Consider the following 124,267-nt stretch of genomic DNA (forward strand, 5'->3'; position numbering starts at 1 on the left):
CAGATTCTTCCTTGCTTCTCAGGTAAAAATTCCCACTATGAATGATGTGTAAGGGTGGAAAAGACTCTCCACTGATTTGTATCGCTTCCATTTTCACCTCTTGGTAATAAGAGAGGAACAGCACACTCAGGTGCATGCATTTTGACAGATTAAACTGGAGCTAGGACCAGGAAGGGATACTTTATCGCAGGAAAACTGTGGTGCCTAAAGAAGCACAAAAAGAGCAGCTTTCAGCTCTTTAGGTAAAGGATGTGTAGAGACAAGGTGCTTGGGGAGAAGGACAGGATTTAAAGCCAGAAGCTTGTGTAACTGCCTGCCTACTCAAACACCTCAGTCCATATAAATCACACTACTGTCTGCAGTGGAGCTCTTCTAGCCATGGACAGCCCTGTCCTTCAGTAGCCTGTACTGCTAAGCCGAATAACTTCAGATCATTGATCAGATGATGCCAGCACTCAGTTCCCGAGAGAAAGAAGTGCCAGACACCTGGATTGATTCCACTCCCCCCACACACACTATATATTCAGCTCATCATCCAGCTTTCCAGCTGCTGTCAGCCTTGTCTCCCTTCTTCCCCCCATGTCCACCTGGCTCTGGCATGAAGTCTTCTCTTCAGTGGCTTCATTTACCAGCTAAGTAATTGCCAGTGCTCAGACTACTCAGTCCTGCAGTGATTGTTGGATTTTTGACGCTCCAGTTTCTCTGCCCTCCTTTTCATCATCAGTAATTCTCCCCTGATTGCATGGACAATCTTTGCCCCCATCACCAGTCTGTAGCTAACTGATTTGTTCCCTTTATTTTGAGCCTCAGACACGCCTTTGTTACTTACACTCCCGAATCTGTTGGGAAAAGTCTTCCTGTTCCCACAGCTCGATTTTTACTTTGGTCAAGGCATGCCTCCTTTTCTCTTCTCCTTCTGTGGTTTTTATCTCTAGTTGTTATCTTTTTTGCATATCTAACAGATTAACTAAGTAGGATTTGAGATCTCAATTCCATGCTTCCTTCCCTACTAGCATTTTAACTTGGACTCTGTCTGCCTAATTGCTTTCCAAATTAGTTTTGATAGCAAGTACAATGGGACTTAGACTATAGTGACTTTTAAAGGAAGTCAGAAAACGATTCAAACTCTATTAAGAGACCATGCTTCTGTTTTCATTGTCTTTTTTCTTTCATTTGAGAGGGTATGGGAAACATGAAGGCAGACTCTCCTGTACGAAAACATCTCCTTCAGCGGCATGGTTTACTCCTACAATTAATCTACAAGTGCATTCTGATCCACTCTGACTCAAGTGGCAAAGGTAAGCCAGGAGTAAAAGAAGAAGGTCTTTTGAGGTAATATTTTTGGAACACTTTAAGGCTGGCTTATCAGTTCCAATTCCACTCTTAACATTTGTTATTGACAAGAAAAGTGCCACTGAGAATGAAATGTGTGGAAATTATCCTGGTCGCATGTTATTCCAGTCCAGTGGAGGTGCAGAGAAGCTCCTGCTCAATCAGATTCGCTTCTCTACCTGCTTCTGCAATATTCAGGAGGAAAGAGGACTGGCAGGCTAAATGACAGTAATTAGTTCTTGTGATTGGAGTAATGGTAGATGAAGAAACAAAGTGAATGCATAAACCAAGGCTGGCTTGCCACCCACAGACACACGAAGCAGGCACTCTCTCGCTCTACGCCCCCAACTCCAAGTAATCATTTCCTTTCTTCACCACTGTAGACTTTGAAAAAGGTTCTGCAATTTTTTCCTACCACCTAACAATTCCATTTCTTATTTTTTTTTCCCCCAAGGAAAATAGTTTAAACTTCTTAAATCAAGCTGCTATAAGGAGCCAGACAGTTTGAACTGATGAGAAGTGCACACAGCTTAACACAATGAAACCCACAGAGCAGACTTGGGTTAGAAAAGAAATGTTATTCCTAATGTCAAGCTAACTTTTTTTATATAGTTGTTATTAAAGGCTCTCTCTATATATATTGATTTTAGAAGCATTAAAATGTTATTGGTTAACCAAGTTTATGTTGCTAAGGTCTTTTTAAAAAGGGCATTTGAACATAACTGTGGTCCTCTGGAAGTCTGAAGACTGATTCAGTTTACCATAAATCCCTCATCCTGCTCCAGACTCTTTGCTGTTGCCTTTGATAAGCAGTTGATGAAAAGCTAAAAATCATTTTTCCCTTTTAAAAAAGCTCCATAGCCACCACTCTGCTCTTTAGTCTGCAGAGGAGCACGCTCAAACCTTTCTGTTTGAACTGAACCAAACAGAAGTCAGAATCCTGGGATCAGAAGTAGAATAAACTTTTCAAAGCTTGGCTGCCACCCACCCCCTTGGGTTCTCAGCTGCATGCAAGGAGACCTGAGCTCTTCTTCCTTACTCCTTTTTTTCCTTCAGAGCACTATAATGAAATATACAAAAGTAACTCAGAACACTCAATTATTGACCTCTTTTTGGAGTTGTCTCTTACAAAAGAGGTCCTTATGGCAAAGAGCCCCCTTTTCCTCTCACCAAGCTCACTGTGGGGTGAAAACCCTAAAGGTCATGCCTACACTGGTAAACAAAACAGTGCAGGGCTCATTTTCTGCCCCTAGGGCTAACCAGGATAGCACAGCTCACATCCACACAAGGGTTTAAAACAATTGTACCTGCAACCAGACCAAAAGCAATCTGTACATTAGGGCTTGGCTTTGGCTCATGGTAGTTTCCCAACCACAGCCTGGCACCAATTCTTCCAGCAAGGGCTGGCACAAAAGCAGTTCCTGGACTGCACATGGCCAACACTCTAAGAGTTGCCTTGGCCCTGTTCATTTTGCTAATGTGGATTTGGACAAAGCCAGGTTGGATGAGGCCTTGAGCAACCCAGGCTAGTGGGAGGTGTTCCTGCTCATGGGAGGAGGTTGGAATGAGATGATCTTTAAGGTCCCTTCCAACCCAAATCATCTTGTGAATCTGTGTAGGGGAGCATCTCTGTGAACCACCCAACCCCTGCAGAAGACCCAGTGCACACAGGCTGCTCGGCGTTCAGCGCTGCAAGGGACCTGGATCTTTGTTGGACCCAAGGCTTTGTAAATTTTAGGTGCTGAAAGGGTCTGTGTGTGTGTGGGTTTGGGAGGTGGCTGGAGCTAAGCCAGATCTGGACAGAGCACCCTCACTAACATTAGTTGTCACAGCAGAATTGAAATGCTTGACCTAAATGTTGGCACCACTAGATCATTTTGAAGAGAAGAGTAAGATAATGTGGACCAAATCTCTATTTGTGAATCTTCTTCCTAGAAAATGACTGGGGGGAAATGTAACCAGCCTATAACAGAAGGCATGAAAAACTTCTCCACCAAAAAGCTAGCTTGCCAAAGATACATGCAACTGGAAAAAACTCTCTTAGAATAGCAAATTTGGAGACAATTTTAGTAATAGATGACACAAACACACCCACTTAAATAACAGCTCCTAAAAATATTGCAGATAGACCTGTAGACAGCCTCCAGAAGTGTCTACCAGACCTTCCTTAAGCTGGGATGATAAAACAAGACCCATGAAGGGGCTGGCAGCTGGGAGATGATACCACTGGGAAAGAAAGCAGAGTGATCAAAATGGAATGGGGATGAATGTGGAAGGATGGAAAACTTGAGGCAGCACAAAGCTGTGGGAGTAGAAGACACTCTCTGTGGGATAATGAAATGAGTAAATGTTCTCCCTGTCCTGAAAGGAGGTTGAAGTGAGGGTAGGTTTTTCTCCCTAGTAACGAGTGATAAAACACGAGGAAACGGCCTCAGGTTGCACCAGGGGAGGCTTAGGTTGGATATTAGGAGCAACTTCTTAACTGGAATAGTGATCAGGCATTGGAACAGGCTGCCCAGGGCGGTGGTGGAGTCACCATCCCTGGAGGTGCTTAAAGAGGTAGACGCGGTGCTAAACACGGTTTAGGACCAGGCTTGGTAGAATTAGAGCATGGTTGGACTCGATGAAAGGGCTTTCCAATGGGATGCATTCTGTGATTCCATGACTCGTGCCCAAGCCGCAGCTGCACGGCGGGAGGGGGCGGGAAGAGGCACCGGGAAAGACAAACGCCGGGCAGTTTCGTCAGGGGTGCGAGGACAGGGCACACCGGCCGGGCGCGGCGGACAGAGGATGCAGAAGCGGCCCGGGGCGCGGCGGGAGGCTCCCGGGGCGCGGAACCGGCCCCGCCTGGCCCCGCCCGCCGAATCGCGCTGCCCTCGAGCGCCCCCGCGCGCCCCCGCCCCGCTCCCGCGCTGCCGCCGGCGGGGAGGGCGGCGGGCAGGTGCGCGGCGGCTGCGGCGTGAGGCAGCGTTGGGGCCGCGTCTGCCTGCCCGCCGCCCCTCCTCGCTGGCTGCCGCCGCCCTTCCCGGCGTGAGCACCGGTTGTCTCCTGCCGCTGCGGCTCGCTTTTCCTCCGCCTCCTCGTCGTCCTCCTCCTCCGTTCCGTCCTTCCAACGGCTCGGGAAGGCAAAACCGCCTCCCCCCGGGGGGTGCCCGTCGGTGGGTGCGCGCCCCCACACCCCCCCGCGCTCGCCTCCCCACCGCGGCAGCCGCCGGCGCAGCCCCGCTTAGCCCGGCCACCATGGCGTGCGGGAGGTAAGCGAGCTCCCTTCACCTCTCCTTGGCGGCGGGGCCGCTGCCCGGCTCTCATCCTCCCGCCGGGAGGTGCCGCACCTGCCGGGGCGCGCCCGCGTGTCCGCCGGCCCCGGGCGGCTGCGGGAAGGGGAGGGGGGCCGGTGAGTTTTCGGAAATGCCGGAGGAAAAGTTGCGCGGGGCGGAGGGGCCAAGCGGCTCCGCATTGTTGTTGGCGGGCGCGGGGTGTTCCCTTGCGGGCGGCGGCGTCGCGGTGTACTTCCGGGTTCGCACCTTCTGCTGCTTGACCGCCGCTCCGCGCCCCCTCCTCTGCTGCCTGCAGTCGCCCTCGGACGGAGCCGCAGCCTCACCACTGGGCAGGGAGGGGGAAGGGGTGCTGCGCACGTCCAACACGAAGGACGGCAGCAGCGGGAACAGAGGAAGGGTGATGGGATGGAGCCGGGCGGGGCGCGGAGCGCAGCGCCCCGCCGAGAGCCGCCGGCACCGCGGCGGCGGCAGGGGCCGAGGTAACGGCCGGGCAGCGGCGGCGGGGGGATGCTGCGACAGCTCGACACCAGGGGGCGGCCCGCGCCCCACCGCCGCTGCCGGTGCGTGGCGGGGACGGCCCGGCGATACGCTGCGGCCGGGGCTGTGTGTTTTGGGGGGGGGAAACGAGGTTTGGCAGGGGCACCCCGCGGCCCACCGGCCGGGGTGGAAAGGGAGACCGGGGCGGAAAGTGGATGGACGGCGGCGCGGGGATGGAGGATGGGGCCGTAGCGGTGCGCCCCGGAGGGCGTGGGGTCTGACCGCCCTATGGTAACTGCGGCCGGGGTCGAGGGGCTGGGGCGGGCGCCGCTGCCGCCGGGCGTCAGGCGCAGCGCCGTGTGCGCGGGGCGAGGGCTTTAACCGGGAGCGGCGGCGGGGCCGCCATTTTGAATGGTTTCCTGTCGCGCCGCAGGCAGCGCGGGGTCGCCGCCGACCGCTGCCCACCCCCGGTGGCAGCCACCCCGCAGGGCTGCGGGGAGAGGGCCCCGGAGTGGGCAGTGGAGGTGCGGCCGGGGGAGGGGGGTGCGGCTCCGCCGGCGGGCTTGCCGAGGAGCGGTCATCGGTAGCCTCACGGCTGGCTGTGAGGCGGAGCTGGCGGTGCCGACGGGACGCAGTGTCCAGGGAGAAGAAATAAAAGTGCAGAAGTGCCTCCAAACCGGCTGTTTTGTCCTTCTCCGGTGTGACGCCCGTGGGGAGAGGCGGCAGGGTCGGTCGGGCCGGTGGGCGTAGGCTGGGCCGCCGCCGTGCTGGGAGGTACAATGGCATCCGCGCCGGGGCCGCCGCGCTGTGCTCCCCGCGTCTGGTGCTGCCTGGGCGGTGTGTGTGTGCTGGGCGCCGGCTGCGCGGGTAGGCTGCAGTCAGGCACGCAGTGGGGTCAGAGAAACGGCTGGAAATTAGCACTTCATTTAAAAATAAACAAGCGGTAGCAACGCACGCAAATACCCTGCCCAAGCTGTTAAAGAATACGAAATTGTCACGGGTAGGTCTGAAAACTCCAGGGTGATTCGAAGCCTTTTTGCTTTAACGTGAGAGAATTACCCATTTTAAGCTGCCACAGACGCGACCAAAAGACATTTGATTCATTTCTTTGTTTCTCTCTTAGCAGTTGTTAGCTTGTTAGCAGTTGTGAGTAAATTATGTATGATGTTCCTACAGTGATGGGACGAAGTAGTAGTGTAGCACTCTGTGCCAGGCTGTTTACTGACTTCAGGCTTTTCCCCTACAGAACTCATCTTGCTCTTGCCTTTTAAATAGGCCAGCCAGAGGGCTGGGCTGTTTTCCCCATCTTGTATCCTCTCTTGGAATTCCACATCTTGCATGGGAACGCTATTTGTAATTGCAAGTCCAGAGAAATGTTCTGTCATGAAAATAAGGTCCACAGTCACAAAGAAAAGGATTACAGTTAAATTTGGTTGTGGTTTGTTTAAATGCAGCTGTGTGTAGTTCAGTGGGATCTGGCTATTCACGATTTTACTACGATGCCATAGTGGAACTTTACTCTTAGCCTGACAGCCATGTGCTTTGCTTTACAAAACTGTAAGGCATTTCTTTTTAGAAGCACACTAATAAACCCTTAAAGCTTCAGAGGAGACAACACTGAAGAGCTTGTTTGGAAAACTATTTACACAGTACATGACTAAGCCATAATTCCTTAAAAAATGATGGGTTTCCCCCTCCTTGGTATAGAGTAGTAAGAATCAATACTGAATTAAATTATGACCTTAATTATTAATACACCAGGAAACCAAGAGGGTGGTAGTTTTTTTTCCTGTAGGTAATGGCCAAAGTGGTGATTACAGCTGATGTTTGCTCTGTGTAGTCATTAGAAAAATGCAGCTTTAGTAAAGACTCTGCCCGTGTTTGTATGACAAGCTGTCTCCTACTCAGGGTTTAAAATACATTCTGTCATAAGTACATGCTGCCATCTCCATTTTATCAACAAAAAAATCCTTTTTTGATCTGAAAAATATATTAGCTGACGCCTGTGAAGAACTTCAGAAGATGAAAAATGGTGAGAAATAAATGAGAGAGGAAACCCCAACCCCTCTCCCCTTCTCCCTCCGAGGCCTGCATGGCAGCTGTCCAAGCCTGGATGCGGTGCTGGCTCACCAGCAGCCTTTCAAAGTGCAGCCCCGAGCGCAGAAATCGGTTTTAAAGCTCCAGTGGCTAAAGTATTTTTTTGTCTGTCGTCTATTGTAACTCGTTGGGTTTGTGTCTGGAGCTCAGCTGAAGCCGGTGGCAGCGCTGAGGAAGCAGGGCGCTGGGCCGGTAGCGGGGTGCCAAAGGTACCGCGTTACCCCCGGACAGGAGGAGAAGAGCTGTGCGTTTCCCTTGTCCGGCAGCACGGGGTGACCGGGGAGGGGACACCGTGAGGGTGGTCCCGGGGCACAGGGCGGGGTGACGGGGAGGGACAGCGTGTGGCGGCTCCGGGGCACAGCACGGGGTGACCGGGGGCGGGGGGACAGCGTGAGGGGGCCCCGAGCGCAGCACGGAGTGAGCAGGGGCCGGGCGGCCGCGGCCCCTCCCCTGGCCGCCGCTGTCCACGGTGCTGAACCCGCCGGCCATGTTGGCCCGGCCGCGGCCCGTGCTGCCGGGGGCTTTGCCGCATCCCGCCCGCTTCTGGCACCGCGCCGCAGGGGTGATGGTGATGGCAGGGGGATGTTGTCACCTTTGTCACCCTTGATGTAACGTGCTCTATCGCTCTGCCATCCAACGCCGCTAGTAAAATCACTGACAGGAATACTACGGCGCTTTCGTCGTCAGGAAAAAGGAGCCCTCCCAGCAGCAAAGATTTACCTTGTAGACAACTTGCCAAGCAAAACGTTACCTGTGTAAAATGGAAGTGCAGCCGAAACCAGCAACTAGCCAGGAGCTTGCTGTTTGCTATTTTTAACCGCAGGTTCAGTTTATAAAAAGATGTTCTGAAAGCTGATAGCAAGAACAGCATGGCATCAGAGAGGAGGAAATAACCACTGAGACCATGGGGAAAGTTCAAGAAGAAAAAGCAGGATTCATTAGCAGCACCACAAACAGCAGCTTCTTTCTATCTTTTTTTACCCTCATCCTTCTTTTCTTTAAGAAACAACACATTTTAAAAGCTTTGCAGTCTGGAGGATTTTTTTCTCTTCCCTAATTCCTGTAACCTGTTTCAGCATCTCACTCAGTATTGCAACATTTAACAAACAAATGCAATAAAAATGAAGAGGTTTTCCCCCCCCCCACACACACAAGTGTTCATTTCTGTAGCTGCACACTGGCTGTTTCAGCTGCAGTTGCACAATGAAAAGCAAATGCACTGCCTGGGTTTAGTGTGTGGAGACTGAAACCAGACAAAACCAACCTGATGTGGTTCATATGGCAGGATAACAGTTTTAAGGACAGAGAGAGTTTTCACCATTCTGCTTCTATAAATAGAATGAACTGATATGGAGGGGCTTCAAATTAAGGGTCAGAGGTGACAAACCAGGACAAAGGTCATGCAGCTCGTTTTCAAGCAATCAGTTTCCAGTTTTTTCATGGTTGAACAAAAGCTTAATTATACAGAAAGGCAAGGACTGTAATATTTAACTAGTTTGAACAGGGAAATAGAGGTAGATTTTCCACAATCATCTCTTTTCTAGAACATGCCTGTAGGATGGGTTAAGTTGTGATATTGTAACTAATGTGAAAGAAAATAGGAGTGTCTAAATTTAAACATTTAAATCCATTTATTAACATGTAGTTGTCTACAGTCTGGGTTTAGTGTTTGTACTTGAGAGGTAAGAGAAGAGTGTGTAGCCATTTCCTGCTTTGTCAGTGATCTTAGCAAAAGAAAAGAGCTCTGCCCTGATGACCCATGCTCTAATTTCCCTGAAGTTAAGTTGCAGGTCCATGCATTTTGGCATTCATGCACATGCTTCTCCTATCTAGCAAAGCACTTTCCTCAAAATGCTATTGCCAGTGCACAGCATTCTGCATGTCACAGTGCAGCAATTACACAGACCTAAAGCCTGTTTAACCAGTGTGTTTGTGTGACTGTCATCCTGTATTTATTTTCTTCTTACTGTAGTTAAGATTGAGGGTTCTTAACCATTGGAAGGGATTGCTTCAATGTTTATATGATCACATTTGCACTAAATCATGTTTTTGTTAGTATTCTAAAGGTATTTAGTACACATTCTATAGGTACCATTTGTTACATGTTTAGCCCACTAGCAGTATTGCAACACCTAAGGCTAATGCCCACAAATGATGCTGTTCAGTTCTGTGCACTCACTAATATTTTTGTACCATATGGCAGGGGTTTGCTTTTCTTTCAGATACTGCCTCCTGTACCTACTTCAAGTGATGTCTGCACTGATTATACTTATTTTCATCTTTAATATTGGAGACTGATTTTATCACTGCTATACCTGTGTGGTTCTTTTTCCTGGATTGAATGAATGACCACCTATCTGCACTAAAGTTTATGAAAGTGTACCACTGCATTGCTTTTATTTGTTCAGTTGTTTTTGAAGGGTGACTCAACCAGCAGGTATGACTCCAGTTAAAATGACAAAAATATCACACCCCCTGTACTGCCCATACTGGGAAGTGAATACTGGTGTTTAAAATACAGACAGTTGGTTTGCTTGTCTTAACCTTTGGGTTGACTGGTTTCCTCTGGTTAGCTTGTTATGAGATACAAATTATCAATTACAAATACATCTTCATTTAATTCTATGGCTAAAAAAACATAAACCAAAACCAAAGCCAAGAAAGAATAGTCTGTGCTTCATAGGTACATGGCACATACAAATAAACCAAGTACTTTATGCAAAGGAAAGGATAAGTGAAAGATGTGTAAATCCAACAAACATAATGTAAAGCACTTAAGAAAGGTCTGGGTGAAATAAAATCAAAACTAAAGTTGTCATAAAAGCAGGTAAAAAAAATCTCTAGAACATAATTTTTACAACAAAACCTGTCACAGTGGCAGTACTTTGAGGGGGTGAGGGATGATGTTAAAGTCCTAATTGGTTAGAGGATTTTTAGAACCTAAATGAAAGGTTTGAGTTTTACAGCCTGTTTATAGACCAAATTGAATCCCGGGTTAATAGTGGGTTTGCACTGACCAAAAAAAAAGCCCCCCCACAATTCTGGATTTAAAAGGTGCCAGCTCTACAGCCAGTGTGAATGACACACATTCAATTTGGTGTCATCAGGGAAAACGGGGAGACAAGTAAAATACACTAAAAACTCTTTCAACTTTAATAAGGGATTTACTTTGTTGCCATAACGGCTCTTGCTTAGTTTGGCCTTTAACATGCATCTATTTAGGGCTTCACTGGGCATTGTTGTGTCTGCAAATGGTTTTCAAGTGGGGAAGTTAAATATTGCTACATATTGTTTCTGACAGAAGTAAATAACTGCAAACCAAAAGAAGCTCTGGAAAAGATGTTGCTCTATCTGTGCTTTCAGAATTGTGGCTTTTAAAGGTTTAGGTCTTTTTCCTGGCAAGGACTGATGATAGCTAGTTTTAAAAATCCAAAGGAAAATGCCTCTGAAAACAAAACAACCTCAGAAAGTAGTTGTCTCCTGATTTCATTTCAGACCCTTTCAATATGCTAATGCTGACAATAAACTGGGAACTAAGTACTTGAAATAGGAAGAGAACAGAGAAGCAGTGATAGTTGAGGGTGATGTGGTTTATCTTTTTAGATTATGTGCTTTAAAAATAAGCTTTGAACCTTGGAGAGTATTGTTTGAAACATCCATTTTACTTTCCCTTTTATTAAACAGTTGCTTAATGTCTCTGCATTCACATGCAGGCAATATGAAGTTACTGATGAAACTCACATACACTGAATGAGAGAATTGTGTCCTTAAAACAAAAATCATCCTGTTCAGTATATTCCTTTAACACATATTAATAAAATTCTAAACAAATTAAATCCTAAATAATTCTCCTTTTTTTAAAGGATAAAATTATTGTCAGTGTTAATAATAAGGCTTATTTCATTTTGAAGAGAAACTCTGATCCTGTGTAAATAGCTGGCTGGCTTTCACCGGCTCTGGTTCTGACACAGTGGGGTTTGCTGCTCCTTTTGTTGCTTGAAAGAATTGGATTTGTAGTGGTAGTGGAAGCACAGCTTCCCTTTCTCTGTTCCTGCTCCCACTGTAGTCAAATGTCCTTCTTACAGCTAGTTCAAGGCTGCACAACTGGACATTTGACCTTCAAAAACGTGTACTGCTTAAAAACTCTTGTATCTCCTCAGATACCTGGGCTGTTGTCAGGCTGGTTTATTTTCTTCCAAGTGTAATTATCCTCCTCCAGAGCAGTGACAAAATCAACTGAAATTAGTGAAGAAAGCCCAAACTTTAATTTGCTAATTGTTTAAATTAATATTGTTGTCAGAATCTTTTAAATGTGGGGGGTTTTGGCATCTCACATGCCCTTGCTTTTATCTTGGTTATTCTAATGGTGTGTGAGGAAAAGCATGGAAGGAAAGCAGATAAAATTGTGGCTAGACTAAGAAACAAAAAAGTGAGATACTAAGGAAAAAAATTGGTAGAGCATTTAACTACCTTTTTTTTTCCCCCTGTAAGAGGGGACATTGACACCTGAGTGGACCTTTGCAGGAACTTGCAACTTTTCCTACTTATGCATTGCAAAGCTACTGTATTTTACTGAACACAACGAAAAGGACAGTTAAAATGATGAAGACATCTTGGGAGGTGCAGGGGTTTCTTTTGCACATTAAAGGAGTCCATGTACACACTCTTAAAACAATTCAGAGTATAAGACAACAGCCATCTGTCATGTTTGAAGTGACACTGTGGTGTGTACAGTGCTCCAACCAGCAGCCAAGAGCTGTAACTGAGGATAAGGTATTAATATTCACTGAGTCAAAAGACAGCAAAGTTTGTTACTGGTAAAATGTGTTTCCCAAGCTCATGTACCTCACCAATGTTTGTGTGTGTCTGTATATTAAAAAAAGCTGATGTTTGGTGCTGCTTCTGTGCTTGGTTTTGTGCAGTTTTTAAACAGTTGTATGCATTTGCAGCCTTGGTTCATCTGAGTCATCACTCTGCCTTTTGAGTTAACTCAAAGATCTCCTCTAACATCAGAAAGCTTTCCTCTATTCCTTGCATGACTGTCATATTTGTTTGGTGCAAAATAAAGTGTTGATGATTCCGCCCCCCCCCCCCCCCCTTTTTTTAGCTCATCTGCATTCTGATCCTACTTAGAGTATTTGGTACAAAATAAAGTATTGATGAGATTTGCTTTGGTTTTAGCTCATCTGCATTCTGATCCTACTTAGAGTATCAAACATTCTTCCAAATAATAAGTTAAAAGATATTGCTGGTTTTACTCCAGGGGAAGAAACCAGACCCCTGGCTCCCACTGACCCTGAAACAAATGGGTTTAATATCCCCATTTTTCTCTTTTAAATATATATATATATAGAGAGAGAGAGCAAGGAATCTTCTGACCTATTTAATTGATGTAACTATGGATCTATTTTATTCCCATCCAAGCAAATCCTAGGTTTGAATCCTTAGGCAGCAAACTTGCTTCAGCTAACAGATTCAAAGCCATGCTTAGCAAAGAGAAGGCTTTCCTTTACGAGAGGTACAAAGTTATTTTCCCCTGACCAGTAGTCAGAAAAGAAGCTGTATCAGCTGCTCAGTCAGGTGATGAAGAGAACATTCTACTTGCAAGGAAAGCTGGAATACCTCCTTTGGATGTCTGTCAGTGTGTCTTTACCCCTTTTCAATGTGTTTCCTATCCTGCAAGAATTCCATATGGTGTTTCTGTGGCAGTATTTTTTTGTGCCTAGTTACAGTATCCCTCTGAGGCTGTGAGAGTTTAGTTAAAACAAAGATTGATTTGAAAGCAAGTAACTTTTTCACTAAAGGCATCATGCTGTCTGCTACATAAATGCTTGAGAAGCATTTTTTGGGGTTACTTGCAGTTAAAAAGTTAATGTAAATGTCAAGATAGTTTCAGAACTAAAATGCCAACTTTTTTCCCCCCTGTTCTGTACAGCATCAGGGGGCACAGGAGAGTTCCCCATGAGCACATTTCAGAATCCAAACCTGCTTCCATTTCAGTCAGGGACTGATTTCTTCTGGCTTTCAGTTAATTTATCATTTGAACTGTGTGGTTTAAATGAGTTGATCGAATTGGAGGAATGCTCAGCTCTCTAGTGATGTGCCTTTGCCAAGGCTCTTGTATGGTACTGGGAACCTTTGTCGAAGAACTACTTCATTTTTAAACAAATGAAGAAATCCTGTTTTCCACTTAATAATCAGTTTATCTGAACTATGTAATGCTTACAAAAGTGTGGTGTGCTGGTGATGCTGGAAGCAGGAATAACTTGAGCTGCTGCTATTTTCAGCTACAACTTTGGAGAGCTGTACTTTTCCTCCCCTTTGAGTCCTGACACCACTCCTCCAAATATTTATTTTTAATCCCTTCATAAACTGAAGCAGACTCCGTGCCAAAGCAGAGAACAGATCCTTTACTCTATGCCTGCATATTTCATTATGTTGCATAAATAATGCAAGTAAATCCGAAAGACACAAAAGCCACATAGCCACAGGTTGGCAGAACAAAGCAGCAGACACAGGAGATTGGGCTTCAGTGCTTGAAGGTGTAAAAGCAGAGACAGGCTTCATGCAAGGCAGAAGTCCACATGATTCCAGTGGAAAACTTAGTTACTACGAAAGAAGAGGCACTGAATCAGCTTGCCAGTGCTGCTGCACTCAAAAGGAAGATGGTACCCTCCCCTTTTCCAGCTCCTGGGGCTGGAAAGTTCTCAGGGAAAATGAGTGTAGGGGAAGAGAAGTGATTTTTTGGTTTGTCCTTGCTCATTCTTCTGGTGTCGCTCACTCCTCAGGGAATACCCCATTTTTATTCACAAGGGAGCAGGATAACTGCCAGGATGTGCCCTTAAATTGGAGAAACACCCACCTCAGATTTCTGTGAAAGGAAGAGACTTGGGCTTGTGTCTAAACGGGAGGGTAATGCTATTCCCTGTTGGTTTTGGATGGGTTTTAATCAAAGTAGATCTTCCAAGAGGCAGTAGAGGGTGGCAAGAAGACAGGCTTGTGGCAGGTGAGTTTGTGCATGCTCCTGTCTGCTCATCTTCTACTTATTAAACAAACTGGACAGCTAAGCTCTTCTTCATGTTTCCCACCATCCGCAGTACTCCTTTTTAGTGTCACATGTTTGTTGGCATTACACACAATTCGCCAGACCAAGGGCCACCACTCTTCACACAGTTCCCCCAGATAACATCAGTATTCTGCTGACTAATTTGATCTGTTCAAATCAAGACCTAGAATTTAATAATCTACGTTCTGCTCTGCAGCTTTATAGCTGGCATAACTGAAGCAATTTTTCTACTGATACTCATAAACTGGAGTCGAGTTACATACAAGTTTGTCCACGAGTGAATCCTGAAGAATCGTTTTTTGTTGGTTTTTTTTTTTAGTCACATGCAAGGCATGACTTTAATGTGTACAATTTAAGCATAGTAAAGACAACTCATTAGTTCTTAGGTTACCTATTGCAATTAAATATTGATAAAGGAAACGCACACCTTCCAATATCCTGCAAATCTGTGCCTTTTCCCTCTGTTGTCATCAACTGCATAGCTTTCCTAAGAGGCCAGTGAAAGGGACGATTCAGTGCCTTAATAGATGCAAAGCAGTGGCTGAGTTTTGGCCTTGGTTGCCTCATTGTGGCTCTGATGAGCTAGGTAAGCCTCAGCAAGTTCATAGGTCACCTCCCAGAGTCAATGCCCTGGCATTTTATGGCCCTCTAATGAGCCGTTAAAACTGGAGAAGAGGTAATTAAGTATGGTACTCGGGCATGATGTACACAGTACTGACTCCAGCTCTCTGATTTTAGGTTCCTCAGAAGACGATGAGGTCATTCAAGAAGGTCTCCTCAGGCTCAGGTCAGTCTTCTCTATGGCGTCTTACATGGCTGACTTTGTATCGATAAAGCTGAAGTGCTGCAGCACGTGTGTCCCACCGGCTCTGAGCTTAATTCTTGGGGAGGGGGGAGAGAAAATAATTTCGTGCACAAGCTTCAGAGATTCCTGCTTGATGCCGCTTGTGTTGTGTGAGACAAATAAACAGTGACATGAGGAAAGTTCACTTACAGTAACCCACGGCAAATACCTGTTGCCAGAGCCCACACGTCTGTGGGAAGGGCGTTGGGCAGCCCACAGCGTACCCACCCGTGGCCGTACGCACACTGAACTCCCCCAGTTCCTGCACAACTCCAGCTGGGCCTTACCACCACGCTGATCCCGACCCAGCCGCCAGCGCTGCCCACCCGTCCAGCCCCCCCGGGCCTGCGGCCGTGCCCACCCGCGGCGGCGCATGCGCGGGGCAGGGCCCACGGAGCTCCCCCGCGGAGCGGCGCTGCGCACCCGCGGAAGGCAAAGCGGCCCAGGTACGCAGGTCTCCACCCGCTGCTCGGTGAGCCGGGGGTTGGCGCTGGCAGGGCTCAGGTTTTCCCCGTGTGTGGGGGCGAGAGGAGCTCCTGTGGCATCGCCCGGGCGGATTCGCGCCCCAGCGGAACACTCACGCACAGCCCACATGTGGCTGTCCTGGGTGCGGGACGGGCTGGGACAGCGCGCCCGAGGGGCAACCCCTGCCCCGGTTGCCGTCCTAAGCCTGCACCGAGGGAGGGGGCCGATGAAAGTGGGCCGCTGGCGCAGTTCCTTGCAGTTAGCCTCCTACAACCCGCCGGCCGAGTTGGCTATCGGTTGCAAATCCCCATCTGAGAGACTGACTGTGCTCGCCGGGGTGGGGGGGGAGCTTCCCGCGTCCGCCCGCCCTCGCAACCCACGCGGCATTAGAGCAAGTTCCATAAACCCCCATCCGTCGGCACAGACCCACGGGAGGACGGGCGGTACGGGCACCGCCGCTCTTCATTTTGACCAAGTGTCATTAAACCCCGTAGTGAAACCACCCGACCTATCGGCCGGGGCCGCTCCGTCTCCCCACCGACGGCTGGCGCCTGCCTCAGACATGTCGGCTCCCAAACCCTGCTCCGGCCCAAGTGGGCGGGCGGGGGGCGAGAAGCTGCTATTTAAAACAGCGTTTCCCGGCAAGAGCTGTAGGGTTGTTACGGGCACTGTGCGAAACTACTGTATGAAAAGATGTACGTCGAGGAAAAGCCATCCCTCATCGTTGCCAGCCGCAGGAAGCGCGCAGCCGTATCCGAGATGTGTTTTGTTTTAAAAATCATAACCGTGCAGGACCCACCCTGCTTCCCGAAGTGTGCGGGAAGACATGTCACCATGTCACCGCATCCCCCGCTGGGAAGAAACCGCATTTTCTGGAAGCGTTGAACAAAAGACCGAGGGCAGAGACCCGCTCCGAGGGCCGGCGGCGGGGCTGTGCCTGCGGGCATCGGCAGAGCCCTCCCGCCCGGCTGCCGCCCGACTTTCGCTCTCCCTTACGCCCGGCGGGCAACGAGCGATTGGAAACGCGTGTGGCCCCTGTCCCCAGAGCAACGGGAACGGCCGGCGGGCCTCAGCCTCGGGCACTTCAGGGCGGCGGAAAGGGAAGGCGGTTTTGGTGCCCGAAGCCTGGGTGAGGGCTGTGGTGGGGAGGGCTGGGCGCCGGCACCACCGGCCCGGGCGTCGTTGCGGAGTCGCACAGAGCCCCCCCAGCCCCGGCGGCTGTCTGCCGTGAGGAAGCGGCTGGAATGGCCCCGCCACCACCACCCACTCCCCGGACCTCCTCCCTCCGCGTTAAGAAGAGACGGTTTCGATAGAAACCGCATAGGAAACACGACGGGCGCCGTTATCCGGTCACACAGCGGCGAGAGTGGGCCGTGCGTGGGGCAGCCGCGGAGCCCAGCGAGGGGAGAGGGGGGCAGCGGGGGCTCCCCCGCTTTTCCTGCCTGCTCGGCGGCCACAAGTGCTTGGCGGCTGGGCTTGGGAATGGGAAGTGGTGGCAGCACCTCCAGCTCAGCTTTCCAGCGTAAAGCACGCGTTTTGTTTCAAATGCGGGCGGGTTTTGGTGGGGGCTTTGTTGGTTTTGTTGTTGATTTGGGTGGTGGGGGGTTTTGCTTGTGTTGGGGTTTTTGTTTGGTTTTTGGCTTTTTTTTGGAGGTGGTGGCTTTTAAAAAAAAATATAAATAAATAAATTGTTTTTATTGCTTTAGCAAATAGAAGCCAGAGTTGGAACTTTAAAGGCTTGAGGAAGGTGGCAACATGGAAATTCAACACCACTGGTTTGGGTTACACAGTTTCAAGTGAAAGCTTACTGTACACTTCCACAAAATTCCCTGCTTCCTAGAACGGTCTTGACCAAAATTAGCAGTGTAGCAAAATCTCGGGATAGAAATAAATATCTTCCTCCTTTTCTTAATATGTGAACTATTAACATTAAACTGTTGTTTGTTGTTGTTGTTGTTGGGCTTTTTCCCTTTTTTATTTCCCCTACCAACTAGTTTCTTCTGTGGGGCTTTCTTCCCCCTTTATCCTCTTGGCTTCTCCCCCTTCCCCCAGTTCTTCGGGAATGGATTTTGGAAGGGTCTTAGTGGGTTGGGTTATTTTTCTTTCTCTTTTTTTTCTCCTTTCTCCCCTTTTTTTTTTTTTCCTTTTTTTTTCTTTTTTTTCCGGAGAGTTCCCAGCTGGCAACAGCTCTCTCTACCTTCCACCAAACTTGAAAGGCTGATGTCCCTTGCAGGAAATGAATGAGTCGATAACATCTGACACCAGTGACCAGTCCAGTGACCCCAACCTTAATTCCACTAATACTGGAGGCCTGAAAAATCTCAGTAAAGACCCTTTGCAAATCCACCCCCACCACACATTTCCATTTCACAAAGCGTGCGTTTCTTTTGCGGTGTAAGAAGTCCTCTGCAACAAATTATCATTTATTGACCCGGGTTTGTAGTTTTCCATTTGTTCATCGAAGAAATTATCCCGGGTTCTCTATTAACTGAAATTTGCTGGCAACGTTTTGTCCATTTAATGAATCCCAGCAACTCCTTTCTGTCTGTTTAACCAATGTTCTAGCCTCCGAGGAATTTTGGTACCAAATGCCGTTAAAATAAATCAATCTGACAAAACAAAACACAACACAAAACACCAAAAAAAAAAGAAAAGAAAAATCAAACGAAAAATAATTGCCAAACAACCACCAAAAAAAAAAACCCACCACCAAACCCAAACCACCAACCAAAACCCAAAGGTGGAAAAAAACCCAAACCAACCAAACAAAAAAAAGAACAACCCACCCTAACAATAAATAAAGACTTCCACAACGGTTAAAGAGAACGCTTTTAATCTTTTTATTAGGGGAAGAGACAGAAAGAGATCGTCGGTCTGCTATAAGAAAAGTGGTTTGGGGTGCTTTAACTAAGTGGAGTAAGCATTTATTTTGTATTTATATATATATATATATATTTTTCCCCCTTCCAATAATCTTAATTTCTTGTTTCCAGCCGGGTTTTCGCGTGTGTAAAAATCTCGCACATTTATTACACGCAAGATATCGTCCCGGTCATAAGATCCGAGCATATAAAATTACTGGTGATGTAATATTGTAAAATAATCGCTGTTGTAAAGGGGGAAGGGAGGTTACGAGCTAAAATGAAAGAAAGAAGGAAAGGGGGGGGAAAGGTGGTATGCTGCCTGAATGCGTAAGGCAGGTCAGTGTAGGAAGTCGACCTCCGCTGTTGAAATAACCTATAGGAAATTTACGGTTGAAGACTGCAAAGGAATTTCAGGATTTAAAGCTTCTGCTCCACTTGCCAGGCTGCTTGGAGCTCGTAGCCTTTTGCCCACCCTCGCTTCTTTCTAGCAAAGGATCAAACCCAGCACCTTGGTCTTTCACACAGCAGTGAGGCGCTAGCCAGGGAATTTGCGCGTTCCTGAAAGACAACAAAAGGAGTAAACAGGCCCGTGGGGGCACAGGCGTCCCCCTTAATTGGGCAGACTGATCGACGCCACTTCCCAAACAACAGCAAGTGCTTTGCAAATGCATAAACCCCTTGTATTCGGGTGCTGCACCGAACCGGTGGTTGCTTTGGCTTTTGTTTTGTGTGTGTCCTTAGGATAAGACAGGAGGGGGGAGAAGGGGGGTTAATAAGAAAGTAATTGAGCCCAGGTTTGAACAAGGTACAAGCAACGCTTATACAACACTGGATGTGAACTGAGGTTACATGCGAGTAGGGGAGGAAAGAGGACACAGAATCGGATATTTTCATACCTCCGTCTGTACCTTTACAATGAAGGAGCAAGGACAGATGGGGAACACAACGGAACCGCGGCACCCAACAGGCGCGGGGGGGGGGGTGGGGGTGGGGCGTTTGCACTGGCTTTACGTTTCTTTTAATATCTTTAAAGTAAGGGTTTGGCCGCAACTGCAGCGGTAGCAGGGCTGGCGAGCAGGTTGTGGCTATGTACCTGCAGGAGCAGAAGGGGCTGCGCCTTCCTAGGGGGGTGTGCGCGGCTGTCACCGAGCCCGTTACACAGCACACATTGCTTTCCTGAGTTGGATCCCCCCCTCCCGCTGGCAGCCAAGACTTAAAACAGCAGCAGCAGCCCCCGGCCAGCGCTATTCCTCCCCCTCTTTGTCCTCTTGTCTTTTTCCTCTGGCTTTTTTTTTTTTTTCCTCCTTTTTTTCCGCCTACCTCCTCTCTAGCAAATCCCTTTCTCTGTCACTCCTCCTCTCCCTCTCCCTTTCCCTCTCCTTCTCCCTCTCCCCCGCTCTCCCGGCGAACAATCGCTGCTGATTGAGGTTCACTCCCAATACCAGGCTTGAAAACTGGGCTCTTATTTAGGAAGTCATTAATCACATCCCCTCCCCCGGAAAGAGATGGCGGAGTAAACCTGTGAAGTACAATTCCGCGCCCCCCTCCCTCCCCCTCTAGAAATGTTTCAAACCTCCGCAACATTCTGGGCCATATTAAGGTGGTATGGCGTTTCCGGAGCGTTTTAGCTCGGTTTGTTTGTTTGTTTTGTTTAAATACCACATTAGGAATGTGAAGCACGGGCAGCGGCAGCACACGCGTGGACACACACACACACACACACGTTCATGGACATACGTGCACGTGAACATGCATACATGAGCGAGCACATACATGCCCACCACGCACCTACACTCACATGAAGACACGCATACATGCATACACACACATGAGCACACACACATGCACGCACACACACCTACATGCATACAAATGCGTAGGGAGCAGCAGGTTCCCCGCCCCCCCGTAGGGGCTCTGGGTGGCTTTTTCCCGCGGGTGGAAGCCACGGTGTGGTTTTTACTAGCCCCGGTATTTTGCACATCGGTGCCTCCCTCCACACCTAGTGCACGTTTACGGGCACGGCTGTGCTCCGTTTGTGAGCACAGGACCGTTTCGGTTGGAAGAGATCTTTTAAAATCAAGGCCGGTCTTGCATCACGCCTGGGGCTGGGGGACCCACCCTCACCCCCCCACACCCCTGGGGCTGGGGGACCCACCCTCACCCCCCCACACCCCCTCTACAGGTTATCTGTTGTTCTCTGGGCTACATCTGCACACACGCGGATCTCCCTACGTATTTTTGCATGCACAGGAGCGCAGAAAGCCCAGAATAAATACGTCATCTCGATTTCCCGTCAAGAAGCGTGCAGATTAGCTGTTGGGGAAAAAAAATAAAAGAAAGAAAAGAAAGGGGAAGAAAAAAAAAAAGAAAAAAAAAAAGAAAGGGAAAAAAAAGAAAGGGAAAAAAAATCGTGTTGGCAATTTCTTGTTCATTCATAAATTCTTTCGGCGTGTCAGCCTGGTTGCAATGGCGATTGGCTGCTCCTGGCTGCTGCCAGCCCCTGAAGGAGCCGATGTGAAATTAGTAGCAAGAAAGCATGTAATTGAGCGAGTCACGTGTGCACAGGGGGCCAGAAACGCAGCCAGAGAGAAGAGGGGAAAAAATCCAAAGAGGGAAAGCACATTAGACCATGCGAGCTAAATTTGCGATCGTTCCAAAGCAGGATGTTAGATTAATGCCGAAGACCACCTCGATCCACAGGGAAAGTTTTCATCTCAGCAGTTTGGAGCAGAGGGCCCGTGGGGCAACATGGCCGAAGGTTAATTTTTTTCCCTTATTTCCCCCCCCCTTCCTCCCTCCCCTATTGTTTTACTATGATTTTCGCTCTCCCTCTTCCCCCCCCATCTCCCCCTTTCCTTCCCCCCTCACACCCCCCCTCCCCCCCAAACCCTCCCTTTTCACCCAACTCTGCATTACCCTTTTTGAGCAGCTCGCTCAAGGGGGCTTTCTCCAAACCCATTGTTACCCAGCTCAGAAACTGTTCCGTACCGCCCACCCCGATTCACAACTTGAAAAGCTTTCAGGGGGCTATTGTTTGAATTGTTCCTGTTTGATTAAGCACAGTTGCGGTGGTGGGATGAGAAAACGGCCCTACACCTGTCCCAACTTTAACTCAAAGTTTATGCCAAGGAGGGATGGAGACACGTTGGAAAATAGTGGTTTCGGCGCTGCATGTGCAATAACCAGTTGTGCAATCTACCCAATTTTGCTTATTCTCTCTCCTCCACCCCTCCTCGGCCGGATCCCCCCCCCCCCCCCTTCGCCCCCACCCACCCCCCACCCCCCTGAGTCCTGTGCCTTGCGAGGAGAGACTAATTGGGCTGAGAATTTCTGTTGAGCAATGGGATCGGTCTTAAACCAGCAATATCCAAGTAAAGTATCGCGTTCCGTGCTGTAATGGGACTGGAAGATGGAGTTAAATGGAAAAATAGACGTGTGGAGGGAAACGTGGGCTGCCCTGGGCAGAGGCAGAGGGGCAGCCTCCGTACGCTGTTTCCTTTCGGGAACCTCCGGTGATTTTAAACTTTTAACGTATTTTGGGGACGAAGTTATTTATTTTAGCATTTAAAACAAGAAAAAAAAAGAAAAAAACAAAAGCTCTTTTTACAGTTTGCTCTTCCCCTCCTCCCCGTTTTGTTCGCCTTTTTCCCCCCCTGTAGTAAAGGATGTTACCATAATTTAACTCTTTACTTTGCATCTTGTTTCCCCCCCCTTCTTTCTTTTTCTCCCCCCTCTCCCTCCCCACCCCCCCCCCCCTCAACCCACACCCCCTCCCCGCCTTTCCCTCATCCTCAGCAGGGGCGAGTAAAGGTGGAGACGAGCCCGGGAAGTTGCCGGAGCAGGAAGAAGAGGAGGAATCCCAGGTTTTGCACGGAACCGGCCATTGCAAATGGTTCAATGTGAGAATGGGATTCGGGTTCATCTCCATGAGCAACCGAGAAGGAAGCCCCTTGGAGTCTCCGGTTGATGTCTTTGTACACCAAGTAAGACTCATTTAATTTTTTTCCCTTCCATCTTCTGCCTGCCAGAACTTGGCTGAGTTCAGTGTGACTCCGGCTTCATGTGAAGAGCAGTAGCCTTAATTTTCCGAGGTGTTTAGGTACATCTGTAATTAAAAAGTCGCCTTAGGTAGTGGTTTTGTTGGCAGCGGCCAAATTGAGTTGATAAGGTTGTTAGATTGTGCTTAGTGCCCGTGGCTGGAGATTTGTGCAGAGGGATAATGTTGTTTCTTCATTTCTTCCTCCTGGCTTAGAATCCTGTCCTGTGCTTTGTATTTGTTTTCCAGTGCTATGTTTCTCTCTTTTTCTTTTTTTTTTGGACAAGGTTTATCATTTGTTACTAGACTGCTCACGAGCAGATAGAGCTTTCCTTGGAAACCGATTAAAATTGAGCTCGGGAAAGGATAAAGAGATGTCGGCTTTCGTTCAGATAACATTTTTAATGCCATTTACAACGCCTTTTCTTGTAAACATCGAATTGCTTTTTTAAAAGCTCATCTGAGATTAGTTAGTGAAATGAAGGCGTAATGATGGTGGTGTTTTGCAGTAACTCAGACCTGGAAGTGTCCCTGTGGTGACACGCTGAGGCGTGCATGTGGTTTGGGTGGGTGGGTTTTAAATATTTCTTCCTCGATCATTTAAAGAAAGAAAGAAAGAAAAAGGACTGAGTAAAGGATCCAGACCTAAAGTCTCTGGGAGGCTGCTGGGGAGAGAAGGAGCCTGTGGCCGCTGGTTTGGTTTTTAAGCACAGCGGCACGAACGGTGTGTTTATCTTCTGAATGGGGAAGCTGCTGTAGGAGTGCCTTCAGAGGAGCTTCAGAGGCAAGATTCGTGCAAAATGAGGATGAAAGGCACTTTCCCCGAGGTCTGTAGCGTGGTTTGTGAAGAAGGAGCTTGTGTAGACCTTCCTTGGTTGTTCTCTTGCTCTCCAGTCCCAACAGCGCTATTTTGAGTGTCACCCTCCTTCTCCGGGCTCAGCGGAGTGGTGTCAGGTAAAGAGACCATTTTGGGGTTGGCTTAGGGCCATGTTAGGAAGGCAGAAAGGCTTCTGCACTTGTGACGTGGTTGTCCATTTTCTATGACGTTGGCAGTGACGGGGCGGGGGGGGGCTGTTCCGTGATCAGATATCGATTCTCTTTTAATGTTCCGTTTGACGGCCCGGCCTTACTCGGCGGTAACTTTAACCAGGCTTTTAAAAAGCAATGTACCTTTCACGAGGCTTTAATAAAAGGGTGACTGAAACTTAGCGAGGCAGCTGCTGGGGCACATTGCCTTGCTTCTTGGCGGCGGTGGGAGTGATTCCTGATCTTTGCCGTCTTACACACACCTTAAGGGCTTCCACATCGGTGTTAGCTGCTTGCGTTTGGAATTGTGTGCAAAGTGAAGAACAGTGAACTTACTAAACTCTTACATGTCCTGTTTTGTGCTGACCTATGAAGTACCTCCCCACCCCACTCCCTTTTCCTTTTTCTTTCCAGGATTGAATGAATTTTAACACTTAGAAGAAGCAATCTTTCTCCTTACCCCCCGCCCCCTTTCCCATCTTGGTACCATTTTCTGTCATGAAATGGCTCTTTTCGGTTCCATAAATTTACCTTTTTATCCCTAAACCCTTTCCCTTCATCTCATTTTCTGTTTAAACACGTCATCCTTTTTGCCTCTCAGATAATAGAAGGCAAACATCAGAAGCATTGCAGCCTTTGTTAATAAAACACATTTGGAAACCAGGATATTAGAGCTGTGGAAGCAGGGAAGTGTTGAACTCTGCTGGGTGATAACGTGATGCATTTAAATCATAGCAGACATGATCTGCTGTCCCTTAATGGAAAGTGGTCAGAGAGAATAATAAAGTACCTGAGAAATCTGGAAGTCACCACTCATGTGTGTCACCTAAAGGAGAGGGTGAAAAGGAAACGTTAGACATGTTTGGTTCTCCTTTAATAAACTATCATTTATTGATATCCTGTGGTTGCTAGGACATGGCACAGTGGAAAATAGCATGTTTGGTTGCATGGTCACTGTGCACCTCAGTCATTTGGAGCATTTCTTAGATGTTTTACTGAGGGAAGCTAGGAGCAGCCTGCCTTTCAACAAAGAAAATGCATTTCTCACCTTTTTTCTTTCTGATGAAATCTAGGGATTGATAAACTTCACAGTGAGAGGAAATCTTTCTGTCAGTCCAAAGCAGAACTGCCCTGTTTGATGTGGTGGGGAGAAGCAGGATCTGGTTTGTTGTGTAGATAATTTACATTAATTTATAGACTGCTCTGTGTTAGCTGGCCAGTGGTAACAGCAGCAGCCAGGGCATGAAAATGACTTTAAAGCAGTAAAGTTATTTAACAGTGCTGCTTCTTGTACAGGAGGGGCTGTTGCCTGAAGAGTGACTGCAGCCTGTTCCTGTTAGTTGCATTAATCTGAAAAACTTGGTGATGTGAAAAGGCCTTTTCAAGGCAAATATGTTAATTAGTTGAAACAATATATTGCTGTTCAAAACTGCCTGGAAAGCTCTTCATTTATTTAAGTGTGCACTCACTCCTGCAAGGTTTGTGGCTGCTAGTGGCACTTTATACAGGCAGACAGTCTGAGCAGAGCAAAGAAGCTTCCGTCTGACTTAGCCCAAGTCCTGTCCAAGCTAGGCTGAATCTTGCAACAGGACTTGGGCTTCCTTACCTTTTCTTGCCGAGGTCATGCCTAGTTGATGGGATTTTTGCTAACAGAAAAAAAATCACTGGCTGTCAAGTCAAAATTCCTGCAATAGTTGAAGCTCATTACACCTTAGACTTCTGAGCCTGCAATAAATCACTTTGCTTTCTGCTTGCAGTTCTCCCCCTTGGTTGTGTGCAGGCTGGAGTCACATTTTTGTGAGCTCTGTGCTTTGCCTAATTGTGCCCATTGATATTTTTAGAGGACAATGCTTCTCTTTAGGATTCTCTTTCCCTTCACCTAATGAAAGTTCTGTTCATGAAACAGAGCTTTTTTAGCAGTATTGAGCTTTTCACTCTACATTTTAAATCCTTCCTTCAGCACTAATCATTTTGTTTGATCTCTGAACCGCCTTCAGGTTGTTGTCCTTCTGGTAATGAGGTACCCAGAACTAAAGGCATTATTTAAGGTGGAAACACATCAGCCATCATCGTGTGTGTGTGCATCCCTCTGTGTTACAATGTACATTTGAGACATTTACAGACAGCTAGACACTTGGTGTCCTTTTTCAGCTTTATGCTGAGGACATTTATGAACATCTACCTTGTTAGTGTCCTTTCCCAGCTTGATTCTGGGGACATTTACAAGCATCTACAATCTTAGTGCCCTTTTTCAGCTTTATCCTAGGGATGTTTGCAAACATCTACACTCTGAGTGTCCCATTCCAGCTTTATTCTGGGGACATTTACAAATATCTACATTCTTAGTGTCCTTTTTTCCAGCTTTATTCTGATATAACTCCTAGCTTTAAGTCAGCTGTTTGAGTCATTTCAGCATTAGACAGAAATTACAAGCCCTAAACCCAATCTGATTTCTCCAAGGCAAATCATGGCCAACTTCTTGTTTTACCACAAATGAAGAGCAGTCAGTGTCAGCCCTTTGTTAGATCCAGGGAATGAGCACCTTCCTGACTTGGGCTCAGTATTGTCATCTGGACTTTTAATAGGTTAGGACAGAAGAAGTGATACAGCTTGATGCTCTTTTATGATGTGAATTCTGCACATAGTTGTGTGTGAGCAGCTCTTGTTAAATTTTACAAGGTCTATTTCTCAAAGGGTGAAACAGAACTGGAGAGGAGAGGTGGGTGAAACCTTTAGTGGTGCACAGGAAAAGGTCTCCATTGCTCAGAAGAGCTCAAGCTCTCATGGAAGCAGAGAAAAGGATGGTGTTTGTTACCTTGCTGTGTTTTTATTTGGCATGTTCAAAATCGCACACACAGTTTGGATGTGTACAGCCTCTTTTGGATGCTGGCAGAAAGACAAAAAGCTTTGGAATCTTTCTTTGCTCTCATTGTGTATGGACTGTTAGAAAAGTGTCTACTTTCCTTGCTTAGCATAGAGCCCAGGTGTTAAAGCTGATAAGGATGAGTAGGTTGCTGGCTGTAAAGAGATACAGTTGAATACATTTTAGGGGGGAATATCAAGGGTGATAATTTTATGTTCTGGGTAATGTCTTCCAGGATGAGATGGATTGTTTGGTTTAGAAGGTGTTTGTTGGGCTGCATTAAAGGATTGACAGAGGATTTCTGGACTGGGACCTTCAACACAATCCTTCTGTGGGATCCTCTTTTATGAGATGGGGAGAGGAAGGAAGGGAGGGGCAGCATGCAGGAGGTGGTGTATTTTGTTTGCTCATTAAAGGAGCATGGTTGGTTTGAAATTTGTCACTTTCATCTGGACTGTTGCTGCAAGTTACTGTTGGGACAAGATTGGATAAAACAGGAAGAGTCTCTTTTTTGCATTGAGGTCTTTGCTGCACTGTCCTCTGTGCATGGTGAAGTTTGCTCTCCTTCTTGCAAGTACCTGTGACAAAAGGAGGGGAAATTGCTGAGACTATTCAGTTATGATTGTAAAGAGAAGAATAAATGGGAAATGAGACATGTAAGCCACAGCTGAAAAGTCTTTTCCCTTAATCTGACTGACCATCCTTGTTGATGATTAACCAGGTGCCTGTTCTGTGAGTTCCTAGGAGAACAGCCACAGCTGATCTACTTTTTGGAGCATCAAGTTGGGCATGGCATGATACACTGAATGCTGACTTCTTGCAATGTGGATCCTGTGCTTTTACAGGGATGCATTCATTCATCTAGCACATCTTTTCCATCTCTTCACTATTAGGAGCCTGTTAAAAGCTGCTTAAATGCTCAGGATAACTGGAAGTAGGCAAGTAGGATCAATATCAGTATTGCTCCTTATTATGAAATATGACATAGCAATATCTTTTTGAAGGCATCTTTGACTTCTGCTGGTCACCAGGCAAGCCCAGCCCTAACCAAAACAAAAGTGGCTAGCAGGATTTAGAGAGGGAAGCTGAGGAAGGAAGCGAATGGGGAGTAAACCTGTGTCTGCAGTGAGCAGATCCTGCAAAGATCAGAGGTGGGCATCCAGGTCTGTTCAGCAGCTTCAATATGTGTAGAATCTGGAGTGGGTAGCTGCTGCAGAGCTGGAGCCAAGCATTGGCACACACCAGTTGTGCTGGAGCGTACTGAGAGACTTTAAATTATGGGGACTGTGGATTTGTGGAGTACTGCAGCCTTGTTTGGGCCTTTATTTATTTATTTAGACTACTAATTAGCCCAGTCCCACATTTCAAGTCCTAGACAGATGGCAAAATACTTCACTGAGGGGCTTGATGGCAGTCTGAAGAGACCTGTAATTTGGTATTCAAGTTATGGAGCTGCCATCTGTGGAAATACCTCCCAGATTTCATCTTTTTACTCCTAAAGCCAAGATTACAGTGCATTTTCATCAAGAGATGTGTTTAAGGGAATGGCAAGTCCCATTAAATCTAAGTGGTGTTGAATCAGATAATATTTTTGCTGAAGAAACTGAAACATTAGATGATGGCAAGCAAAAATGACAAACGGCCCAAGGAGAGCTCTGCAGTGGGACTCTTGTCTTGAGAGAGATTTCCCTCCTTGGCAGAGCAGTCAGCAGAGCCTTCCCAGAGCCTGCTGCCCTCCTTTTCTCCAAGGCTGAGGAAGCTGTGCACAGGGTTTATGGTACTAGAACGAAGAGGATATTTTGTCTGGGGCACAAACGTGAGGTATCAAAGCAGAGATGAACTGAAGCTAAAAGGAAACAAATTGTCAGACTGGGGGGAAAATGCCACTGCTGTTGCTTGTCCTGGTTTGTAACTACATTACTGAGGTAAGAAGTCTATCTAGAGACAGACAGTTTGGGTTTAGAGTCTTTACAAAGTGTACTTCCATGGAAATACCGTTTGTCTTCCTCCTGTAAGCCATGTCACAAAAGCCCTCTTGTCTTCCCCTGCTAACCATCAACAGAAGCAAAATTAGAGCCATCAGTTTCTACAAAGGTGGATAGAAGTGACTCTGGAGGTGTCATTTGAGATCCCAGGAACCCAGAAATCCCAGCTTAAAGATGTTCATGATGTTTCTTAAAGACAAAGAAATACAGACATGCAGATTATGCTTTGAAGTCCCTGTATTTAAGGGTGCTTTTCTTCTCCCCTTTCTGTTAAATCATCTCAAAGTTCTCATGACTGATAGAAAGGTATTTTGGGACAGTTATTCAGGACAGGTCTGGACTAGCTTTTGCTTTGCTGGCTGTCACTGGTGAAAGCAGTGAATCCCCAAATTGCTTTTACATCAGCAGAGTCTCATTAAACACCCTTGGATGGAAGGTGGGGAAGTGTTTCTGATTGCTTGAGCATATTTAGTTGGAGAAATTGGCTTTTTCTCAGATTATTCTGTCTGGTCCTGACTTCAAATGAAGGGGGGTTAACTCCTTGGGAGATGGTTAAAGGGAATTCCAGATCCCCACTCCAGAGATGGCTCAGCTGCTTGCAGAGCAGCTGTGGAAACTGCTGCAAGTTTTACAGGCCATGGTATTAAGGGAAACTGGCACTGATTTTGATTTTTCTCTTAACATGCAAAGCTGTAACATGCAGCAGCTCAGCAGCTGCTCTGCAAGCAGCTGAGTTGGCTTTGGAGTGGCAGCTTGCTGAACAGGTGGAGGTTGAGACTCCTGCAGCCACCCTTCTTGGTGGGAGTCCTCCAGCCACGATTATACTTTCATATTTGGCAGCAGCACTGCTGCCTGAGTAAGCTTCAAGAGCTTTTACAGCACTGCCTGTTGGGCTAGCCTAAATGCTTGTGAAAGCTGCATGGCAGCCCCAGCTGGGGAAAGTTTGGGGGTTGTATCAGATTTTTGTCATTTTCTGCATCACAGAAGCCCCACAATCCCCACAAGTATGCAACCAAGCATCTGCCAAGAGCGAGGTGAGGATTGGAGCTGGTAGCTGTGGTGATAAAAATGTGAATGAAGCTGCCATCTCCTCTGGTGCAAAAGAGCAGAATGCTGATGTGCCTTCAGGTAGGGGTGGAGAGATAGCAAAGGTGGTACTGAGTTCTCAAGGGGAAAAGGCAGCTGTGGGTACTGGAATGAGTACAAGCATTGGAGCTCTCCTTGGCAGCATTTTGCACAGAAACAGAATGGTTTGGATTGGAAGGGACCTTAAAGATCATCTAGCTCCAACTTCCCTGCCCTGGCAGGAACAGCTTCCACTAGACCAGGTTGCTGAGGTAGAATGTTTCAGGGATTTTTTTGGGTCACATTTCAGTTCAATCTTAGCCTTTTCCCTTTCTTGTTTAAGTGATCACAGTTATGCTGTGCCTTTGAAATGTGTGGAACTGCAGTTTGCAAAAGGCACTATTTATACAGCTTTTGGAGGAGGAGGAATTTTTGCTTCATTGCAATGTGGCTTTCCTGCTGCTGCAGAACACAACTAACTGTATTTACAGGACATGGTCATGATAATTTGGCTGTATCATTTCAGCAGAGAGGGCAGAGCTTAGTGAAATGAGTTGGTAATCTGAAAAGTGTAGCTCCTTAGTCACTCCAGATGCCTAAGTTTGAAAATTAAATGCATCAACACATTTGAACAGTTACTTGTCTGAGAGTATGTAGGCTGTCTACTGGGGGACTTCCCTAATTGTGGAAAATCCACCCCCTGCCCTGTACCCCAGCAGTGATGAGGCCAAGCTTTGAGAACTGGGTTCAGTTTTGGTCCCCTCACCACGAGAAGGATATTGAGGTGCTGGTGTGTGTCCAGAGAAGGGCAAAGAAGGTGAAGGGTCTGGAGAACAGCTAAAGGAACTGGGGTTGCTCATCCTGGAGAAGAGCCTGAAGGCTGACCTGGCTTTCTACCACTCCCTGAAAGAAGGTTGCAGTGAGGAGGGGGTTGGTCTCTTCCCCCTTATAACAAGTGATAGGATGAAAGGAAGTGGCTTCAAGTTGCAGCAGGGGAGGTTTAACTTGGCTATCAGAACAAACAGGGCTCCCCAGGGAGGTGCTTGGATCCCCATCCCTGGAGGTGTTCCAGAGACATGGGTGTGGTGCTGAGGGACATGGCTTAGTGGTGGACTTGGCAGTGTTGCATTCAATGATCTTAAAGATATCTTCCAACCCAACCCAGTGCTATGATTCTATCCTTGATCTATTATCAGTGCAGAAGCCAAGGAAATCACACAGGCACTTTCTATTGAAGGTCCTAATCTAGTGCTGGAATTGCTGTATTTGAAGGAGGGAGGCTGAAAAGGTTTGATTGGGTTTGTTAGTATTTTATCCTGCTAGAATTGTGCTAACAGGTGAAAAATGAGAGAATGCACATAATCAATACTTGGTGTGCATGAATAGGTCTACAAAATCAAATGCTCCCTGGCTGCTACAGACCTTGTTAGAAAATACTGTTGTTATGGCATTAACAAATGCCTTCTTCTCATGAAGGTAGCTGATAGTGGCCTTCCAATCACAGACAATCTGCTCCTCCTCTCATTAGCCAGGGTCATATGTAGATATGCAAGAGCTGAGGGATATCATTATCATTATAATCATTATTATTTCTGGATTACTTTTTATTGTAGTGCTGCTTGAGGCTGCTTCATCATCTGTGTTAGAACTTACTTTGTTTATGGTCATATAAATGCACACACCAAAAGAATCCCTGGGCTGAAAGTGACAGCCTTTGTGTACTTTAAGTCAACTAGAACAAGTGTGAACTTGGGGGTTGTTTTGATGTCTCCCCCCCCCCCCCCCCCCCCAAAAGTATAGATGTCTTTAAAATCTCTTAATAGTGCCTATGTGGTATGATGTTAAAAAAAAAACCCAAAACATCAAACCCTTTATTTCATTTTACAACTGTGTTTTGCAAGGCAGTAATCAAACTCTTGGCTGGTTTTATGGGCTCTCTGTAATAGCAGAAATAAGGGGGTTTAAAAAGCCTCTGCTGACCATGTCTAGTAATTTCTGAATATTCTTAGGCTCATTACATTGCAAATAGTAGAAATGCATAAAAATCTTAATGCACAACTTACCTAACAGACCCAAGCTGGCTCCTGTAGACTTGGGAAGCAGCCTCCCCCAACTACTCCCTGTTTTTACCAGGTGTGTATTGCTCTCTTATCTGGCCCAACACACAGGGATTGCAAGTTGTTGAAGTGGAATGAGATCAAAGAATTATTTGCAAACCTGATAGCTACCCTCTCCTCCAGGTACTAAAACCAGTAGGACATCAGGTGGAAGGCAAGTTGAGAGTTTCTTCAACAAAAACTCTTCCTCAGTGTAACGAAACCGTGGCATCCCTTATTTTCTGCTAGATGTTACAGACCTGAGGGGCAAGTTCTGTTCCATCTTCTCACACAAAGTGGTCCCACTGACCTGAGAAACATGGTCAATAAACTGGACACTATTAGCAGTGGATTTTGAGCTTCTCATATGAATGCTTTTACTGGAAGTTTGTAGTTTATATCCTAGGGGAAGGTTGGACAAAACCTTGAGCACCCTGGGCTAGTGGAAGGTGTCCTTGCTCATGGCAGGGATTTGGAACTAGATGACCTTTAAGGTCCCTTCCAACCCAAACCATTCTGTGAATCCTTTTGGTTTTGAGAGTATGGTTTTTGTACTCAGAAGCTTGAAGGCCCTGTTGTGCTCTGATTTGTTCCCTGTACAGCACCTAAAGTGTGGAGCAGTAAACAAGGGTTTGGGTCAGTGCTAATGAAAAATGAACTTAAAATGATGCAACTTAGCATAAGCTGTACACACCAGCATGACACTTATGTAACTCATTTCCCACAACATTCTGTGCTTTTTTGTGTGTGTGTAATATTTATTGTCTTGCCTAAATTCTGACCACTGCTCTGCCACTCTGCTTTGATGCAAAGCTCTTGAGCTGAGAATATTCTGGGCTTTTTTTATCTTCCTGTTGAGCAATTGCCCAAGTCTGTGTCCTTCTCTCAAAGGAGGGAAGAGTGGTAGGAGCATGTGAAATGCTCCCAGAGTGCTAAAGGACCTCTCACCACAGGTGCAGGTGGGTGCTGTTGAAGGGGAATGAAATTCACCCTTGCAGTGGGATGGGAAGCACCTCAGAATTCAGTAGAGACAGTTGAGGCCACCTGTCCAGGGGCTTGGATTTGGGGCAGAGGTAATGGGAAAACTTCTGGCAAACTTTGTAACGGCAGGGTTGTGTATCTGTGGTGACAAGGGAAGGGTGGAATCCTCCTGGAAGAGCCCTTCGTGACCTGCCTTTTCCCCAGGCCCCTGTTAGGAATGCAGAGATCCTGCCCAGACACAAGGGAGAACACTGCCTGGAGAAGAGGGGGAGGTAGCTGAGCCTTCTCTCCAGTGGGCACTTGGAGTGGAGCTGGAGGCACAGTGTGGTCCTCAAATATTTGTAGATACAGCTAGACAGAAGGTTTGCATTTCACCCCTACAGTGCTCAAATTCTCATTTCTTGCTTTGTTTGTCCGCTGCTTGGTTTGGGTTTGGGTTTGGGGGGTGGGGTGGGCCGTTCTGAGTGTGTGTTAATTAAACAAAGCAAGTTACATTGTAGCAGCTGGTTTAGGTGAATCAAAATAACACTTCTTATTGTTTTCACTTGGCAGGGCTTGCAAAACCTGTGGGAAGCGTAGGGCTGGAGTTAACTCAGTGAGGAATGCCTGGTTTCTTGTGTAGGGATTTACATGGTGGTAGCACAAACACTGGGGATGGCCAGCAGGGCATCCTGTTCCTTCCGCGGGATTCCCGAGTTAAAGTAGCACAAGTGAGAAACCAAGCTGCAAGTAAAATCATTCTGTAAAGTGTTTTTTAACTGTCTTCAGGAATCGGTGATAATTGTTAGAAGACAGACACAGTGAGGAGATTGATCTGGATGTGGAGCATGAGTAAACAGCAGAAGTGAAGAGTTTCTCTGTGGAGAACGTTGGATGTCCCACTGATGTTAAAGAGAACCGTGGGACTGATCTGTAGTCGATTAGCCAGCCAAAGATTTGTTCAAGACTTACTGTCAAGATGGAAATCCCTAATTTTAAAGATTTTCAGGCAGAAACTGAATACACCTGGAGAGAAAAGTCTTTGCTTAGACTGATTGGAATAAGATTTTGCTGAGTGCTAATTCATGCTGTTGCAAACACTTCACGCAGCAGTGAATGCCACATCTCTCACTGAGGAGTGCTTGCTTCTCCTGCACTCTTTAGTCTGCCACCTCCACTAAAAGTAGTCCATCAGCTCCTTCTCTTCTCCAGGAATTAAAAACATCAGCTGAAGTCTGACCTATCCTATCTGAAAATGTGTAAGACATTTCAACCACTCTGGTTGAAGAAGGTTCCTTTACATTTGCTCTGTCTCCTGCAGAAACCACCAAAGACTTCTGTCACGAAATCAAAATGTATTTTCTGGTTGAAGTTATGCAGTCATTAAATGCAAAGACCAAATGTTTTTGCTAGACAGAAAGCACTCCCCCCCCAAATCAATCTGCAGTCTGCTTTGGGGAACAAAAATCTCATTTTTGTTTAGTAATATAATTGGTGAATTCAGATTTATTTTTTACATGAATCTTCATTAAATTCTTTTCATGAAGCAATTACTTCTCTTTTCTTTTTTAATGGAAATTTGATTTATCCTTCTAATCTATCAGGGTTTTTTTTTTTCCCCCTGTTGATAGTTTATTGGAAAGTGGTAGCTTATTCCATGCTTAAGTGGGTTTATTGTTAATCTTCACCATAGGGATGATCATTTCTTCAACTGGTGACAACTGTAGATGGACCAAGATTAGACTGGGCAAGTGGCTACAGTTGGAGCAGTCTCCCTTTGTCAAAGATTAATTATTGGCCGTGTTCATTATTCAAGAGTATAATCACTACAGGAAGACATCACCACTACCAGCTAACGCCGCTTCTGAAATCCTCCTTTTCTCAGTTGCAAACGTATAAAGTGCAGGCTAATCGATTAGCTGATGTAGAGGCAGATGACTCAGTTCTGCCCTTTCCCATGCCACCGCCAAAGCGGGCAGGACGACGGAGATGCTGCAGCTTTAATGCAGCAGCAGCATAAACCCCGAACTGGTTTTAAGGTTTAGCTGAAGGGCTGAGGGAGGCAGTGAGGGAGGAGGGTGCTTTTCCTAGCTGGGAGTGCAGTGAGCAGGAGCCTCCTTAACCCGGTGTCCCCCCCCTACCAAACACCCCCCGGCCGGAGGTTGAGGAATTCGCAGCCCCCCGGCTCGGGTTGCAGCCCCCGCGATCAAACTGGGGAAGGCAGGGTCAGGGCCATTCATTGCCTATCGCTTCCTTGGGCCATTTATAACCGAGGCAGTTAACTGTGGCCCGAAGAAGTGATTGATGTGCAAGATTCCAAGATTTTTCTTTTCATTACGCTCTTCATGCGGGTTACATTTTTTAATTACTTTCATTTTTATTTTTTTTACAAAGAAAGGGTAATTGAGCACACGGTGCGGAGCTGGAAATGCTGGCTGGCGTTTTGGAGGAGGGAAATAACGATAGGAAAAGCTGTCTGGAGGGTCTGGAGGGGCCAGTGCTGCAGTCAGCGCATTCAACCATCTTTTCAGCAAGGCATCTGCTGGCTGGGCTGCGCGGCGCTGCGGGCACGGTGCGGGTGGGCACCATCGCTGCCTCCCGTGCTGGAGGAGCTGCCACGGAGCAAACGCGGATTAAAACAAACTGTAACTTGTTTATTTATTCCTCCCCCCGCCTTGAGATTAGCAGCTACCGGTGCCGGCGCTAAGCGCCAGGGTAGCCCCCGTCTGCACGGGCATCAAGGCTGCCGCAGGGAGCACCCAGCGCTTTGTGCCCCTCTCGCAGCCCGCACGCCAGGCGCGGGGCTGCCCAACAAGATGGCGCTGGAGCGCCCGGCCCGGCCCGGCTCGGCTCGGCTCGGCGGAGGCTTCTCACCTGCAGCCCCCGCCGCATCCTTCAGCCGCAGCCATCGGATTCTTCGCCATGATGAGCGGCGGCCGCGGGCAGCTTTTCGGCCCGGAGGCCCCACCCGCCGCCAGTGCCACCCTTTGTTCCTCGGCGGCGGGGTCCTGCCCCTTCCTCCGCCCCACGGGCGGGAAGCTTGGCCGCGGGCGGGCTGTCAAAGGGGGAGCCGGGCAGGCGCGCCCCTCGGCAGCGCCTGTGCTGTTCGGAGCACGGCGGCTCGCCCGCACCCTTCGTTTGCAAGGGGGTGCAGCCGTGGAGCTCCGGAGATGCCCCTGCTCTAACCCTGTGCGGCGGGGGCCGGCCCGAACCGCTGCCTCTCCCCGCCCGGCTCGGTCACCTCGGGGCCAGGGGCGAGCCGTCCACCCAGCCTCTTGGAGCCCTCCCGGCTAGCAGCAAGGGTGCAGACCTTGTAATGGAGGGGCTGGAGAGCTTGGGCATCCGGGGTGATGTCTCTTCCCTCTCCCCCTTCACGTTAAAACCCACTGTGCAAGCAAATAAAACAAAAGCAGCTTCCTTTTAAGGAGCGCATGAAACCCGAGCTGAGCGTTGTGTTTGTTTGTTTGGCTTGCTTGATGCTTAGAGGAAAAAGGAACCCTGGATGGGGAATTAAATGTATGCTAGGAAGCCAGACAGTTGGTGATTTTTCTTCAACCTCTCAGCTAAATAGCTAAACTTCCCGTCCTAATGACCGAGCAGCACATGCACTGTGTTGAAATAGTAGTTTTTTTTTTCCCACAAATACCTGAAATTTTCAAGTGAAAACGTTTTTGCCAACACCAAAGAATTTTTCTTCGACTTGTTAGAACTTTTTCAGCAGCTTTTTTTTGTTGTTTTTACCTTGCGGCTCACAGTTTCTCTTTTGATTTACCTTCTGAGTGTTGCAACCTGAACGGCACAAAGGCTTTGCAAAACGCTGGGCAGAATGATCTACCCTTGTTTATTTTGAAGGAGAACACAACCCTCCTTCATGCTTTAAAAAGTCCTTCAAAAAGATTAATGAGTGTAGGATTCCAATTCCTGCAAGCACTTGTTCTTTGAAAGTAACAACTATTTGGGTAAATAAAGCTTTCAAGATCGAGGCTTTAAATAGGCAACTTTTAAAGAGCCCCTTTAAAAAATGGTCTGCTGCTTTAGTCTGGACTTGAGCACATTTTGTCACGGACTTGATGGAATTTTTGTGATTTACTTTCTTGTGTAATTATGATTTCTCTGCTTAAAGTACTGTTTAATTGAGGGTAGTGTTGGTAGCCCAAAAGTATATGCATATATATATATATATATATATATATATATATGCACTTAGACATATACACACACACATGTATACTTTATATGAAATACAAACCCCAACAACACTTCTTCTGCAAAGGAAACAAAATCAATCAGTCTTTAACAGCAGAGGTCTTAATATATTGACTTTTTCCATCTAGGTGGGTGAGTTGTGTGAAACTGATTTGCAGGTTCTCTGGCTGTGGTTTCTGATAGTTTAACTAACCATTTTTTCCTTTATTTTTTTCCTATTCAAAAATGTAAATCCCCTTCGAGGCTGTGTGTGATGATTCACACCTCTGGGACAGCCTCCCCTATGGGATGAGTTTTGCGTAGATCCCTTGACTGTGATACATTTGTGTCACTCCTTTTCCGGCAGCATCCAGCTCGCTGGAATCTTTTCTTTTCCCCCCCCTTCTGATAACATTTTTCTTTGCAAACGATTTTTTTTTTGTTAGATGCACCTTTTATGAAGGGAATTTGTCCTGCCAGAACCCTGAGATTCCTCTGGTTGTCTCAAAATAGTGTAGGGATTCAAGGCTGCTTTGCTTGGGTTGTTAGCTTCACATAGGTGACACATGAAAGTGTCAAGCAGAAGTATTTCACATTTCAGGTGCAAATAACTTTGTCTCAAGTTTTCTGTGGCTTTCACTAACTCAGGTGTGCTGTCTGGCTGTGGAGTTTCAGATTAGCATGGGGTTGGCTTACAAAATGTACATTTTCCTTTGATTTATCCTGCGTGTCAGATAATTGGAGTGTTCAGCTAATGTTTCCAACTTATTTTAACCTTTGTATGTAAAATTCCTTGTCTGTTTTTAAGGTTAATGTTAAACCTTGCTTTTACAGCCCTAAGTGGGGGGTGGGTATAAGTGCTTTTCCAAACCCCCAAATCTCAGAAAGCCCGGTAATTGGCATTCCATACACCACTGCTTTAATGGCATTTGGGTTGCTATGCATCAAACTTTTTCTCGCTGTTTCTGTGAGCCCCAGAGTTGTGCTGCGTGGTGGTTTGGAAATGAAGCACCTCTGTTAATCTTGAAAGGGGGGAAGAAAAATAGTGGTTTGCTGAAGATGTGATGCTCTGCTAGTCTTTTGTTTGGCTTGGTTGGTTTTCCTTCTTGGAAAAGAGGAGCCTGAGAGGTGACCTCATTCATGGTTATAAAGATGTGAAGGGCAGTGTGGGGAGGACGGAGCCAGGCTCTGCTCAGTGATGTCCAGTGACAGGACAAGGGGCACTGGGGGCAAGCTGGAGCAGAGGAGGTGCCACAGGAACAGAAGGGAAAACTTTTTAACTGTGAAGGTGACAGAGCCCTGGAGCAGGCTGCACAGAGAGGTTGTGGAGTCTCCTTGTCTGGAAGCGTTCAAAACCCACCTGGCCGTGTTCCTGTGTGACCTGCTCTGGCAGGGGGGTTGGACTGGGCATTTTACCTTCAACTATTGCTTTCATTTCAAAGAGGATGTAACCTATAATAAATACATAATTTCAGAACTACCCATGGAAATTTTGGAAGTCTGAGCAAGGAGGAGTTGTGGGTGGTTGGGGTTTTTTATTATTTTATTATTATTGTTTTTAATTCTCAGGCAGTGCTAAGGAAACAGAGCTGAGCCACATGCAGTGTCTGCTGTAGGCATTTCTGCTGCCTTCCCTTCCCCTCCTCCATCTTGTTTTCCTTTTTCACAAGTTTTCTGGTTGTGCTCTCTCTTGACCCCTCTAAGTGAGCTCCTGGCCACACAGCTCAGAGGTAAGAGCAGAGAATGCCCCTGCTGGATTGAAACGAGTGCACAAGCGGGCAGGAAGCCTGCAAAGGCAGCAGAAGGGAAGAGAAGATCTTCTGGTTTGTCTGTAAAATAATGCAGCAGTGTGAAGCCAGGGCTGGGGGGTTTGTACAGAGTGTTCAGCATTTAGTACTGAAAGAGAGAGCACAGCAATCTGTTAAACATCCCTAAATAGATCTCCTTACGTTCTGGTTTTCCATTGTGATGTTATCACAGTCGAGAGGAAATAAGAGCAGTTAAAAGCACTCTCGATCTAAAACAACAAGACCCAAATTGATTGATGATTCCCTTTCCACTTTTCTGTTTCAAACAAGTTTCCCCTAAGATGAACCCTTGAAAGCCACAGTTCCAATATCCATTGGTCCTTACAAATGCCCTTTTATTTATTCCTAAGAAAGGCCATCTCTGAGCAGTGCATAAACACACCGAGTTTGGCATTCTGAAGTTGAGCTTAACTTAATAATGATATTGTAAACCCTTATGCTAACAGATTTAACTGTTTCATGGCATTGGTATCCTGGGTTCAGTGTTCTGGAGAGCAGTGTCATCAGTTACAGAATACATGCAGCAAATCCTTGTGCTTTGGGGATAAATCATGCTGCTCTCTGGTTAGTTGAGCAGATGATGAAGCTATTTAAAAGCATTTTAGAAAGTGCTTCTTTAAGCAAGCGTGGTCAACATACATTCCTCTTGCCCTTGCATCTTCAAAGTCCTGCCAGTGGTTGGTTTGATGTTCATCTTGCCTTTGACAGTATTTTAGCCACCACCATTTGTTGCTGGTGTCAGAGCCCTGAGTGCCAGGGAGCACACTCTGCAGTTGATGTCACATTTCCATGTTTATCAGCACAGCCAGGGGAGGAATTCCAAAGTCTGTGCAAGTATCTGATTGTAGACTCCCCTGAATGCTGTGTTCAGGGACTTCAGACAGACTTATCAGAGAAAATCCAGGTTGAATTTGTTTGGTCTTTTTTTTCCCTTTCTTGTTTTTCTCCTCCTTGCCTGTGGCTCTGCTTTTTACATGTCTGTGGATTCAGTTTCTTGGCAACTGCTTGTTGATTATGTTAAAAAGTTGTGCAGAGATTTCCTCAGGACACGGGAACCAGGAGGACTGCTGCTGAGCTGTGCTCACAGGTAGCAGGGTACAGGTTCTTGCTCAAATTAAGTCAGGGGGCAGCTAAACATAATTGCTACAAACACCTGCCTGATGGGTAGAAGGAAGCCTCCCTTATTAGCTGAACCAGTGTTACTCTCATAGTGGGCTTTAAGATTCCATCTAGTGATAAATAAAGCAGGGTCAGGAGCAGGCTGAGGCTGTGGAGTGTGATCCTCCTCCCAACAACCGCAGCTGGCACATCTGGCAGAAGGATGCAGACCTGGTGGCATTGCTTCAGTCAGCAGCCTGAGTACAGCTGTCCCTGGCTTTTGGGGAATGGGACAGAGGTGGGGAAGGAAATAATTTTGCCAGATGGGGGTTAAATTATGCTGTTGCCACCTTGCTTCAGAGCCAGGGAGTGATGCCCAGACTGTTTAATTAGCAATATGTACATAGCCTGAGACACAGAGGGATGGAGAGGCTCCAGGAGAGACTTGCAGAACGGGTGGATGTGTGGCTGCCAGCAGCTGTAGTCAGGAGCCCGTGAATCACAGTGACTGTGGTCCTGGTAACGTTTCAGTAGCCCCAAAAGTTTGTTGACTTTATTTCTTATTCATTATCTCCTCACCTTTCTGTTTGATGTGACAGATGGCATAGATTTATTCCCTATCCAAAAGGATTAGGACATAGCAGATTTTCTTCCAAAGCTGGGTAGGTAAACTCACACAAGGGTTAGCTTGTACCTGGGGTTAGCTTGTACCTGGTTTTGGGAACAGCTTTGCAGGAGATCTACCCTGTGCAAGTGGGATAGAGACAATTTGCAGCAGTGTGACTTCACATTGGCTTGAGCCACAGGTGAAGGTGTCCTGAGCTGTGTGCAGTTGGCTGTGAGCGACTGAAGCTCTTGTGCCATGTGGGAGGTAACAGCAACTCTCTGAGCACACGTGCAGATGCCATGTGTGGATGCACTGACTCATGTTAATGTAATTACCTCATTGTAATTGAGTTAAGTACAATTGATTTAACAGTAGTGAAGATGAGCCCACAGTTACAGTCTGAAAAGTGACTTCATATTTGATTGTCAGAATTAATGAGTCTTGCAGGGGGCTGAAATTTCTCTTCATGACACAGTGAACAAAGAGTGTGCTTAACTTTAGTCCCAGCCTGAGTGGAGCTTGCCCAGGGTGGTACTTTTTGTTTGCTTGCATTTATTTTTCAAACCCTGGTGGAGCCTGTCCATAACTTCTCCAGCTTTGGCAGAGTGGGAGGGCTCAGCAGCTGTGCACAGCACTGCTCTGTTTGAGCTGTTCTGGAGGCTGAGTTCCAATGCTGGGCTGGGAATTGCTTTTCTTGCCACTTAATGACTTTTGGAGGGCATCTTGTGGCAATTTTCCAAGCCCTGAGGTTTGGTGCTCTGCAGGCTTGATCTGTTCTCAGAGATGGTTTGGTTTGGTTGGGTTTTTGAATTCCTGCTTTCTATTCCTACAAAGCTCAGCTACTTCTCCAGACTAACTCCAACAGCAGTTGCTCTCTGATTCAGCATTTATTAATCCATAATTTGGGAGGCAGTGGATGTATAAACATACCAAAGGAGTTGAAAACAAAATTGGCATCTTGATTGCATTGTATCAGATATGAATTGCATCAATTTGGTATGTTAATATGAACAGATTTGCTCCTCAGTGAAGTGGTTAGTTGGGTTTGTTTTGCTTTTTTCCACTCTGAAAATATTTTCACTGTAGTTCAGAGATCTCTGGGCTGGTTTTGGTAGCTATTGAGAGAGAGATTTTGGCACAAATTCCAAGTTCTCCATGAAGAACTCATTTGTGTCCCTCTGACTTCTGTCCATGGGGTGTGTGACTAATGAAACATCCCACAAAGAAAAATATTTTGAGATGGCTGTTACATGCTAAACTTAATTTATCTCTGAAGGGTTTTGTGGCTGCTACTCTCAGGGTCTGATCTGACATCACGACTGAGCCCACTGGGGCTGGCTGCATCAGAAGGAGCGATCTTGCCTGCTGTGCTCTCTGTACCCTTGGCCCAGGCTCCAGCATGAGTCAGCCCAGCGAGCCAAACCTGTTGTAAGACCAAAACAAACAAATTGCCCCTGCCCCCCAGCCTTTTTGTGTGTGAGTAATTTCGTGCTGGCTTGCTATCTAAACTGCTGACGACTCGGGTGAGAGCCAAACCTTGTACGCGGGGTGGAGGAAGGAATCTGCAGCTGGGGAGAGGAGGGAGCTGCTCCCTTTTCCTGAAAAGCCTATAATTTAAACTAAAAATGGCACGAACAACTTTATCTGAGCAACTCTAATATGTTAGCTTTGTTGCCATTGCAGAAACACTTGGCTTCTGCAGGCAGGATGCTCTGTCTATCTGCCTGAAGATACCCAGGCCTTTGTCCACACTTTGGTAGGAAGTCAGTAAGGTAGTGTAAGCTCAGGCTGCTGGTGTAAGAGCCAGGTATTTTTCCTTTACCAGCAGCTCATTTGTAATGTTTTGGGTTGCCTTGGTTAGTTGGTTGGTTTTACTAGTTCTTGCATCTTCAGCTCTTCCCAGTTGCAGGAGGGAAGCCTGAGGTCTTGAGTCTGTGGAGCATCTCCTGGGTGTGTTTGTTTTTATGGTGTCTGTGCTGTGCAGTTGAATGTCCTAACTCTGCCAGGAGCTGTCCCTGCCCTCTCTTTTAAACTTTTTTCTCATGCTTTTGGTTAGCCTCAGGGGCTTAATTCCCTGGAAACATTGAGGCTGGTTAATCAAGCTGATTGGTGTTGGAAAAACACCCCAAACAATCTGACTTGAATTTTGTGCTGTTCTGCCTGTTCTCTGGTGAACATTTCTGATTTCTTGTCTCAGAAGTACCTTGCCTCTCTACACAGCAGACATTGAGGAACCTGAAGAGTATTCTTGTGTCCACAGAACAAAGCCAGCCATAAGAAATCCCACATAGCATAGGAACTGCAAGAGCTTCACAGGTGACTAACCCTGAACACAATCTTGGGCTTTCCTTGCATTCCTAAAATACTCATTCACATGCCACAGTGGCCATGTAAGTGCTCTGGGAGGTGCAGCAGCACTCTGTAGCTGTAGGGAAGAGCTGGTTTGCTAATGTGTCCTTAAGAGCCATTGAATGTGAGGTGTGTGTTTAAGCAAGTGAGATAGATTAGGTAAGACTGGCCTCAAAATGATCTGCATGAGCTCACCTGAGCCAGCTGTAGGAAGCTCTCCTCCTGTTCTGTGTTGGTTTGGGTTTTTTTCCCCTGTCTCTGTCCACAAGCAGATGCTGCTCATGAGCAGACATGCACTGGACACACATGGTCCTGCAGACTACATCACTTACCTGTCTTGAAAGAGGCAGTTACTTGTCACAACTGTTCTGTGCAGGTTTTTCCCCAGGGTCTGGAAGCTCAGGGTGGCTGTGACTGTCTCAGTGCCTGATTGCACTGCTGCACAGCCTGCCAAGCCTTCCTGCAGTGCTCTATGCAGCCTCATACCCACACCTGGATAATCACTGTGTTCCCAGCTAGCTGAGACAGGCAGTCTGCTCCCCACTCATCCCTGGGTACCCCTGTGCAAGCCCAGAGCTCTCAGGTCTCTTCTCCCATGGCAGGAGGGGTGTGTGCAATCTCTGCCTTCCCTGGTTGTGTGGAGCCTGGATGACTCCTGTCAACCAGTGGATCCTGCTTGTCCCCTTTCTCACCTGTAGCAGTTTTGAGTCTCCACCTAAAGATGGGGATTTAGAGGGAGTCAGCACAACCTGACTCAGTTAAAAACATGAGCATCTTCTCCAGCTCTCCACATGTGGTGGAATCAGAGCACAGCACCTACTGTGTGCTCACCACTGGTGCTTCCATCTTCTGCAGTTCACTGATACCGTGCTTTCAGGGATCTAAGTAGGGTGGGACATGAGCAGCCTTTCAGGTGGGACTGCTGCTCATGCTGATGGCAGTCTGCTTGCTGCCACTGTGTTTTGGGGAGGTGGTGTGGCATTTTGGGGGTTCCAGAGGACAGTAGAAACAAATCATCCCTGAGGATTCCCTGTGTTCCTACTCCAGGTTTTTTCCACTTCATCTACCATCTTCCAACCCCATGTTTACCAAAAGCTGAGTAATTCCCACACATGGAGAGTTTTTCAGGTTTTTTTTTCCTGATAGGTTCACTTCACTGCACCTCCAGCTTCATTGCATCTCCACAGCTATTTGTAGCTGTAACTGAGAGCCAAAGGCTGCACAAATGGATGTGGAGCCCTGCTGAGGTGAATCTGCTGGGAATCATTAGAGTTCATTTAACCAGAGCTTGAGCAGTTCCTCAGTAGCCTGCCTTCTCCTCTGCTGCTTCTCCTGGGTCTGCTTGCTTCCCCTCCCAGTGGGCTACCTCTATGGAAGCTGCTGGTGCATGGACTGCTGGACACATGCATCCACTGCCTGGATCAGAGAAAGCCTTAGTGGTTAAACACTGCAGCATCCTGTTTCTCTGCAGGGTAACATGTACAGGAGGCACTGCCAGAACTCAAGTTACTGGCAAGTAATTTTTTTTTCTGCCAGCAAGAGCTTCCTAGCTAACCTTTTATTATACTTGGTAATGGGCACCTTGTGTGGCCCAGTGTTTAATTTGGCCTCTGCTTGATTTATGTATTTGATCAAGCCAGGTTATGGAGCTGGCTTTAAATTACACATACATATGCACAGGTATATAAACTGTGAGAAGGGAAAACAGGGCTTTTTGGGGTTGTTTTTTTTTGCAGTCAAGGAAGGGGGGGGGAAAAATAACTTAGAAATACTCCAGTTGAAGTTGCACATAAAGCTGCAAGTCCAACCCCTTTTGATTCCTCTCACTTTGATTCGTGCTCTCTTGCTTTTTATGGTCGCCCAACGTAACGCGTCGTGCTTTCAGCTGCAAATGACTGCATCCTGCAGAGCAGCCAGAAAAGAAATGTTGGCTTCAGTGTGATCATAAGGTACTGAGGGGAGTCTAAATAAAGCAATAACAGAGAGAATTTCTGCTTTGCCCCAGCTCAGCTGTGGTTCCTGCGTCGCAGTCCCCGTGTGATGTACCTCTGGTTTTAGCCTTTGGAGTTTTCTCTTTCAAACAGTCCAATAAAAATGCAGCCTGGGATTTGTTTACTTCTGGTATTAAAAGCAAACAGCTTGGGGGGCAGGCAGCTTTTATTGGACCTGTAAAGGAGTAATAGAGATGGTAGGGATTTCAGGCTGCATTTTGTTTGTCATGGGTTTCAGGTTGTTTCTGAGGGTGTGGGGAGAGGAGGGCTGGCAGCTTTCATCGGTGTTAGGCAGGCTGTGAGACCAGAGCACTGCATTAATGCAGCAAAAAAGACTGAGTGGAAACAGAAATATGTTGTAGTGTGTGTGTGGGAAATATAAATCAGGTTTCATACAGCTCTGGTTGTGGGTTGGTTTTTTAGTTTATTATTTTCTCTCCCACGTGAAGCATAATGTGATGAGGAGGAAAAGCCTTCAGCCAGAACAGAGAGGAATAAAATCATTACCTGTAAGACTGGTTTGATGTTTACTACAGAGAGGTACAATAGAAATAAGCTTGTCAGAAGTGACTGCTGCAAAGCAGCATCCCTGGTCCTGTGGCACCTTGGCCTGGAAAGGCTGTTTGGAAGAGCAGATTCCTGTTGTTGGTGCTCCATTTGACAGCCAGGATCTGCACCTCCAGCAGGCAGGGGAGGTTTAGGCTGGATGTTAGGAAGAAGTTCTATACAGAGAGAGTGATTGCCCATTGGAATGGGCTGCCTGGGGAGGTGGTAGAGTCACCATCATTGGAGGTGTTCAGGAGGAGACTTGATGGGGTGCTTGGTGCCATGGGTTAGTTGTTTAGGTGGGTTGGATTGGTTGAGGGGTTGGACACGATGATCTTGAAGGTCTCTTCCAACCTGGTTTATTATTCTATTCTATTCTAACTTGCTTGTAGCATTGACAGGACAGGAGAGAGCCCATGGCTCAAGTCACAGTAGCAAGAGGCTATTGCTGGGTGATGTGTTTAGAAGGCTTTGATTGCTCCAGTGGAATGTTTGCTCTGCATCAGAGCTAGTCAGCTGCCTGCAGTCCACAAGGAGATGTGTCTGGCATGTCTGAGGTGTAACCAGCCCACAGAAGAATCAACAACAGGCTCATCCTTCTGGCTCTGCTCTACCCCTGAGTGCCGACGGGAGCTGTGCCAGCAGATTGTCCTTAAGGAACCTTCTTTGTGCCTTCCTGCTGCAGCTGCTCTGAGCCTCGTCCGGGAGGCCTTGGCAAACCCGGACATTCCTTGGCAGAGCATGCTGAAAGAGGGGCATACAAACCACAGAGCTGACAGTGGAGTCTTCAATAATATTTCAGTAGTCTTGTGTAATCTGAGCAGAAGCCAGCATTGCTGTCATCTGCTGCATGCAGTGCCATGTGTGATTCCAGTTTCACAGCCACCTCCTCAGCAATCACAACCAGAGTAGTAAGAGACTGTATTAAAAGTAGAGCTTTTAAAGCATCTCTGGGTCCTTCCCTGGCACCGCTGCTAAGACACTGAAGCAGTCTGTCTTTCAGAGGTAAAGCCCTTTCTCCTTTTTAATAAAACCAGCTTTCATCTGCCTTCTGTTTACTCTGGAATGTTTTGCTTTCAGTGCTGTTTTCTCACTTGTATCCCTAAATCAGAAGTGTTCCCTGGAAACCTGGGATGTCCTTTGTAACAGGGCATAGCTAATGCTTTGATAACAGGAGTGGCTCCAAACCAACCCTTTCTGTCAGCTGTTAAAATGCAGCTGTTTAGAGAATTGGGGCACAGCATGTTGTAGGTTAAGGGAAATGAAGAGTTAAAGTTACAAATGAAATGCTCTCCCAAACAATAATTCAAAGGTGCTGGGAAGTTCAAGCTACTTTCTGAATCATCCACACTATCTCCTTTTGCTGCTGTGTGTTTCTAAGCCCACTCTAATTTGAAGTCACACACTCATTTCCTGTTATGTCCAGACTGGCAGACATTCATTACTGGTTTCACTGCTCTTTATTACCTTACCTGTCAAATATTTAGATGGTCTGCCCCTCCCTTTCTTCTAAAATAAGTGATAAAGCTTGGAGAAGGGTAAAATAACCTCGTGCTCATTCTCCCTCCCAGACAAAAGTGCCCTTTAATCCAGCTATTTGAATGTCTAATCAACATTGGCCATTTGATAATGTTGTATCTAATTAAGACTGGTGGTTTGTTTTAGTGAACAAATATTCTAAGCAGCATTGTACTTTGTGTGCTTCACTTCTGTCTTTGCCTTTTAAGTAAACTGGGTTTAAAAACAAGCAGTACATGCCGGTTGCTGAGCTCCAAATGCTGTAGCAGCCTTGCTGGTGACCCCTTGCCTTCTTGTATGGTTTGGGCAGGACCTTGCACAGTGCAACATGAGGCCTCAGTGGGAGCCAAGGACATCTGTACCATTAAAGTGAGCAGGATATTTGCCCAAAAGCTTGTAGTTCAAGAGAGGTTCTTGTAATGGATTCTTATCTTGGCATTGCTTAGGGCATAGTTACTCCCAGCTGGCTGAAGTATCATCTGTGCTCACTTAGTTCCTCGCTCCCTGGCTCGCAGTAGCTTTCAAGCAGGCAGCTTGCTTCTCTCTGAAGAATTAGAAGAGGTCATTGAAGCATGGAGAGGTTTGGCACTAATGCAGCTTTTCAGAAAGCATCCTCCACAGCAGGGATCTTGGGTTTCTGAGGTGAGGACCTCTGAGTCTGCCGTTGTGGCACTCTGCTGGCCTGGCAGGCTCCGTTTCTCAGCCCAGGGATTGAGGGAAGTGGTTGTAGGGTGGTGTGGGAACAGCTCCTTGGGCTCTCAGCCTGTGGGTAGCTGTGTCCAAGCAGAGGAGGAGCGAAAAAAGGAGGTAGTGGCAGGGATAGACTTCTAGCACAGTCTGAGTCAGGACTGGGCTGTAAACTCTCATTCCACTTCCACTACTTGATCTGCTCCTGTGCCTTCCCAGCCTGACAAGGGGTGAGTTGGCTCTTCTGTGGCTTGAAGAAACTGTAGCCCCTCTGCCAGATGCTGCTTCTCCACAGAAGCTTAGCTTGAATTGTCTGCCAGGCTATCTCTCCAGCCCATTCCTCACAGGCTACCACCCCTGGTCCCCATCATGGCCCAGTCCTTCCACCATCCTGTTTCTTGCCCCTTGAGAAAGTGAAGTTGCTGAGTTGCAGCACAATTCAACCACCATCCTCTCACTGAGCTCCATCCTTCCCACCCCACAGTCTTACTGCTCACAAGATCCTTTCTGTCCTGGGTTGTATATGAGCCTGTTAGGTGGACAGGAAACCTTTACAAAGCTAAAACATCTCCTGGCACATGGAACTGTCATTGCCCTACATGGAGGAGCAGAGGAATATCTTAGGTCAGGTGTGGAAGATAGAGGTGCTGCAGCTGCTTCTGAAAATGTGGCTAAGGACACCAGAAAGGTGTAATAAATCTGGAGGACACTGTGGTTTGGTTTTAGGTGAAACAACTCTACAGCAGTCTGTGCTTTCTACCAGAGGACCTTTTCAGCTCTTGAGAGAAGCAGCAAGCTATGCGGGTCGTATATTACACCTTCCTCTGCGCTGCCACCTGCCTCATGGCAGGCAATAGTTTTCTTACCCAAGAGTAGTTCAGCACAGACGTGTAGTAGTTATCTTGGACTTGGAAGGACTTCCTGACCTTATAGAAACACCCTGATGGTTTAAAACATGAAGTGGGCTAATGTGGTTTATGTTCAGTGGGATGTTGAAAGGTCAGCAACATTTTAAGGTGAGCATTTATTAAAAGAGGAGAACTTGTTAGTGGTCAGAGGTGAGCTGAAGTACTGGAGGCTTACATGGGGGAAAGATTCAACTTGAATCTCAAGTAAAGGAGGAGGATAATTGTGGGAAAATCCCTAATCCTTCTAGCTGAGAACCTTCTCCTGGGAGAGAGATTGGTAGAGAAAAGGAAATGCAAAAGGAAGGAGGAGTAGATTGTGAAAGGAAGTCACTTCTTAGAGGCTGTGGTGGAACAAGGAGTGGAAGTATTAAGCTGGGTTAGAATTTACTGAAAGCTCTTCATAGTTAAAGTAGTAAAAGTTTCTTTAGACAAATTGAGAAAGGGAAAATCCTGCTGTGAAGGGAGGGTGGTTTGGAAGTAGATAGAGCAAGCCTTTGGTCCAAGGGCTAAAGAAATACCTGTGCATGCTTCTGGGGGAGCAGAGTGACAGTGTGGGGACAGCAACAGGATGGCAAAAGGTTATGACCATGACTAGGGGCGAGGTGGAAGTTTAAGATCCAAGCCAACTCCAAGTGAATCAGGATGTGAAACTGCTGTGTGCCAGCTGTGCTGTGGCTGCTGCCAACCTACCAGTGCTTTCCCTGCTCCGTGGTTCCTCGCAGCAGCTCACCCCATCTAATAAACATTGTATACCTGTGGCGTGCCTGGCTCCCTGTTGCCAAAGAGCTGAGGTGCAACTCTTCAAGAAATGAAGTCATCTAGAGCTTTGTTTTCCAAGTTAGTTTGTATTCTGTTGAGCTTTGTGAACTACATTTGTAATACTGTGAAGCTTTTACATAAAAATACTAAGGAGCACATTCTCTTGCCCTTTCCCCACTGCCTGCCCTGGAGCTGGCTGAGCCTTTCTGTGAACAGATTTAGCTTGCTGGAAAAACAAAAATCTGTCCCTGTTTCCTCTTCCTTTTATCCTCTCCCCAACACACACACACACACTTTTTAAACTGGGTTTGTTTCCTGTCAGATTAGTGAGTTAACTTGGCTTATGGGGAGCACTGAGAAGTGCCAGATTTGGTGCAAGATAAGCCTGGAGGAGCAGGAAAGAGCCCATGAGGTCAGCAGCAGCAATGGCAAGATGCCTTGTGGGTGCCTGGCCTTCCAGTGCTGCTACTGCAGCAGAGGTGCATGTTGCTCTGCTCTGGGGAGGGGCTGGGAGGCTACTGGTCAGTGGGGGTGGATTTTTTTTGGTGTGGTGTTTTTTGCATTCTGCTTGAAAGGATCATCTTCACAAACCTCCTAAAAAGATCTTTAGGTGGACAGCAGAAGTCCTTGCAGCAGTGCTTGTGCCATGCAAGGGATTGTTTTGCAGTGCTTCCAGCACTTGCAGTGCCTCCAACACTTGCAGTATCCAACAGTTAAGTTCTGGGTTTGGCATACTGCAGCAAAGAGCACTGCTGTAGAGCCAGTGTGTAAGTCGTTTCCCTGCTGTGTCCCCTCACTGGTGGTGTGCTCCAGGGTCGTTGGCTCTTGATGGAACTGCACTGAGTTGTTTTGGAGAGAATTTCTTCAGGTTTTCAGGGTGGTTGGGCTTCAGGATATGCTTCCCTTCATGTCTGGATTTAATTGTAGATCATTTTGGAGGGAAAACTGTTTTCTCACTAGGGGAAAGCCGGCATGCTGGTGGCATCTGGTGATTGTACTGACCAATCAATCAATCAATCACCGGATAAAAAGGGGCAGAAATGAGAAGATACAGAAAATAAACGACCTAAGCAGAATGCCACCAAATAACCCTTTCCCCACCCCCTGCCTTCTCCTTCCTCTGGAGAATTTGATGTCTGCAGCCCCAGTTGTTCACAACCCTGACCTAGAAATGGCAAAGCTGTTGTGAGGAGGTGCATGCAGGGACCTTGTCCTCCCTATGTGTTAATAAAAGTAATGCACACATATCAGAGGCCCCTGCAATGAGCCTGAATTCCAAACTTCCTTTCTTTTAGAGAGAGGTGGAAGCACTCCCTGACACTGCCCAGGGAATGGGAGTTTTTTCCTTTGGGGACCATCTTGCTAATACTTTATATTGATTATGGTTTGATTTTTGTTGTTGCTTCATGGGAGGAACTGCTTTCCAAGAACTTTTGTGAGCATGGACTTCTCTACTCTTTATTTTCTGTTGTTGTTCTTGTTGTGGCTGACACTCCTTAGGAAGTTGCCAGCATTTTTGGACCAAGCCATTCTTTGTGGGCATAGATGTGTTGAGGATGGATAGTGCAGGCTAACATAGCAAGAAATAATAGGATAATTATTGAAATAGATAAGAGGAAAGCATTACAAACTAGAAAAGGAAAAAAGAAGAAAATAAAAAGGAAAGAAAGGGAGGGAGAAAAAAAGAGAGAAAAGGCCCTGTGAAGTTAAAAGGAAAAAGGGGAAAAGAAACAAGCTCCAGCCTGAAATCACTGTATTGACTGCTGGTAAAAATAACAGCAAGGTCTTTGACAGCTGAAAGAGAGAGCAAGGAGGAAAAGCATGTTGCTTTTAAGGTTTTTTTTTTTTGTTGTTTTTTCTTTCTTTTTTAACCTTTGTTGCTTGGCTGTGTGCCCATGCAGCCCATTCAGGGCTCTGGAAATGCTTCGCTGACTCGAAACTCTGGCTGCTTTGAATTGTGTGGCTTGTATTTGTTTAAGTAATGTGAGGCAAATACTGAGCTGGGTCCTCTCAACCTTAAATTATCAACTTTACAAGACTTTTCTCTCTTTTTTGCTTTTCTTTTTTTCTTCTTCTTTTTTTTGCCCAGCTCTTCAGGCAAGTTGAGGAGGGATTCAGGGTTTAGATATGTTTTGTTGGTTTCCAACAGCAGGAGCAGGGAAGTCATTGTGCCCCTGTACTCACCACTGGTTAGCCACACCTTGAGTCCTGTGTCCAGTTCTGGGCCCCTCAATTTAAGAAGGACATTGAGACACTTGAATGGGTCCAGAGGAGGGCAACGAGGCTGGGGAGAGGCCTCAAGCACAGCTCTGTGAGGAGAGGCTGAGGGAGCTGGGGTTGTTTAGTTTGGAGAAGAGGAGGCTCAGGGGAGACCTTATTGCTGTCTACAACTACCTGAAGGGAGGTTGTAGCCAGCTGGGGATTGGTCTCTTCTCCCAGGCAACCAGCACCAGAACAAGAGGACACAGTCTCAAGCTGTGCCAGGGGAAGTTTAGGCTGGAGGTTGGAGGCTGGAGAAAGTTCTTCACAGAGAGAGTTGTTGGCCATTGGAATGTGCTGCCCAGGGTGGTGGTGGAGTCATCATCCCTGGAAGTGTTCAAGAGGAGATTGGACGTGGCACTTGGTGCCATGGTCTAGTAGTCATGAGGTCTGTGGTGTCAGGTTGGACTTGATGATCTTTGAGGTCTTTTCCAACCTTGTTGATTCTATGATTCTATTTTTTCCCCCCTTCTCCTTTGTGGCTCTGGGTTGTTGTTGCACCCTCAGAGAATCTTTCCCAGTGAGCTGGCTGATAGATTTAACACAATTAGTCAGCACCAAATCCATCTATAACCCTGGAAAGCTGCTGAGGTGTGTCCAAGGAGAGCACTGCAAGTCCTTTTGGAGCAGGTTTTTCAACGTTTTCCGTTGTTAAAAGCCCTTGCAAAACAAACATGCAACACAATGTCCACTTGGGTAAAGTGATTTGTGAGAGCATCATTCTCTTACTTTGGCTTTTAAAGATATTAAAACCCTCCTTTGTGCAACTCTGTAGTGCTCTGTTTGGGAAGGAAAGCTCTGTTGCTAGAAGTGACATGAGGAGAAGAAACAATTCAGAGTCCTTAGTAATGCTCTGCTTTAGAGTCATAGAATGGTCTGGGTTGGAAGGGACCTCCAAAGGTCATCTAGTCCAGTGCAGTTGTGTTTTAAAGAAGTGCTTCTTTCTTTTGAAGCAGAAAACATAATGCAGTGTGCAGATCAAGTATCAACCTCCTGGCATTTGTTTTAGAGGAGTGAAACTTGGAGAGGAAAAAATGTGCAAGTCTTGCTGAGTCTTAATGATATCTTTCTTAGACAAAGGTGTCCGTGCTGGGTCCAGAACTCCTGAGAGATAAGGGCTTGTGTTTATCTGCTTGAGGTTCCCCTTGTGGTTAGCACCCATCTGTGCTCTCATGATTGTCTGCTTTGGGGAAGTTTACCTCTGTGTCCTAGTTTGGGACAAAAATGCATGTTCAGTTCTTCCCTTTTCACAAGATTTGCCCCTGGTGGCTGCTGCAGAGGACCTAGGGAGGGATTCACAGCACAGAAACTGTGTGTGGGATTTTTTCAGTGGGGGAGTGGTGGTGTCTCCTGGCATATTCTGAACGTGGGTGTTTGATCCTTGTGGCAAAGATCCCCCCCATGCTGTACAGGGTTTGCTTGAAAGAGTGTTGCCTTCCTGGCTGGTTTGTTTCATTGGGTTTTGTAGAATTAGTCTCTTCCAGTCGGCTTGGTGAGAAAATGTCCACATTTCCTTTGCCATACCTTGTATTTTCCTTTTAAGAAGCAGCCAAGTCAGAGAACAGATACTGACTTTCTTCTTCCATGTGTGTGTGTCCCTCTAATACCCTTCTCCCCTCCCCCATTTTTCAATAGTGCTCAACCTCTCACCTAGAAAATCTTCACACTGTTACAACATGTAGTCCTAGAGCTGCACAAGTGGATAAGCAAACCCAGCCTTTGTCCTAACCAGTGCAGCTGTGGTCGTGATTAGTTTGGCTGCTGGAAACAGCAGCAGCAACTGAGTCCCTCAGTCAGCCTGGCACCGGTAGTGCCTTGGTTGCTGTTGGTCGCTGTGTGGAACTCAGCTGCTCCACTGCTTGGGGGTTTGGGGAGCCAAGGTGTGTGTGCTTCCATGTGGTTTCATTAGGAAGAGAAAAAGAATTTCCAATTATTTGATCATTTTTATCTTAGTCTGCTGGTGCTGGGGGGGGGGGAGGGGAGGAAATGGACTTTGCAGCAGTGTCCCTCTTTAGAAAGACAGGGAGAGGTGACACAGGGACCCAGAGGTGACTCTGCTGCAGAACCGGGAGCCAGAATCCTCTTCTCCCATCTCACTGGGTGTGATTCAGCTCTGGAGTAAGGTGTTTGAGTCCTGGAAAAGTCTAGGTTGGAAAGGACCTCTTGAGATTGTCTGGCCCAGTCTTTTGCTGAAAGCAGAGCCTTGGATTAGGTCGTTCAGTGCACTGTCAAGCTGAGTTTTAGCTAAGGGAAGGGTTCTGCTTCTCTGTTTTAATTCTTGTAGTGAACTATAACTCTTAACTCTAATTCTTACATCCTCATATCTGGACGGAGTTTCCCCTGAAACAGCTCAGTCCTGTTGCCTCCTGTGGTGTTCTCCATGCATCCTTTTGAAGAGTCCAGCTCCCTGAGCTCTGCAGCTGTCAGCTTGGCCAACATTTTGCTGCTAAACTGGAACAGCAAAGACTTCCCAGCATTCATTTCACTTGCCCTGATGATGATAGTTTCTGTGAATGAAAACACAGAGCCATGCCTACCTCATGCTAACTAGACATGATTTTTGGGGTAGTGAATAGAAATCGAGCAGTTCACTGGGGCTATCTGAAGGGAACTGTGTCCAGAGTGCCTTCCTCCTGCAGCTCATTCTCCTTGGGTCTCTGATTCATTTCTCCAGCAGCTTGTTCTCCTTGGGTCTTTGATTCATTTCTCCAGCAGCTTGTTCTCCTTGGGTCTTTGATTCATTTCCAGAGCCATGTCCCAGACAGGAGGAGTACAAATTAAGACAATCTGGTCATGAAGCCATTAGGGCTGTAGAGAACCTTTGCTCTCTTTTGGTGGCTAGGCAGAGATGTGAAGCGTGCAGCATTTTCTCTGCTTCTTACATCTCCACCACGGCGAAGGAAAATGTTGTTTCAGTTTTGTTGATACTGAAAAGAGGTTCCTGTTACTTGTTTAGGGTTGAGTGGTGCTTTCAGTGTATCCAGGGCTGTAATTTGTAGTATCATCTGCTAGCTCAGGCAGGGAAAGCTGTTACTGTGTGCATTCTGGGCTAGCAGACAGGGTCATTTCTCCTTTCGGTGGCAGGACAGGATCATTTTTTTCCTCCTTTTTGATGATGAATGTAAATATTGGTGGTGTTTTTTTTTTAAGGCAATGGTAACCAAGAGTATTTTTCCTATTTGCAGAGCAAGCTTTACATGGAAGGATTTAGAAGCCTAAAAGAAGGAGAACCAGTGGAATTTACTTTTAAGAAATCTTCCAAAGGCCTTGAATCAATACGGGTAACAGGCCCTGGTGGGAGCCCCTGTTTAGGAAGTGAAAGACGACCCAAAGGGAAGACAGTACAAAAAAGAAAACCAAAGGGAGATAGGTAATTACCTTACTTTGCTATTCCCCTCCTTTTTTATTATCTTTTTCTCTCTTGCAAATTTCTCTTGGAATTGTTTTCAGCCTTTCCTCAGCTGTTGAAAGCAAACCCTTCTGTGTGCATTTGGCTCAGTCGTTTGATTAAACTTCATTAAGCTGTGTCTCTACAACTACACAAATCACCCACTTGATTTGCTTTTCACTTGGAGAAGGTTTTGCTGAATTTGAGGAAGCCTTCGAAGGGAATGTAAATCTCATTTGGAAAGCCCTGCTGTTAGCCTGAGAGGCCAGCCTGACTAAGAGGTGAAATGATGTCGTGGTTAGGGGAGAAGTGCTGAAGAGACTGCTGTGTGCAGCGGGGTTCTAACCTGTGCACCAGGAGTCCTGTCCAGAAGAAAGCCTGATGCAGTCAGGGTTAAGATCTATGCAATTTGATGATATTTGTCCTCAGTGAAGAGAGCATCAGGTGTTTCCTGATGTTACTGCCTGGTTGTCTGAAGAACTGTTGGAATAACACTCTGCATGTCTCAAGTTAGCCTTGGGAGCTGCAGTTCTTCACACACAAGCACAGCAGTCTGACCTGCACTGCTTTGCTTTACCTTCTGCTTCTAGTGGCTTGAAGAAGTTCTGCAGTCCTCTTCTGCAAAGCCACCTGCCTCTAGTTCTCCAAGAACAGCCTTCTTGCCCCAAAGCTCCTGTATTTAGGTCAGTCACCCTTTTCTCCTCATGGCCCAGTAGCTGTAGTGACTGAGATCAAGGGGGACAGGTGGTTTGGGAAGAGTCTCAGGAGGAGCATCCAACCTGCCACGTTCTGCCTGCAGTATCTGATGGATGGCATGACTGAGAGGTGGCTTTCTTCCACTGCAAGCCCTGAAGCAAAGAGTAGCTTAAGAAATAGAGTGTCACCTAGGAAGGCAGTGTAGGTCAACCCTGAGAAACAGGAAATCCAGAAGCCTTTTGCTGGCTACAGATGAACTCCTCTTATCCTCACCTCTAGTAGAATGCTGCCTTTTGGGGTTTTTTCACTTCTCTCTTTTTTAATTAAGGACTGGAGACAGCATGATAGTTGTCCCTCTTTCACCTTCTTTGGAAAAGCTACAGGCCATGAACAACATTTTTGCTGCTGTAACAGATCAGGGTCCATAACCAGAAGGAGAGACTTTGTAAGCTGGACAAAGCTTTCTTTTCGACTGCTCACCATATCTGTCCTTTCAGAGTTGCATTGCATGCAGTGGATGTGAAGAATCTTTGTGGTGGTGGTGGGGTTTTTTCTTCACTATGTTTTGGGCTAGACTTCTGATACAGTTCTTATTTAAACCATTGGTTTTCCAGGGACTGTCGTTGCTGACCTGTTTAGAGCATTGCTGTTACCATTGTTCATTGGTGTTGCAGACTGTGACAGCAATTAAAGGCCAGGGCCATCAGGCTGTTGTCCTGTTTGTTGCACATGTGTATGAAGGAAGGCTTCAGAAGCCTTCCAATTTGAATGGACATGCTGTAAGTAGGCAGGAAAAACCTGCATATTGAAGGAGAGTGGGATTTGAACAAGTGTAGCTATCTGCTTTGTGATTGCTGTCAGTGCTGTTGGCCACTTGGGCATCTTTCTCGGCCAGCATGCCAGGAGAGTAGAGTCTTCTGTGGTCCATGTCAAATGAAGCTGTGGCTGCAAGCAGCCTGCAGACTTTAGGCTCCCAGAAGTTGAAGCTGTTGTAATACCCATGTGCCTCACATATATATTTCTGTCCAGAGTATCTGGAGTAATCTGGGATACAGGGGAGGTTGTGAGAGACTCAACGGGGATTTGCATTTGACAGGTGCTGGGTTCAGAAGTGTTTTATGGCAGAGATGCACAGTGGAGGGGCTGGTTTCCCTACTCCAGTAAGCCAGGGGATCAATTTGCAACACTTTACACTGCAGCAGGCTGTGGCTGCCTTTGTGGGAGTTCTTAATAGATGCCAAAAGCAGTGTATTTTGCTGAGCTTTGACAGTGAGCTGACACAAAAGCCTGCCATGCTGCTCTCTAGGAATGACTGCAGGCAGCTGAGGCAGAGATAAAGTGTTCTGAATTCACACCTTAATCACCTGCTTGCTAACTTGTAGACAAGGCTGTGAAATCTTCATTTAGAGTAGAATACATGGAATCAATAAAACTAGTCCAGCCACCCAGAATAAAGTTTGGAGGAGGGAAAAGGGAGATTTTTTTCTTTCTCCTTTATTCTTTCCCTTTTTTCAAACAAGCAATGTTAGGATGTGACCTGAAATGAAACCAGGCAAAGGACCATTTCTTCTTTAATTGAAATTATTGTTATTATTGGCTATTTTTATGCATTTATAGAGAGTTATCTTTGGGACTTAGAGATATTATCCAGTATCTGTAAATACTCCTTGCAGGAGCTCACAGTTGGGTGCTTCCCAGCAGTGTCTACCTGCTTGGCTTGGCACTTGGAGCATTTCAGGGAAGAGGGCAACTCAGTTTTGAAGCATTGACACCATAAAGGAAGCATGGAATAAAGCAAGGAGAAAGGGACAAGAAGAAAATGCTATCTGGGACAATAAACCACCCAAACATACCGGCTTCCTTCCCTTCAGCTGTGCCTTCTGGCAGGGCTGTTCACTTGCTCCAAGTGGCAGGTTGGACTTGATGATCTTTGAGGTCTTTCCCAACCTTATTGATTCTGTGAGGCAAATCTCTGTGCTAAAGCAAGAGCTGGCAGCCTGCTGGCAGTGATGTGGCTAAGTGACATCCAAGGCTAATTTTCTACTTTGCAAGCTTGTATTAAGAGCTGAGTGGAGCCTGAGTGAAGTTCTCTTGGTTATCTGTGCGGTTAGGAAGATGCAGGCCCTGGATTTTTCGTAGGGTTTATGATAAGAAATCCACTTGGAGGCTAAAATAGATCCTCTTCTGAAAATGTTCGAGGGGCAGAAGCAGCCAGCAGAAAGGTGGTGTTTTGATGCAGCCTTATGTAGAGTGAAGCTGTCCCTGCACAGCAGGGGGGTTACTTAAGGTTTTGGAATGCAGAATGTTTTTCTTTAATCCAGTGTCTTCTCAGGCTTGGTATTGTCTGAGTATTCCAGCCTCTTTCATCAAGGGATGAGCATTTTCTCCTTTGTAAGTGAAGCTCCAGCACATATTTGAGGTCTTTGTTCTGGGGTGCTGCTAAGGTCTTTGTTTTGGGGCGCTGCTAGCTGCCCAGGGACCACACTGCAGTCTCACCTGCAGTAATGATTCCTCCCAACTGAAGGAATTTAGAAGCAGGAAAGAATTTTAGAGTGTTGCTCAGTTTAGCAGAGATTCTGCAGAACCCCAGTCCAGTGGATGTTAAAAGTGTTTGAGGAACTGATCTGTAAAACATCCTTTCTGTTTCCATGAGCTTTGCTAATTGGCATCTTCTTCATTCAGCTCTCTCTTGCTGTGTCAGTGGCCTCTCAGGACAAACTGCCTTTTTAGCACACAGGGCTACCTTTTCCTACAAAAATACTCACTGTCAATCATTAAATCTCAAGTCCCTTCTACTGTAGAGAAGCAGCTGCTTTTCCTTACCTGTTTCACTCCAGCATCACCTAGCAAATGGACTCAAAGCACATAATAAATATCTAGCAGGAGGGAAAGTTTCTAACGGTGGTTCCAGATGAGGGGAAAAATTTGCCAGATCTCCTGGCATGCTGAAATAAAAGATACCAAGAGCTTGAAAGTTGGAGCAAACTGAATTAGGGCAGAGCTGCAAATTCAGCTATTCCCAAAACCTTGCCTTTGATTTGCCACTGTTGATGAACCTGAAGCTCCTCAGAAGGAGGAAAAGTTCTGGAGCCCTTTAACTCAAAATTAATAAAGCCTGTGCTATAAGAGAACTCCAGATCACTACAGCTGTTTCTTTTATTAGCTGTGGCTTCATGTTTCTGTCCTTGACACTTAAAGATCAAACCTACCTAAATATGAATCATTTAAAAATGTGAATTTACTTCAGCACCTTATTTTGTCAGGAAAGAAGCTCAGCAACTCATTATGTAAGTAAGAGGAATGTGTCACAGAGGTAGTCATCTCCCTGGTGGTGGTGCAGGCACGCTGCTGCTGTTCCCTCCTCACCTTCCCAACTGCACCTACAGTGTGCCAGAGCTCTTCTTGGGCAGGTAATGAGTAACAGGCTGTGTTCTGAAAGCAAGCAGGGCTTTGAGGACACATCTGCACCAGGGAAGGCAGGGTTATCTGGGGGGAGAAAGTAGCAGTTTAAGCCCCTACTGCAGAGCCATGTGGCATCCTTCATCCAGAAGTAGCAGGACTGAGTGGGACTTTGCTGCTTCTGGTTATGAGGAGCTGTTCAGAAAAGAGGCAGTGGAGCTCCTGGGATGTCCATGTTCCCTCAGGCAGGGCAACAGGAAGGTATTTCAAGGATAATGGATAGGAGAAGTTTAGGAAGGAGCAGGAATGTGAAAACACAAGAGAACAGGAAGGGGAGAGGGAAGAGAAGGGCTTGGGGAGAGAGAAGAGAAGGGCTTGGGGAGAGGAGGACAGACTGTTAAAATGGTGTCAAATGTGAGAAGCACAGAGCTCTCCCCATCTCCAGGTGATCCCCTCCAAGCTGATAGGTCTGGCACTCTTCAGGGGGTGCAGAGAAGCCTGAATCTCCTTGAACACAAGCAGGGATCGAGTCAGTTTCCTGCATTTTGAAAGTTTGCTGCAAGTGAAGAGCTGATGCAGGAGAGGCTGAACCATAGATGGGATGAAGACTGTGGTGATTCCAGCAGATCAGGGAGGGCTGGTCTGAAATAAGACTTTTTGTAGCATTCTCCTTATACTGTGTGCTCCTCATGTACCAGGTGACAAACCTGACACATCTGGAGTTTGTTTTGCAGAACCACCAAACGCCCCCAGCCTTAACAGTTGCTCCTTTTGAGCTTTGTCTGTAACACTACCAATTGGACACCTAGAATAAGGCTTCTCTGGATTTTGACTTTTTTTCCCCTTGTGCTCCAGAATCCTGTGCATTTTGTTGAGACCAGTTAAAGCTGACAGTTTCATAGAGCCATTGCAAAGTCACTCATATTTGTAGTGCCTGAAGAGATCTTGGTGAAAGCCCTGAAGTCTTCTGCAGTGTGGTCCAGATTTGGGTTGATTTAGTGGTGGGCCCAAGCTGTAGCAGCAGTATGCAATAGCTGCCTTCTATTTTGTACAGCAAATGAGAAGAGGCTGTGGAGGAGAGCTCACATGTTGGTTCAGAAGCTGTTCCTGCAGTGTAAATTGTTCCTTTCTCTTTTGAATGCTGAATTTGTAGGGATGGGTAGAAATTAGCCTGACTACTTTGACTAGCATCTAGGCTTGAGGATTTGAAGCAGGTTTTCATTCAAACTGTGACACTTGGAGGATGAGGATGAAGAGACTAGGCTTTGTGGCTGAAATTGCACATAGATGTGCAGCAGAGAACAAAGGTGGCCAAGCTGGAGGAGTGGTGAGCTGAGGCTGGCATTATTGATGGTGTGGAGGGAGCTGGGTTTGCTCAGTAACAGACCTATGGAACACCAAAGGAGGAAAGAGTTGTGAAGGGTCACTGTGAAATATGGGAGTGAGCTGAACAATTTCTTGTCTTTGATCTCCATTCATTTATAATCTGATTGGTGTGGAGTCTTCTGGCACTAGAGCTGTTACAGTGAGTGGTTGAAAGTACAAACCTGGGTTTAAACTGTGCCGGTCCTGTGCTGAACGAAGCTGCTGGGAGCTTTACTCTTCTAGCTGTGGGGCAGATGAAATGTTAAGCATTTAAGTGACTTCAGACAGCTCTGAAAACAATAGCAAACTACAGACTGCTCTTACTTCATTGTCTGCAATTAATGTTGCAACAGCCTTTGCATCCGAGTTCAGCCAGAGAGCTTGGATTCCCTGGGTGATAAATGGAGATCTTGTGGCCAGCATAAAAACCTGAAAGCGATTCTGCCTTTCAAATTCAGCTGCAGATTTGCTAGTGTTTAAAAGCAGCACCTCTGCTGCTGCTGCTAAAGGAATGATGCGAAGCAAAACAGCAGTGTGTGTGTGTGTCTGTCAGTCTGTCTGTGTTACTTCTTCCCTCAGTGGGAGGGAATCATCAGTGGCTGGCAGCAGGATTTGGAGTTGTGTAAAGCCATTTGTGTAGCTTTTCAAAGGTTTTGTTTTATTTAGGCTTTTTCCTCACCTAGTTGCTCTAAATCAAGTGTGTGTGGGGGAGGGGGGAACCCTTAATTTCCTGCTGACCAGGCTCATTCTTCCCTGGTTTTGTGCTTTGATATATTTTTGGAGAATCCTGGTTAGCTGCTCACGCAATAATTGCCAGGAGTCTGTGCCTGCATCTCCCGTTAATAATGACTTGAAATGTCTTAAGCACTTTGATTCTCTAACTGAGAGAAGGATCCAGAGTGGTTTCATTTACTTTTTGATTATTATCATGATTAAATAGTTCAGTGGCATTTGATGTTGTCACACGTGGGAGTATCATTACTCACTCCACTGCGAGGATTTTCGTTCTTGTGTACATTTTGGAAGGTACAAATTCCACTCATTTTGCCCAGACGGTTTGTTCTTCTTCTCCCTCCATTCCTACCTCCCCGCCAGCCCCCATGAAGTTCTCTCTCTCTCTCTCTCTCTCTCTCCCTTTACAATCTCTACATTTCATTTATGCATAGAAAACAAACCTCTGGCTTTTGGGGTGGTTGTTTTTGGTTGTAACGAGAGCTGAATGCTCACTGAGCAAACAAGCTGCAAGGAATCTGCTGTGTCGCTGATTGTGGCAAGAAAATGAGGAGGCAGTCTCACCAACAGCCACTAGAATTTGCCTCCACTGGTGCTGGCTCCTTTGCTGATTTCACTCATTTCCTATCTTCACCTTTAGAAGAAAATCAAATTGTGTTTAAGAATGCCTGTTGCAGGGGGGGAGGAAAGCTACTTTTTGAGCTGTAGCTATTAGAAACCTTTTAAACATACCCTGTCTGTGCTCAGAGATGCTGACTCTCCATTCTCTCCTGTCGAGAGCTTTCCTTGTTTTATCTTGAAAGCTCAGCCTTTATCCCATGTCAGTGCCATTGGGCTTATTTATTTTTGTATCCTGCAGGAATTAATCCATCCTGCTTGGATCCAACCTGGGTTGGGTGGTGGTGGTGTTGTTGAATATTTGTGGATCTTGACCATCTCAACAAGTTTGTGGGTTTTTTTTTCCCCTCTGCAGCCTGTGGACCTGGATTTTGGAATTTTGCTTTTTTAGTGCTTCTTTTGTGGCAGAGAAATCTCTCAGGCATGAATTGATAGTCCAGATCTTTTGAGGTCTGTCTGTGCTAACCTATGACCCCTGTTCTTAGGAGGTCAACATCTGAGGGCAGGAGATTAAGGCAGTTAAAAGATTGGAATGGGAACTGGAATGGAAAAATTAGCCAGCACATTTTGGGTGGAAAACATCAAAGTCATCAAACAATTTGCTTATTTTAAACTCAGTTTAAGGGTAACAAGCTAATTGTGCTGTGTTTGTTGATGCAAGCAATTTATATCATTTGAGGACATTAGCACAGAAGATCTTAATTTTTTAGCTGGAGAAGCCTCTTGCCTCTTCCCTCTGCACACCCTCTGTGTGTGCTGCATGCTTGTGGGCAGCATTTCTAGGGGGAGAATCCAGGATCTGCTCCTACTGGCTGCCCAGAATTAGCTCTTATTCCTTCCTCCCCAAGCCTTGTGGAGCCTGGACCTTGCTCGTGGTCTGCTGCAGACCCCTTGCTGTCGTGGGGGAGCACAGGTGCTCTCAGGACAGAGGAAAAGTTATTCCCAGATTCAAATTTCCTGGCTGCTTAAAAAACAAACCCAAACCCAGCCCTGTGTAAGCATCTCCTTTTTGTCACAGCTTTTTCAACTGTGAACTCCTTTCCAATGCAAATTGGTCACCAAGGAATGGCCTTTCAATAGCTTATAAATTGATTTACAAGAAACCCACAGCACTTGTCTGTTTGTTCTTGCCTGTCATCGTTGGAAATTCATTAGTCTGGGTGTTTGGATGAATGAGGGCTTCATCTTTCAGCTGTACAACTTTCAAAGATGGCAGCATCTAGGCAAAAAAAAAAGAGAGAGAGACACTTTTCCACATCTGAAAATGAGCCAAGCTCAAGGGTTTGTGTGAAGCAATCCCCTTGTTGTCTTGCTTGTTTCAAAGTGCAGACACAAGTGGCTTTAAGTCAGACTGGTTTCAGGATGCAAAGCCACCTAGCAGGAGAGAAAACAGAAAGTTGCAGCTAGCTCTCAGCTCAGGCTCTGGTTAGCAGTGGTTCATGATGCTTCTCCTGTAGGGATGGCTACTAATTAAAGGACAGTGGTGTAAAACACAGCTGAACTCAAGCAGCCAGCCCTCTATCAGCCTCAGTCGAACCCCACCCGTGATTATTGTTCCTTTGCTAGTCAAGGGTATGAGATTTAACCCCCTTTGCAAGCTTACAGCTCCCCAAGCTGTTCCTCTAAGGGCTTTTTTGCAGCTTTTAGCCAAGGCTGGCACCTGAGGGGAAACTGAGCAAAACCATCACCATCATTTCTTCCTCCTGCACGGAAGGAAAAGAAGGCAAGGCAGGAGGAGCTGTTGTTGACTGCAGCAGTCCATCAACTGTTCCCACGGACACAGCCACCCCTTTGTTTCCTTCCTGCCATTTCACTGGGGTAGCTGGAGAAGCTCTGCCAGCTGCAAGGGCTGCCCCATGTCCCTGCTGGCACTGCCCTGCTGGGCTGTGGCCCAGGAGTACCACAGGCATGGGGGACACAGGGCGTTTGAAGGGGCAGGATTGTGTCTTGGAGATCTGTTCCCCATTTGAATTCTTGGGCTGCAATGGGGCAGTTCTGATCAACCATTTTGTGCTTCCTGCCTGTGGTGGGGTCAGTGGATGGAGAGCACAGAACAGCATTGGCTGCCCACTCGTGAGAACATGGAATCAGTGGGGAGGAAGGGAGGACTTGCTAATTAATAGAGGAAAGCAGTTAAGCAGCTAGAAGGAGAGTGTGCCTGCCTTGACTTCAGGTGAATTCCTCCTTTGCCTAAGCCCTGTCCATGCCTTCCCTCTGCTCTGTCTAGGTGGTAAACTTCCCAGTGCAGATCTGGTTCCTTTCCTAGTCCATACAACGCCTCAAACCACTGCTGGGTTCCCTTTCAGCAGTAATTGTGGTTCTTGGCTGTTGGGATTATTAGAGAGCAGTGCTATCCCCCCCCCACTTTTCAGTCTGGAAGACCTGCTCCCCAGGATTTGTGTTGTGTCTGTGCATCCTCCTGTTTTGCTATGTTTGATCCAAACACCCTCTCCGTGGGCTCTACCCTCACCCCACCCCTGCTTCTCCTGCCCATCTTTTGCCCACTCTTTAAAAGCAGTCTCTGAATACCTGAGACCTATGGATTGAAAGCTTCCCTGGTGGAGAGCAGGCTGCTAGAGAGTTTTCATTCCTCATTACTTCTGAAGGTACTAAAAACTGCCTCCCAAGTTTTGGGTGCAGCAGCTGGCAGGGCAGAGCAGATTGCTTAGTGAGTTTGTGGAAGAGGTACTCTAAAGCCCAAAGAAGTTATAATGCAATTAATTATATATATTTTTAATTACTTAGGAATTATATGTGGCTTTTATGATGAAATCCTGCTTTGTGTCTGCTTGAGACATCCTCAGCTCCCTCACCTGTTCCTTTCACAGCAGAAAATTGCTGCAGAGCCAGACAAAACTGGTTAGAATTACTGCAAATTGTATTTTCAGGCTTAAGTGCTTGTGAAGGTTGAAATCTCTGGCAGTGCAGCTGCACTGGGTTTCTGGCTGCAGCCACCACTGCTCCCGGCATCGATGTCTCCAAGAGGGCTCTGTAATTCGCCTCAGCTGAGTCACTTCCTCAGAACGAGCTGCCACCAAGAGACAGTTTCTTGTGCTTTGCTTTCCAAGGTTGAGCCTGCACTGCCCCCCTCCTTTGCAAAAGGAGAACTCGTCGGGAAATACCTTCTGTAGTAAGGCAGCTGAGTGCAGAGAGCTTCAGCCATCTGCATTATCGGTGGGGCTGTTGCTTGTTGTGTTCCTCATCTGTTCCTAGCTGCTAATTTGGATGAGAAGCCAGCAAAGCAGCAGGGTGCTTCTCTTTGTCAGAAGTGGTTGTCCTTGTTCCCAGCTGCCAGGTGAGCAGGGAGGGTCTAGGAGATGCTTCAGGTGATAGCTACCCGTGAAACCTTTATGAGTGCCTTGAAATGTATTGAAGCACCATCACTGGAGGTGTTCAAGAGGGGATTGGACATGGCACTTGGTGCCATGGTCTAGTCATGAGGTCTGTGGTGACAGGTTGGACTTGATGGTCTTTGAGGTCTCTTCCAGCCTTGGTGACTCTGTGAAGCTGTCTTTGACCCACATTTCATGCTTAATTCTTGCATAAAATGGAAGTCAAATTCAAGAGCTTTCAAATTAGAATCATACCAATACTGGTACCCCAACAGTGCCCAGTCTGTTTGTGTAGCCAGCATGGGCACAGCAAGTGCTCCTTTCTCCAGTTCTCCCAGCCCATGCATCCTGGAGCACATTGCTCTCCCTTCCTCCTTTTGAGGCAAACTGAAGCTGCACAACACAGCTGTGTCAGCTTGCTCCTGGTAGGCCAGGTGACACCAGAGCTGATGAAGTCACCACACACCCTTTCTGCTTCTCTGCTCTAACCTGTGTCAGAACATCAGTGGAGAGCTTTCACAGACCAAACCTGCACAAGCTTCTTGGATTGCAGGTGACAGCTGGGGCTGTAAGTGGAAAAGGACCTGAACTGCATGGTGATACTCAGCACTGGGAATCAGTGGTGACTGTGTGCACGCTGTGGTGGGAGCACCCTGCTGCTCTAATGAGATGCTGTGTTGGGAACAGGATACCACCATGTTCCCTTTCTGTGGTAGCAGGTGGGAAATCTGCTGAAGCTTGCATATTTTGTTACACTGTAGAGGACTACAGTGTGTGTGTGAGGCATATCAATCCATTTTCATTGCACTTGGGATTGTGTTCTCGAGGCAGATTCTCATTTAGTTAAAGACAAGCCAAAAGATTCCACAGGGACAGGTTTATGGTGTAAAGACTCAAAACAAACCTGTTCATAAAAAAGAAAAGAAGGGGAGACAGTGCTTTGTGAAGTGCTGGATCAGATTTGTCAGCTTAAAACCCCTTGGTTCTAGGAAGTAGCCAGCTGTGATCTCAGGTTGTAAAAGCTAAATGGGATACTGAGGAGCAGAACGGGGGTGGGAGTGAAAGAGAGGTGTGAATATCCTGGAGGTAGGGAGAAAATCATAGAATGGTTTGGGTTGGAAGGGACCTTAAAGGTCATCTCATTCCACTCCCCCTGCCATGGGCAGGGACACCTTCCACCAGCCCAGGCTGCTCAAAGCCTCATCCAGCCTGGCCTGGAGCACCTGGAGAGCATGAACACCTGGAATCTCCAGGTGTTGTATTTCTCATCAGGGAATAGTGACTTTAAGAGGAGTGGCTGCTGCCCCTGGCTCTGCAAAGCAGGGCTCTGCCAGGGGGCAGCTTCACATTACCCACCCCTGCACCCCCAGCCAGCTCTGGGGTCCTCTCCCCACAGGGTCGCTGGTGCTGATCTAATCCTGCAGAGAGGCAGCCCAGGGAGCGTAACTGAGGCAAACTAATCCCGACTGATACACGTGGGGTTAGCTCTGGTGGCAAGAGGCAAAGCAAGGTATGGAAATGCAGACAGCTGCCTCTGAAAGAAACAAAGCTTCAAGGAAGCTTAACGTGCTGAAATCAAGGGAGGCACATAATCTCCATCCTAGGGTGCTGGAGTACCCAGCTCACATCAGTGCAGGGCTATTAACAGCTTTTGCTTTGGGATGTGGGCTAAAGAGAGCAGGACTGCAGGCAGCAGCAACCAGGCCAGTCTGGGCAACAGGGAACTTTGCAGCATCCCTCTCATCACTAGCAGCTGATGTTAACTGCATCCTCCTCAGGAGCTGGTGTGTCAGAGTCCTCTCTCAGAGGCAGATGCATTGCCTTTGGTGCTCAGTGGTGCAATTCAGTCACTTCTGGCTGCAGTCTTCTTTTTGTGAGGCACAGTTTGCCCTTCTGAAGGCAGGCCAGGCCCACTGGGGAGCAAAGCCTTAACACTTATCTCCTCCAGTTCTGAGGAGCAGTGGTCAGCAGGTACAGTGCACAGCAACTGAGAGTCCTCCCCTCTCCAAGCCCCAGAAAACCTTGCACCCCAGCTGGGAGCCTGCTAGGCAGCCAGCCTCAGTCTTGTGGGGTTTCACTGCCTCAGTTACAAGGTGTGGTGCAGCTTTCCATCAGCAAGTACCTGACCTTGCTGCATCATGGCACAGGCATGGTGAGCTGTTGTCTTCTACATCACAAGCACTCCACAGATGTCATGCTGGAGTTCAACAGCCTCCCCTTGTATCTCAGACTGAGTAGTCTGCTGTGGGCTATCTTTACTCTGAACTCCTCTTGCTTCCATTTCCATCTTAAAGGCACAAATGAGGCCAAGACAGGGAAGTTTGACCAGATTTCCAGAGGGCCATGACTGGTACCAGAAGTTAGGCAGACAAAGGTTTTACCTGGATTTGGTAGGAAGGAAATGGTGACCTGAGTGCTGATGATGGTTCATGTGATTAAGAGCCTCTGGGACAGGAATAGAGAACCTGAGGCTTTTGGATGAATATTTGGGGTACTGAAGCTGAGGTCATGTCTGATGTGCTTATAGGGCAGGGGTAGGGTTTGGTTTCCCTCAGGAGCCGACAGATCAGGATTTTAATAAGGGCAGGGGGAGAGTTGGGGGGGGGGGAGTAGAATGGACCTGCTGCTGCTGCTGCTGCTGCTAACAACCATTAAAAAAAATACAAAGCCAGCTGCTCTCAGAGCAGAGCTTGATCCTTTCAGTGCCTTTAACAGCAGAGTATATATTCAGAGGAGGGGAATTCATGAGGCCCTATGGACCTACACCATGGCATTACACAAAAATGCAAAGCTGAACAATGGGTGGCCTCAGCGGTTCCATCTGGCTCGCCATTAACAAGGTTAAAGCAAAGTGGGTTTCCTTGGCTGTGTCACACACAATTTACACTTCAGATGCTTTAACTTTGGAGCTGGAGCAGAGGGAGCACCGCTCCCCACGCACGTGGCGAGGGGCTGGTGACATGGGGGGGTGGGGGGTAGTGGGGGAAGCATGTTTGGAACTGATGGGCTTTGAAAGAGGCAGACTGTGAGCAGGGAGGTAGCGTGGAAGGGCAATTTGGGAAGTGCAGGTTGGGTTTGGATAAATCATCTGCTAGAAAAGGATAAGAACAGACAAAAAACCCCAACACAAACCAAACCAACCAACCAACCAAAACCCACAAGCCCCCTCCCAAAAATGAAACAAATACAGAACCCCATCAAAACAAACAACCCCCCCAAAGCAAACAAAACACAAACCAACCCAACCCACAAACCCCCTCCCCAAAATGAAACAAATACAGAACCCCATCAAAACAAACAAAACCCCAACACAAACCACCCCAGCCAAACAACCAAAACCCACAAGCCCCCTCCCAAAATGAAACAAATACAGAACCCCATCAAAACAAACACCCCCCCCCAAAGCAAACAAAACCCCCAACACAAACCAACCCAACCAACCAAGAAAAACCCACAAACCCCCTCCCAAAAATGAAACAAATACAGAACCTCATCAAAACAAACAACCCCCCCCAAAGCAAACAAAACACAACCCAACCCACAAACCCCCTCCCCAAAATTAAACAAATACAGAACCCCATCAAAACAAACAAAACCCCAACACAAACCACCCCAGCCAAACAACCAAAACCCACAAACCCCCTCCCAAAAATGAAACAAATACAAAACCCCATCAAAACAAACAACTCCCCCAAAACAAATAAAACCCCCAACACAAACCACCCCAACCAAACAACAAAAACCCACAAATCCCCTCCCAAAAATGAAACAAATACAAAACCCCATCAAAACAAACAACCCCCCCCAAAGCAAACAAAACCCCCAACACAAACCAACCCAACCAACCAAGAAAAACCCACAAACCCCCTCCCAAAAATGAAACAAATACAAAACCCCATCAAAACAAACAAAACCCCCCAAACAAACCAACCCATAAAACCCACAACCCCCCTCCCAAAATGAAACCTATACAAAAAACACCATGAAAACAAACCCCCAACACAAACCAACCAAAACCTACCCCTCCCCCAAAATGAAACAAATACAAAACCCCTTCAAACCAACCAACACCCCCCCAAACCAAACAAAAACCCCCAAACACACACACAGAACCCCAAACACACACACACACAACCCCAAACACACACACACACAAACCCCAAACACACACACACACAACCCCAAACACACACACACACAACCCCAAACACACACACACACAAACCCCAAACACACACACACACAACCCCAAACACACACACACACAAACCCCAAACACACACACACACAACCCCAAACACACACACACACAAACCCCAAACACACACACACACAACCCCAAACACACACACACACAACCCCAAACACACACACACACACAACCCCAAACACACACACACACACAACCCCAAACACACACACACACAAACCCCAAACACACACACACACAAACCCCAAACACACACACACACAAACCCCAAACACACACACACACAACCCCAAACACACACACACACACAACCCCAAACACACACACACACACAACCCCAAACACACACACACACAACCCCAAACACACACACACACACAACCCCAAACACACACACACACAACCCCAAACACACACACACACACACACACAACCCCAAACACACACACACACAAACCCAAACCCACACACACACAAACCCCAAACACACACACACACAACCCCAAACACACACACACACAAACCCCAAACACACACACACACAAACCCCAAACACACACACACACACAACCCCAAACACACACACACACAACCCCAAACACACACACACACACAACCCCAAACACACACACACACACAACCCCAAACACACACACACACAAACCCCAAACACACACACACACAAACCCCAAACACACACACACACAAACCCCAAACACACACACACACAACCCCAAACACACACACACACACAACCCCAAACACACACACACACACAACCCCAAACACACACACACACAACCCCAAACACACACACACACACAACCCCAAACACACACACACACAACCCCAAACACACACACACACACACACACAACCCCAAACACACACACACACAAACCCAAACCCACACACACACAAACCCCAAACACACACACACACAACCCCAAACACACACACACACACAAACCCCAAACACACACACACACAACCCCAAACACACACACACACACAAACCCAAACACACACACACACAACCCCAAACACACACACACACAAACCCCAAACACACACACACACAAACCCCAAACACACACACACACAACCCCAAACACACACACACACAAACCCCAAACACACACACACACAACCCCAAACACACACACACACAAACCCAAACCCACACACACACAAACCCCAAACACACACACACACAACCCCAAACACACACACACACACAACCCCAAACACACACACACACAACCCCAAACACACACACACACACAAACCCAAACACACACACACACAAACCCCAAACACACACACACACACAAACCCAAACACACACACACACAAACCCCAAACACACACACACACACAAACCCCAAACACACACACACAAACCCCAAACACACACACACACAAACCCCAAACACACACACACACACACACACAACCCCAAACACACACACACACAAACCCAAACCCACACACACACAAACCCCAAACACACACACACACAAACCCCAAACACACACACACACAAACCCCAAACACACACACACAAACCCCAAACACACACACACACAAACCCCAAACACACACACACACACACAAACCCCAAACACACACACACACAAACCCCAAACACACACACACAAACCCCAAACACACACACACACACAAACCCCAAACACACACACACACAAACCCCAAACACACACACACACAAACCCCAAACACACACACACACAAACCCCAAACACACACACACAAACCCCAAACACACACACACAAACCCCAAACACACACACACACAAACCCCAAACACACACACACACAAACCCCAAACACACACACACACAAACCCAAACCCACACACACACAAACCCCAAACACACACACACACAAACCCCAAACACACACACACACAAACCCCAAACACACACACACACACACACACAACCCCAAACACACACACACACAAACCCAAACCCACACACACACAAACCCCAAACCCACACACACACAAACCCCAAACACACACACACACAAACCCCAAACACACACACACACAAACCCAAACCCACACACACACAACCCCAAACACACACACACACAAACCCCAAACACACACACACACAAACCCCAAACACACACACACACACAACCCCAAACACACACACACACAAACCCAAACCCACACACACACAAACCCCAAACACACACACACACAACCCCAAACACACACACACACACAAACCCAAACACACACACACACAACCCCAAACACACACACACACAAACCCCAAACACACACACACACAAACCCCAAACACACACACACACACACACACAACCCCAAACACACACACACACAAACCCAAACCCACACACACACAAACCCCAAACACACATACACACAACCCCAAACACACACACACACACAACCCCAAACACACACACACACAACCCCAAACACACACACACACACAAACCCAAACCCACACACACACAAACCCCAAACACACACACACACAAACCCCAAACACACACACACACAACCCCAAACACACACACACACACAAACCCCAAACACACACACACACAACCCCAAACACACACACACACAAACCCCAAACACACACACACACAAACCCCAAACACACACACACACAAACCCCAAACACACACACACACAAACCCCAAACACACACACACACAAACCCCAAACACACACACACAAACCCCAAACACACACACACACAAACCCCAAACACACACACACACACACACACAAACCCCAAACACACACACACACAAACCCCAAACACACACACACACAAACCCCAAACACACACACACACAACCCCAAACACACACACACACAAACCCCAAACACACACACACACAAACCCCAAACACACACACACACACACAAACCCCAAACACACACACACACAAACCCAAACACACACACACACACACAAACCCCAAACACACACACACACAAACCCCAAACACACACACACACAAACCCAAACCCACACACACACAAACCCCAAACACACACACACACAAACCCCAAACACACACACACACACACAAACCCCAAACACACACACACACACACACAAACCCCAAACACACACACACACAAACCCCAAACACACACACACACAAACCCCAAACACACACACACACACAAACCCCAAACACACACACACACACAAACCCCAAACACACACACACACAACCCCAAACACACACACACACAAACCCCAAACACACACACACACAAACCCCAAACACACACACACACAAACCCCAAACACACACACACACACACAAACCCCAAACACACACACACACACACACAAACCCCAAACACACACACACACACACACAAACCCCAAACACACACACACACAAACCCCAAACACACACACACACAAACCCCAAACACACACACACACAAACCCCAAACACACACACACAAACCCCAAACACACACACACACACACAAACCCCAAACACACACACACACAAACCCCAAACACACACACACACAAACCCCAAACACACACACACACAAACCCCAAACACACACACACAAACCCCAAACACACACACACACAAACCCCAAACACACACACACACAAACCCCAAACACACACACACACAAACCCCAAACACACACACACACAAACCCCAAACACACACACACACACAAACCCCAACACACACACACAAACCCCAAACACACACACACACAAACCCCAAACACACACACACAAACCCCAACAGCCCCAAAAGAGAAAGAGGAAAATGGCAACAAACTACAAAACGAGAGAGCAAATTGCTGTCAGCAATGGCAAATGACAGGCAAGTGTTGTTTACTGAAAAAGTTTAAAGGTATTCTATGTGTATTCTGTAATGCATTTACCTCATGTCTATGTGTGTGTGGATTTGGTTCTGTATATAGAAGCATAGAATGGTTTGGCTTGGAAGAGACCCTAAAGATCATCCAGCAGTAGTGGCTTGGTCTCAGCTGACAGCAGAAATTATTCAGAGGCCGGTGAAGTACATGAACAGCAGCAGTCCTGGAAGGGCAACCTGAAAACCATCCACTTCTGAGCTAAAAGGGATGCTTGTAAGGGCAGCAAGGCTGGTGAGAGGCCTTGAGCACAGCCCTATGAGGAGAGGCTGAGGGAGCTGGGTTTGCTTAGCCTGGAGAAGAGGAGGCTCAGGGTGACCTCATTGCTCTCTACAACTACCTGAAAGGAGGTTGTAGCCAGGAGGGGGTTGGTCTCTTCTCCCAGGCAACCAGCACCAGAACAAGAGGACACAGTCTCAAGCTGCACCAGGGGAGGTTTAGACTTGAGGTGAGGAGGAAGTTCTTCACCGAGCGAGTTGTTCGTCATTGGAACGTGCTGCCCAGGGAGGCGGTGGAGTCACCATCCCTGGAGGTGTTCAAGAGGGGATTGGATGTGGCACTTGGTGCTATGGTTTAGTCATGAGGTCTGTGGTGACAGGTTGGACTTGATGATCTTTGAGGTCTCTTCCAACCTTAGTGATAGTGATGTATGGAGGCACACTCTGGTACAAAGCAGCCTGCTTTCAGACCCAGCAAAATACTTAGCTAGTAGCATAGTTAATTAACTATGGGGATTCATGGCTCCTGAAAATGGAAGCTACAAAGAGCCAGTGGTTTATCAGCACCTCTGTTGATTTGTGTGCCCTTGAATGTGACAAAGCATTGGAATTCTCTCAGCATTTGGCAGGAATCTTGCTCTCTGTCTTGGCTTTGAGGGAACCTGCTGACCCATTCCTGGATTCACAGAATGCTTTGGGTTGGAAGGGACCTTAAAGATCATCCAGTTCCAACCCCCTGCCGTGGGCAGGGACACCTTCCGCTAGCCCAGGTTGCTCAAGGCCTCTCCCAACCGTCCTTGAATAACTACTCAGATGTTCCTGAATGAGCATCAAAGCTGAGAGTTCAATTGTGAGTCAAGCACTTGAGCAGTTAACCCTGTGGTAAAGCTCTAAAGCAATTTCTACAGAGAGGAGACATCTGCTCTTGCCGCAGAGGGGCTCAAGGCAAGTGTTGCAGTGCACAACAAATCCAAGAGCGTGGCTGTCTCATCTCACAGGCATGAGGAAGGACAGACTCATGAGCCCAGGTAGAAATCCCACTCAGCAAAGTTATGAATGAAATGGAAAGCTGAGCTGTGCTCCTGATCACCACTCGTGGTTCTGGATGGGTTGCAGCCCTCCAGCAGGCTCTTTAGCAGTTCCCTGCATGCTGCCTGGCAGAGCACACTGCTGCTGGCTTGTCTCACAGCCTGGATGTGAAAACAGAAGGGCAGCCCAGGAGCTGCCAAGACAGCAAGCAGCGGTGGCACTCGCTGTGCAGAGCTTTGTGGGAGACTGGGATGAAAGCTAAGCACAGCAGTTTGTTGAAGATGTTCTGGCTCAGGCTTTTACAGCCTGTAGAAAGTCTGCTTTCTGTGTCTGGTTCTCCTTTTGGTGCTTCTGCCAACAGGGAATGGGAAAGACCCGTGGAGGGGGAGGTCCTGCATTTGTGCAAAGTCAGGTAGCTCTCGATGGCCCTCATTTTCTGTGTAGTGTTTGGGCTCTAGAAATGACTTCTCACAACTTGCCTCTGGCTTTCCAGCCCAGGAGCTGGACAGCAGTGAAGGAGCTGTAACTAAGATGACAGTTTCCAAACCAGGTATTTTCCTGCATTGGCCAGAACATGCTTGGTTCTTACTCTAGTTCAGTGAACATCAATTGATTTGTGGTCTGATCATCACATGCTTGTACTCTTTTGTACCATGAGTATTTTTTCCCCCTGTTGCCTTACCAGGGTAATCCCAAGAGGCAGAGACTCAAGATTCTCAAAGCCTTAAGGGTCTTGTTTTCCTCAGAGCTCAGTGGGGCTTAGGCATTTCAGGCTGGATGTTAGGATGAAGTTCTTCATAGAAAGAGAGATTGGCCATTGGAATGTGCTGCCCGGGGAGGAGGTGCAGTCACCATCACTGGAGGTGTTTAGGAAGAGACTGGATGGGGTGCTTGGTGCCATGGTTTAGTTGATTAGATGGTGTTGGGTGATAGGTTGGACTTGATGATCTCAAAGGTCTCTTCCAACCTGGTCTGGCCTATTCCATTCTATTCCATTCTATTCCATTCTATTCCATTCTATTCCATTCTATTCCATTCTATTCCATTCTATTCCATTCTATTCCATTCTATTCCCTGTGTAAGTTTGATTATACACAACAGTCTCACACAAGCTGCCTGTGAGAGGGAAAGGTGATGCCATGCTTTTCAGCTTCTGAGCCTGGGAAGGATGAGACTTCTCCTGAGGGGAATCTGTAGGCTGTGCCTGAGGTGAAGTTTGGTGTAGGGGACGCAGTCTCTCTGCTCCGTGGCTATTTGGAATTGGGCATTTGCAAGTATTTTGGGTATTTAGAAGTGGAAGGTTTGTAATTCTCCAAGATCAGGCATTGTAGGACAACACAAGTACCTGCCTCAGGTGGGAATTAAAAGCTTTAAGATGAGGCTTAATCTTGTTGCAGCTTGAAATCCTCTTTTCACGCTTTGCCGTCGCTTCTGCATTTTGATGTGGAAAGCTTCCAAATTAATTTTCTCTCTTTCAGATGTTTAAAGCCTCTTAAAAAATGTGCTAAGAGAAAATGCTGAACACAACCATTTGGTAATGATGGCTGCATATGGAGCTAGTCCCTTTTAGGCAGCTTAAAATGGGAGTTTGGAGAGGTGAATTAGGGACTGACTGAGAGAGCAAGGGGTCAGTGCCTCACCTCAGCACTAAAATGTGGCTGTGGAGCATGTGAATGGGCTAATTGTTCTTGCAGGTACTGTACATGGGGACTTAAAGGTGCTGTTCTTTGAAACAGCACCAGCCACATCTGTGATGTCAGTTAAACAGTTGGGAGAGGAACCCCTGTGTGTATTTCACGCTGCAGGACTCACCCTATCAATCCCATGGGCTCTGGAAGGGACCCCTGTGGAGATAGCTGGCATGGCCTCCTCAGTGTGTCAGACAGTGACCAACCCTTTGTCTCTGAAGAATGAAAGGGAGATGTGAGCTGCTGGTCACATCCTGCAGTCCCCACCACTTTTGAAGCTCATATTCATGCAAGTCATAGGATTCAGTGGCTGTGAAAGGCAAAACCACTGCAAGGCTAGGATCTAAAGCAGTCTGTACTGCTGTGGCCAGGGGGTTCTGGAACTGTGCTTCGTGCCAATTCACAAGGGATACCTGAAGTCACTTGACTCTAAAACTGGTATTTGGGGAAGAAGAAGAAGTGATGAACTTCCACATCAGCCTTTCCTCATCCTCCTCATTCTCCTCTTCTTCCTCTACTCAGTTCCAGTGCTCCAACCTACTGCCAGGATGCCATTTGCCATTTCCTGCTGTTGTGAGGAGTTGCTGTCACTTGTGTTGGCTGCTAACATTAGTGGTAGAATAAAGAAACAAAGGGAAATGGCAATTTCTAACTGCTAATCCCCAGTTACCTACTACCCTTTCATCTCATCCGTGGACTTAGCAGATCAGTGGATGCAGAAACCCTGGAACCAGCTCTGCTGAGAGGCAGATAGGGTCAGGCATGCCTCTTAGCTCACAAACAGCACCTCACTGACCCAGAAAGAGCTGAGCTGGCTTTCTGCAGCCTGCAACCTTATATCCACACAGCCAGGAGGCTCAAGCCACCTTGGTGAAGTCTTCTGGTGTTACTGAACTATGGTTCTGTAAGCAGGAGGAGTGGTTTCAAAACTCAGCTCACTAAGATCTGCTGAGTTCTGGCCAGCTCATGCCTGCCCCAGAGCTGCACACTGGGGCAGGAGCCTGCAGATGTGGGCAGACACTGCAGTGACAGCCCGAGGAAAGCTGTCTGCAGCCTTTCCCATGGACATCAGCTGCAGAAAATAACTGGTTTTAAAAGGACTGCATACAGAGCTGGTTTCATTAAAAGCAAGAAGGAAAGAAAGAACATGCCCTTTATTTTATTACTCTCACAGAAATTGAGGCTTGCCAGGGAAATGTTGTGGTTTGAGAATATTTGTTTGTGTGTGTGGTTTCATCCTGCAGAAAGATTAACAGCAACAGACTTGACTTGAAAGCTCAGTGTAACCATTTCATGTTTGCTATGTAACTGTTTGAAACATAACTTCCTGAGCCCATCACTGCTCTTGGGTCTGCTGTGTCTGGATGGGTTAAAGCCATTCAGGCAGACACCTTCCATCCATGCTGTGTGGTTCTTTGGGAGCAAAACCCATCTTTCCTGTCCTTTGGAAAGAAAAGAGCTCAGGTTTGTAAGCTGTGTTTATTTTACTTTTTAATTCATTTTTTCCAGGAGTTCCTAACTCTCAGTATGAAGCAAATCCTTTTGTTGTAACAAGTGAGAGCACACCCCAAGCATTCCCCTGTCAGGGTGCATTTCAGGAGGGTTTGTTACGTGATTATCTGAAACCATCATTTTCTGCCGCTGCCATGAGGAGGGATGAGTGGATGGCAGAGATAAGGTTTCAGGGAAAGGAGGGGAGAATGGAAGCAAGGTCTTTGAGGCCGTTTGTTGAAGAGCTGCTGCCCATGAAGCCCTTTCCCATGTTGTGGGGAAAAAGCCTTTTTTTGGGTGCGTTTTGAACACCTTTTGTGCTGCGTTTCAGAAAATCCCAACTGCCAGCACAGCCACGTTAGCACGTTTCAAACAAATCCATTTCCTCACCGGCTCCAGCTAAATTTTTCTCCTGCCAGAACTGATTTATCAGGCAAATGCCCCTTGTTGTTTGTCAGCTGCTTTGTTGGAGGGGGGGGCGGTGGAAGGGAGGGGGAGGGGAGAGCCAAGCAACAAAAGACCGTAACCTATTGATATTACTTCTGGGATCCGCCGGGGAGGAGAGATTGATTTAGAACTAAGCACGGCAAAGCAGTCGATCCGATGGGTTTACAGCAGAGAGGTTTTATTTATTTATTTGTAACAGGAGTCAGCACCATCAATATTCGACCCTGTGTTATTGGAAGCCTCGCTGGCCCTGCGCTTGTGGCCGCAGGCTGGGGGCTAGCTGGGAGATGAAAGGCAGGCGAGCCTGAAAAAAGAAATGGAGGAGCCTAGGGGTTTCCTCCTCCTGAAACTCAGAGTCTCCACTCTCTGGTACATGATCATCTGTTGGAGGATTGGGAGGAGAAATAGATGAGAATTTTTACTTAATCTTTGCTTCTTTAGGAGATTCTCTCTCTCCTTTTTTCTCTCTTTTCTACTTCCTCCCCCTCTCTCCTTCCCCCACCTCTTGTTTTTCCTCCTCTCTCTTTCTCTCTCTCCCTCTCCTTTTCTCCTCCTGCCTCCCTCTCTTCCACTCTCCTGTTTTCCTCCTCTCTCTCTCCTTTTTTCTCCTCTCTCTCTCCCTCTCCTTTTTTTCCTCCCCTCTCTCTCCCTCTCCTTTTTTTCCTCCTCTCTCTCTCCCTCTCCTTTTTTTCCTCCTCTCTCTCTCCCTCTCCTTTTTTTCCTCCTCTCTCTCTCCCTCTCCTTTTTTTCCTCCTCTCTCTCTCCCTCTCCTTTTTTTCCTCCTCTCTCTCTCCCTCTCCTTTTTTTCCTCCTCTCTCTCTCCCTCTCCTTTTTTTCCTCCTCTCTCTCTCCCTCTCCTTTTTTTCCTCCTCTCTCTCTCCCTCTCCTTTTTTCCTCCTCTCTCTCTCCCTCTCTTTTTTTTATCCTCTCTCTCTCCCTCTCCTTTTTTTCCTCCTCTCTCTCTCCCTCTCCTTTTTTTCCTCCTCTCTCTCTCCCTCTCCTTTTTTTCCTCCTCTCTCTCCTTTCAGTCCTGTGGAGATGTTGGAGGCATTTCTCACTTCTCCCCACTGGTGCCTCAGCAAGCACACACCTCCAGCCACAAGAAGTGTCCCCTTGTGCTGCCCCACGGCTTGATTTTTGAAGGCAACTCACTGAACCCCCTGAATAGTTAAAACATCTTAGTCCTAAGGTCCCTGTTTCTGTTCAGTCATAGGTAGTTTCATCTCCCTTTACAGCAAAATGAGGTGGTTCAAGTGATCTGTGTGATCTGTCTGCAAGAACTTTGTTGTGAGAGTAAGGACTCAAAAAGGCAGCTCATTTAGGTACAACCCCATACATTTTCTGTGTGCTCTAACAGCTTAGGTGGCATTCAGTGTCGTGTAAAAAAACCTCATGGCACAAGCTGTAGGATATACCAGGTCATTTTTCAAAGCATTAGCACTGCTGGATGGAGCCCTGGTAGCCAAGAGGTAGTTTTTTTGTTGTCTGATGGCATTCAGAAAGGAAAAACAAAAGAGGAGTTGCTGTGGGGAATATCCTGGTGAATGTATTTTAGTCTTCCTCTGCTAAAACCCCTTTCTTCCCTTTGCTGTCCCTGGTCGATGTTAACCCCTTCCTCTCCTGTCCCCAAGAAGAAGTCCTCAGGGTAATTTTCTCTCACCAGATGATAGTGTGCAGCCACACAAATGATTCTCTACTTGTCATATCGATTGGATTATCATCTAAATCATATCACAGAGCAGCATGGAGAAGCCAGCAGTTGTGTTCCTCTCTGAACATTTGCAGGGCAGGAGCACTGCCGTTTGAAAAGGGACAGGGCTAGGGTGTGCTCCTTAACTAGGAGCTAGCTGCTAGGGCAAGGGAAAAAAAGCTGAGAGCTAAGGAGTGATTTATAGTGCATTTGCTTTTGGTTGTGAAATTGAGTACTGCTCCTGAATTTCAGTTAATTTGCAGTTGATAGAGCAGTTGGTGCTGGAATCTCTGCATCCATGTTTCCTTTGTGGTTCAGGAGTTTTTTTAACCTCACTTTATGCTCTCATCTTTCTTTCTTTGTGTGTGGGTGTTAATGTTCTCATTTTCTTGAGGCTATTGAAATACAGTGCTGGGCTGGTTCCTCAGGGCATTCCTTTATTAAATTAATGTTCATCTCTTTTATATAAAAAAAATCACCCTGATTCACCTTGCTGTCAGTGCTGGAGGGAAGAAAGGATTCCCCCTTAGCATAATTGCCAACCTCTTTATTTACTCCCTTGCATTATCTTTTGAGCCTGAAGCTACCTAGTAAATCATGGGAGCCCAGTGTGAGAGAGACAGTCCTTTTTTTTTTAACCAACTCCTTCTTGTTGCTGCTTGTTTTGTAAGGGTTACTTCTGCTATCATTGCACCTTGAAAGGCTTTCTGTGGTTTGTTCACCTCCTGGTGTAATTCACAGATAAACTCTCACGTTGTGTTTAAGCTAATGTAGGTTATTCCATGGTGCTGCTGAAGTGAAGACAACACTTGCTGTGGCTGTACTGATCTGAGAAAACACTCAAATGAGAACTTGCTAATAGTCCTAGGAACCAGCTTGTGCGTTGCTCTGGGTCTTCATGTGTACAGAGATGCGGGGCTGTCAGCTCGAGTGTGCGCTTCGTGTGCGCTCAGGTTTCATGATGCTGTGCGTGCAGCAGAGAAGAGCAAAGAGCTGCAGCGTTCGGGGCTAAAGGGTTAATCCCCTGCCTTCATGCACACGGGTGATGCCCTGTGGGATCATTTGTGAGCTGGGAGGTGGCTGGCCAGTGCCATTTTGGTGTAAATCCCTAGAGAGGGAAGGCATTTCAGAGGGGGTTGGGATCTGTTCTCCTGGTAAGAGTGATTGACAAGGGATGAATAAATAGTTAAAAGAAGTGAAGAAATTCCACCCTGCTGCTAAGCCCAGGCACACCCTGGCTGGTACCTGTACATTCTAATGCAACCCTTCAGCCAGATGCTGAAGTTGGGTGCTAACAAAAGCCATTCCTGAAAAGCCAAGCCGTGGTTTGATCCCAGCTGCTTCTGCCGACGGAGCTTTCTTTTACGGCGAGGTGAATAAATGCAGGAGATTGTCATTCCCTGCAAGGAGGATGGGTTGATAAATAGATATGCAAAAAGGTGATGCAGGCTTCTGGAGTGGAAGCCAGGGACCCTGACAGCAGGTTCTTGGTCAATTGGTGAGGTGAAATGGTTCACTGAATTGGATAACACAGTGCATACCATAGCGACTGATGAAATTGATTTGTCCGTGGCTGCTGCCTGCTCTGCTCCTCAGCCCCTTTCACCTATTCCCCAAGGGGGTTTTTTTAAAGCCGTTCTAAAGACTTGTGCTGCTCAGGGGAAGAAACAAGTGCAGATGCATTCACAGCTACCAAATCCTGTGTTCTGAACTGAGATGAAACGGCCAGTTCCCAGAAGGTCTGCACACTCCTGTTACACTGCATTATTCTGTACTGAGTGTGCTTTGTTATATTTAGTATGCTACATTTATTAGTATATACTTCATTATACTCAGCATGCTGTATTCATTATACTGAGCATGCTTTATTTATTATACTGAGCATGTTTTATTTATTATACTGAGCATGCTATATTGACCATATTACACTTAGTATGCTGTATTTATTATACTTAGTATACTTTATTGTATTATACTTAGCATGCTTTATTTATTATACTTAGCATGCTATCATCACTGGAGGTGTTTAGGGAAGAGACTGCATGGGGTGCTTGGTGCCTTGTTTTAGTTGGTTAGATAGTGTTAGATGATAGGTTGGAGTCAACGATCTCAAAGGTCTCTTCCCACCTGGTCTGGACTGGTCTATTCTATATTCTATTCTATTCTATTCTATTCTATTCTATTCTATTCTATTCTATTCTATTCTATTCTACTCTTATTATACTTAGCATGCTATCATCACTGGAGGTGTTTAGGGAAGAGACTCCATAGGGTGCTTGGTGCCATGGTTTAGTTGATTAGATGGTGTTAGATGATAGGTTGGAGTCAATGATCTCAAAGGTCTATTCCTGTCTGGTCTGGTCTGGTCTATTCTATTCTAATTCTATTCTAATTCTATTCTAATTCTATTCTAATTCTATTCTAATTCTATTCTAATTATACTTAGCATGCTATATTTATTATACTTAGCATGCTATCATCACTGGAAGTGTTTAGGGAAGAGACTGAATAGGGTGCTTGGTGCCATGGTTTAGTTGATTAGATGGTGTTGGGTGATGTTGGAGTCAATGATCTCAAAGGTCTCTTCCGGTCGATCCTATCCTATCCTATCCTATCCTATCCTATCCTATCCTATCCTATCCTATCCTATCCTATCCTATCCTATCCTATCCTATCCTATCCTATCCTATCCTATCCTAATTATACTTAGAATGCTCTATTTACTATATTATACTTAGCATGCTATAGTTATTATACTTAGTATACTTTATTATCCCTAGCATGCTCTATTTATTATACTGTCCTCCCATTGCACTGTGTAGTACTTAGCCTAGAAACAAGCACAACTGCTAGAAACTGCTAGAGATAATAAACACCATTCTTTAAATGACAATAAACACTACATTTTTTTTTGGGGGGGGGGGAGGAATCCTTTGATGAATTTAGTGGAGAACAATCCAGACACTCAAGGGGTTTTGTTGTTGCTGTTCTTCTGCTTCCCGAATCCCAAGGTTTAATTTCTGCATTATTTTATCCAGATCAGGTCTTTAGAAAGCTTGTTGGGGAAGCAGAGCTGAGTGCCAGTTAAGAGGAGACTGAATGCTGCTGTTAAGTGGGAGTCACTAATGTGAAAATACCTGCAATGATTTGGGGGAGTGGTGGTGGTGGAAACCAAACCAAACCAAACCCGGGTGGATAATATTTAATCAGTTTCAGCTTTGCTGTGTGTAAAATCACAGGAGAAAAAGGATGGCTGGTTTGGGCTTAGATCAGGATGTTCAGGGCTTGCAGTGTATTTAGGATGTCATTTTCCCTTCCTGTGCTTGGAAAATCAATACAAAATGACAGTGGGGCTTGTAGATGTTATTTCCTTCTGATTCAAGGGAAGCTTTATATTCTGTGTCTCTTCATGTGTTACTTAGGCTTCAAATTCCACTGGCGAGGGTGGAAATCGCATTGGACTTAGAGTTTAGTGGTGACATAAAGATGCAGCCAGTTCACCTGGAACGTGCTGCTGCAGATGCCATGAGAGTGCAGAGTTCAGCTAATGGGCTTGGGTTCTCATTTCTTATTAGTTTTTAGGGAAGATGGCAACAATTTAATTATTGTGCTTTCTGAAAGGATAATGAAGTTCTGCTCATCATTTAACGTCTCTAAATTACAGGTCAGCCTTGTCAGACATGACAGCATGCCACGGGCAATTGATGCTGCTGCTGCATTTGTCTGCTAAAACAAAGATAGGGTTAGTGCCTTGCTAATAGTGATGAAGAGGAGGGATTGTTCCTTGGGGTGGATTTGCAAGCGTTAGCAGCTGCTTTCCAATCTTTTTTGTTTAGGAAATGACACAGGTTTTACCAGTAAGATTTCTTTGAAGGCTAAATTAAATCGTCTAGGTGGGACTCCAGCTGTATGTATGGCTTTGCATGGCTGAAACTGGTTTGGGTTTGGATAGACTAGTAGTGAGCACTAAATAAAAGCTGAAAGTGTGCCTTTTAACTTCCCAGCAATCTTATTTCCCCCCCCCCCCCTTTTCTATTTTTTGCACTGTTTTCTACATAGAGTTATAGTCTCTCTTAATGCTTCTGTTGACCAGGCTTAAGTCTTTGTGCAGTGGTTGGGATTTTTGTGTTTGGTTGGTTGTTTAATGAGTTGTTGATGGCTGAGGGAAAGCAACAAACATAATTGGTTAAATTTTATCATCACAGATGACTCTGCTGTCGCCGTGCCGCAAGCGCCGGGCGCACGGCTGCTGCTGCCGGCCGCGCTGTGCCTGGGCATCTGCTGCCCTCTAGCGGCACTGCGCCCCGCGGCCTGCCCGGGAGGCGAGCCGGGAGCCCCGGAAAGGTGCCAGGCACAGGGCGGCTTTGGGCACCGGTGCGACGAGCGGGCGCCTTGCAAGTGGCACAGTGCCCCTCAGCCTGCAGCACTGGGGGGTCGGGGCAGAGATCCCGACAAGGATGATTGCAGGACTTGAACATCTCTCCCATGAAGAAAGGCTGAGAGAGCTGGGGCTGTTCAGTCTGGAGAAGAGAAAGCCCAGAGGGGATCTGATCAATGTCTATCAATACCTAAGGGGTGGGTGTCAGGATGGTGATGGTCTTTTTTTGATGGTGCCCAGCGAAAGGACAAGGAATAATGGGTACAAGCTAGAACACAGGAGGTGCCACCTCAACACAGAGAGACACTTCTGTATGGGGAGGATAACAGCCCTGCAGCAGGCTGCCCAGAGAGGTTGAGGAGTCTCCTTCTCTGGAGACTTTCAAAACCTGTCTGGATGTGTTCTCTTGGTGGTCCTGCTTTGGCAGGGGTGTTGGACTGGGTGATCTTCAGAGGTCCCTTCCAAGCCCTAACATTCTGTGATTCTGGCTGTTTCAGCAGCAGACCTGAGCTCACCTCAGGTAGAAAATCTCCCTGTTTGCCTCTGCACTTCATAACTAGCTGTCTCTCTTCCTTTTTTCCTTTTGTTCCAGATGCTACAACTGTGGTGGCCTGGACCACCACGCTAAAGAATGCAGTCTACCTCCGCAGCCAAAGAAGTGCCATTACTGTCAGAGCATCATGCACATGGTGGCTAACTGCCCCCTTAAAACAGTCTCGCAGCAGCCCACCAGTTCTCAGGGAAGACACGAAGCTGAGCCCCAGCCTTCCACGTCTGCCTTCCTGAGAGAAGGAGGAGGGGCGCACGGCTACTCCTCTCCGTCCTACTCTCAGGAGGGCAGGGCAGAGATCTCGGAGCGCTCGGGCAGGTCGCCGCAGGAAGCTTCGGCCAGTAAGTTGTCGGCGTCGCCCGAGGAGCCCAGCAGGAAGGGGCCTTCTGTCCAGAAAAGGAAAAAAACTTAAAGCATTTCTCACAACTTTTCCATTTGCTTTTATATCCTCTCGGGATGTCTACCTCATGCAAGTACAGGGGAAATAATTCCATTACCAGTAGCTGACCTGGAAACTTTTAACTACTGTTACCTGAGGAACTGTGAATTCTGTTTCCTTCCCAGACAAATCACTCCAAGCAAAGTCCATTTGAGCAGGGTGCATCACGTTTGACCTCCTGTGTGTGTGTGTGTGAGCGTGCACATGTGTGTGTGTCTGTGTACATATCTATAAATAGCTTTTCTTCCCCCCCCATCAGACCACTCTCCAGCTCCCACCAGACGTTACTGTGAAGCAATAGGCACAGCACCCATAAACACTTCTGAACTCAGTTCCTACCCCCTGTTTCTGAATGTCTTCAAACCCCCAAACCAACAAACAGGAAAACCCCAAGAAATCTCACTCAGAAACAACCTAAACCTGCTAAACCACACACAGAACTGAGATCAAGACTGTTACTTCTCTTGGGGACCAAAGGATCCTTTCAGATTTTTAAAGCTGCCATATGGTACTAAAGATGCTAAGACATCCCCCCTTCCACCCCCTCCCACCATCCATTTCAGTTCTTTTCTTTCTCATCTCCACAAAATATCACACCCCCCCTCCTCCCCATGCCTGTGCAGGGCAGTGTGGTGACTCAACACAGCTCTCGTTGCCACCATCCTTTGCTGGTGAGGAGTTGCAAGCTCCAGAGAAGACAATGAATGTGTAGTTCTGTGCTGGTTTCCCAAGGTGTTTTGTTGAATTAACGTGGTCCTAACTGTGATTTAGATGACTGTTGTCTAGGGGAGAATGTGTAACTGGTTACAGAGCCTTTTGGGTGGTGTCAGGATACCATCCTGCTTAACCTTTTGTATTCTGTGAACATGAAGGGAACTTTAGTGGCAGTAGCAGCAGCAGCAGCAGCAACTCCTCTTGGTCCCAGGCATTGCCCCTCGATGTGAAGGGACTTCCCCCCCGCCTTGTTTTCTGTTGCACCATCATGGAGAGAACTCCCTAGGGATTTGTGGTGGTGTCTGGTTTGGTTTTAGAGAAAATGAAATGCAAAGTTAATGAGATCCTGGGATAGATAGTTTCTTAAGAAGAAAGGTGGCTGGGCAGTTGGGGTTGCTCAGCCACAGCCTCCCTTGCTGCTGACGTGCAGTCAGGAAGGGCAGGTGCCTGCTGCAGACCAGCCTGAGCGAAGGCTCCTGCGAATTTGCCAGAAGCCCTAAGCATCAACTTCTTCCTGTGAGCTGGAGGCTGTAGCTGCCCAGCCTTGGTCCAGGGTATGCTGAGACCACACACTGAAAGAGGAGAAAGATTGGTGGCCCTGGAGTGAGACTCCCTGGGCCGCAGCCCTTGCTCGGGGTTAATAGAGCTGGAGCCTATCAAAACTTCAAGTCGCTTCCCATTTGTAGCTCCTGAGTTAGCAAGTCACACGTAAGGGAACGCACTCTGACACATCCCAGGGCGGGGGTAAGTTAATTAGAGAGCCCTGGGTGATCCCTACCATGGGCAATAAACACAGCCTGCTGGAGCCTCAAGGAGTCGGGCAGCTTTAAGCTCGGCTAATCAAACCGAAGCAACAGCCCTGCGTGAAAGGCTCCAGCCGGCCGCATAGTTCCAGCAGGTATGGCTCCTTTGTGGCCACTTCTCCTGCCAGAGGAGGCTGCTGCTGCTGCTGCTGCTTCAGTGAACAGGTAGCAATCAAACACCTCAGCAAAGGGCACGGTTTGAAGAAGATTGTTTTGTGTGAATTCCTTGCCAGTGTTTGCTTGAGCCTGGATGGTTTGTCCTGAAGTTCTCAACGCGCTAATGCAAAGCTTACTTTTGACGATATTGAATGTGATGTATCTATAGAGAAGAACTTCCTTGCCTTACGTGAGGAGAGTAAACTTTATTTAACTTATGTAGACAAATCAAAGTGGCATTGCTCAGATCTCCTGGCTGGTGTGGAAACCAGCTTCAAAACAGCAAAGATGCAAAAAAAAAAACCCCAACCAACCACTTAGGTCACTTTGAACGTTTAAAAACCAAAGTTCCTTCTAGAAATAGGCAATTTGCAAAGTGGTCATTCCCTGCCTGTCTGTAAGAAGTTCAGAGCTGAGATCAGGAAACCTTCAGAGCCGAGATCAGGAAACCTTCTCAAGCTGCAGCTGTTGTTTCAGCGGTGCTGTCGGAGATCCCTGCCTGCACCGAGGTCAGACTGAACTGCTAAGAGCACATAACCAAACCCTCTCTTTCTTGTTGAAAGCTTAAGGTTTTATTTTTATATGGTAGAATGTTATCACTCTTACATGGCATACTCAGGACAAAGAACTTTGCTCAGGGAATATACCATTTAATGTTGTGGGGTTTGTTTCTTTCCTTTACAGACTAGTCTTACAGCCCTGCTTACTCAGAACAAACCAAATAGTCTTAGACCTTTTTATCTCTCTCTAAGTATTATGTACTGATATCAGTAACTACCTCTGAGTGGACACAGACCTACATTTCTGATAATCAGCTCTCAGCAGTTTGTATCTGGAGTCCCTGTGAACTGATGGAGTGTGGTTAGTTCTGTGCTGGTCGCTTCTGTGAGCCTTGGTGTCTTTACATTCACAGGGTCTGGGGGCTTTCAGAGATGCTGGGCAACCACAGCTCTGCCCACTGGCTTTCCAGGGCAGAGTTGGTGGTGCTTAGCTTTTCTAGGGGGGGGGAGGGATGGGGGGGGGGGAGAAAAAATAATAAAAAAGGAAAAAAAAAGAAAACCAACAAAACCAAGAAAAGGAAACCAAAAAGTATGAAAGCATCAAGCCCACTTTGTTTACATAGGTGACAATAAAATGGTGATTCTGTTTACAGCAAAAGGCTACCTCATCTTTCCTGCAGAGCCCCAGCCGTGTGCTGCTCCAGCCTGGAAGGTGGCTGTTGGTCTGTGGTACATCCTTTGGCTCTGTGCTCAAGCTGTCGGTGATAGCTCGCCACTCGCTGCCTGCCTTAGGGCAAATGCTTGTTGAGGAGGAAGCAGCCAGTTGAAATTAGGAGATGTTTCCAGACATTTCTTTGAAAGCTGTTATTCTGCTGTTGGGTTTGGCTTGGGTTTTTTTCCCCTCTGTCTAAAGGATTATGGGCACTGTTCAGGAGATAAATGCATCTCAGAAGAGACAGAACCATGCCTGAGTTTCAGGTACAGCAGCACGAGCTGCAGCAGGGAACTACTTAGCACTGGGCTGCAGCAGGGGAAAAAAAATATATGTCTGGTTATGCTGCTTCAATAGGCTGCTCCAAATCAGCAGAGAACCCCTGAGAGGAGGAGGCACAGACTGAGTTTGGGATTCTTCCTTTGTGTCTAAGGACAAAATCAATATTCTGCAGCATTGGCTCAGCCTAGAGACCTCCTCTCTATTCACCAGCCTGGCCCTGCCAGACTGCTTCACAATCAAACTCATTTGAGGAGAGAGAGTTCAACTATCTGCTCAGAGAGAGGTCTTTTTCTCCTAACAATAATAGAGAGAAGGTTAAAGCTGCAGCAAGGATCTCTCTCCCTCCCCCTTCCTCCCCCCCAAAGTACTCAATTTGATTTAATCATAAGGGACATGATGAGGTATTTTTTACTCTCCCTCAAAGAGAGGTCACAGGAGGTTCTACCTCAACACTTCTCTACTGCGAGGGTGATGGAGCACTGCAGCAGGCTGCCCAGAGAGGTTGTGCAGTCTCCTTCTCTGCAGGTGTTCCTGTGTGACCTGCCCTAGCTGATGCTGCTCTGGCAGGGGGGTTGGACTGGATAATCTCTGGAGGTCCCTTCCAACCCCCTACCATGCTGGGATTTACTGATGTGTGTGCTGCAAAAGTTAGGCCATGACCAAGGCTTGAACGTGGAGGAAGAGCTACAACCCTTTCTGCTGCAGCTGCTGCTGAATGTGGCATGGTGATGCCATTGGCAACAGTTTGCTTTTAGCCAGCTTGCAGGGAGTGCCAAACACCACAGTTGGATCCTACCTCCTCCTCCTCCTCCTCCTCCTTCTTTTGCAGGCCACCTTTTCCAGCCCAGTTTTACTCTGCACCAGTGCAAGCCTGGAGTTCCTGCTTCCTCATACTTAGCTCTGTGGATGGAGCCCCATGAAAGGAAAAAGAATAGGAAAAAGAAAGTGTTTATAGAGCTTGTAAGGTCCTTTGTGAGAAGCCTCATAAAGGAACCTGGGAAAGAAATCTCCTCGAGTCTTACACTTAATCTAATTAATTTATCTGTAAGAAATGTTTATCATTTAAACAAAAAAGTAATTAACTATATGTATTCCCCTGTGCTAGCTCTAAAAGTGATTGGGGAGAGATGCACACAGGTGCAGATGCTTTTCATTCTCCTAGGAGTCTTAATGAGGTTGGAGTATTGGTTTAGAGGCAAGCAGAGCCTTGTGAGAGGCATCCATCTCCTCTTGCTCAGTGTATCAGCAGCAGCCTCTTCCCTGAGCTCCCTTGGTCGTGTGACCCACCCTCCCTCCCCCCCCTTCCAACTGGTGACTGAGAGCAAGAGGCTGATCCAGCAACACTTCTTTCCTTTCCTATCCAACCCAGAGCTGTGGTGGCAGCTTTGGTGGTGATTTTTAACGAGACTGTTGAAGAGTACCAAGGTCTTTGCCACCGCTGTCATGGAACCAAGCTTGAGAGCAGCCATCTTTCCAAAGGACAATTGCTTTTTTGACTACCTCTTGGATGAACTTTTTAAAGCAACAAACTGGCTGACAAACATCACCAGACTGGCTTAAAAAAAAACACACACACCACCCCAAAACTAGTATGTGTTGCTGGTGGTAAGAATGACACTGACCATACTAGAGACCAAAGTGAACACTGAGGACTTTTTTTTTCCCTCTCTGTCTTTTTAATACTGTGTCTTATCTAGTGTTTTTTAACTTATCTTCTGTAGGATAGGTTTACCTCCTTGTCCATTTTATTTTTGACTGGGATGTTGTTTACAAGGTGAAATAAAAAGAGAGAAAAACCAAATCACTTGAATGTTGTCTTTCAAGAGGGAGGCAGTGGGAGTTTTGAAGGCCGTTTCACCTGTTTGCTGCCTCCAGAGACTAAAGCACTGATTGCCTTTCTACATATCGTGTATTTTATAGCCTCATTTCATGCCTAATGTCTTTTTGTTGGTGTTATTGTTGTGTTTTCCCCCCCTCCCCTCCCCCCCCTGTCATTCATGGATATTGTGAGGTTCAAAAGAATTACTTGATTCAAAATAAAACATATAACGTTGACATTTACAGCAAGCCTTGGAGTCTTGTCTTGTGTGTGCTCCCCTGGGAGGACAGGCTCAGAGAGTTGGGCTTGTTCAGTTTGGAGAAGAGAAGGCTCCAAGGAGACCTCATTCTGGCCTTCCAGTATCTGAAGGGGGTTACAAGAAGGCTGGGGAGGGACTTTTAGAGAGTTGGGGAGTGACAGGACTAGGAGGAATGGAACCAATCTAAAGGAGGGGAGATTTAGATTAGATTTTAGGAAGAAGTTTTTCCCCCTGAGTGTGATGAGACACTGGAAGAGATTGCCCAGGGAGGTGGTGGAAGCCTCATCCCTGGAGGTTTTTAAGGCCAGGCTGGATGTGGCTCTGAGCAGCATGATGTAGTGTGAGGTGTCCCTGCTAATGGCACTAAATGATCCTTGAGGTCTAATCAGACAGAATTGTCAGGGTTGGAAGAAAGCCTCATCCAGACACAGGGCAGACCTTTCACATCCACCTGCATTCACTTAGTTTTAGGGAGATTAGCTTCAGAAAAGAGAATTTGAGTTACAGAAGCAGCTGATGGGGAGAGAAAAATCTGATGCATATGTGGACTGTACAAGGAATGCTGCAGAAATTGCACCCCAAACCCTATTCAGCTCCCAAACCACAAGAGTCTCTCTCTTGGGTCTTGCTCTCAGTGAGAGCACATTGGCCATTAAAGTGGTCAGGCAGCTGGGTTATTCTCTGGCATTAAAAAACCATTTGGTATCAAAGTCTCTTCCCTTCATTATTACTTCTCCCATAAGCTGTAGGCTTGTACACATCTGAGTTAAAATGATCAGAGGAGCTGTTTAAGTCCTGCCACCTACCAGTACCTGGAGATGCCATCTCTGGAGTGCCTGGAGGTGCCATCTCTGGAGTGCCTGGAGCGTGCTGGTGCAGTGGCAGCTCATCATTGCATGGTGAAACAGGGGAGGGCTTCTAGATGCTCCCTCCAGTGTCTGTTTCAGTGCAGGGCTCTGCATAGAATCAGAGAATCGATAAGGTTGGGAAAGACCTCAAAGATCCTAGGGAGGATTAACAGCAAAATGTAACCACCTCTACTAAATACAAGGCAGAAAAGGTATTTTCCTTTTTTGCTATTGGTATAAACACCTGCAGGCAGGGGATGGCAGCTACACACCCAGCAGCCACTCCACTCACAGACAATCACACCCTCAGCACTCTCCTGTAGAGCTGCAGAGGAGGACAGCCTACGGCAGAGGGTGGAGTTAATTCTGTGGATGTCCTCCTGTTTATCATGTAGGTGGTGGCCTGATTAATTGAAGACTTTTTCCCAGCCAAGTGCTCTGCTGTGCCCAGGGGCAGCAAAGTGCTCTGCTGTGCCCAGGGGCAGCTGCTGCCTGCAATGCTGTTGGCCTCCAGGACCAGCAGTCCCGTGCAGAGCCTTGCCCACCGCACTGGTGTGGAGCAGTTGCCACCCAGCCCCGGGCGCTGCTGGGGCTGCTGCTGCTCAGTTGGCATGCAGCTGGTCGATCTCTGCTTCCTGCTGGGTCGATATTTAGCCCCAGGCCTCGCTGCACATCACTCAGCCCAGATACTCAACGCTGGAGCAGCCAAACAGTTCACAGGGATGAGGTGGTGTCATTACTCTGATTTTACTGGTCAGGAGAAGGTAGCCTAAGCAGAAAGAGTAACCAGTACTGGCCTTAGGTCTCCAACCAGCTGTAGATGTAGATTCTTTGGTTTTCTTTCCCTTTTAACAGTGTGCTGAAGTGTTATGCCCTAGGTTCTTCAAAGCAGTTGGCTAAGGAAAAGAAAACAACCTAACACCCCCCCACCCCCCCCTAACAAATGCTCTCCCCACACGAAAACAAAGAAAGAAAAACTTTAGCTGGAGCATCCAAAACGTTTGGGCCAAGCAGACTAACCAGACACTGTGGGGGGGGAAATCTGGCTGGAAGGTGCTGGAGTAACTTAAAACAGGCTAAATTTGGAGGCATTCTGGCAGCTGCCCATGAAAGAAAGCAGAAATGCTCTTTCTCCCCCCCCCAAGGCAGCACAGCAAGGGTGGGGGCTCAAAGCACAGCAGGTTCCTTTCCATCCAGCCCCTGTTGCTTTCATCTCTCCCTGACCTACCCTGACAGCTGTGACAAAAAGTCACAGTCAAGCCTGCTGAACCGTAACTTCTGTGGAGTTTCAAGCCTGAGAGTTCCTGAAAAGCAGTTGTCTGGCCCAAAGCTGCATGGATCGGAGCAGAGGCTCTGCTCGGAGCCCCTCTGCTTGGCAGCCACAGCCTGGGAGGGGGGCAGCAGCAAGTGCCCACCCTACTGCTCCCTGAGCCCTGGGGTCTCTTTCTGTGTAGCAAAAGCCAAAGGGAATTAAAGCAAAAGACCTGGAGGAACGGGCACACGGGTCCTGCACCAGGGGATTTAAACTAAAAGCAAGAGAAACAAAAAGAAGGCAGCAAAGGGCTGCATTGGAGCCGCTTTTCCCAACGGCACATCGAGTGATGGCCCTGGATTGGCCACTTCAACCTACAGCCTTGCTGCCCTGGGGTCGTTTTAGCTGCCATTTGCCCTATCAGCACGTTTGTAAGTGACTTAACATGCACACAGGCGATAAAAAGGGCACAAGGGGAGCACATCCATCTCCCTGAGCTATTCCACCCTCCTCTCCTGAGAGCCCTGGACAGGACTTAGCTTGCAGGGACTGTGCTGTGGGCAGGAATGGCTTCCTAGGCTAAACAACTGTCTTGGCAGCAGGAAGCTGAGATTCTCCTCTCTACCAGCTTGGCTTTGCCGCTTATTATCCCGCCCCCCCAGCACTTCTCATCATTGCAGTGCTGGATGAAACAACACAAACAGCTAAATGGGCAACAAACAGGCACAACAGTGGGAAGATTTTTGTTGCACATCAAGAAAACTGCATGCAAGAAGCTACAGACTATGCTGGAAGCATCAGGTGCACTCTTACCAGGCAAGAAGAGGCTGAGTGGAGACCTCAGGGCTCTCAACAGCTACCTGAAAGGAGGTTGTCCTCAGGTGGGAGTCAGTCTCTTCCCACTAATGGTAGGTGATAGGAGAGGAAACAGCAGCACAGAGAACCTGAGGAGGTTTAGGTTGGATAGTAGGAAAAACGTCTCTCCTGCCAGAGTGTTCAGGCATTGGAGCAGGCTGCCCAGAGAGGTGGTGGAGTCACCATCCCTGGAGGTGTTCAGATACGGTGTGGCCATGGCACTTGGGGACAGGGTTTAATGGCCATGGTGGTGCTAAACTCACTCAAAATGACCCCCCAAAATCATCCATTTCCCGGGGGATTTTCCACCCAAAGCCCAAGGCAGAAAGCCAAGTGACAGGGGACGAGAAGAAAGGGCTGGTGGGAGAATACAGAAGGTCAAGAGTCTCTTTCAGTTGGTTTCCACTGGCTACAGAGAGAGACACTGGCAGGTCCTGAGGGCCACAGGGCTCCTGGGGTCACCCAGAGCCCCCTCCCAAAGCCTCCCAAGGCTGTGCCGGCACCACCAGCATCCAGCCGCACTCCTCACCCCGCGCCTCTTCAGTGTCCCTCTAAGCTCTTGCAGGGAGTCAAAGGGGGAAGGATTTGGGTCACCCTGAGCCTTTGTCAGAAAGGTTCCCTAAATTAGCGCCTCTCTCTGCGATATAAAGAAGCCAGCCCATCTTGATCTTCCCCATTCACCAGCCCTAATTACTCCGTCTCATCCCTGTCTGCTATTCACTGGCTCCCAGCCAGGCACCGCAGCCAGGTCACAGGTCAGCAGGGAGGACAAACCTCTGCTTCCCTCAAAAGGATGGAAATGTCTGAAGCAGAGCTTCAGCAGCTCACAGAAAGTGCCCCCACCTCCTGCAAAAGCTCCAGCAGCAAAAAGCAAAGTGCCCTTACCTTCTGCAGAAGGCTCCAGGTGAGACCAGGGCTCAGGCAGTCACTGCTCCTGCACAGCATTCTCCGGCTGGTCCTTGGTTTGTTCCATCTCAGGAGGACACTCAGTGTACCCCAGATGCCTTCAGAGTGCACTGCTTTGTTCCTCAGCACTATACAGCAAGGTAGCAGCCTTGGGAGCTCTCAGATCTACTCAGCTGCCTCCTCTGTCTCTCTATTTTTAGACTCACAGAACTGTTGTGATTGGAAAAGAATTCTAAGATCATCCAGTCCAACCATTCTCTAACTCTACCAAGTCTGGTGATAAGCCATGGCCCTCAGCACCACATCTGCCTGCCTGAAACACCTCCAGGGATGGGGATTCAAACACCTCCAGGGCTTGAGAACCCTTTCAGGGAAGAAGTTTCTTCTAATGGGCAACCTAAACCTCCCCCAAGTGCACCTTGAAGCCTTTTTCTCCCATCCTCTCTCTTGTTATAGGGAGAAGAGACCAACCCCCACCTGGCTCCAACCTCCTTTCAGGTGCTGCTGTTGTTACTAATGGGCCTGAGGCAATTCTCCTCCTGGTGTCCAACCCCCCTACCCGACCTTCTGAGGGAGGGGTGCCCAGCTCAGGCAGCCAGCCAGGAGCAGCAGGTTCCTGCACTCCATCTGAGGGGGGCAGGGGCCATCGGGGAAGAGGCACAGCAGCCACCTGGGATCTTGAAAGCTTTTAGGACTGCCCCAGCAGTAGCTGCTGCTCCCCTGTTATGCTGCACAATGCACCCAAGTTTTACTGAGGCAGGCTTTGACAAGACATGTCCTATTTACCTGGCCAGGAGGGCAACACTCACTCTGCAAGAGCTGCACTGCAGCTGCCAAAAACCCCTTTCATAAGAGGGGAGTAGAGGCTGTCTCCTCCTCTTCATACAAGCCAGAACTGGGCTTAGGTATAAGTGCATTAAGGTTAATGGTGACATAGCATCCAGGCAGCAGGGCTGGTGAGGAAAATAAAACCAGAGTAAGAAAGCACCAAGCACAGAAGTGGGTTCATTTCCAGTTCAGCCACTTCATAGCAAATTTGTAATGGCAAGAGACAAAGCAGAAACAAAGCCATGACCCACATCCAGCTCTTCCTTTATTTTTGTTTTACTTGGAAGCAAAACGAATCCATCCAGAAGCCCCTGCTGAGCACGGGGGGAGGGCTGAGCAGGGAAAGGTGCTTCCAGCTTCCTCCCCCAATTCAGCTGCTCCCTCTTGCACGGACAAGCTCTGCCACACCTGAGGGCACATCTGTTCAAGGCAGCTGCTGGAGTTCAAGCTTGTCAGCAGATGGTGCTTCGAAGACATCGTCTTCAACACTTTCCTCTATCGGCTTCATTTTGGCTGAAGTTCTCAGGTAGGGAGAGGTCCGGCCTGGGCCTGCCACAGGTACAAAGAAATTCCCAATTAATTCCACAAGACACAGCTGCTGCATACACCTAGCTCTGACCAAGTGTGCCCAGCCTGATGGTCCTGTCCTAGTTTTGCAAGTGAAGCTTTGTCATCAGGCCACAGGCATGAGGAGATTGGAGATGTGGGACAGCTGTGCTCTGTAGACCAGCAGCACCTGACAGCTTCAGTCCCTGCAGCTGGCCACAGGCACAGAATTCTCCCCAAACACTGCAAATCCAAGGCTGTGACCCTGGTGCCTCCTCACCCTCACACTCACCCACTTGATGATGGGGAGAGCTGCCCCAAGCCCCAAAGGTAGGTGCACTTGCCTTGGCTGTGAGAAACTCCTCAGGGTACTGAGCAAACCTCTCTGGTGGCTGCCTGCTCACAGCCCTAACTGCCTTAAGAGCAGGATGGAAAATACAACAGCCCCACAAAGAGCACAAGATTGAGAGGTGAAGGCCACATAACTTTTGCCTGACAGGGACTCCATTGCTCTGAGAGAGTCTCACAAAAGCACAGCCTCAAAGCTTGCCAGAGCAGAGCTCACACAATGGCCACTGCTGTTAAGACACTAAATGAAGTTTGGGTGCAAGTAAGTTACTTCCCTATTGTAGTTACATTTTCAGCCTGAAGGTTAAACCAGAGAGCTCCTCTGACATCAGCCAAGCAGATTTATTTCCCATTGTTCATCCTGAAATTGCTTCTGCCCTCTTGGTACCCTCTTCTAAAGTTCAACCACCACAATGGCCCAAGGCTGTAAACAGCTAGCATGAGGTGATCAAGAGGATGAGGGAAGTCTCTGCAGCACCATTTTAGAGGAGTAGAGAGGTAGTGGCTGCCTGACAGATCCTCTGTGTAAGAGCTGAAAAAAACCCAAACAAATCCACATTTTCATGTAAAAAAGGCCAAGAGTCACAAGGTAACTCTTAGTGTAGAGTCATTCTTAGTGCTGCAACCCCACTTTATTAGCTGCAGAGTAAACAGCTCTGCTGAGGAAGCCTGCTTGTGAAGAATGACTCCTTTGTGCTGAGTAGGTTACACACAGGGAACAAAATGCTAACCACAGGCAAGAGCAGCAGGTTACCAGATCCCTGCATTTCGAGAGTCACATTCACACAAACTACTCAGAATTAGCTCTTGAGAACTTTGTTAAAGATGAATTAGTATTTTAACACTGGAAACCTACCATGGCAGAGGATTATTTGCACACATTTTAAACACTGGGGTCATTAAAGACTTCTCTGTTATGACTTCATTACCATTTTTAGAGTGGTAGTAAGAAGCCTGTAAGGCTGTTCAACAGGATCCAACATAAGGTTTAACAGTGTCAAGTTGTTTGGTTCAAAGACATTGGTCTGCTGATGCCTTCCTTCATCCTGTGTTGGGCAGATGTTCAAGAGGCTGAGTCAAATCTTGAATCCAGGCTTTCCATACACCACTCTGTTGCCCTCTCTCAAGGGCCTAAGCCCCAAGACCTGTTAAAATGGCATTCACCATGAAACCAAATCCTCTTTGTAACCACAAGCTGGGTGAAACACAGCGAGCACACATCAGAGGCTAACACAAATAAATACCTGCTCTGGAGCCCACCACACAAGGAGGACATGGATCTGTTGGAAAGGGTCCAGAGGAGGCCACAAAGAGGATAAGAGGGCTGGAGCACCTCTCCTATGAGGACAGGCTGAGGGAGTTTGGTCTGCTCAGCCTAGAGACAAGAAAGCTCCAGGGAGACCTTAGAGCAGCCTTCCAGCACCTGAAGGGGACCTACAGGAGCGGGGTGGTTTATAAGGACATGTGGTGATAGGACAAGGAGCAATGGCTTGAAACCAGAGCAGGGCAGATTTAGGTTGGACATCAGGAAGAAGTTCTTTACTATGAAGTTGGTGAGACACTGGAAAGGGTTGCCCAGAGAAGTTGTGGATGTCTCATCCCTGGAAGTGTTTAAGACCAGGCTGGATGAGGCTTTGAGCAACCTGGGCTGGTAGGAGGCGTCCTTGCCCATGGCAGAGGGGTTGGAACTGGATGATCTTTGAGTTCCCTTCCAACTGAGGCCATTCTATGAAAACAAAACCTTTCTACATCCCCTGCTTAGCTCAGGAGTTTGCAAACACAGATTCCCAGACCAGCAAATGTGAGTAACCTTAACCAAGCAGCCCAGAGAAAGAGACTGTATCACTGGGGGGGGGGGGGGAAATCACCACAAAACAAACCCCAAAGCATCAATTTCCCAATAAATGACATTTGGATGCGCCACAGATGGCAAACAGGAGATAAACCAACCCCCACCTTAATACCTTTTGGAGGATGCTTGCTGAGTTAATGGGATGTTATCAACAGAAAGCATCATGCTGCAAACGACTCACTCCGTAAGCATTATAGAACTCTTGTTGGTTATTTCCTTAACACAAAAGCAAAGAGTTAGTTGTGTTTCTTAGTTTAATTAAAGTTCAAAACAGTTTTGTTAGTAATTGCAGCTGGGCACCTACTAATTAGTATTTTTTTTCCCCCCACCCTTCTCCCTAGCAAACACTTTGGATGTAAAGCTTTTATGTTCAGCTTCTGGAGGGAACAAAAGGAGGCAAAGCTTCTCTTGTTTGTAGAGCAGATAAAAGCACAGGTTTAGAAAGTTTGAATTGCACAGCAGTATAAAAACCTTCAAATGTTTTAAGAAGATGGAAATCAGGAATCCAACCTGCTTGTTATTGCAGTAGTAAAAATAATCAATCATATTTACCAGGGGATGCTCTGGTCCACACAACAGATCACCCAGCTATGACAAGACAGCATTCCTGTAGGGCTCCTATACAGAGAGCTTTCTCTTATTTCATTTAATGAAGAATAAATTCCTGTTAAAGGTTGTCAGCTTCCACATGCTCCTCACTAAGTGTGCTGAGGATTTTGTTTGGTTTTTCAAACAAACAAATGATCATTGCAGGAGAAGGACTGAGCAGAACAGCCCTGGGCCAGGAAGCCTCAGGATGTTCCCCAGACTGGGTCTGAAAAAGAACAGAGCAAAAAAAAAAACCCCAAGAAAACTCTGACTGCTGCACTGAGAGCACCCAGGAGGAGGCTTCTAAAACCACCAAGGTTAAAAGAATCCAATGGGGAGATACTGGCACAAGGTTGCCCAGGGAGGTTGTGGGTGCCCCTCCCAAGAGGTGTTCAAAGCCAGGTTGGAAGAGACCTTGAGCCACCTGGGCTAGGGGAAGGTGTTCCTTGTCAGAGCTGGGTGATCTTTAAGGTCCCTTCCAACCTAAACCATTCTATGAACACATGGCAAGGTGAGGGGCAGGGTTTTGTTCAGGTCTCCCTGGGACCTGAGGGGAAAAAACCAAACATGTCCACAATCCACATAGAATAGATTTAAGCAGAGCTCACCTTGGTAGCAAACCCACCAGTGGCACTGACAGAACCCAGCAGTAACTAACAAGGCTACCTTGGCAGAAATAAAGATGGAAGCATCACATTTGACTGAGATAGAGACCCCTCCATCCAGAGCTTTTATCAACCCTTGACCACAAGTCAGAGATTTCACATCAGCCAAAATGCAAAGAAGAAACACTGACAACATTTCCCAGGCTGTGGGGGTGACACGTCCACCTCCCCAAACTAAGGGCAGTGCTGGAGTTGGGAGGCTGCTGCCACATCTGCTGTTGCAGTGGGAGGGTGGCACTGTCAGCTACACCAGCTACTGCTGGACTGGCCAGTTCCAGGAGACAAGAGACATTTAAAGCTCTCTCTTGGGAAAGGTGCACCTCACACACCAGAAAATATGGGACACAAACCAAGGGGAAGTACAACAGAGAGAAGTGTATTTATGAAGGCTGTGCCAAGCATGGCCACATCTCAGGGACTGATGTCCTCAGCTGAACAAGACATGCATTGAGATCACCTTCTCCCCAGCCTGAAACCTTGCTGCTAAGTCTGAGAGAGAATTCTAATTCTAGCTGCTGGCACACACAGAGTTTCACAGTTTCTCTCAGGGCACATTTGTCCAAGGGCTCTCTACACAAGGGAGTGGCTTCAGCTTCATGGAGCTTTGATGTGGGAGGGGTGAAAAGCCAGTCCAGAGCATACAGCTAAAGATCAGAGAACAGCCCAACACAGGAGACTTCATGGCAGGTATCTGCTACAGGCTGCCTGGTCAGAAGAGCAAGTAGCTGGAAAGCTTCTTTATACAACTGGATGAAGCCTCCTGACGGCAGGCACCGGTGCTTGTGGGGAGCTTTAACCACCCCACAGCCGGTGGGAAGGCAACAGGGCTGGGAGCAGGCAGTCCAGGAGGCTTCTGGAGAGTGCAGCAGGCAATTTCTTCACACAAGTGATCGATGAGCCAGCTAGGGAAGGTGCTCTGCTGGACCTGTCACTGATGAACAAGGAAGAACTCATCAGGGAGCTGAAGGCTGATGGCAAACTTGGCTGCAGCATCCAGGAGCTGGTGGAGTTTAAGATACTGAGAAGTGTGCAAGACAAAAGAGAGTTACAACCCCAGAGCTGAGGGCAGGGCTCTGTGGCTTGCTCAGAGCTCTGCTTGGCAGGAACTCATGGGACACAGCCTGCAAGGGGACCACAGGACAGATGGTTGTCCTTGAAGATCACCTGCCTTAAACTCAAGGAGAGCCCATTCCAAGGGATGGAAAGTTGAGCAAGCGTGGGAGAAGACTGGCATGGATGAGCAGAAGAGTCCTGAGTGAGCTCAAACACACACACATGAAGTGAAAGCAGGGATGAGATGGTGAAGAGCAGAACAAAACCCAGCTGGCAGCTGCTTGTCAGCAGTGTCCCTCCAGATCAATGACCTGGAGCATGGGATGGAGTGCATGCACTCCTGCCACCTGCACAGACAACAGCTAAGCACTGAGGGAAGCTGTTGATGAGCCAGAGGCCAGGGTGACTAATTGATAGGCCTGCAGAGGCTGGAGAAGAGAAGAGACAGAAACCACATGAAGTTCAACAAAGGCAAATTCCTGCAGCTGGGGCACTCTAAACCTAGACAGCAGTAGAGCCTGGACATCCAGTGGGTGGAAAGCAGCTTTGCACAAACAGACCTGGGGGTCCTGGTGGACACAAAACGGACTATGAGGCAGCAGAGTGCCCTTGCAGTGAGGAAGGCTATCCACATATTGAGCCATATCAGCAAGAGCATAGCCAGCAGATCAGTGAAAAAGATGAATCCCTTCTATTTGGCACTTGGGAGGCAAGATCTGGAGTGCTGCATCCAGGGTTGGGCTTCCTCATGCATGAGAGACATGGACATAGTGCAGCAAGTGCAGTGGAGAGCAGCCAAGGTGGTCAGGGGCTGGAGCTCATAAGGTGCATGGAGAGGCTGCAGGAACTGCATGTGTTCAGCCTTATGAACAGGAGGCTCTCAGGGCATCTTACTGTTGTCTTCAGCTACCTAAGGGAAGGGTATGAAGAAGACAGAGCCAGACCCTTCTTGGAGGCATGCACTAAAGAGCAAAGGACAACAGCCAGGAGTTGCAAGAAGGGAAATCTTTTTCACTACAAAGGTGGGAAGGCCCCAGAACAGGTTGCCCAGAGAGGCTGTGAAAGCCTTCTGCCTTGGAAATATTCAAAGCTTGACTGCTCATGGTCCTGAGCAACCTCTTCTTGCTGACCCTGCTTTGAGCATGCTCTTGGCCTGGATGATCTGCAGAGGTTTCTTCCAACCTCAGCTGCTCTGTGATTCTAAATGCCCTCGCAGGGAGCAGAGGAGAAATGAGGAAAACACCACTGCAAATTTCATCTGAACTATATCCTAGGTGTCACCCCTGGCATTCAGCTTGCCCAGAGAAGCTGTGGATGCCTCATCCCTGGCAGTGTTTAAGACCAGGCTGGATGAGGCTTTGAGCAACCTGGGCTAGCAGGAAGTGCCGCTGCCCATGGCAGGGGGTTTGGTAGTTGATCTTTAAGGTCCCTTCCAACTCAGGGCATGCTGTGATTCCAGGAGGGTGGAACACTTAGCAAGGCTTTGGCTTCAGTCTAGCTGGGCATGCAGATGATACCAAGTTAAGGAATGAAAACAAAGACCCTCCAACTCTGAAGGAGTTCCTGGGTGAGAACTGTGAGGAACACAATGGAGAACAGGTAATTAAATGGGCAAGCACAAGTACTTTAAAACACTTTCTCTTCCCAGCAGAGAGTTTAACCACAGCAGTTAACTGGCAGTGACTTCTCCCTCCTCCCCTTCAGCTATATCTAATTACTGAATAGTGTTTCTCAAGATAAATCACCCTGTACAACCCTTCCAAATGCCACTAAACTAACAGCTTAGGTGAAATGAGAAAACTGAGCATTTTCAGGGTTTCTTTCTGTTGTTCAAAAGCTGCTTCCAGAGCTCAGGCTGCTGCTGAAGTTTAGATTCAGAGGAATTAAAAATAAACAACAGCAAAAGCCTAGAAAGAATCATTCAGGAGGGTTCTGTAATGGAATACATTCCAAGAGTAGAAGCAAAAAGGTCAGATGTGGTTTCTCCATCTGTTCTCTACTGCTCCTGTCATACAAAGCACAGGAGAGGAGAGCCTAATAGGACATCTGGAGATTTTCCAGGTGGCATCAAAACCTCAGTTGTGCCCCACAGCCCTCCAGACCCTGCCAAAACAAACCAGCTCAGGAGAAAATGCAGAGCACTGAGTTGCTGAGGGGAGAGGTTTTGTTTGGGTTTTGAATTTCCACAAGCACCAGCCAAAGGAGATGCTACTGGGACAGGCACTCCACATTCACAGTTCTGCCCCACTGCTGTAAACATTCCATATCATGCCTTCACATTGTGCCAGAAATGATGATGAGCCTTGCTGGTTTCTTGCCAGTTTCTACATGAGGTAGCTTCAGCTACAAACAAAGCCTTACACATCTCCTGACTTCCCCACAGTTAGCTCCCTCCACTTAGCTAAGGTACAAGCAGCATCCCAAAACCAGGATACAGAACTAACCTGGTTGGAAAAGACCTTCAAGATCATCAACTCCAACCTAGAGCCTGCCCCCACTGGAGACAACAGGAGTTCTGCAGTCCCCTCTGAGCTGTGAGCAAAGCTAGCACGTTTTGGACCCTTTCTGCTGGCACTATTTGGAGCACTCACGAAGGGAAGACGCAGAGGAAGTCCCACGGAGGAACATCTGCAAGCCGTCCTCACTGTCACTGGTGCTGGCCATGCTGTTCCTCATCTGCATCACAGAGAGCTGTGAGCAGAGGCTGGGCTGTCGATCAATCTGTTTGGAAGCCTGAAAGGAACACATCCACAGCATTTATTAGTAGGGTTATCAAGTAAATGAATGGAAGGATAATGATCTCCTCTGGGGGAGATGCTCTGGTCTCAGCCATTCACGAACCCAAACACTGCAGAGAACCTTCTGCTCTTACCAATGTTAATAGGTTCATATGAAAACAGATGTCAGTAATCTATTAGAGCATTGATAAAGTATCAAAACTCAGGTTCATTAGGCAACTTTGATGGTTTTGTACTGGTCTGCCCATGTAATTTCCAACAGAAAGGTTGGCTCTTGTTCTTGGATAATTAATTGTTCAAGGTATGATGCTCTGCAATTAAACACAGCTTTTCTGCTGAGCCTGGTCCTCCTTGCTACACAAGGCAGTGAGCTGGATAGAGAGTGCAGCAATTTATATCTTAACAGGAACTTGTTCATTTCAGCATGTTAGAAGAGAGTAAGTGTCATTCCTTCCTGGCATCTGACCCTTTGGCCCTTGATTCCACTGAAGACACATTAAAGGTATCACATGAGCATTATCCTTTGCCTGTCAGATGGCTTTAGGAGCTTCCATTTCCTTTGAGCAGTCTTCCTGAGACTGTCAGATGATCTTGGGAGCTTCCATTTGCTTCAAGCAATCTTCCTGGCACTGCAAAATGCCTCAGGAGGTTCCATTTGCTTTGAGCAGTCTTCCTGAGATGCCTCTGCACTCTAATATTTATATGACACTTGTGCCTTAAGTCTTCCTGCAAGCCAGAAAGCTGTGTCAGTGTATGTGAAAGGCAGGAATCAATGACTAAAGCATAATGGAACATTCCCAGTCAGGAGAGGCATCTCTTGAGCCACCAGCCAGCATACCTCCCAGCTGGCTTCAAAATACTTCTGCCTGTTCAATCAGTTCTGAATCTCATTTGCTCATCTTTCTTGCCCATGGCTGTACTAACTTTGGACCAACATTGCTCCTGACAAACACCTTGCACTGACTCAGGATTTGGCACTGCAAGGCAATGGGTGTGAATTCAGCAGCTGATGGCAGTGTGTTAAGAGAACAGAAAAGGTGCTTAAAGTTGAAGCAACAAAGCATTGGTGTGGAGGAGGAAGAGTCCCAGGTGAAATCTTTTTGCTTACCTTGTCATTCAAGGTTGGGTCGTTCAATGAATAGAGTTTATTGGTAATATCTTTGCCAATAAGATACTTAAAGATCTCACAAAGGAACGGCTCAGATTCCAGGAAATAAGTCAGCCTTTCCCTGGACCAGCACAGGAACTTGCAGTTATCATCTGCAACAATGGTGACCTGAGAAGGAGACATGCTCAGAATCAGCACTCCTCTTTTGCTCTCAAACAAGTGAGACAATTGCATTTGTGCTCCCAGCTAAAAAGAACTCTGGGGGCCACAAAACTTAGTGCAGCTGAGGGAACTGGGGTTGGTTAGCCTAGAGAAAAGGAGGTTGGACCTAGGTGGGGGTTGGTCTCTTCTCCCTATAACAAGTGATAGGATGGGAAGAAAAGGCTTCAAGTTGCACTTGGGGGAGGTTTAGGCTGAACATTAGAAGAAACTTCTTCCCTGAAAGGATTCTCAAGCAGGCTGCCCAGGGAGGTGTTTGAATCCCCGTCCCTGGAGGTGTTTCAGAGAGGCAGAGATGTGGTGCTGAGGGCCATGGCTTAGCACCAGACTTGGTAGAGCTAGAAAACAGTTGGACTCAGTGATCTGAAAGGTCTTTTCCAACTGCAGTGATTCTCTGATTCTACAATTCGCTATCAACAGCCACAGAGGAGCTTGCAGCCTCTGCAGGCAGCCTGGATCTGCCAGGCTCATCCCCCTGTGCCAGCAGAGGGCAATGACACCCCAAACCCTGCACCACTCAGGGCTGCCCAGCTGTGGTTTTTGCAGGGGAATCTGCCCAGGAATCAGGTGCTCTCTGCTACTGCAAACTAATGTTACATCCTGGGAATTAATACCCATATAAAGCCCAAGAAACAAAGGGAATCTGGTACACACCCACAGAGCTGAACTTCAGCCTGTAATGAAAGCAGGCAGGCTGAGGAAGAGTTTGTCAGCATTGCCAGCAGATGGGGTCCTTAAGATTGGAATCCTCTTGCAGCAGCAAGGCTGATTTGATTTATATGGCAGCAAGCAGCCCAGCTGAGGAGTGGAGGATGCCACACCACACCAGATCAGTCTAAAGGCAGGCAGAAGATTGGTCTCTCTGAAGGGAAAAGGCTCAATCCTCAATTTGTATCCAGGGGCTTATGAGAGAAACAGGCTGTGCCAGGAGGGCAGAATGCATCTGGGAAACTCTCTTGGCATTGAGCCTAGTATTTGACTGGAAGATATGACATCAGCCACTGATTTTAGAGTCTGTATTGCTCTCTGCCACTCCCCTTCTGCCAGGGTATCACCCAGTCAGCCACAGCCTGCTCATTATTACACACAGTTAAAGAACTTCAAGTAAGAGACAACAAAATAACCTTTCCAGTTCTCTAAGAGTATTTTGCCCCAGGAGCTGTAGGATAGGATGAGAGGGAATGGATTGAAGCTTGAGGAGGGCAGATTGAGACTGGAGATGAGGAAGAAATTCTTTAGAGTGAGGGTGGGGAGACACTTGCACAGGCTGCCCAGGGAGGCTGTGGATGTCCCTTCCCTAGAGGTGTTCAAGGCCAGGTTGGATGAAGCCCTGAGCAACCTGGGCTGGTGGGAGGTGTCCCTGCCCATGGCAGGGAGGTTGGAACTGGATGGTGTTTAAGGTCCCTTCTAACCCAAATTATTCTATGGATTATTTTAGCCTGTTCAATCCATTTCAGAATCTCTGAATATCCTTCACTGCAGCAGCATAATTGCTCTTCTAGACACCCTCACCCTGACCTTTCTCCACATGAATCTTTTCATTCAAAATGCTGTGACCTCTTACAGCCTCTGTTGCTTTCACAACTTTCAAACCAACAGAAGCTTTCATCCATTTAGACAAATACCCATCTCAAACTACTAGTGCCTGAATCACAGCATCAGAATGGCTGGAAAAGACCTCCAAGATCATCAAGTCCATTGGTGCTACTAAAATGAATCACTAAATAGGGCAATAATTAATTTTTTCCCCTGCTCCCATCTTCTCTTTTCCCACTAAAGCTCTCCTTAGTTATTTGCCCTGAATAATCTCTTAACACAAAATAAACTTGGAGACAGTAAAAGAGAAGAGAGCAGCAGAAGGCAGACTGCTCAGCAGGCACCACAGAATCACAGAGTTGCTTCTGGTGTCACCTGGCCTAGCAGGAGCAAGCTGACACAGCTGTGTTGTGCAGCTTCAGTTTGCCTCAAAAGGAGGAAGGGAGAGCAATGTGCTCCAGGATGCATGGGCTGGGAGAAAGGAGCACTTGCTGTGCCCATGCTGGCTACACAAACAGACTGGGCACTGTTGGCTGGGTGGGGGAGGATGGCACCTTTCAGAAGGAGGCAACCATGCAGCATCTTAGCTGCCAGCCACTGCAATGAACTCAGCTGGGTCACAAAGCCAGGATTCACCACATCACTCTGGTATGTGACTGCCTGTACCAAGCTCTCCTGGGGGTAGTGTGAGGCAGAAGGGGACTGCTGCTGCATAAGAAGAAAAGCCACTGATCAGTTCCTGTCAGTTTGACCTTGCAACCATAAAAACATTTGGGGTTTCCCTTGCAACTACACAAACATTCTGAACTGAGTCATAGAATTGTTAGTGTTGGAAGGGACCCCAAGGATCATCCAGTTCCAACCCCCCTGCCATGGGCAGGGACACCTCACACTACAGCAGGTTGCTCACAGCCACATCCAGCCTGGCCTTCAAAACCTCCAGGGATGATGCTTCTACCTCCCAACATTTAAACAACATCCCACAGCCTTCCCAAGTTACTGTGGAGATGGTTCCCTCATGGATCACCACTACCAGAAAGATGGCCAAAAAAAAGAACCCCAAAAGATGCAAATCAAGCAGTTCACTGCTGATGGAATTTCTCCTCTGGTTTTGCATGACCCCCTCAGCTTCTCTCCAGTGAGATCTGAACCAAAGAAGCTGTACCTGGAATTTCTCACCCCGGTTCATCTGCGTGGAGCGGAACTCAGGAGAGTCGATAAAGGCACAGGGGTAAATATTGTGCAGGAAGTGCCCTCGATAAGACACCTTCATTCTGGAAACCAAACCAGATGCAACAGCATTTTAAAAGAGGTGGAAGCTGGTGAGCTGAATTCTGGATTTGGATAGGAGTGCTGACAGCAGGAAAGCAGCGGGGAACAGGCAAAAATGTATTCATCCTCTGGAGTCTCAGCCCCAGAGCTGCCCTGTTGGCCACCTAAACCTCCACTGCCTCCAAGCAGAGCAGGCTGCCAGCCAATCTGGGCTGCCAAACACGGTGTGTATCCTCAGAACCAGAGGAAAGAGGTCTGCAGGGTTATGCTCTAGCCCCAGAGCAGAATCAGGGCTTATTTAGGCAGCCAGCTTTGCAGCAGCGAGCAGCTGATGGCTTAAGGAAAACAATGAAGCAACAATATGCCTTAATGACTTAAGGAAAACAGTGAAAGGAAACAGAGACTGGTTAAAACCTTGGCCAGAACTTAGCAAGAGCTTCGAGAGTACAGCCTGGCCGTGGACAGTCCCTGGGCAGTGCAGCTGCCCCTCTCTGCTTGCACATCTACATGCAATGAATCAACTCCAACAAGCTTGTTTTAAGGCCTGCTGGAGGGACATTTTTTCCCTCCCCTCTTCCCTTATGCACAATATCTTTTAACCTCACAACCTGAGAATGCACTGAGAAGAGGCCTTAGATGTCTAAGACTCAAACAAACCTCTTGCTTGTTCTGGAAGACTCTGCATTACAAATGGAATCCCCACTAAGATCCAGGCAGCTGCACACACACCTGGAGACACAATGTGCTCCCAGTGAGAAACACCACAGCCACTTGCAAACAGTGTCACAAAACAGTCTACCCCTACAGATCATTCAGCCACAGACCAGGACTCTCTACAAACAATAACATTTATAAAGCTAAGCCAAAAACCCCAACAGCTTTCTGATCTATTCAGCCATCACATCAAGCATGAGACTGGCCCCAGGCTTTACAGAACCTACTTCCCCTTCAGCAGGATGCTTAGCCTATCATCAACTGAGGTTTTGTCTTCTGCAGCATAGGCTTGACCTGTCTTTAAAGTCTGAATGTTGCAGAATTGTCCTGTTAGTCTCTGGAAGAGCTCTGGAGGCACGTGGAGAGGCTCAAACATTCTCTTGTAGAGGCTGCTCAGTTCCTTCTCTATCTTGATCTAGAATGCCAAGACAAAAGACACCAACAAACACAGATGCATTGGTTAAAGAGGGGTGAGACTTCACACATGCTTTAGCTGCTTTGTTTGAGGAACATCTTTGACTGCCATTATGTTTCAGCAAGAAAGGAAGGGCTAAAATGTGACATTATAGCCACAGGCACTGCCCATGACAGGCTGACCAAAACCTTATCCAAGAATAGCCAGGCTGGCACACTGGTGCTCTGGAATGCTGTTCCACCCAAGGAGCACATTAAATCAGACACAAGGTGTCTTCTGCTGATGTAACAGCAAACAGGACTTGGGCCAGAACCACAGGGGGAAAAAAAGCCAAAAGAACAACAAGAGGTTGGTTGCATTTCTCACACCACAGGCACCCTCATGCTGGCCATCTCTCAAGCTCCTCTGGGAGCCCCTTCCATCCCTGAGCTTCCTGGCTTGCTTGCAGTAGAAAAGCAAGCAAGTCCTGAAAAACAAACCCATCCTATTGAAACCACATGTGATGAGGGAGGAAAAAACAGCCCCAAAACATTGCCAGCTGAAGAGCCCACATCCAGGAGCCCACCCAAACGCAGGCAGCGGCAGAGAGCGAAAGGATGTTGGCTGAAATCCACCAGCCTGGAAATCTTTCCTGAATGAAGGCAGCAGGGAATGAGGCAGTGTCCTGGCCTCCCTGAAAGCAGAGGCAGCCTGAACAAAGCCTGCCTATTTGCTGGGAGGGAAACAAATTAGAGCAATAAGCACCAGATAATGAAAAGACAAAATACACAGGGAACAAGGAAAAGCATTCTAATAAATAAATACATACATAAAAAAGGAAGGAAAGGAGAAAGTCAGCACTTCCACAAATGGGAAGGCTCCAAGTGTATGCAGTTTTCTACATTTGTTTCTATCTTAATATTACAAACAAGGGGAGGAGAGAGAGCTGCAGCACCTCTCCTATAAACACAGGCTGGGAGAACTGGGGCTGCACAGCCTGGAGAAGAGAAGGCTCCAGGGAGACCTCAGAGCTGCATTTCAATATCTGAAGGAGACCTACAGGAAGGCTGGGAAGGGACTGCTCAGAAGGGCCTGTGGGGATAGGGTGAGGGGCAGTGGTTTGAAATGAGAAGAGGGGAGGTTTAGGTTGCACATTAGGAGGAAGTTCTGCACAATGAGGGTGGGGAGACACTGGAACAGGTTGCCCAGGGATGTGACTGAGGCCCCCCTCCTTCAACACATCCAAGGTCAGATTTGATATGTCCCTGGGCAGCCTGCTCTGGTTGGAGGTGTCCCTGCTGCCTGCAGGGGGGTTGGACAAGGTAACCTTGGAGGGTCCCTTCCGACCCAATGCAACCTGTGGACACCATAGGTAGCCTTCAGATGGCCTGCCTCACACCAGCTATTCACCCTCCATGAGCACAGCTGCCTGCTCCTGCAGTCATGCCTGTGGGTCATGCTCCAAGTGAGCCATATGGGTAGGTGCAATGTTTTGTTCAGCAGCGGTTGAAATACCCTGGGACGCTGCCAGCGCTTCGAATCAGAGCGCTGTAGAGACACTGATTAGACTCTCCCTCAGCTTCCACTCAGACTGGAAAAAGCCAAATCTCTAAAGCTCCAAGGAGTCAAACCCACGGAACTCAGAGTCTCCTGGCCAGAAGAGAAGCTTGCTGCTGGTTTGCATGCTCCATTTAATAAAATAAATATTTAACCACTGAACACATCAATTATTCATTCGCCACTATGACTGACTTGTCATCACTCTGCCATTCCTTTCTTCCCTGAAAGCCATGATTTGTGAAGATGACCAAATCAGATGGATTTTGAGATGGGCAATGCAGTAGCTGCAGACAGAAAAATCTCATTCAAAATGATTTCCTAAGAGCTTTGCCATAGTTAGTTAGTCAGCCCTTTAAAACTGCTGTGATTTGAGGTGGTGCATCAGGCAGCATGGCCATGGCTGACTAGCAGACAGCTGGTGCAGCTTCACCCTGCTGTCTTGATGGCATAAGTGGATTGAACATGCTAAAAGAACTCATAGAATGGGTTGGGTTGGAAGGGATCTGAAAGATCATCCATTTCCAACACACCCTGCCATGGGCAGGGACACCTCCCACCAGCCCAGGTTGCTCCAAGCCTCATCCAGCCTGGCTTTGAACACCTTCAGGGAAGGGACATCCACAACCTCCCTGGGCAATCTGTTCCAGTGTCTCCCCACCCTCACTGTCAAGAATTTCTTCCTAATCTCCAGTCTAAATCTGCCCTCCTCAAGCTTCAATCCCTGCTCCCTCACACTATCACTACAAGCCCTTGTAAGAAGCTCCTTGGTAACAACAGCATCAGAGACACAAACCAAGTAGAATCTTACCCTTAACTGGGAAGATTCCTCACCTGGAACAATTGAAATGACTGGAAATCTTCACTGCACATCTATAAATGCTCAGGAGGGGATCTCTCTAGCTAGTTTTAAGCTGTCTTCTATGCAAGACAGAAGTCAAGCTTTCTGCTGCCTTGCCAGGAGAACAGGAGGTTGCTAATTTCCTAGCTGCTTTCTTGCCCAGGCTGTGTTGACTTGAAGAGCTTATTTCCAGCTAGTGGTTATGCTGTGCCAGCTGCTCCACACTTGCAGCATCACAGAATGTTAGGGGTTGGAAGGGACCTGAAAAGATCATCTAGTCCAACCCTCCCCTGCCAGAGCAGCACCACCTAGGGAATGTGTCTGATTCTGGGTGGTGATTCCTAACTTAAAGATAGATAGATGCCTGTCCCAGAATGCTCAATTTTAAGTATCTTAGCAGGATTTTATTTCAGGAGGTCTGTATGCATGCACTTTGGTGGGTGGGGAACATGACAAAACAACAAAACAAATCCCCTCCCACCAGCCAAACACACACACCAACCCCCCCCCCCCCACCCCTCCAAAGGCACCAAGCAAAAGAACCAAAGCAAACACACAGAAAAATAAGCCCCAAAATACCATTTCTGGTCTCTCTGCAAAGAGGACATCAGCCCTTCCTTACCACCAAAGCCAAACACAACAGACAGAGCCAACCACAGGTGACCTCTTTCCAAGAACATGGATTTCAGGGAAGTAATTCTGTGCAGCATCAGATCTTCTGGTCTGCAGCATTATGGTCATTATGGTCTGCCCCCTGGAGCAGCCAACTGCCTTTACCCAAGGGGCCTCCTGTCTAACTCAAGGGTTGCTGTGGAATTCCTTGGCTTGCCCAGCAGACATGGGCACAAGGGAGGTTTTTGTTGCACCTTGCCAGCCTGGCAGGACAGGGCAGCTGGGGAACCTACCGGCCTCCTTTTGTACACCAGGTAGATGAAATGTAGAAGGTTGACCACCAAAAACACCGAGTTCCAGATCATGATGTCCAAGGCACAACGGTAGAGTGTAGCCCAAATGATGAACAATGCACAGCCTGTACAAACAGGGAAAAGGAAGTCAAAGTTGTGAGCACAAATCTGATGAGGAGAGACCAAAGGAGCTGGAAAAGAGGAGGCTGAGGGGAGACCTCATGGCTGTCTACAACTACCTGAAAGGACATTGTAGGGAGGCTGGTGATGGTCTCTTCTCACAGGTAATTAGTGATAGAACAAGAGGGAACAGCCTCAAGCTGTGACTGGGTAGATTTAGACTGGACATCAGGAAACATTTTTATTTCCCCACCAAGAGTGGTCAGGGATTGGAATGTGCTGTCCAGGGAGGTGGTGGAGTCACCAAGCCTGGATGTGTTTAAAGGTGGTTTGGATGTGGTGCTTGGGGATATGGTTTAGGGGTGACCCTTGTGGAGTAGGATTATCAGTTGGACTTGGTGATCCTGAGGCTCTTTTCCAACCCCAATGTTTCTGTGATTCTGTATTTCTGGGATGTTTCAAGAGCCTAGAGATTCACCACCTTCCTAAATTAAGTCTGTCAGGGTCAGAGCAGAGCTCCTCCACCAAAAACACCTTCAGAAGAGTACAACAGCTATGGATACATGCTAGAATTCCACTGGAAGCCGAAGGGACCAGGAGAAAGCTCTGTAAGGGTCCCAAAGTGGTGTGTCTGTTACAGGAGAGATTATTCTGCAAACCTCTGCAGGATGATTCCCCTACCTATGGTCAGCAGGCCTCGCAGCAAAATCATGTGAAGATTCAGAGTGGTTGGAATAACCAGGCCAGCTGCAAAGCAGATGTTGGCCACATGGAAAACAAGGTGATGGATCTCTTTCCAGTTTTCACAGGCAGTCTCATTGAGTGTGGCATTTGAGTCTGGAATAAAACCTGGTGGAGTAACAGTGAGTGGGCTCATTGCTGCAGTGTCCATCTTGGAGACTCCTGGAATGAGGGAGAGAGGGAAGAATTAAAAATCACTCTGCTTTAAACTGAAAGAGATAGGATACTGTGGTGTCTGGATGGCAGGTGCCCAGCAGTGGTGCTCTGTGACCCTCAGATGGTCAGGGCAGGAAAAAATCTACCAAGAGGCTCATGGGCTGAGATAAGGACAGAGAGACATCAGCCAGCAGTTGCCATTGAGGATAAACCAGACTCACCTTTGGGAAACAACTTTCTTACCAATCATGTCAGAGTGTGATAATGAAAGACAGAAACTAACTCTTAAAACATCTTCCCGGGCTTAACTTTCCTCCCAATTTCTCTACTTCCTCCCCCCACAGCAGCAGAAGGAACAGGGAGGTTTCATCACCCATCATTTCCACACCTACTTCCCCCTCAGGAGGGCTCCTCACACTCCTCAACTGCTCCCCCATTAACCTCCGTGGGCTGCAGGGTGGGCAGCCTGCCCCACCGTGGTCTTCACCGTGCATGGGCTGCAGGGAATCTCTGCTCTGAGACCTGGAGCATCTCCTCTTCTCCCTCCTTCACTGCCCATGGTGTCTGCACCTGGGATGTGAAGGGATTTTGAGTTGCTTCACCTGTGCTTATTATTATTCCCCCTGCAAACAACTTGTGTAGAAGGCATCAGCAAGCTAGACAAGTTCTGAGATTCATTAGTCTTTTAAATCCCTTTTTTACAGGAGGAGTAAAGAAATCAGAGAGAAAAGCTCAGCCCTCCAGCAGCTCCCCTTGGGTGCCCAGAGCCTGCCACCACTCAGGCATGCTACAGAACATGCAGAGGCATCTTGCAGGATCAGACACAGTGACATCCATATCTGGAGAGAAATAACTGTCAAAGAAAAAGAAAACAACACAACTTTAATCTAGTTCCTACCAACAAAACATAATTGACCTATTTCCTAGAGGTTCAGTTTCCTCCTTTCATTCCTGCTGCAGTTATTCACAAAGGTTAATTACAACATGAGGGGGTTTGGCATAAACAAATTCTGCACTGAATTGTTACCAATGATCACAGGACATTAGGGGTTGGAAGGGACCTCTGAAGATCATTGAGTCCAACCCCCCTGGCCAGAGGAGGACCACAGAATCCCGCACAGGTCGCACAGAAACACAGCTGGATGGGTGTTGATCACAGTGCTCAAATAAAGTCACACAGGCACCACCCAACGCTGCTCCTGTTTTCCTCCAGCTCTCTTGCACGAATTTAGTGACAGCCACAAGAGCAGCTCCACTGTCCTGACAAAGCCACTGACACACAGAGCCTGGACCAGGCTTCAGGGCTGGCAGACTTCCTGTGCTCAGCAGCAGAAGGTAACCGTGTTGGTGCTCATCTTACACACATCATCCTCTCGTGCTCCTGCTGTTTTCAAACAATATAAACCAACACTGGAACAGCAGGGCCGCTAGATCTTTTGCACCAAGCCAGCAGCTGAGTTTCTATCTACATCCAGTCTTTCACTGCCTCCTCATCTGCCAATGCAAGCATCTACAAGAGAACAAAGACAACCAAACTCACAGACAGATACAGAACCAGCCACAAGTCCACCAGAATCACAGAATACCTTTGGTTGGAAGAGACCTTCAAGACCATGAAGTTCAATCCAGCACTGCAAGGTCAGCACTAAGCCTTGTCCCCAGGTGCCAGGTCCACATGCTGCTTAAACACCTCCAGGGATGGTCATTCCACCACTGCCCTGGGCAGACCATTCCAATGTTTGAGAACCCTTTCAGTGAAGAAATATTTTCCAGTGTCCAGCCTAAACCTCCCCTGGTGCAGCTTGTAACCATTTCCTCTAGTCCTGACATTTGCCACCGGGGAGGAGAGGCTGGGCCCTTCCTCACTCCAACCTCAATTCAAAACCACTGCAAGCAGTAACTTCAGCTGCACCTGACTGCAAACACACAAAGCTTTCCAGAGGGTTGGTTTGTTTGTTTATTAACAGCATCATTTTGTACTGCATTGCTGGGAGAGCAGAAGCTACCTTACTCTAGGACTCGTTTGTAAACCCTCACCCGCTGGAAGTCTGCAAACTCCAGGAGCCAAATCTCCTCCTCACAGCCCAGCCAAACACACTGCTCCTCTCTTTAGCCACAAATATTGATGCCACAAGCCACCAGCCATAAACAGTCATAATGGGAAGAGGTTTCTCCAACAAGTGTTGACTAAGTCAATAACAACTGGCCATAAAATGACAAGAAATTGACAGCCTTTGGCAATAAAGTGGCCACAATTGCAGCAGCAGGACACTGAATGCTTTTGAGAGTCTGGGCCACCGACTTGGTTGCTTAAATTAGGACCTCAGAAGCTAAATGTAGCCATGCCCACTTTGGAATAAATTATGTCTTCAAGGTGCCTTTAATGTGAACTCACCACTCGAACAACAAACCTTGCAGTGCTGCTGAAGCACTGGAAAACAGCAAAGCAGAAAGCTGCAGAACTTATCTGTCAAGGTGGCATTGGAAAGCTGGCAGAAATAGATTGATGCTGTCTGCAAAATGACACAAGGACAGGCTGTGACAGGGGCTCTGAAGGGGAGCTGCCCATGAATATCAATGGGGGAGCCTGCTTGAGACCAACAGAAGAGAAAGGCAGGCAGAGTTACGAGCTCAGCCTTAAAATGTTTGTCCACAGGTTAACAGCAGGAAGAGAAACATTCAAAATAACAACTCTAATTTCTGGATCCAATTCTTCAGTCCCAGCATCTACTGCTGCAAACTAATACTGAAGGCTTAAAGCAGGTGATATTCAACAGAGGAATTATAATCTCCTACCCTCTGCTACCTCAGAGAGCCCAAAATCAGTTTTGCAAGCACAGGATCAGGCTTTCAAAACTTTAATGTAGGGTTGTGCATGCTGTGGATTAGTACAGCAGAAGACTTTGCAGCCTCAAGCATAAGTCATCAACACACAAAGACATGTCTCAATGTCAGAAGTTAAAAATGCAATAAGATGGGCAAATAACTCTGGAGAAATCAGGGAGATGGTGTCAGCTGAAATTAAAGCTTTAAATACTTCATAGAATCATAGGAAGCTAGAGGTTGAGAGGGACCTCTAGAGAGTCCAACCCTCCTGCAAAGTAGGAGCACGTAGGGCAGGCCACACAGGAACACATCCAGGTGGGTTTTGAAGCTCTCCAGAGGAGACTCCACAACTTCCCTGGGCAGCCTGCTCCAGGGCTCCATCACCCTCACAGTAAACAAATAAATCAATCAACCCTTTTCTCATGTGGAGATGGAATTTTTTTAACCTCCAGCCATTTTCCCCTTCATGTGGATTTAAGTTTACCAAACCATGAGCTTGAAAACTCGGCTGGCTGAAAACTCACACCAATTGATTGCCCAGGTAGGAGACAAACGAATAAAAAATGGAGCAAACACCCAAAAGAAACACCACTGGGTGACACTTCAACATGAATCCTGGCAGAAATCAGCACAGCTAACCACCAAGCCCTAATCACTTGGGTTTGTGAAGGAATTTCACGAGTTTAGGGTCATGGATCGTGTTTTTAGGTTTAAAAAAATGGACATTCTCAGGCTCGAGGTGAGGTGAGCTTGCACCAGGATCCTTCTGTGCTCAAGACCTCTTTACACAAACGACCAGAAGTCATTCCCAGAAGTATTGTGTCCTTAAATCTTTAGGCATGGAGACACCTTTGAAAAAAAAAAAAGCAAACCCCAAACCACAGAACAACCAAAACTGGGAGGGCTGATGGGTACCTACACAACACTGGGAAGAGAGATGTAGCAGGAAAAGGCTTAAAGAAGTTGGTTCTTCACAGAACGTTAGAGGTTGGAAGGGACCTCCAGAGATGCAGATCCAACACACACACACCCCCCCCCCGTTCTTGCGGATCAGCCAAGCTGATACGGGACAATGCTGAGCATCCTGCTCACACCATCATCCACTTCGCTGGAATTATCCCTACTCCACAGCTTTGCTGCTCTACATTATGCAGGCAAGCTGCACGGGAACGTTTGCGCGAGTGTGCAGCCACTGCAGGTTTGCAGCCCATCGTTTGTGCGGATGGATTTTGTGAGCCGAAAGACGAAAAACCCCAAACATAACAATAAATCAGGCTGAACGATATTTCATTGTTTTCCCCAAATCACACCTGCAGGATTTCAACTACTTTCCTATGGCTTTGTAGCACAAAAGATGCATGAAGAATTTCGACAAATTCCGGGCTTCTGTGAGCGGAAGATGAGCCATTAGCGCTAGCATCCTTCAGCTAACCGCGGCTACGGATCTTCCACAACGAAGTAGGAGTGAAAGAAAGGGAGGTGTAAGAAAAGAGAGGTTTCAAGACGCTCTCTGGGTCAAGTTAATTTCAACTAAACGCCGTCGTTAAGTAAGGAAATTTGTTAGCATCGCCGCACCTCATTCTAGAGAAAGCTGAAGGTTCTTACTTCGCACAGCGATCAAAGCCACCAACACCGGGAGAAACCGTTCCGTATCCTGAGCGTAACCCTGGTGTAGCTGCACTGGGGCACTGGAAGTTTGTCAGCTGCCTTGGAGCTCACGCTGCTTCTGCTCACATCGCGCACAGATGCGCGGCAAGCCCCAGGCGGGGGACAGAACCGCAGCTGTCACCTCGCTGCCCTGCTCTGTGCCCGTGCCTCCCAGGTTTCATTTTAGCTCACAGCGTGCGAACACCAAGCGCACCCTCCACACAAAACAATCGTTTTGTTAATATTAATGACGATACTACTAATAATTTTTAAACAATAGCAAGCAGCCTGTCCTTCGCCCCCCGCCCCGCCGAGATCCATTCCCAAGGCTGTGCCATCCCGCTGGAAGGACACCAACGGAGCTCCTCTTCCCGGGGAGCTCGTTGGGGCTGTGCCCGGGGGCAGTAGGGCATTGTGAGCCCTCCGAGAGTCCGAAAGGAGAGACTGGGGACATGCTGCTCCCGGCCGCCGATGGCCGAGCAGCTCCAGCACGGAGCGCTGCACCCACCGTGCCGCCGGTGATGCGGGACCCCCCGGCTACCGGGGGCAGAAGAACTGACGATGCAGCCAGGGAGGACCAGCCGCCGCTACCGGGCAAACCGCCTCTCCTGCCCGCTGGGCTCCCCTATGCAAGACCGGCTCTCCCGACCCCGGTGCACGGCGGCTGGAGCTCCCCTTACCTGAGCCGTGCCCTTGTCCGCGCTCTCGGAAAAGTTTCCCGGCCGCCCAAACGGGACGAGGACCGGCTCTGGCTGCCGCTCTTCGCCGCTCTCAGCACCGCTAGCACCGCGTCCCGCCGCTGTGACTAAAATAGGCAGAAGCCGACGGCAGGCTGCGGGCGGCGCCAGCTCCGGGGCCGGCACCGAGCGGCCGCAGCGCGCAGGCGCCTCCCGCCGGTCCCCGGGGGGGTGTCGGGACCGCGGGTCGAGGCGCGGCCGCCAGGGGGCGGTATAATGCGGGGGGTGGCGGTGGGGTGGTGTCGGGGTGGTGTCCCAGTACGGGAGGTCTTGTCTGTTCCCAGCACTGTCTGTTCCCAGTGCTGCTTGCTCCCCGTGCTGCCCGCTTCCAGTGCTGTCCGCTTCCAATGCTGCCCGCTCCCAGTGCTGCCTGCTTCCAGTACTGCCCGCTCCCAGTGCCCTCTGTGGGCTGTGAGGGAATCCCCGAGTGTTCCCTCCCACTTTGCCACCTGAAGGTCCTGAGCACTGCCCAGAGTAGGCATCTAAAACACACGGGATGAGTCACAGAATCAATAATTCTACGTGGAAAAGACCTTTAAGATCATTGAGTCCAACCATTATCCATCACCCCACACGGATCATGGAATCATAGAAGTGTTTTGATTGGAAGAGAGCTTTAAGATCATCAAGTCCAACTGTCAACCCAACACTGTTAGGTAGGTCCCCATGAAACCATGCCTCTACCATGTCTCCACTCGCTGCAGAGCAAGCCCAGAGCTTAGGCTTTGTGCCTCACTTCTGGGCAGTTAAAATTAGCAGAGCCGAATTCTGCCCTAAACGAGCAGCAGGAGGTGTTTCCCCTATATGGGAGTCAAGAAGCCACGACAGCTCTTCTAAAACTGCTCTTCTCAACTTGGCCCTGCTGCAGTTACTTTGTCACGAGCATAACTCTGAGGAAACGTCCCTGAGGTTGCTGGTGTGGCAAGTTGACAGCTCCCAGAGATGACATGCTGCCAGTGTCCCTGTGTGCCAGCAGATTGCTCTGCTGATGTCCTGGCAGCCCTTTCCTGCACCCTCAACTCTTGCAGGACAGGCAAAGGAGCCACCAAGCCCTCCTTCATCTCCTGGATGTAGATGTGCAGCACCCAGTGGTGAAAGACACTCCAGGTATAGTCTATGGGCATCCCAGCCCACCCCCAAACCTGACTGTCAGTGATAAATGAGGACTGCCAAGGCAGAAACTCTTTTCAATACATTCTGACTAGCTTGAAAGTCTGTGCTGGGAGGGGTTCAGCAGCCCAGGGCAGGTGGTCAGCGTTACAGTCCACATTTTTTGAGAGAATACAGAACACAATGAATTCTGCAGTAGCTCTTTATGCATGCACACTTCAACATGTGTCCTGGGAGGCTTTGGCTGTTCTTGGGTTTACATCTTGGGGAAGAGATCTGGATCTTTCCAGTGGTGCATGCCATGTGGACAAGGGCTTTGCCTGAATGCTGATGCCAATATCTGTTATGAAGGGCTTGCTTTGGGGCTGTGTTTCACCTGACTGGCCAGTCATTCTCATGGACATATTTGCTCTTTCCTGAGCAACACAGACTGTGTGAGCTGGAAACAGGGTAGGAAGAGCAATTCAGGATAGCATGGCCACGGGAATGATCATGAGAGATAGCATCTAGCATGTGTTTGAAATTGATAATATTCAGCTATGCTGGCTGGAGCAAAGCCAAGGAGCTTCCAAAAGCAGCACAAAGCAGCCTGTCAGAGAGACCCTGTCCAAATCCAGACTGACATGTAAGCATTTTCTGGCACCTTACTGAGTGTTATGCACTACAAAGCATGGTTTGCTGTATTGGTTCTGTCTTTTATGGAGTCTTTGTACTTCTCTCTTTATCCTCCAAGTCTTCGTTAATGGGGGTGGAGGGGGGAGGGAACCTTGGTGGTAAACAATAACAGCAAACAGTATCTCCTTAGCCCAGCATAAGCAAATATAAATCTCCCTTTACATTTTAGTATATTACAGATTAGATGTCCTTGGCCCTGTGCAGCAGAGCAGTAAGGACCGAGGCTACGTGGGTAATGTAGGCAATGGTGCCTAGCACAGCTGTCAGCTGGAAGAGAGAAGTGAGGGAGGAGCTGAGGGCTGTCTGTATCTCCTGCCCTCTCCTTCCCCCCCCCCAGGAGGACCACAAGCAGATGAAAGGTGTAGATATGGCTCTGACAAGCCTCTAGTCTTGTGCTGTGGGCTGCACCTGCACAGAGAAGAAACCCTTCCCTTTCTCTAATAGAATGCCTGGCATCAAATTTATAGAGGTAGTAGCACCTAGTCCTGTGCAGATAGTAATGGCCATGGGTTTATAGAAGTTTTAGTTAGGCAGAGAATATTATTTAACACAGAGCACATTATCTAACCCAGAGAACATTATCTAACACATAGTATTGTCTACAGCTACATAAATAACTTAAACATGCCTGGAGTAGAACACATTAAGTAGAGTTTATTCTCTTAAAGCAGGGTTTCATGGACTGCAGGAGAAGGGGCTGGTTTAATTAAATCAATTTAATGTCCTGCAGTTAAACCACAGTAGGGGCTTAAAGAGTTGGCTTAACCAATATGCCAATAAAGTGCAAGTTCATTCAAGTCTGCTAACATAAATTAATCTGTCAGAGGCAAGAAATAAAAACTCTCTCTGTCTGTGCTGGCGAGCAGCTGACTTCAAAGAGCCAGATCAATATCTGGATATTTGTGTTGAATGGATGCATTTTGTCAGCAGAGCCAGGTCTGATGATGTTCCAGCTGTACATCAGTCCAGGCTTTCTCTCTGTCCCAGTCCTCTTCTGCTGTTAAAATCTTGGGAGCTTAAGTACTTTCTCCAGCTGCTTAGTTATTTTCCACAGTAATGCTCCACAGCTGAAAATGTCAGATGGATGCTGCAAACTCCTCAGTCTTGTTCCTTACCTCCTGCTTTGTGGTCTTGGGCAGCACACCCTAGCTCTGGGTGTCTGGCTGCTCTGTGTCACAGAGGAAATAGGACCTGCTGGAGACGTTGGGAGATGTTGATCAGCGGTGGCCAGGCAGGAGTGCAGAAGCACAGCAGAGACCAGAGCCTCCCTCTGCTGTTTCTCAGTTCAGCCTAGCTGGGCACCAAAAGGTCTTGTTAAGCAAAAAATACTAAAAACTAAATTATTTTTTGGGTGCAGTTGCCTCTTGCACATGAGAGCCTGATCCCTGATCCCACAGCCTTTTTTAGGCAGCGTCCTCGCTAAAGAGAACAAAAGCTTGCTCTTTGGGATTCCAGATGTGCCAGGCTGACAGGGCTATTTTCAGACAGCGGCAAGATGTATGAAATATTTCCATTTATAGCTTCAGGAAGCACAGTCAGCATCCACAGGCTACAAGATGCCTACTCTAATCTTTTAAACTCCCTCTACAGACAATGCAAGGGGTGGGAGGGTGTGGGGCGTGAGGGGGGCTTTGCTAGAAAGGAATTAATCCTCTCTGTGTTTGACAGCTGTCTGGAGTGGGATGAGTTATGCTGGTGCAGCTCAGAAGTGCCACATTTCAAGGAGACAAATCCCAGCCCAGATGCTGAAATTCTCTGTGGTGTAACTGCAAAGTTACACTGCTTGGGGTGTGGGTTTGGGTTTGGGTTTTTTTCCCCCCACAGGAAAACAAACCCTGATTTATTTGAGTTGTTCCTGAAAGCATCCTGAAGAATTACATTTTATTCAGAGGAAATTTGTGTGGAGGAGTTTGTTAATGATTAAATGATTAATTAGATGATGTTTAGATCTCTCTCTCTCTCTCAGCTCTTTACTATTCTGGAGGTTTGTTTAAGAGCAGTTGGATGCATTTGAGCCTCAGACCAGCTGATGTACGGGCAAGCAGTCTTTCCAGCACCACATCTGCAGGGAGGTGCCTCCTGCTTATCCAGGGGGGATTTCTTTCTCTAATCCAAGACATAAAACATCACATCCCAGGGTTCCAAGTGTCTGATTGATAGTGGAGCACTGAGTGTTGCAAACTTAAGAGCCAGCTTTCTTCTTCACCTCCAAGTTTCAATAGCTGCCTGTCTGTCATCGATAGCTGTCTGTCACTGATGCTCATCCAAAGGGTGATCCTGAGGTACTAGGGCAGAGCAAAACTCTTTGCTGTTAAAGTTACCTAGCCGATGCACAGTGTAAAAAAGCCAATAATAATCTATTCCATCACACTTAACAATTTCCCCTGCTCCTGACAAGGTAATTTCTATGTTCCTGATCTGAAATTGCTCGGGGGATAATTTCTATCAGTACATGCAAGCCTACGATCTGCTCCCGGGGTGTTCCCTGCTGCTGCTGGCAGGGCCTGCCCTGCTTGCTCCAGCTCTGCCTCCCTCACATAGTTCCCCCACAAAAAAAAGTGGGCTGCTCTAAAAAATGCTTGGATTTCCTACAGGGCCATGGTGCACCTGTCACTGCCCTGCCAGAATAACACAGTGGGGCTGCATCTCTCTGGAAACTAGGTGCAACAGGGGTGGGTTTTTGACCACATCGCTTGTCCAGGTCTCAAGCTGCTATCAACGTGTTGCTCTTGGTTAACACGAGGCAGCTTTTGCCTCACACCTAACTGGAAGATAAATAACAAAGCAGTGCTTTGGCATTGCAGCTGTCCCCTTGTTGTGTGACAGCTCATTTCTTAAGGGTTCCTGCTACAGCAGAGCTGGCAGGGCTGTGATTATTCTGTTCCCTTCTTGGGCAGCTTCCACGCACAAAGGAAGTTCCAAATGATCATGCAAAGATGTCTCTGCTAATCCTGAGGTAAATCCATCTTGGCCACAGCTCACAACATTCTCTCTGGAGAGCTCTTTATGAATGTCTGTGAGCCTGTGTGGCTGGCTGGAGAAACTGAAGGAAGTGAGGATAGTTTCAGGGTACCAACGTAGGTGTGCTTTGGGGTGTTAGTGCAGTGACAATGAACGGTTGGGTTGCACTGTTAGTCCTTTTGAGCTCTTCATTGTTATTGCACTAATGCTTCCTTGCACTATTAGTCCTCTGGAGCTCTTCATTGTTATTGCACTAATGCTTCCTTGCACTATTAGTCCTCTGGAGCTCCTCATTGTTATTGCACTAATGTTTCCTGGCACTACTAGTCCAACAACAGTTAATGTTCCTTGCACTATTAGTCCTCTGGAGCTCTTCATTGTTATTGCACTAACATTTCCTTGCACTATTAGTCCTTTTGAGCTCTTCATTGTTATTGCACTAATGTTTCCTTGCCCTATTAGTCCTCTAGAGCTCTTCATTGTTATTGCACTAATGTTTCCTTGCACTATTAGTCCTTTTGAGCTCTTAGTGCAACACCAGTTAATGTTTCCTTGCACTATGAGTCCCTTCTAGCTGTGTATTTTAATATTAACCAGAGGCTGGGGTTTGGTTTTTTTCCTTGAGGAGCAAGGGCTAGGCTTGAAGCTCCAAGACTTTGCATATTGGAATCATTAAAAACTACTATTTTCTAGAAATTAGGGAAAAAAAAGATCTTGATAAGGATGTTGAATATTCTTTTAAACCCCCCAACTAAATAACAAGTATCATAGTATCAGTCAGGGTTGGGAGGGACCACAAGGATCACCTAGTTCTAACCCCCCTGCCATGGGCAGGGACACCCCACACTAGATCAGGCTGGCCACAGCCTCATCCAGCCTGGGCTTAAACACCTCCAGGGACAGGGCCCCAACCACCTCCCTGGACAACCCCTTCCAATGCCTCACCAAGTGCTTTAACAGATCCAAAAGGACAAACAGAACTAGGTAACTACACAAAAAGAAAGAATCTAGCTTCAAAACTTGAGGAAGAAGGACAAAGAGGAAGCAAAGGGGAGGCAGAAGAGGAGCCTATGGGATTGTTTAAGCAAGCAATAAAGAAGGCACATGGGATTTGAGAGTGAAAATACATTGTGGGGGGGAGGAAAGGTAAATAGATGAGCTCATAAGAACAGGGAATGGGCATGAGGTAGCTTTCTTCAAGGGTGTTGTTTTGGTTTTTCCTTTGCAGAAAGACACAGAAGAAAACAGGAGTGTGGGGGGGGAAAGGGAACATCCCATGAAGGAAAAGAGTGGGGAAGGAAAAAGAAACAAGGGGGAGAGGGGAGGGAAGGCAACATCCCCTGAAAAGAGGAAAGTAAACCAAAATAAATGCCAGGAACCAAAGCTGAAGAGCAAAGAGCAATTGAGGAATGCAAAAGTTTGGTCCAAATGCACAGAGGTGGAGTTCAGCTGTGCATGGCATAAATGACTATCAAGATGTGTGCTGAGTTAACTGCTTCATGCTGCTGTGACCTTTGAGAATCAAAAATCCATGTTTATTCATTAAAATTAGAGGGAAATAAGTCCAGTCATCTGAGTAAGGTTTATTACACTTCCCTGCTCTGTAAGGAAAACAAACAAACAAAGGCAACAGACCAACCCCTAACACTTGAGGCTAGAAACAGGAGTACAGACCACAGTAAGCATACAGGGGTAGATGATTATTGCTTGTACATGTAGGATTAGCTAAAGCACAGATAGCACTGCATTAAAAAAGTACATGGAGCATTGTGTAAAGCACTTCCAGAACTAGAATGACAACGACTGTGGGAAAGAAAAGAAGTACACATAACCTGTAGAGCCCAAACCAATATCAAAGGTGGGGCTTGTTCCAGATCTCATTCCAGAATGTTTCTTTTTATTGTGGTGTGGGGTTCCCCCCCTCCCCCACTACTGCTTTCATTAATGCTATGGATAATGAACTTCTCTGCTGAAGGGACACTGGTTCTGCAAAGCAAAGAAAATGGAGCATGGTGCTGGCTGCATGACTGGCTTCTAAGAACATTCCCTTTCACCTCACCAGGGAGGTGTGCTTTAACATGCTGGGAGAGGATCTGACCTTTCTGCAAGTGAAAGCAGGACAGCCCTGGTTTAAAATATTTTGCTTATTTGGAATTTATCTAAGCTAAATCTCTTAGCAAAACAGAGCAGCTGCGAGTGGATTTGGTGTGTTAAAGATTTGAACACAACCCAGCTGGATGAACAAAGG

At 47.4% G+C, this 124,267-nt stretch overlaps 2 protein-coding genes across 6 annotated transcripts; one reads left to right on the plus strand and one right to left on the minus strand.

The window, feature by feature from the left end:
* The first annotated feature begins 4,769 nt into the window (after positions 1 to 4,769).
* LIN28B (lin-28 homolog B) lies at positions 4,770 to 87,443 on the plus strand. The gene is made up of 4 exons (XM_068160452.1): positions 4,770 to 5,089; positions 22,219 to 22,406; positions 54,355 to 54,539; positions 84,380 to 87,443. The coding sequence occupies exons 1-4, from the start codon at positions 5,011 to 5,013 to the stop codon at positions 84,747 to 84,749; spliced, it is 822 nt and encodes a 273-aa protein (XP_068016553.1). The 5' UTR covers positions 4,770 to 5,010; the 3' UTR covers positions 84,750 to 87,443.
* Positions 87,444 to 94,960: 7,517 nt separating this feature from the next.
* BVES (blood vessel epicardial substance) lies at positions 94,961 to 117,342 on the minus strand. Of its 5 annotated transcripts, XR_010990020.1 has the most exons (10): positions 117,217 to 117,342; positions 111,848 to 112,069; positions 111,047 to 111,171; positions 107,577 to 107,764; positions 106,529 to 106,637; positions 103,609 to 103,776; positions 102,354 to 102,495; positions 97,569 to 97,672; positions 96,534 to 96,749; positions 95,176 to 95,259 (listed from the first exon to the last, which is right to left on the minus strand). XR_010990020.1 is itself a non-coding variant. In XM_068160454.1 (9 exons), exons 2-8 carry the CDS (start codon positions 112,056 to 112,058, stop codon positions 97,605 to 97,607), a joined length of 1,011 nt encoding a protein of 336 aa, XP_068016555.1. In that variant the 5' UTR covers positions 112,059 to 112,069; positions 117,217 to 117,342; the 3' UTR covers positions 95,176 to 95,259; positions 97,569 to 97,604. The 5 variants fall into 5 exon arrangements, 4 of the variants coding, with proteins under 4 accessions (XP_068016554.1, XP_068016555.1, XP_068016556.1 ...); XM_068160454.1 differs by lacking the exon at positions 96,534 to 96,749; XM_068160453.1 differs by lacking the exons at positions 96,534 to 96,749; positions 97,569 to 97,672 and having other exon boundaries at positions 94,961 to 95,259; positions 117,217 to 117,340.
* Positions 117,343 to 124,267: the final 6,925 nt, after the last annotated feature.

This window comes from Melanerpes formicivorus, unplaced genomic scaffold, assembly GCF_026170545.1.
Source record: "Melanerpes formicivorus ecotype bairdi unplaced genomic scaffold, bMelFor1.0.p_v2 SCAF_50, whole genome shotgun sequence".
Taxonomy (NCBI): Eukaryota; Metazoa; Chordata; class Aves; order Piciformes; family Picidae; genus Melanerpes; species Melanerpes formicivorus.

Excerpts from the sequence above, each read along its gene's own strand:
- BVES (XM_068160453.1), bottom strand. The coding sequence starts at position 112,058 with ATGGACACTGCAGCAATGAGCCCACTCACTGTTACTCCACCAGGTTTT. Across the intron at positions 111,172-111,847 it reads GCGAGGCCTGCTGACCATAG|GCTGTGCATTGTTCATCATT; the intron begins GTAGGGGAATCA and ends CTGTTTGTACAG. Across the intron at positions 95,260-102,353 it reads TTCCTCTGCGTCTTCCCTTC|GCCCAGGCCGGACCTCTCCC; the intron begins GTGAGTGCTCCA and ends TACCTGTGGCAG.
- LIN28B (XM_068160452.1), top strand. The coding sequence starts at position 5,011 with ATGGGATGGAGCCGGGCGGGGCGCGGAGCGCAGCGCCCCGCCGAGAGC. Across the intron at positions 5,090-22,218 it reads CGGCGGCGGCAGGGGCCGAG|CAGGGGCGAGTAAAGGTGGA; the intron begins GTAACGGCCGGG and ends CCTCATCCTCAG. Across the intron at positions 54,540-84,379 it reads AGAAAACCAAAGGGAGATAG|ATGCTACAACTGTGGTGGCC; the intron begins GTAATTACCTTA and ends CTTTTGTTCCAG.